We start from the raw sequence: 121,896 nt of genomic DNA on the forward strand, positions 1-121,896 counted from the left end.
GAAGGAAGGAAGGAAGGGAGGAAGGAAGGGAGAAAGAGATAAAGCAAGCAAATGAAATAAGCCCATAGTGAAATACTATATAGGTACCGTGCTTCCCCAAAAATAAGACCTGGCCGGACAATCAGCTCTAATGCGTCTTTTGGAGCAAACATTAGTATAAGACCCGGTCTTATTTTACTATAAGTAACGGTCTTATAGTAAAATAAGACCGGGTATAATGTAATATAATATAATATAATATAATATAACATAACATAACATAATATAATACAAGACCGGGTCTTATTAATGTTTGCTTCAAAAGACGCATTAGAGCTGACTGTCCGGCTAGGTCTTATTTTCGGGGAAACACGGTATAACTCATATCACATAAAACAATGTGACACAACTGAGGTCAAACCTCTCAAGCACATCAATAAATGTAAATGGGCTTAGCATACCTATAAAATATTCTCAAATTGGCTAACAAAGCAAAATGCAACACATTCAAGAGACACATCCAAATCAAAAAGATTAGGAAAGGTGGCCGGTTAGCTTAGTCGGTTGGAGCGAGGTGCTAATAACACCAAGGTTGCCGGTTCGATCCCCATATGGGCCACTGTTAGCTGTGCATAAAAAAAAACACAAAAAACAAAACAAACAAAAAAAAAACAGGAAAAGTTAAAAGTAAAATGTTGGGCATATAAGCAAAATCCTATTAGAAGACACAATAGAAGGGGAAAAGCTCATGTATCAGAGCAACAATGATACTATTATCACAGTAATAATAATTCTTCAGCAAAATCCATGTGAGAAAAACTGTAAAATATTTCTGAAAGATACAAAAATAGACTTAAACAAATAGATTTTTCATATTCTTGGCTAGGAAGAAGCAACATCAAAAAGTTGTCAATTCTCCCAATGTTCACTGTTATATTTAAAGGGTTCAAATTGAATGCCAACAGGTTTTTATTTTCCTGGAGATACAGTTGATTATAAAGCTCATTTGGAAAAACTATGAAAACTAGGAGAAATAGGAGGGGTGAGTTTGATATAAAAACATTTTTAAAACCTATAAAAATTGTTAAATGTTTTATTGGTGCAAGAATAGATGGAAAGACAAATGGAACAAATAAATAATTCAGAAATAGACCTAATCACATATGGAAATCTAGCATTTAATAATTTAATATATATAATTGAACTTTTTCATAAATACAAATTTAGTATCTCAAATAAGCTGGGAAAGGATGGATGTCTTAATAAGTGGTATTGGAGTAACTGGTGAGTTATATGGAAAAGATAAAATTGGATCCATTCCTCATTCTGTACACCAGCATAAATTCCCAATGGGTCAGAGATTTAAATGTAAGAATAATACCATTTAAGTAATAAAAGAAAACATAAATGAATTCTTCTAAACTTGGAAATAGAAAATACTTTCCTCTGACTCAAAATCCAGATCCAATATGGGGAAAGTTTGATAAATTTGACCCCAAAAAAATTAAAAATAAAGACTTCTGTATAGCAAAAACTCCATAATTAAAAATAAAAATGACAACTCGGAGAAAAACATTTGCCACTTTTTCAGGGATAACGAATTCATATTCTAAAAATAGAGAAGATATAGATCAATAAATTATAAAAAAATCAGCAAGAGGTATGAACAGACAGTTCACACAAAAAAAGTAATGTAAGGGGCTCTTAACCCATATGAAAAGAAGCTCAATCTCACTTATCATAAAAGAAATGCAAATTAAGACTGTACTTATTACTCATGCAAAGTGACAAAAACCTAAAAGTTCAACAATTTCCTCTTTTGGCAAGTTTGGAAGAAATGAGCATTCTCATACATTGCTGGTAAAAATAGAATGAACCCATGGAAAAGAAATTGGCAGTATCTTGCAAAATTCAAACTCTTTACCCTTTGAGTACTTCTAGACTCCATCCCAATGCCGAAAATAATAAAGATATATGCAAAATGCTATTTGTTGCAGCATAATTCATTACAGTAAAAGTCTGCAAACAAACAAATGAAATAGCTATCAATCAGGAACTGGCTCAGGGGGTGGCAGACTATCGCTCTCAGGCCAAATCCTTGGTCCTGTTTTTTGTACAGGCTTCAAGAGTGGTTTTACACTTATAAAGGGCAAGAAGAAAAGAAGAAGAAAGAGACGGAGAAGGAGAAGAATAAGAAGGAGGAGGAGAAGGAAGAGGAAGAGGAAGGGGTTGAGGTGCAGAGAAGGAATAAATATGTTTCTATCTTATCCTTACAGAGTTTGCTGAATACTTCATTGCATCAATCAGCATGGTACCTCCACACAATGAAATACCACACCAACAAAAAGAAGCATAAGAAATAAAAATAATAACCGCAATGGACTGAAACACAAAATGTGTTTAAATACATAAGTTGATAACGATATTAAAGAAACAAAAAAGAAAAAAAAATTGGTCACTTCTGGAGGATGTTGTGTGGATTAAATGTTTGTGTCTCCTCAAGTACTTACATGTTGAAGTCTTCACCTGTTATTGCATTTGGAGATAGAGTCTTTAGGAGGTAACTAAGGTTAAATGAGGTCATGAAGGTGAGGCCCTGATCCAACAGGATTCATGTCTTTATAAGAAGGGACACCAGAGAGCAAGCTCTTCTCTGTCTCCACACCAGGCATCAGAGAAAGGCCGTGTGAGCACACAGCCAGAAGGCACCATCTGCAACCCAAGAGGACAGTCTCACCAGAATCTGAACACTGCTGGACCTTGACCTTGTAGTTCCAGCCTCCAGAACTGTGAGAAAATAAATGTCTGTTGTTTAATAAGCCTTTTGGTTCATGGTGTTTTGTTACAGCAGTCCAAGCTGACTAATATAGATGCCAAGGAATACATTTATTTTGAAATAGGTACATAGAAGGAAAGTATCAAGCATTTAACCTGATTTTCCTGAATAATCAAATTATTTAGTATAGATAGTGTACACCAACTAATAAGTGAAGAAAGAGTGATAAAATTAAGAGTATCGCCATTTTTGCCATCCCCAATAAAATAATGTCTCTAAGCTATAATCATTAGTGGCTGCTACCATTACAAAAAGAGGGGCATCATGTACCTCCTGATAAAAAATAAACATCATCATTTATGGGATAAACTTAAAAAGAAAGTCAAGCCTTAATCTGATTACTCTTTTAAATCTGGTTACCAATTTGTAGGAAATATAGAAGATAGAAATAACGCTTTTAATGATACCACAGGAATAAAACCAGCAAAATTCAGACTGTGGGCAACTACTGAAAAAATGACAAGATTTGTCAACAAATAAATTGCAAATATAACAAGGAATAGAGAAAACCTATGGATCAAAAGAGGTGTAAAAGACCTATCAATCAGTTAAAATGCCTGGGCTTTATCTGGATCATTAAGTAAAAACTGATTCTGAAAAAGCATTTCTGAGGCAATCGAGGAAACTTTAGTGGCACTTGACAAATTAAGAAATCATTATTTTAATATGACTACGGTATAAATTGTATGTTTTTAAAATAATCCTCATTTTTGCAGATTGAAATATTGATGGCAGAAATGATGTCATGCTTAGAATTTTTTTTCCAAAACAATCTGGAAGTGGGATGGTAATGAGTCTGGGCATAGATGAAATAAAATCGCCATGAACTGATGATTGCTGAAGGTGAGTGATGGACATACAGGAGTTCCTTATACTATTCTACTTCTGTATATAATTGAAATTTTTCATATTAAAATGTGCTTACATGAAACCAGAAAAAGGGAAAGACTAGACCACCACCACCATTCACTTCAAGCCAAGAACAAAGTGTGAATTATGAATTTTCAAGTTGGTAACTACCAACGCCTTTATTAAATATTTACGACTGAGACTGAGCATTGCCATTTGGAAATCCAATTCTTCTTTGAGCTGAAGTTCTGCACCATCTACAAAGATCTCCCTTTCTAAATTTATTGTGCCTTACATTCCATAGACTTTTAGTGTAAACCACTGGCTCCCAAATTTGGTTAAGAAGCAAAATCACCTAGAGAAATTTTATTTCAAAATACAGATTTCAGAGCCCTATTTCAGTTCCACCGAACCAAAATCTATCTCTGTGGGTGGTGTCCTCCAACCTTCTATTTAACAAGTTCCCAGTCATTCCAATGAAGTTAGCTCAGACTTACTCTGATACTAGAATTTACACCTGTATTGCTCAAGCTTCTTAAATTCATGTCCCCTTTGACAAACATAAAGATCTTACATCTACCTTTAATGTTATTAATACAAAGCATTAGAATTTAAAAACTTAGGAATGAATATATGTGTTATATATATTATATTTATATGAATATATATATGAACATATATGTGTACGTATATATATATATAAACAATGCTGATGGTAACTACATGGAGCACCTCTTCTAATTGCAGAAATCTAACGTGACTTGTATTCGTCTTTTGTTATTGGTATATATTGCATATTATTACAATTTTAATACAGTTTTTCCTTTCTTAAAATGTGTATATATATTTTTTTGGCGTCCTCTGTATATGGCACTTCATCTCTCCAAGATTCTCTACCCAACCCTTAAGTTGGTCCTCAAATTATTTCTTGAATATGAATTCAAAATAGTTTAGGCAACCTTCTTCATACAAGTAGTATATCATATTTTTTTTATCAACTTCATTGCCGTTAGCTTCATAATTTGGCAGGATAATTAATTCTTTCATTCAAGAACTATTTACTGAGTGCCTGATATATGCCAGGCATTGTGCTAAGGATACAATGGTGAGCAAGACGAGGTCCCTGTCCTTGGGGAGACTTCATCCTAACACACAGAGACAGTTAATAATCACGGTAGGTCAGGTAGTGATGAATTCTATGAAACAGGGTGATGTAACTGGCCGAAGTTGGGAGTGATCTCTACTCTAGAAAGGGTATTCTAGAAAGATCTCTGTGAAGAGATAACAATGTGAGCTGAGACTGTACACAATGAGAAAGCACCACATTATGAACTGGTGGAGGGAATGTTCCAAGCAGAGGGAAGGAAAAGCAAACACAAAGGCCTAAGACAAAGCTCTATATTTAAGAACAGAGAAGACCAGGAAGACTATATCAAGATGAGGAGGGGGAAACAGCACTGGATGATCTTCTGAGACAGGAATTTACATTTGATTGCTGCTGTTGTAGGAAAATGGAAAGTAAACATCATTTTCCCTTGCCAACATCAAGAAGGTAACAAGTTTTTTAGATTTTTATTCTGCCTTAAGGGATTACTGACAATTGTCTTTCAGAAACAAAAGCAGACATTGCCAGATACCTAGAAGATACTTTCCTGCCTTGCCTTGGGCTTTTATAGTTCATGGTGAGGGTGGTCAAACCAAGAAAGTGGAAGACCGCTCGGTCCAAGGGAAATGGGGAACATCACAAATTGCAGAACTGGGGACCATGCTAGAGATCTTCAAGCACAAGTGGAGCTGAGAAAATGCAGAGCCAACTACCTTCATGGGCCAAGAAGGGCTTAGACAAGTTCATCCATGTGAAGCCCCGTAGACTGAGGTCTCTACCAGAGAGCCTTTCCCAAATGTAGAGGACTAAAATGTACAGAGAATTTTCACACCCTTGGAAGGTTTAGAGGCTGATAGAATACAACGGAAATTGAAGTCTCTCCTAGGGAAAGGGGAGAGATCAGAAAAGGCAATATAAATTGGAGAAATAAAGAAATATGGCTTTTCTTGCACTTGAGAATCATGCATAAAAATTCACAACAACCTCAGTAAGTAACAACTACAATTAAACCAAAAGAATAAAGTTACTAGCACTAAGAACTGTGCTAGGCACATTATCAGTACTAGTATATTTGTTTGATTAATTAATTGACCAGTTGAAGATTATCTGACTCCAAGAGTTTTGAACTAATTATTAGTTCATCTGGTTTACCGTGGGTCATTTAAGTGACTCACATATTTATCATATTTAGGAATCTACCGGGTACAAGACACTATAATCAATCTTAGTCAAGGACAGCAAAATAAAACAGATACTGTCCTCAGAGAGAGGAGAGAAAAACACACAAACAAGTATAAGGAAGTAAAATAAACTATAATTGGAAAGCACTTCTCTGGAAATTTGGAGGAGGGAAAGGTCACTTTTGTCTTGGGACACCAAAGAAAACTCCCTGCACAAGGGCCATGTGATAGGGAGTTTCCCAATGCCAGTGAGAACCACCCAAGTCTTATTCATACTTTGATGAGGGTGCCTAAGCAACTATCTTATGTATTTGAGTATCATTAACTGACCTAATTAATTCAAAACAACTCAGGCTTCTTCTCTCTCAGCAGCAGATTTGTGCTTGAATTACACAGATAGCTTCATCAATTCTAATCTTTATACAACCCATGTGAACCCCATTTGTTCCAAAAAGAAAGAAGTAATGAACTCCCACGGACATTGCCCTCCAATGGATAGTTATCATGACGCACAAGAAAATACAGAATCACGTCAGATTACTTTCGTATAAATATGCAACCTACATGACTGTCTGTCCCTCAACTTCTCCTTTGTCTGCAAAATACACCCCACCAATGAGAGCTGAGGACAGGATGGAGGTCTAAAGTCATTACCCTATTACACGACTCCCTGTGACAGCAGCTGATTGGGCCCACCCTGGAATAATTAGGCTTGTGTCTTGCAGCAATTGGGGCACAGTTTGAGCACCTTTGGTAACTCAAACTGAGCAGATGGACATTTGGGAGCTATGGAATGTCTTATTCTGGCATGAACATATGAGATGAGACAGCTGATTGGGAGAGAGAAAGAAATAAACAGATATGAAGAAACAACCAGAAGCACAAGTCTATGTAACCGAAGAGAGAGAGAATTACCAAGAGGTAACTGCTTTGGCTCCTGGTGATTTTTCTGATCCCTGGATCTAGTCTCTGAGATTCTTATAATAAATTCTCCTTTATTTGCTTAACCTAGTTTAAGTGCTATCTGCAATCAAAAGAGCATTGATATTCACATGGGCCTGAAGGAAAAAATTGTGTAACATAGACTGAGTATGATAGAAATCATTTTGTTCCATTTGGCAAAGCAAACAATAGCAATCCCACAGAAAGGCCACAGTTCACAGGATGTCATGTTCCAGCACGCGACAACAAGCCCTGTGTACTTTTGTCGGGGACGGTGACAGCCTGGGCTCCAGCTAGGGCTGGGAAGGCTCTGTGCCTTTCACACCCTCATGACCACAGCAATTTGACGGCAGAGGCTAATGCATCCCACAGTTGGGGTTGGGTTGCTTTTGCCTGCTTCAGCAAGGGAGACAGCCCAGCTGGCTTCTTCACTCTGGTAGGGAAAAAGTACACAGGAGGAGGCTGGTTTTCCAGGTCAAAAACAATTACTGAAAAAATTCTATCCAGGGACCACTTTCAAAAACACAATGTGTGCAGTAGGCAGGAAACAGGGAGCTGCGAGCCAAAACCTCTGCACATCAGTCTCCCTCTGAAGATAAATTTAAAAATTTTCCTCCCGTTCCTTTGCTTCCACTTCCATGACTTGGCCCTCTATCTTATCTATTTTCTGAATTTTCTTGGCTACGTATCATGGTTATTTGTCTTCTCTCTACTACCAGAAGGCACACGCTCTGTAGGCAGGATCCAGGTCCAATTCACTTCTAGACTAGCCAAAGTGTATAGCATAGTACCTCACACAGAAAACATACTCAATGATAAATGTCTAAGGACGTAGTCTCCACCACTTACTCCCTGTGTGATCCTGGAAAATTGTCTTCACCTCTCCAAACCTTATTTTCCTTACTTATAAAAGAAGGCTAATATTCCTTTGTACCCTGGAGTATGGTTAAGCAGAAATGAAGACCTATGTAAAGTGCCTTGCATGAGATAAGCACAGTAAAAAATAGTAGCTATTATTAGTGGATTTTATTATAAGCAGTAGCCTTAGCAGTGACAGAACCACACTGCACCCCCTTTTCTCCTGCGTATTCTGTTGTCGCTGTCCTTCGTGATTTCTATTTCAACCCCAGAAAGGACCCAGTAACAATGCTGCACCCACTCCACCAGCAGAGGGAGCTAGGGTAGATAGAAAGCAGCTACATACACCAGCTAACAAGTTCACGGTAAATGACTGCATTGGGCCCAGCTTGAAAATGTGCAAAAATTATACCTGCTCATGCCAAGTTCAAAACAGCTTCCAACTGCCTGATGCTACATTCATCACCATGTCCCAGAAAGATGCAGACTGAAGGTTTTCAAAAACTTCAAAAGACTCTTGCAGTAATTGCATATTCATTAGGCAAATTAGTTCTCGATTATTTTTAAAACCATAACTTGAAAAAAACAACCAACAAAGACTTCAATAGAATTATGCAGGAGTGCTGTTTGGAATATAAAAATTTAAACTACTGTTCATTCTTTCTGGAAAGCATTAAACGGTAAAACAAAACAAAACAAAAAAGGGGGGAGAAGGAAAACTAAAATTAAAAAGCCACATACAGAAAAATAATCTATCTATATGAAATTCAATCCTTTGGAAGTATGTACGTAGATTTTTTTTTACCAGTTGGGTTGGGGGGAAATGTACACAGTGTTTCTACCTCTGATAGGAAACATCAGTGGGAAAATAACCACTTCCATTATAATATTCCATTGGCTGAAGTAGGTGATTAACACAGTGTGACCCCTAAAACAGTCTCCACTGGGATCTTGTTCTTTGAGGAGTTGCAATCTGGTATAACAAACTGGGCTTCATTTCTTTAGATTCCATTATTCCCCAAATAAGCAGCTACCGCTTCACCCAGATGTGTCAACAGGGGGAAGAGTCACAAAAAGCAAAGAAAAGCCAGCAATGAAGCATCAGGTGGCTCACGGTCTCCTGACTTGACGTGCATTACAAAATGGAAAAACGTATTCTAGAACATGGGCCCAGGCAGGTCTTCGTGACAGGAGCAGAGAGGAGTGCAAACGCTAGTGTTCTCCACGTGGGAAGGGTAAGTGACGGGCTCCCCTCCTGAGGCCACATGTGTACCACAAGAAGATATCAATTAAAGAGCCAGCAGTAGCTCCTGTTACTTGCCAATGCCCACTGAGGTTGATTACTGCACCATATGCAAAGGCCTGGCTGCTTTTCACCTGGCAGAAAAATCAAGAGGCCTGTTCCAAAGCCAAGCCCATCTTCCATGATTATAAGCATAGTGCTACATTATAGGACTAGTGGAGGAGGTAGAAATTGAAAAAAATAATCCCAGAACTAAGTTTATGATAACAAACTGTAGCTAGTATTCCAAAGGAAAGAAACAGGGAGACATAGAGAAAAAGAAGGGGTATTATTTACATTGGAGGAAGGGGAACAGGCAGAGAAGACCAGTATTTCTAGGCAGGCACTGATGTCTGAAAGATTTGGATTTGAATCCAGTCCTGCCCCAAGTAAGTCATTTCCCTCTTAAGTTTCAGTTTTGTCATTTGCAAAATGGGAGTAAGCATACCTAGATAGTACTTGAAGATGTAATGATGTAATCTATTTACCTCCAGAATTTAGTGTTACGTTAGTGCAAAAGTAATTGCAGTTTAAAAGGTTAAAAATAATTGCAAAAAACGCAATTACTTTTGCACCAACCTAATATTATTAATAAGTTCTTATTCAATAAAATTGTGATTTGACATGATAGTCCAAAATTCATCACACTGGTGTATTAATTGGCTAAGGCTGTGACACAAATACCAGAGGCTTAAATAACAGAAGCTTATTTTCTCACAGTATGGAGGCTGGAAGTCCAAGATCAAAGTGTTGGCAGGGTTGGTTTCCCCTGAGGCCTCTCTCCTTGGCTTACAGGTGACAGCCTCCCCACTGTGTGCTTACGTGGTCTCTCCTCTGTGTGCACACACACCCTTGGTGTCTCCCTGTGTGTGCAAATTCCCTCTTCTTAGGACAATAGTCCAACTGAGTTAGAGCTCATCCCGGTAGCCTTGCTTCAACTTAATCACCTCTTTAAAGGTCCTGCCTCCAAACACAGTCACACTGTGAGGTAGTCAGAGTTAATGCTTCCATACATTAACTTGGAGGATACACAATTCAGCCCATAACAACCAGGATAGCAAGGATGCTGACCAATCAGGAAAGATGCTGCTTCACCACTGGCCAGTCAGAATAGGTGCTGGTTGGACAGAACCAGCAGAGTGAACTGATACAAATGGGTTATTGCTTCTGTTACGACTATTTTTATTAACTGAGTTGTATTAACACTGCCTCTACTATGCCAGGTTTTTAGGCAGTGATCCAATGTTTCTTAGAGGTGAGATTCAGGGAGGCAAAGTAGTCTTCAGCCAGTGTGAACATGTCCTGCCTGTCCCTGGAATGAGATGAACACCCAGAGCCTTTAGAAGCTACCTGTGAGAAGAGGCAGGGAGAGAACAGTGGCGAGGGGCAGAAAAAGGAGAGTGAAAGAAGACTGAGATGTGAAGACAAAGGAGACCTCCCAGGGCCTGTCTCCAGCTTCCGTTCTCACCCAGGGTGGACCAGTCAAAACTTTCACACGGTCAGGATGGACTCTCCTGGGCATACCTCCCTCACGTCATCCTGCTAAAAGAGATTCTTCTTTTTCCTTTTTACCCAGATGGTTGCTTCTGTTATTCTACTGTACTGTGTCAGATTGAGGGTTGTAGAAGGAAAAGGAAAAGGAAACAAAAAGCCTATTAAACCACATCACCTTCTACATTGTCTCTTTCTTCTGCTGCTTTTTCTTCTCCTTGGTCAGCCTTTATTCTGTGCTGGCTACGTGCAGCGTTATGTTTCTCATGTAGGCATTCATTGAATCCTCATAACCCCAATAGCCATGTTATTATTTTATAGGTGAGATTTAGTGCCTTGACGAAGGTCACACTAAAGAGTGAGTGCAGAGCTGTAACTTGAACTGAGATCTATCACAGTTGAAAGTCCCTGCTCTTAACCACTGTGACATCCCATGACTGTACACCTGGGGCACAGTAAGTGTGAAAGGATGAAGCCTGGGGTCAGGTAAAGACCAGCACCAGAATTTAGAGTACAGACTGCAGCCACGATGCTGTAAGACCATGAGGTGGGCACAGTTACCATGGGGTCTGAGGTCGATGCCAAGATTTGAGGTCATAGCATTAGGAAGAACTGAGGATGCAGGAAGGCTTCAAAATCGAAGACCAAAGTTAGGGTACAAGACAGGTATGAAGAAAATTGGACTGTTCATCTTTGATTCCTCCTTCTCCCTCACTCTATACATCCAATTAATCATGAAGTCTTACTGGTTCCACCTCCAAATAATGCATTCTTTCCCTTCTCTTCATCCTAATCATTTCTGTCCTAGTCCAGGTCCCCCATGTGGTCTCTCTGCTCCCAGTTTTGCCTCTCTAGTCGTTCTATCTTACTGCAGCCAGAGCGTTCTTTCTGAAATAAAAATCTCATCTAACACTTCTCAACTGATATGGCTTCAGTAGCTTCCCACAGCTCTCAAGATAGAGTAGGTAGCTCAAAAAAAGCTTCCAAATCTTTCTACCCTGTTTCCCCAAAAATAAGACCTAGCCGGACAATCAGCTCTAATGCATCTTTTGGAGCAAAAATTAACATAAGACCAGATCTTGTAATATAATATAATACCGGGTCTTATATTAATTTTTGTTCCAAAAGACGCATTAGAGCTGATTGTCCAGCTAGATCTTATTTTCGGGGAAACACGGTATGGTTTTACTCTTTCCAACCACATCTGTCACTTCTGCCCTGTTTTCACTTTCCTATCAGTATCTCTGATATAACACAACACGATTTCTCTAGTCTTTAGGTCTTTATGAATGTTATGCCTGCGTCTAGAGCACAGTTATGATCCAATGCCTTCAAGCCTCAGTTTGGACATCACTTCTTCTCAAAAGCCTTCTCTGAGATAGGTGAGAATTTGGAAGCTACACCCCATCACATTAAAGCTCCCCTACCACCGTTTCTTTCTACCGTCAACGTTTCTTACATATGCTTCAATATGATCTCACGTCTATTTCAGGAGTGCTGTGAACTATTGTTTACGAGTGTAGAGAGGGAAGGTCTGTGTATTAATCCAAATGGGAGAGAGGGGAGAGAGAGACAGACCAGAGAACAATGGCCTGTGATAAATATTAAGTAAATATCACTGGGGAAAGCAGGAGGCTCTTTGTATAAAGGAGGAAAGGGACTGGCTTGGGGGAAAGTAGCCCCGTTCTGCAGAGGGTCGTATCACTAGGTCACCTAGAGACGGGATCAAAAACTTCAAACTTGTCAGCACCCCTCTCCCAGACAGCCTCTGTCTCAAAATTCTGAGGAACCTCCTCTGGGTTTTTCTGAGGAAAAATCCCAAAATGCTGCTTTACTTCTCTGGTCACCCTGGTTCCTGAAATCACCCTTCTTTGAAAAATCCTGTCATTCATTTTCCACGTTAAATGAGTGGACACCATGAAGATCTATAACTCTGTAAACAAGCCAAACTCTTCCCTTCTGCCTTTGTTCTTTATCATGGGATAAAAGTGTATCATCCTGTGATTAGCCTATATAATTGCCTCACCCATACCCCACATACAGAAGATCATAAATTTCCTGAGGGTAGGGACGATGAGCGAGTCGTTCATTTGTTAAATCCACTACCTACACAGTGCCTGGTTTTAATGGTATGTTCAATAAGTAATAAGGAGTGAATGAATGTTTATGATGTAAATAAACAAACTGCCCATCCCTATCACTTCCCACCAATAAGACACAGAAATATTTCCCCTGACTACCCACCCCCACCAAGCACTGCAGAAACTAGAGCTAAATGGGCGAGGGTCTTGCCCCAGCCCCACCTGGTGACATCCTCCTAATTCCACTTTTGGAAAAGAAGAAACAGAAATGCTGTGAAAAAGTGAGAAAGCTGTGGAAAGGCAAAGTTCACTTAGGGACAGTTTGGAGGATTTTTTTTAAAAAAATAACATCTGGACAAATTTAGAAATGTATTTGAGGTCCAATGCATGAAATGAGAAGCAGAACATGGTCTCAGCACACCAATTACTTGCCCTTTTGTCTCTCCCATTTCTTTGAGAAAATTTAGTGAGCTAACTCTTAGCAGGCCAACATAATAAAGTACCCCACATTTGGGTAAATTATAGATTAGCTACAGCAATTGTTCAGCCTTTACACAGCATTCTCAAAATTTTAAAAAAGATTTTTTTTTTTTAATTTTAGTGCAGTTTGTTCAATGTCCTACAGTTTTGAAAAATTACATCATCATAGAACTCAAATGGTCTTGTGGCTTTTTGCCCTCATTTGGTCTAAATTTTTCTGTTTTTCCCAGCTGCTCTATTAAAGCAGGACAAATTGTCACCTTGAGAGAGAAAGACAAAAAAAGGATAAAATAACTACACATTTTTTACACACTGTCAGTCAGACCTGGAGATGCTAAATGACAGCCAAGAAAATTGCTAGGTTTACAGCGGAGGTGGTGGCCTCTTTGGCTATCACCATTTCGATGCTGCTGTTACTTAACCACCTAGCTGGGTTAACAGGATTGTTCTTCCTGGGGATAGAGTCACAGGGTCTTCTGACCTCCAAGTCTCCTGGTGGCTTTTAAGAGGAACGTGTATAAGACACGGGGTCAGGCTTAGCTCTGCCATTTGCTGGCGGCATGACCTTAAAAAGCACATTGTCAGAAAACAATCAGACAAAGCAGAATTGAGAAATGTTCTACAAAACAACAGGCCTAGACTCTTCAAAATATCAATATTGTGGAAGTCAAGATAAGGCCGAGGAACTACTCTAACGTAAAGATGACTAAAGAAACGTAACAACTGCATGCACTGCATGATCCTAGGAGGAAACAGAAAAAAAAAAAAACTGCTATGAAAGACAATATTAATCAGCTGACAAAACTGTCATTCTTTTGTTTACTGATGTGTTACCTTTTCAGATTTTCTCCTCCCGGTAGAAACTCCATGAAGAGGACATTTTAAAAATTTATTTGCTTATATATCACTAGAATTTAGGAGGTGTTCAATGATGTCTTCTGAAAGGATGGATAAATGAATGATGAAGTCAGCTCTGCCAATCCAATCATTTTCCAAAAACTGCCAATATTTTCCCAGCTCTGTGCTGGGAAATCAGTTACCTCATTTCTTCCTCTTCAAATCAATAACTAAAATGAAGTGGATGCTATCAGTCCTGTTTTACAGATTAATAATCTAAGAATATCACCAAGGTGTCTAACTCCATTGGGAGTTGGGGGCAAAGCCAAGATTTGAACCATGTTCTGACTCCAGTCTTTGTTCTTTCATTGCATAGTGCAGCCTCAGGAAAGCAGGCATATTTACAGTCTTCCCCTCTGATCTGATGCCTCTCATTAGCATCCGGAAATCATATGGGTACGGACTTGACAAGGCTTCATTTTCTTCTGCTGCTTATCTTTGACACGATGCCTTCAGCGGCTGTGGGTGATGGGAAGGCTTTTAACCTGGTGAATCAATAGCTGATCCTTGTCCACCTCCATCACGGGGGCGACATGTGGAGCCTCAAAGACATCTCAGGTCTTTAAGGCATCTTGTTTGTTGTCCTTGAGTCCCACTTTTGCAATTTTCACAACATTAGCTTGTCTTTTGGATGGGAGATGAAACCCTCAGTAATCATTTAGGGCATGACTTGCATCAGCAGAAATGATAGCTGGGTTTTTGTCCTTGCTCCAAAAAAGTAAAAAGCAAGCATTGAGATTTTCTAAGGAAGTTTTTGTCAAATATTTATTAAGCTACCTATGGAGTTCCAGGTACTGCTTTCAAGGAGCTTTCAGACCAGTGGGAGAAATAAACAAACAAATTAATTAATGCCATCAGAAGGTAAGTACAGGAGACCACGGGAAAGGCGGAGCAAGCAATAAAGGCTTCCCAGGGGAAATAACCTCTCTGCTGGCTCCTGAAGAATATGGGAGAGTTATCCAGATAAAAGGGTGGAAGGTATCTGTGCCCTTAGCAAAAAGAACTATACATTCAATAGTTCCTGAAGGAACTATTCAATAGGCCTGAAGGTGATAGAGCATGGCATGTGGAAGAACTTAAGGAACTGCCAGTGCCTAGAACATAAGGTCCAAGCCTGGGACAGGAAGACACACAGCTATAAATGCAGACAGGGCCCGAGGGATTAGACTTTATTCTAAAGGCAATAGGAAGCCAATATTAATTTTCCATCAGAACGATCTTCAGACTTAGTTTGAATGATGGCAAGACAATGCAGGTAGATTGGGACTGGGATTGCTTCAGTCAGGGTCTCAAAAAACACACACTGCTCCAGATATTTTAAGGAAGATAATCTCATAGAAAGAATGATTAGCCAGATGTCAGAAAACTGAAAAGACCAAAAAGAGGTACTGAGGTATCATAAATGTCTGTAGGAAGCAGCTATCACTTCAAGGACTAGAGAAGCAAAGAGATGAGGTTGGCATTACTAAAACATATAAGCTTAGCAGAGGGGCGCTGCAGAACTCCAGCCCAAATCTCGGAGAAGATGCTGCCTGGCTGGTGCTGATTCTTCAGTTTAGAGGGTCCAGCAGAACTGGGATTTAGACTTTCAAGGAGAGGCTGGCTGGTTTGGTTCCAGTTTATTTTTCTAACACTCAGAATCTGCCTCAGGGAGGGCACCATAAGGCAGGTTCTGAGAGTGTTAGATAAATAAACTGGAACCAAATGTTTCTGCTTGAAGCAAATGTCACAGGCAAGGTGAAGAAGCACAGCTGGGTTCCATAAACAGGAAAGAGCAAGACCCTTCTTCCTCCTGGAGCTTCACAGCTTCTTGGCTCCCCTCTCCCACTGGGAGAGCCCACCCGGGAGCCAGGTGGGAAACGTGGTTAGCAGAGGCTCAAGTATCACAAAGCTGAGGAAGAAAGATGGGCTTGCTGCTGAGAGACAGTAGTTTACCAACCACTCATCACAGGGCTGCAGGCTTCCTCTCTTTACACCCCTCCTTGACAGCACTGGGGGTGAGGCCAAACTGGGAAGCAACAGATTTAAGCTCCAGGGAGAGAGGAGCAAAAGGAGGCGATGAAGCACACCCTGGAAGGCTGAAATATGAAGAAGGAATCTGGCCATTGGAAGGATCATGGCAGCCCTGCTTCTGCCCAGTGCAAGGGCTTTGCTCAATCAGGGTCAGCCACACAGTGCAACAGACACTTTATATCTGGGCCCTTTGATAGCACGTGTAACCCTGTCATGCAGGGTCTCTGGTTCCCGCTCCCTTCACGACAGCGCAGGATATGGTGAGGCAAAAAAGGAACACCAATGGAGCCATAGATAGGGAAGTTATACCACTATATTCTCGCTGGCAGCTGGGTTGGAGACACAGGAAGCAGGATCCACATGATCTGCAATCCACCGTCTGCTTCTCTACCAACCAACCAAGCAACCTCTTAGCGTAGCCACGGCAGTTATATTAGTGGCTAATAGCTAACCACTTACAGTGGATGGCCATCTACTACCCAAGCCAGCATCTTTCCAACTGCTCTCTGGGACTCTGTCCCCACAAACACCCATTGCGGAGCCCCTCGGGAGACTCCATCCTTCCCAAACAATTGCTCCATGGCAAAGCTGGAATACTTTTAACTTCCATCCACTTTACTTCCAGTTTCCTTCTGGGCATCCTTCTCTTTTCTAGCCTTAGTGCTTAGGGTGAAGTTCCAATTCAGCTAACCGTAGAGCACGGGACACAGGCCTGAACCAATCAGAACACCACATGCCTTCCAGCCACCATGATTGGTTCAGTATGTTCAAGTGATCCAATCAGACCCAATGAGATGGAGAAAGAGATTCTGCTCTGCCATATGAAAATTGATCTGGAATTAAAGAGTGGGCACTGCTGTAGGTACAGAACATCCACAGGAAGAGAGCTTATTTGAATATGGGACTACGATATCAAATGCAGACCACAGAATCCAGAAATGGATCCTGGTAACATCCTTTGAGGCCTGAGCTGTAACTGAAGTCAAATGTACTGTCAGGACTTTTCAGTAAGTAAATTACCAAATTTCCTTTTTGTTTATGCAAGCCATTTGGAGTAAGGTTTTCTTTCTCTTGACACACACACACACACACACACACACACACACACACTACAAAAAGATACTGATGTACCACCACTGTCTTGCATCTGTTTCTTCACTCTTTCTCATTTGCAAAATAACCTTTGCCTGCCCTCCCTTTGGATCACAGTACCAGAAGGAAAATGCCTTCACGCAATAGAAAAAAACACTAATAAACAAAATGAAAATCATTTAACTTCACTAGTAAACAAAAAAATACAAATTGCAATGAGAATGATCTCATCTTGATTAAATTTCCCCTTTATAAAAAAACTTTAAGAATGACAATAACCAACTCTAACAAAGTTGTGAGGAAACAAGTACATGTATATAGTTCACATACCATGTAAATTAGTATAGTTATTTTGGAAATCATATTGTAATATATAATAATGGTCGAAAACTGTTTATCAACTTTGACCCCGTAATCATACTCGTAAATTTCTCTTAAGAAAATAATTGCATAGGCCGTTCTCTATCTTGCTTGACCCTCCTGGTCTAACTCTAGTTCATCAATGTTCTATTTAAAAACTACTAAAACTGTATACCATACCCTACATATAGTAGAATCTAGTGATCCTACTAATTTTCAGAACCCTGAATAACATTTTTATGTATACTAATGAAGGTTGGGTTAACTTTTTATTTTGGAGTTTATAATATTCTTGTCAAATCTCTTTTGCATGTGTAACTGGTATTTCAATCTTCATTGTGAGTACTTTGCATGTTTATAGCTCATCTCTCCAACAAGACTAGAAGTTCTCTGAAGTAAAGTACTAGCTCTCATCTTTATAATTATCCAACAACATGTCAGTCAACAAACATGTAGTACATACGTACTATGAAGTAGAAACCGCACAGTTGCTCGTGCAGGGCCATGCATGGTTAGTGATGGATAAAGAGACGATGAAGAATATTTGCACAGAAAGGAATGAGAAATAGAGCCAAGGGTAACCCCAAATAAATCAATCCTAACAGTAGAAATACAGGGCTCTTCAGAAATTATCTGAGACCCACAGGTTTTTCCCATAGCCTAACATCTCAATGCAAAATGGCCAGTGCACATTCAAATGTCTCTTTCTGGAGCCCAAGGATGACCAGACTATGGGCTGTCTCTGCAGCACCTCAGTCTCCTCAGTCCCGCAGCTCTAGGGACTGAAGTTCCTTAATTACTGCACACCGTTTCATAACTCTGTGCCCTTGAACATTTTCTTCTTTCTGTCTGGAATACCCTTCCCCACCTTAGCCACCTGATGAGTGCCTCCTTTCACACCTAACGCATGGGAACCCTCCTCTGTGCTGCTGCCTCTAAACCCCTCCTTCCCTGACCCATGCTGTTCCCCGTACTTGTCATTCATGGAAGTGTCACACGGTCTCTAATTACTTATCTATCTGGCTAATGTTTCCACAACCCCATGAACTCCTTGAGGTTCTCATTCATTTTTGCATTCCAGCATTTAGGGCAGTGCAGATACACAGTGTGCTCAGTAAATGCTTGTCAAATAGATTGATGAATACATTTTAAACTGATTGCATCTTAACATTTCTGAGAGTCCAGTCCGTGGGGCAGAAAATGTTTACATGTGTTTTTTCCCAGATAGTTCTGCAAGCTTGTATGTATACAACAACAAAACACACAGATACACACACACACACACACACACCTAGGACTCAGGTGTAACCATGCTGTGTGTTTCAGCATATTAGCAAAGGGAATGCTTGACCAGCTAGAGACCTCCCAGAATAGCACAATTCATCAATCACAAGAGTTTGGGCTGACACTTCAAGAGGTAAACATGTTTAGTGTTTTCACCCAAAGGATGACATTTTGTCTAATGATGTTAATTTTGCACCATAAACACTTTACACTACCCAAAAAAAAAAAAAATCCAAATAAATGTCTGTCAGGTCGACAATTACAAATGGCAAAGGGGAGATAGATTAATTCCTGCAACAGTGAGTTTGAATTATCCAGAAGACAAGTATTTAAAACACAATTAGACATAGATTAATTAGCCCTGTGTCTTCATAAAGCAAGCTCTTTTGTTTGGCTTGAAATATACTCCAATTTGCCTGTAGTATTAAGTATACAGATTTGGTTTACTTTACTTTCTCAGTCTTTACCTGAATTTTCATTCTGAATTTTCCATTATCTTGTATTTATAGCTCGCCCCACAGTCATAATATCTCTATTTAGAAACACATTTTTCACTTGCTGGTTACCAAATAGATTTTCAGCAAAAGCAACCATTTGATAAGAAGAGGAAATACAGGTAGACCTCACTTAAATTCATGAAGTAACTACCTAATACTCCAGATGTATAAAACCACAAAACTGTCCTTTTCAAATTTGCTCCCCATAAACTCCTTAAATTACATGCTTTGTTGAACTTTATATACCAGTTTGAAAATTTTAACCTAAGGGAGGTGTCATATAGGGGTGCAATGATTTACCTTCAAGTTGCTTTATTGTAGAATGTATTCATAATAGTAAAAGAGAGAGAGAGAGAGAGAGAGAGAGAGAGAGAGAGAGAGAGAGAAATGAAAGGAAGGGAGGGAGGGAGGGAGGGAGAGAGGGAGGGAAATATTATATGCACAAGAAAAAAACTTGGAAGAATGTACTCCAAAACATTAGCAATGATTATGTCAATAGGATTAAGGGTAATTCTTAGGTTTTGTTCCTATGCTTATTTATTTTTTACTATTCTAGAATAACAATGCAGCCTTTTTGTAATCTTCAAAGTTGATCATTTTTAACAAAATCGTCTTTTCTTATATGCTTTTCCTCTTAAAATTTCATGAGTAAAACACCATTTTAAAGAATAAGTAGAGTGTATTACAATATAGTATAATTACAGCTGGAGATTTTACTTGAAATTAAGTACAAATCCACCGCAGTTGAAGACTTTGAAGTCTATGGTATAAAGTAAGGTACTGTGTTTTGCTTTGTTTTGTTTTTCAATGTTTTATTTCCTGGGATCAACTATACCTGCATGGCATTCCTAAATGTCATTCATTGATTCACTTGACAAATATTTGAAGTGCCTACTATGTGAATCGAATTCTAGTGGGAGAAACAAACAAAAAACAAAATATGCAAGTCAATGATGTAGCATGCTAGAAAATGATAATTTGGTCTGAAAACAAAAAGGAAGCAGCATGTCAGGCATTGGGCAAAGGGCAGGGAGGAAGGACAGAGTGGGGTCTAGTTTTTAAAAAGGTATTCATACTAAGCCTCACTGAGCAGGCACTGTCTGCCAGAACTGATGAAAAGTCCTTTGATAAATACAAATATTCATTCCACTGTTGATGAATACATGGTGTGTGTCAGGTCCTGAGCCGGGCACTAAGAATGCAGTAGTATCCGAGCAGTCACGGTTCCTGCTATACTTTACAACGTATAAAATCTTGTGGTCGCAATACTATATAGCCCTTTACAGGGAAAGTTTCCTGACCCCTGCTCTTAACCATCATTTTATCGGAACAAATCTGAGGATTGGGTGTGAAATCGTCACAACTGTAGTCCACGTAGACAAGAAAAGTCTCTGGAGTGTAGTTGTGCCTGCGTAGACAGTTTAAATCTACAGTGAGTTGGGAATTACAGACTATGCCTTTAAGGTTTAATGCAGTTAATGCTTGAGAAGAATTACAAGAAGGCATTCTGTGACATTTGAAGCTGTTTCGATTTCAGCTGCCTGTTATCTGACACTTCAAAATAAAATCACTAAAAATTTGCAGCCTCCTTACTTCGAAGTTCACATATGAGATCTGTGATTCTCCAAATGCCCCTTAAATACCAAAAAAAAATAAATCCATTTTAGAGATGTGGTTTGCAACACAATGAAAAATATAAATTCAAGACTTGGGTATAATTAACTAAAAATAGCAGCCACTTGGAAAACTCCATCACATAAATCTCTGTCATAAATCTATAGTAAATTTAGATTTTGATTCCAAACCACAAAATCTCATGTATTCACTCATTCAAAAAAATTTTATTGAGGACCTACTATATGCCAGGCATTGCTACTAATTACAGAACAGTTACTTGTCTGGTGCGAGTAGCCTCGCCAGTATTACATACTCCTCACCAATGATACTGTCACTTTTAAATGAGATGAAAAAACAGGTATGTCCCTATTATCTTGGAGTGTATAATCTACTGGAGAAGAGAGAACCCAAATGAACACAATAATAAGAAAAAAATGATATCATTAGAATCGTGCACAATGTGTGAAGCATAGGATTCTAGGAAAGAGAATAACATGGCATCTCATTCCCATTGGAAGACTTGGAAAGCTTCTTGCAGGAAGTGGCATCTGAGATGGGACCCAGAGAAGGAGCAGAATGAAGCCAGGTGAACTTGGCAGGAAGAATCCCCTTGTCCCTTGCTGCAATGTTCACACACTGAAATGCTAAGGATTGGGGGAAACTGGGACCAAGACATACCATTTAACAAATGCAAGTTAGATATTAGTTAGTGCTATTACCCTTCTACACACGTGTGCGCGCACACGCATACACCATCTTACAGATGGGCCAGCTGAGGTTGGGAGAACTGCCAGTTCATCCATCTGCCCAGTAAATGGCAACTCTGGGCACGAGTCTGGCTGTCTCAGTGGCCACAGCTTTTCCTGCCCCTAATGTGCATCTCTGTCCTGTTCTTGATGCTTCTGAAACAGGGAGTCCAACTTCCCAAATCCCATTTCAGTTCATGGGACACGGGTCTACTAAGGAGAAAGTGATTTCAGAGCCATATGATTTTGCTTTAAAATTTCCAAATTCAGGGAGAAGAAATGTCAAAAACTGTCATTTAAACTAAGCTCCATCCCATACTCTCTAGCACTCCGGCCACCCTGTCACCCCATTCTCAAAAACACAACTGCATCACAGATCTCTTTTCTGGAAAGAAAACATCACCATCAGGTCTTTGGACTTTTGGAGATTCTAGAGAAAGCCCCTGGTGTTTTGTGAAATGTAATCTCCACTTCACGTGGTTTTCTGGTAGCCGTGGGGTTCCTCACTTCCTGGGGAGGCACAGGCAGCTGAGTGTAAGTTCTGCAAACTTCTGCAAGCTCCCAAGCAGAAAGCCATGTTGTTTTAGAGCAAACACAGATATAGATAGACACAGCCACACATCTGTCTCTGGTCATTTCATTCCCACTTGACAAGTGAGAAGTGACTGGAGTACAGTGATGTGACCTCCCCAAGTCTAATAACCATTTAGACGATATTTCCAAAGAGTCATTGGAACCCAGTGGTTTTCCTGATCATCCACGGGGACCCGAATTTTCCCTTTCTTCTAGACATTAATCTGTAATGATTCTAGAACCAACAGACCTGGATTCAAGTCTCAAATCCTCCACACATGGCTTGTGTGACCTTAAGAACTTAATTGACATATCTGAACCTCAGTTTACTAATACCATATTCTCAAAAAATATTTACTTTCCTATATCTCCTTTGATTGATATTCTGCTGGTTTTCACCAGCAGGACAGTACTGGTTTATGAAATATTAACTATATCTGTAGTTTTAATAAACAGCCACAGCCTCGAGCTCTCCAAGGAAACCTCCTCCGAGAGCCCCAGAATCCTTCCATAATCCAGCAACAAAAGGTTTAATAACTGGTACATCTGGGACCTACAGGACCCCCCAGCTGGTATCTTTTCTGATTGGTTGATGCCCAAGAGAGTTAAAGCATCCAAAAGTATCTGTATACTTGCTCCCCACCATAGGTTCTCCCAGGGATCCCCAAGGGCTAGGCATGTACTCCTCCAGGTGATGGGGATCTCTGGCCATCCTGACACCCATATATGGGAGCCAATCCACTGTGCTCTCATATGCCAATATTTGTTCCACCTGCCAAAGCGTGTCTTGGTCCGGCAGAAGAGGGCTGAGGGATGCCTTTGGCAGCACAGCTAACACCCATGTGAGCAAACCCTCTGTGCCCATCTGGACCACAGAGGCGATGACTGGCCAACTCAGGCCAGCATTCCCTAGAATCATCTCTGCGTGGTCACTTGTGGAAATTGCAGCCACCATGAGCCAGGCTTTGAGAGAACCAGAGAAAGATGAGGACAGCAGATGGGCAGGCCAGGAGATAAACATAGGAGGAGCCATTGCAGGTTCAGGTCAGTGACTGGAGGCTCCAACTCTACAGCTGGCACTCCCAAGAGATCAGAATACTGTTTGGAGTCCTATGTTACTATGGTTTTTCCCATTTCACAGATAAAGAAACTGAGGGATGAAGAGGCTATTTAAAATGTGAGTGACAGAGTCCAAATCTAAACCCAGGCACCTCAGTGACAGAGGGTGCGAGCTTACCCTTCACACTGCACCACTGCTCATTTGGCCTGAAATATAGACTGAATTTAATTAAAAATGACATTCCAGTAAATGATTTTCATGGCTTAGTTGATAGGGGAGAATTTGACCTATAAAAATCATAAGCAACATTATAAAATCTAGAAAAAAAAGGTTTAATGGAATTGCTTAGTTCAGCAGAAACTGAAGGAGCTCTCAGGACCATGAACGATATAAGAAAAATTCTCTACTTTTTAAGACAGCAAGTCACCTAATGACTATCAATTGAACACAGAAGTGGATAGAAGAATTGGATGTATTTCCCTGTGTCAAACCACAAGGTATCATTTAGCGCGTGACAGCCATCAAAAGAGCACACCAATGCCTACAACAAATGATCAACAAATGATCTGTCAATCATTAACATGTCAATGAATGTGTGCATTACAACTTCTACCACTTGGTAAGGAGGTTTATTAGTTTAGTTCAGACATTAAAAAGGAACACATGTTTATTTTTTTATGTAAAGCTTGATTTATACATTAAGTTATATTACTGTAATGCTTTAGCATTTTTTTAACTACCACCCCTGCATTCACTTATAAAAAGGATGTTCCCTAAGTGTGTAAGAGAGTGAGCTAGTAAATTTATAGGAATTTGAGTACGGTATTCTAGCACCACTAGTTAGCATAAAACAGCCCTGCAAACCTGGTAGTCACACAGACCACTCCTTGTCTGTGGCTTGGGGTAGAGCCATGCACAGAGAATACGAACAATCAGATAAATGTTAAGGAACTATAGTAGATGTAGTTTACTTTTTTCCTTTTAATAGGGGAAGGGGAGCTCTCAGCCTCAGCTCTCCCTTCCTGCATGTGGTCCTGGCAAAATGCCTCAGGACGTTTCTGTGGCATAAGTTAGGAAAGAGAAACAAACAAAACTGATAACCAGCTTCACATCATCAGACAACCGTAAGACTTGCAAGACAACAATCTCAACAATAAGATGTCAAAAGAGAAAGCAATTCAAGGATATTAAGGTCCCCTGTTCTTCAAAGAGCTAAGCAACCATTCCCAGAAGCAATCCCACCCCCAGCAAACATCCATTCATGTCTCATTGGCCAGAATTGAGCCACATACACCCTTCTGAACCAAGAACTCACATGGGGAAAGGAATTTTCTCCATGGTACAGATTCTTCAAAACAGTCCCTACATTCATTCCAGAGAATCCCTAACACAACTTCACCAGCCAAAACTCAGAGAAGGCACCAGTGGGCTCTAGTTCCACGTTCACCAGAAAAATTCATCATGGTAAACCATATGGAGGAAAGGGAGTCTTTTAACAGATTGATCTACAATTATTTCCTCTTCTATCAAAAGGCAGTAAATACTGTCAAATAAAGCAATCACTCATCTTTCAACCCTGACAAAAATGCACACTAGCCATGCAAACGGGAAGCTGGATCCAAATTAGGAGATAAATTTGCCATTCCTTTATTGGTCTGTGCTACCAAATAACAAGTGTTAAGCTTTTTTGAAAAAAGCCGGTCAAATTACCAAGCAAACATAATCTATTCAAAGCAGACAAGTAGTGATACTACTTGTAGCTGATGTGAATTTTTAAATGCAAATTGTTTAACACTCAGCTCACGTGGCTTAAACAATCCATTTAGAATTAGGATGGGCTTTCAAAGAATCTTGTTGATTCAGCAGCTCAAACATTGTCACCAAGGACCCCTGGTGTCTCATCTGCCCCCCATGGGGTTGGCTTCATCATCAGACTCCATACAATGGACATGCCCCACAATACGCAACAGCTCAAGCTTTACTCTTATGGAAAAATGGCTGCCTCAGGTTCAGGCCCTACGTCCTTATCCTAAATGATTGATGGAACAGAAATAGTCAGTTCCAATAGCACAGACCCAGGTCCTTGGATGTTTCATTGTCCTGAAATAAGTCATTTGACTAAATGCAAATTAATAACTGTACCCAGCGGGGAGAATATGCAGGTTGGTGTGGGCCAATAATAGCCAATTATTTGAACTGTGAGTAGGATTAGTCCTACGTCAAACCACATGGACCAGGGTATGTTCAGGGAGTAGTTACTGAGAGAAGGGAAGAAGAAAGCAATGGTATGTGAGTGACAAACAGCAAATTCCCACTGCACCTATCCTCCACACCTGAGTTTCTCTGTACATAAAGGAATGATTCCAGCAAGCCTCTAGTTTCCAGGGTTATTTCAGAGCTCCCTTTTACAAAACCACATGGTTCATTTCACTCATTCATCTTAAAAGAAAAAAATCTATAAAATAATGGCATATCTTATTTAACAAGCGCCCCAGAATCAGAGTCACAATACCTGTGGCACCCTCCTGGGTTGGCTCAATGGCAGGTTTTGTGGCTGCAACTCTCACTGATGAAACATCATGTCAAAGCAGTTTCTGGATTCGTGCTCGCTGGGCTATATCCATTGCTAATCGAGCTCGGAGATTGGTTGCCGGCATTAGACACAAAGATGTGAGACAAAAGCGGGCCAAGTAATGAGATGCCAGCCTAGATTGGCAAGTGGATCATTTTCACTCAATTTCCCTCTGTTGATGGATCAAAGTACTCTGAGCACAGCAGTCAACCAGGAGAAAATTCCAAAACCCGTGTCTGTCCATTGGCTCCCAGCTGCAGCCTGGAGACAAATTAAAGGACACAGAGGGAATTCCCAGTTTCCAAAGAGATATCAAGCAACAAGATAAAAAATGAGCAAACTGTGATCTGCAGCGCAAATAGGATGTTATTGTTGTAACATCCCAAGTCCACAGCAATCAACGAGCAACAGTCTGGTATATTCAAAACATGCCTGGGATTGGACACCACACACTTATATTTGACCAATTACTTTACTACTTGGGTAATTCACTCAATGTCTCTAAGACTCAGTTTCCTCCTCTGTAGAAATGCAGTTTGGGGCCCCACCCCCAGAATTGGGGTCCCACCCTCAGAATCTGCATTTTGACACAATTCCCAGGTGAGTCTAGTGTCCAATAAAGTCACTGTCCTAAGAAACCAGTTCTTCCAATTCAAAGGAAAGGGGGAAGGAAACACAATGTATTCCGTGTCGATGGGCCGTAAACTGCCATTTTAATGATCCTTTTTCTTTTCATCACTCAGTGACCCTGATTTCGTAAACACTATATTAATACATAGGTGAGGGACCTGAGGTTCGTGGAAGTTAAATAACTGCCCAATAAGGCACAGGGCCAGGATTTGACCCCAGTGCTCCCAACACCATTCTGTCTGCCCTTCTTACTTTCCTGTTAGGGGCTGAAGGGAGTTAGATGACCATGTAGCCAACTTGGAAGAGAGCTTAGTTAAGTTTGGGACTTGAATTTACCGATAATATTGGAAAGAGGGTAATTTCTGTTTTATAAGCCTTAAGCTTCTAATAAGCTACATTGGGGGATAATGGGTATAGAGAATCCTTAATTGTGTCCACCAGAAATGAGACATATATTTTTTCACCTCTATTAAATTAGCGGTAAATTAGGTGTAATTTCTCTATGAGGTTTATCTAAAAGGTGCTGAAATGGCAGCCTTTGGAATTGACAAGTTCCTCATCTCTAATAAAAGTGGAAACAGAAATTAGACTCAGAGAATCTACTAAGCCCACCAACAGCTAAAGAGAAATGGAAGGCTTGGAATGAACGCTGAGAAATGCTGGATCTTTTCAGCATAAAGACCAAACAATTACTCAAAACAAGTCAGGAAAAAAAAAATGGGCCTTGTAGGTTGGTTTAGATCAAGTGTTATCCCTGATTTGAATGATAAGGTATATCCAAAACTGTATGGAAGGAGAAAATGTGGCCATAGGCAAGCAGGAGACAGAGCCAAGGAGAGACAGCCTGCATGTTATGCTACTCTCACCCCACCCCACACATCCTGCCTTTCCTTTTGCCCTATTTGCTCAAGGCTGTCTGTCTTCCCTTCATGTCAAAAGGTGCCTGGCCATAGTAAACACTCAATAAATAGTTGGTAAATAGATAGATAGATAGATAGATAGATAGATAGATAGATAGATAGAATTAGGCAATAATCATTAAATGTATCAAAAATCTGAAGCGTTCTATAGAGATGTCTCCAAAGAATTCTGGGGGTCATGGGAGGTGAGGAGAACTTGCAAGTCTGTCCTCCCACCTGCTCCCACTCAACTATCACATCCTCGTTATATATGTTGGGCTTCTAAGTAAGATTTGACTTAAAGAAAGTCTCATAACTAAAAGGAGAAAATAAAATATTGAAAATCACTGGTCCAGTAGATAAAGATTAATCAAGAAAAAAATATTCTAAGTCTCCTGAGTATTAGCCTTGTGACCTTGAGCAAGTCATTGAACTTATCTGAGCCCCAGTTTCATCACTTATAAAATAAGTTATTGAAGAGAGATCCAAGATGGCGGAGTAGATAAACACTGTGTGTGGTTCCTTCAGTGAACACATTAAAATTACAACTAAATTATAGAATAACTAACCTGGAAAACCACCTGAAGTCTGGGCTGAACAGAAGTTTCAAAACTAACGATATAAAGAAGCCATGTCGAGACTGGTAGGAGGGGAGGAGATGTGAAACAGGCCAGCCTCAAACCTCCGTGCTGTGGCTGAGAATCGTCAGGGATATCTCAGCTACGAAGGTTCACCCCACAGGAGTAGGGGTCCCCAGCCCGCAGTACTGGTTCCAGGAAGAAGAGCCCCTATAACATCTGGCTATGAAAAACAGTGGGGATTCCGACCACCTGGATAGGACTAAAGGCTGAGGGAAATCCAGACATCCTCTTAAATATCCCCACACATACTCACTCTCAGGCACTCACCCTGGGCTCTGGTGGAGGGACAGTGACTCGGAAGGCATCGGAGGAATATGGGGGGGGCAGACTCAGGTGTGTAGCTGCAGGGTCAGGGCTGGAAGACAGTCGCCATTTTCCTGTGTGGGGTCCTCCTCCCAGGCAGCCAGCAGGCGGGCAGCATCTCTCCTGTGTTGAGCCCGCCTCTGAATCTGATTGGCCTAGTGCGCTCTGCTGCTCCACGCTGCTGACTCACTGAGATCCTGCTTCACCCAATTTGCTTTACTGCCAAGGCTTTATCAGCAGCTGAACCTTATGGAAGCCTGCGGGTGGCACTAGGCCTCCAAGTGCCTGGCTCGTTGTGAAGCTACCCCAGACCCGGTGCTGGTGGCTGCCATCCTCCATCCGCAGCGTGGCCTCGCCCATGTGCCTCCAACATTAGCACAGGCAGCGGACAACCTCGGATCACTGTAGCTCCTACCAGGTAATCCCTAGTCACTCACAGGCAGTGGGTGACCTGGGCCTGCACGAGAGCTCCTCTGAAGAAACCCCAGGACAAATATACTTGGAGGTTGTCTTCACACCACAGTAGAGCACTGCCCAATTAGCCACACAAGCAGCACAAAGGGCAGTCGCGAAAGCTACCAGAGCCTGCGGCGGCGAATCTCACTCAGTGGGGGAAGCCTCCCACACAGCAGCCTGTAAACTGTGAACGTGGCCAAACCCCACAGCCAATCAGCATGGGGGGCCAGTGCCATCCACTGACATGCCAAGGCTCATCTATAACAGGAGGACACACACAGGCCACACGACGGACACTCCTGCAGCACCTGGATCAGGTGACCAGAGAGACTGTGCCACTGGGCCCCACAGGGCACCTACTATGTAAGGCCACCTGGACAAGACTGGGAGACATAGCAGATCTACCTAATACCTAGAAACAAACACAGAGAGGCAGCCACAATGAAGAAACAAAGAAATGCATCCCAAATGAAAGAGCAAGAGAAAAGCCCAGAAAAAGAACTGGTGACAAGCAAACTACCAGAGAGAGTTCAAAAAAATGGTTAGAAGAATGCTCAATGACCTTAGTGAAAATTTCAACAGAGAGATAACAAGCATAAAAAAGGACATAGAAACTATAAAAAAGAACCAGTCAGAAATGAAGAATACAATAACTGAAATGAAGAATGCACTAGAAGGAATCACCGTCAGATTAGATGAAGCAGAGGATCAACTCAGTGATTTGGGAGACAAGGTAGCATAAAACACCCAATCAGAAGAGCAAAAAGAAAAAAGAATCCAAAAAAATTAGGATATTTTGAGAGATCTCTGGGAAAACATCAAGCATAACAACATTCGCATCATAGGGGTACCAGAAGGAGAAGAGATAAAGCAAGGGATTGAGAACCTATTTAAAGAAATAATGCCTATAAACTTTCCTAACCTGTCAAAAAAAAGAAAGACATACGCAGACCAAAAAAAAAAAAAAGCAGAGAACCCTATGACTTCACTGATATGTGGTATATAAACCAAAAACAACAAAAGAACAAGACAAACAAATGAGAAAGAAAAACTCATAGACACAGACAATAATTTAGTGGTTACCAGAGGGTAAGGGGGTGGAGGGTGTTGAGGGTAAGGGGGATCAAATATATGGTGATGGAAGGAGAACTGACTCTGGGTGGTGAACACACAATGGGATTTATAGATGATGTAATACAGAATTGTACACCTGAAATCTTGGTAATTTCACTAACAATTGTCACCCCAATAAATTAAAAAAACAAAAACCATCTACACACACACACACACACACACACAAAAAAAAAAAAAGACATGCAAGTCCTGGAAGTGCTGCGTCCCAAACAAGAGGAACCTAAACTGGCCCACACGAAGACACATTATAATTAAAGTGGCAAAGATTAAAGACAAAGAGAGAATCCTAAAAGCAGCAAGAGGAAGGCAACTAGTAACTTATAAGGGAGCCTCCATAAGACTGTCAGCTGACTTCTCAACAGAAACTTTCCAGGCCAGAAGAGATTGGCACAAAATATTGAACATGATAAAAAGCAAGGACCTACAACCAAGATTATTCTACTCAGCAAGGCTATCAGTTAAAATCAAAGGACAGATAAGGAGCTTCACAGACAAGAAAAAGTTAAAGGAGTTCATCACCACCAAACCAGTATTATAAGGAATGTTAACGGGACTTTTTTAAGATGGAAGAAAAAGATCAAAATTGAAACTAATAAAATGGCAATAGCTACATATCTATCAACAATTACTTTCAATGTAAATGGATTAAATGGATTAAATGCTCCACCCAAAAGACATAGGAGGGCTGAATGGATAAGAAAACAAAACCCTGACATATGATGCCTACAAGAGAACACTTCAGATTGAAAGACACACACAGATGGAAAGTAAAGGGATGGGAAAAGTTCATGAAAATGGGAACAAACAAACAAAAAAAGCTGGGGTAGCAATACTGCTACTTATACCAGACAAAATAGACTTTAAAACAAAGGCTATACCAAGAGACAAAGAAGGACCCAGTAACCCCATTTTGAGGTATTTATCCAAAGAAAACCAAAACGCTACTTCCAGGGGACGTGTGCAACCATATGTTCATTGCAGCATTGTTTACAATGGCCAAGATGTGGAGGCAGCCTGGCGTCAATGGAAGAATGGATAAAAAGGAGGTGGTACATATAAAAAATGGATTATCGCTAGGCCATGGAAGGGAATGGGGTCTCACCATCTGCGGCAGCATGGATGGACCTGGAGGGTATTGTGCTGAGTAGAGTATGTCAGACAGAGAAAAACAGATGCAATGTGATTTCACTTATATATGGAATCTAAAGAACAAAACAAACAACACCAAAAAAAGAAACCAACTCAGAGATACAGAGAACATTTTGATGGTTGCCAGATGGGAGGGGGTTGAGGGTGTGGGTGAAAAAAGGGGAAGGGATTAAGAAGTACAATTTGGTTGTTACAAAGTAGTCATGGAGGGACGTAGGGTACAGCATAAGGAATATAGTCAATAATATTATGATAGCATGGTACAGTGTCAGATGTTGCTGGACCTGTCACGGTGATCACTTAAAGTTTACAAATGTTGAACAATGATGGTGTGTACCCTTGAAACTAATATAATAGTGTATGTTAGCTATATTTTTAATAAAAATCTTTAAAACATAGTTTGTTGAGTTTGTTTAGATTATTTCTAAGGTCCTTTCCAGCTCTAAGGTAATTTTATTTCATTTTAATTACTACCCAATTTTATTTTTTTCTTTCTTCTCTGTATGTTTTCTGATTTTTGTCTAATTTCTTTATAATGAGCATGTATTTTTTTTGTAGGAAGAAAAGGTTTATGTTCAAAGACATATAAATGAAATTAAACTTTAAAAATCCCTCCCAAGTATTCCCTGCATTTGCATTGCTTTTAACAAAAGCTGGAAGAGACGTTTTCCACATTCTCGCCTGGGGAGAACAGAATTTAAAGTCGTGCTGTAGGGAGAGCTGAAGCCTTCAAAAGCAAGTAATGCTTAATCTGTTCTATTTCTGAAGCACAAAATAAAACCAAACAAAAAAGAGAACTAAGCTACAGCTTCACCAGTGCCAAGTTTCCTCATGCATAAATAGAGATCCATCCAGAAAAACAGCCTTCTCAGTCGGGTGGGACAAATCCTCGTGTGCTTTTCTGGAAAATTCCCCCAGCAAACTGGCATCAAGGACACTGTCTACAGCTGTTTCCATGTATGGCCAGAAAACTACACAAGTTTGTGAGATGCTATGATCTCTGCTGGGAGCAAGTGCCTGAGTGAGAAAGCTGCTCTAGCCTTTACATCCCATGGAGTAAAGGTGACACACAGCTCTTGAGCTGATTGCAAGACCACCCTGAGCAAAATGAGTGTAGGACAGCTCTCATTTTAGACCTCCAGTCTCCTCTTCTCTGTGTCTTTTCCTGGCCCAGGAATGTCCTCACCCCCATCCCACCCACTGTGAATCTTAGTGGTGCTCAGTTCTGCTTCCTCGTGGACCTAGGATGAGTCCTTTCTCCTCCTCCTTCCTCATTGATATCTCACTCAGGAAGGGACCCTAGCCACAGTCATTCCAAAATATAAATAATGATGTGGCTTCCTGTAATATCTCTCCTAGGTGATTATACTTGAATGGAAACTAAGGAATAATTTTCTGCTTGTGGGATTTCTGATTTTGGTGAGATTGATGGGAGCCATCAGGAAACAAGGAGAGCTTCTCAGTCCATCTGAAATCAGACATCAGAGCTGCCACACTCTGAAAGTACAAGACTGGGCCTCTTTCTTTTCTGTATCCACTCATTTCCTATAGGTGAGCCCACCCAAATCCCACAGCTTTAAATACCCCATCTATTCTGAGGATTTCTGTATCTCTCCTGGAAATCCACTCATATAATCAAGTCTCTATTTGTCATTTCTATTTGGATAGAATAAAAATCTTTAATACAATCAAAACAGAATGTTTTTATTCTTCAGAAAGTCTTCAGTCTTCTTCAGAGTACATACGAGGTCTCATAATTAAGTTCGCAAACTTGTTGCAACGATGTTGTGAACCTTTTTTGATATCAGAGGGAGTATTCATTATGAATTTGTACCAACTGGACAAAACAATTAATCAAGTTTACTATTTGGAAATGCTGAAAAGGCTGTGTGAAAGTTAGACGACCTGAACTTTTCGCCAACAATTCATGGCTCTTGCATCATGACAATGCACCAGCTCACACAGCACTGTCTGTGAGGGAGTTTTTAGCCAGTAAACCAATAACTGTATTGGAACACCCTCCTTACTCACCTGATCTGGCCCCTAATTACTTCTTTCTTTACCCAGAGATAAAGGAAATATTGAAAGGAAGACATTTTAATGACACAAAGGACATTAAGGGTACTATGACAACAGCTCTCATGGCCATTCCAGAGAAAGAGTTCCAAAATTGCTTTGAAGGGTGGACTAGGCACTGGCATCAGTGCATAGCTTCCCAAGGGGAGGACTTCAGAGGTGACCATAGTGATATTCAGCAATAAGGTATCTAGCACTTTTTCTAGGATGAATTCACGAACTTAGTTGTCTGACCTCCTAGCATGAGCACCCACCTGATTACTCAAGACAAAACTCTAGGCATTTTCTTTGGCTTAATTTCCTTTATGCTCCACAATCAATTCAATGGATGTAGGTAACTAACTTCAAAAGAATCCAAACCACCATTTTTTCTCCTTCTCCACTGCTCCTACCCTAACCTGGGCCACCATCATCTCCTGCCTAGCCCGTTGCTATACCCCCAACTGATCCCAGTCTCATTAAAATCCATTTTCCACAAACAGGCAGTTGGATACTTTTTAAAACAGATCTTATCAAGTCACTCTCCTACTGAAAAGCATCCAGAGCTTCTCATCCCACTTACAATAAAATCTAAACTCTCTGCCCTACCTTACAAAGCTCCACATGATCTGATGTCTGCCTTCTTCTCTGACCTCCCTTCACTCACCACTATCCAGCGACACACTGGCCTTTTTTTTTTTTGGACTTCACACCCACCAATCTGGTCTTGGCTTTAGCATCTTCATGTGTGCCAGTCACTCTCCTGCAATGTTCTGCCCCAGGATCTCCCCATGGATGTCTTCTTCTTGTCATTTAGGTCTCAACAGGTAAACTGTTACCTCTGCGGAGAAGTCTTTCTTGACCAGTAATCTAAAGTAGTCACCAGGTGAGATATCATCACATATTGTATTTTCATTGTCTGCATAGCACTTATCATTTGATATTTTCTTGTTTCTTTATTTTTGGTTTCAGTCTAAGACATGTGATATAATGCAAACTTCAAAAACTTCCCCATTGTTCACCATGGTTTACCATTATCTATCCAGTGCCACCTCCATTGGGTTCTCAATAAATATCTATTGAGTAGATGGATGGGTGGATGGGTGGATGGACGGATGGATGGACGGATGGATGGATGATGGGTAGATGGGTAGATGGGTCGGTGGATGGATGGATGGATGGATGGATGGATGGATGGATGGATGGATGACCAAGGATATAAACCAAAGATGTTTATGATGAAGGGAGAGGAAACCATGAGGAAGCCTTCACAGCATAATGAGAAAATCGTGGTGAGCTACTCTTGGCTCATCCCAGTCAGAGCCACATTGTTCTGGGTGGGAGCCCCAGTCTGAGGGTCTCCAGGGTCCTCTTTCTCATCTTCAAGGTCAACTCAAGATTTCCTCTTCTCTCTCTACATTTCTTTTTCATTTTATACTGATCTAACATTAAAGACATTTTGAAAATATTAAAAGGCAGCCTACAATACCATCATCACAACAAAGCAATTCTTTCCATATGTCCATATTTCCTTTGAGTTTTTATTTATAAGCAGATATAGTTTTCACAAAATTACAACCAAAGAATATATGCTAGTTTACTGGGCTGCTTTAACATTTTCTATGCTACTACAGATCTGAATATTTTTGGAATATTAATAATAGTTAGCATTTATTGAGAGTTTGCTGTTTGCCAAGCATTATTCAAAGCACTGGTGTTCTCTTGCTTTATCTGCACAATAACTTTTTAAGGTGGCTATTATTATTATTTCCGTTGTGTAGATACCCCTGCTAGACACTTGCATGTGCACACTATGTGTATCAACGATAAACTTCAGTGTAAGACTGTTGATAATATTAACTGGTTACAACTCATATATCCATCAATAATGGAATGCTTGAATAAACTGTGATGCATCTGGTCTGTCTACTGCCATTAAAAATAATTATACAGTAATATATATGTTGATATGGAAATATTAAGAGAAAAAAGAATCAGAATATGTTTATTATGATCCCATTAATAGTTATTTTAAAAGGTCATGTGCAGGTAAGTAAAAGAAAACTGTATACCGAGGGCACCAAAAAAATGTATACAAGTGGACTCTTTGGTCAACATTGCTCAAGCAGTAGTTTGCCGTAATCAGAAGCATCTGGATGCTGATGGTGACCACTTTGAGCACCTCTTATAATTACAGAAGTCAAATATGACTTGTATTCATCTTTTGTTATTGGTATCAATTTAGTATTACAATTTTAATAGTTTTCCTTTCTTAAGTAAGATGTGTATACATTTTTGGCACCCCCTATATTGTTTGATTTCATTGATATGAAACATCCAATCTACAAAAATCCACAATGACAGAAAGTATATTAGTGGTTGCCAGAAGCTGGGGAGAGGGAAAAATGGAGAATGACTACTAACAGGTATGGAGTTTCTCTTGGAGGTAATAAAAATGTTCTCAAGTAGACAGTGGTGATGGTTGCATAACTATGAATATACTAAAAACCACTGAATTGTACACCTTAAATTGGTGAATTTTATGGTATGTGAATTGTATTTCAATGAAGAATATATTTTAAAAGAAACTGAAGAAAAAAGTTGTTTAATTTATATTAATTTATATTATATTACAGTATACATTACAATATATATATTATATTTATATATAAAAAGGGGGATAAAAGGATGCCCAGAAAACTGTTAATTGTGGTAGAAGGAAATGGAGATGAACATATAAGATAAAAAGAGAGGGTTTTTTTCTGTGTAGTTCTACATCATTTGAATGATATGATTTGAGTAATTTAGAATTAGAATGCTTTAATTTACTACTTGTTTAAAATAAAAAAATATATAATAAAAATAATGACAAATTTTTAAAAATTCATATCAAATAAGCAAAATAGGGATTGATGATTGATTTTTCTTAGCTCATCATGGTATTAAGATCAACAGATTTTATACGAATGGGAGAATTTCAGGGGGATGTATCTCCTCCTTAGTTTGTTTCCTCTTCAGAGTTTAAATATTTTCTCCTCCATAGTACAAAGACTTTTTTGGATTTATAATGATTTTTAACATAACAATACTATATTATATTGTCTTTCTTTGTACCACGGATATATATATATATATATATATATATATATATATATATATATATATATATATATATATATACTGTCAGCTCCCAAATAATCATACAGTAAGGGTAAGAAGCATAATTAAAGTTCATAGAGAACAAAGAACAAATCTAACACTGCTATATTTCCTTACTTTTATTTTACCTGAGAGTGCAAAATAAAATGCTCAAAATGCAACAGTGAGAAAGTGGAGGCATTATTTATAGATTATATATGATCATAACTTAGAAAAACCAACATAATCTAGAGACAAACTATTAGAAAAAGGGAGCTTAGTAATGTTGCTGATATAGGATTGACCTACAAAAATCAACAGTATTTCTCAACATCAGCAATAACCAGTTAGGAAATATAATAAACTATAAGACAAGCAACAAAAATAGAAAATATTCAGGAATTAAGCTAAGGAATAAAACTCAATAGCTCTCTGGAAAATAATTTTTAAATCTAAAAAAAGACATCAAAGATAATCAGAATAAATGGAAATTACAATAATTTTTAAATGTAAATTTTTCCGTCACTAATCTACAATTTTCCAATTTAATTTCCACCTTTGAGAAATTCATCATATGTACTCAAAAATTTACATGAAATAATAAAGGTTGATGCACAACTAAGCCAACTTTAAAACAGAAAATTAAAAAGCTGACCATCAGATATTAAGAAACACTATAAAGCCGTAATACTAGAAAAACATATCCATAGAACAGAATAAATATCTTAGAAACACAGTCACGTGTATATAAATACTTTATACTATGTTTCCCCGAAAATAAGACCTAGCCAGACAATCAGCTCTAATGTGTCTTTTGGAGCAAAAATTAATATAAGACCCAATCGTATTTTACTATAAGACCGGGTATAATATAATATAATACCAGGTCTTATATTAATTTTTGCTCCAACAGACGCATTAGAGTTGATTGTCTGGCTAGGTCTTCTTTTTGGGGAAACAGGGTATATGACAAAGTGCAAATAAATAAGAAAAGAATTTCTTGTTTAAGAGAGGGTATTAGGAAAACTCAATTACTGTATGGAGGGACATAAAACTAAATCCCTTTATAAAACTATATAAAAAGGAGAGACTAGATAGGTTTAGATATAAAGGCAACAGAACTAGAAGATTAACTGAAGAAAGTATCTTGGACTTCATTTTTTAAATTTAATTAATTTTATTTACGCATGTGGGGTGGCGGGAGGGAAGGTAATTGATTGGGTTACACTTAAGGATTTCTGCTTCTGGGTGGACTGAAGATAATGGCACCTAAATCAGAATCACTTCACAATTGTTCCAAACAAACTATACAGATTAACCAGAAACACATATAAAACCAGAGAAAACCCATCCCTTCAGCATAAGTAGAAGATAAAGGCCCCTGGCCGCCACTGCAAGCATTTGTGGAAAGTGAGAGAAGTCCAGGAAAACTGAGACGGGTGAGAAGGGGGTTGTTGGTTTGAAACTGGCCGGGTACATTGAGGGCAAGAAGAGACGGAAGACCGGCACACATCGCTCCAGATTGGTAAGTGACAGGTTAATAAGCAAGGGAACCTATTTAAGAGGCTCGTACTGGGTGCTGCAAGTTGAGTAGATCACACCCCACACCAGAATGTTACAAGTTTCTATGGAGGCCTTAACGAGGTTCGGTCGCGTATACTGTCCAACTGGTGTCAACACGTTGCTCTCTCTCAAGCCTGCGTCCTTGAAAAGGGCTCTGGCTGTAGGCATGGCAGCGTCCACTCCCAAGTCAGCGGAGGGAGTGAGGAGCCTCCGATTGCCCGGAACCAGCTCACAAGTCAACCTGAGGTCCTCTCGAGGGTCTCCTCCAAAACAGGGCTAGTTGTCTAAGATCGAATTAAAATCACCTCCAGAAAGAGCAAGTCCATACTACGTAACAGTGACAACACTGAATAATAAGGATGACTACAGGAAAGAGATTTGAAAGCGCGCAGGACCCAAAGCGGCAGCCTCAGAAAGGCACATCTGAAGGGAAAAACTATTCGTACTTCAGTGCCTGGGGTGCTGAGGACAAAGGAGCACGGAAAAAAAAATTGGTATCCACAAGACAAAAGAAAATTTTAAAATTGGGGAATACATGGGAACTTACCCATTATGATAGATACAGATAGACAGGTAGATAGATAAGATAGATATTGATAGATAGATAGAGGAAGGATGGATGGATGGATGGAGATGATAGATGATAGATGATAGATAGATAGATAGATAGATAGATAGATAGATAGATAGATAGATAGACAGATAGATAGATAGATAGATAGATATCCATTAAAGAAACTGCACTTCACAGGCAGAAGAGGAAACTTTTGAATGAAAACCTGTACTCTTCCCACATTGCTAAGTTGACCCACAAAATGAAGACTCCAAAACAGTCTACATCTACAAAAACTTGGAAAAATAAAACTGAAACTTAAAATTGAAACATTTAAACTGGTGAAAATTATCCCACACCACCCCAAAAACAACTAAGCAAAGAAACTATAGAGCACAACACTCCAAATTAAATACAATATTTTCAAGCAAGTATAGGAATGAGATGTTCAAAATGGAACAGAAATGGACATAAAACATGAAAAAATAAAGAGTGAATTTAAAGAAATAGAAAGAAATGGAAGAAAAAAATCATTTCAGAAATGAAAAATTAAATTACAAGTTGGCCTAGGAAGATTACATCGAATGAACATTTAATAAGAAGAAATGAAGAAAAGTAGAAAAACAACTAAGAAAATAAAAATAAGATGAGACATTAAAAAGGGACAAAAAGAAAGTAGTTTAAATGGAAGAAAAGCAAAGGAGATCCAATTACATGTAATTAGACTGTCTAAATAAGAAAAAGGAAACAATGGAATAGAACTATTACTTTAAAATATTGCCCACGAATTGATTCAGGAAATCATAGAAAATCTAAATCCACATACTAAAAGTGCCCATCAGGTACCTTGGACGATTTATCCAGAATTATCAACCCACATACTGTGTTTCCCTGAAAATAAGACCTAGCCAGACAATCAGCTCTAATGTATCTTTTGGAGCAAAAATTAATATATTGTAATTTATTGTATTTTATTGTATTTTATATTATATTTTATATTATATTATTATATTATATTATTATTGTAATATATTGTAATATATTGTAATTTATTGTATTATATTGTATTTTATATTATATTTTATATTACATTATTATATTATATTATTATTATATTATATTATGCCGTTCTTATATAATAAGTAAAATTATTAGTAAAATAAGACCATGTCTTATATTAATTTTTGCTCTAAAAGACACATTAGAGCTCATTGTCTGGCTCGGTCTTATGCTCAGGGAAACATGGTATATATCCTAGCAAAACTATTAGACTTTAAAGGTAAAAAAAGCAAACAAACAACAACAACAAAAAAAACCCTCAGTTCTCCAATCTGGCAAAAAGACTAAAAATTTTAAAATAACAAGAAAATTCAGCTGTTATCAAACTTCCCAAGAGCGACATACAAATCAAGGCAAGAAGCAAGCAACATTTGCAAGAAATTTAAGGGGGGAAAATACGAACCAAGGATTTTATGTCCAGCTAAGCTGTTCTTCAATATCAAGGCTATAAATAAAAAATAACATAAAAAACAGTTTTACACATCTAAGAACTTGGGGAATACTGTATTCACGAGTCCTTGAAGAATCTGCTAAAGAATAAATGTCACCAATGAAGTTATGACTGAGGAAATTTAGTTAATTTAACATATTTAATTTTAGATATAAGACTGAAACAAAAATGGAGACAAGAGTAGAAGAATAATATAAAATGGCATATACTCTGCAAAATAAATATAATGTGAATAAAAGGTGGAAGAGAAGGGGAGGGAAAGTAGGAAGGAGAATAAATTCATTGATGTTGCATAGAAGTTTTCTTAAAATTTTTGGCCTTTGAAATCCTTTACATATAGACAATGTCATACAGAATTGTACACTGGAAATTTATGTAATTTCACTAACAATTGTCACCCCAACAAAATTTAATTAAAAAAAAAAAAGAGAAAAGAAATTCTTTACACTGGTAACATTTTTGAGAACCCCAAAACGGTTTTGTTTATTGAGTTATATGTTTCATTACTTTCCATATTACAAACAAAACCTGAGAAGTTATTTATTTACCTTTTTTAAGAATTAAAGTTTATTTAATAAACTTTATTAATTTTACTAGCAGTTGTTGGGGAGACAACTGCTAGTAAAGTTACATAGGTTTCAGGTGTACAATTCTGTATTACATCATCTATAAATCCCATTGTATGTTCACCACCCAGAATCAGTTCTTCTTCCATCACCATGTATTTGATCCCTTTACCCTCATCTCCCACCCCTCTCCCCACTTACCCTCTGGCAACCACTAAACTATTGTGTGTGTCTATGAGTTTTTGTTTCTCATTCGTTTATCTTGTTCCTTTGTTGTTTTCAATTTTATATATCACATATCAGTGAAATCATATGATTCTCTATTTTCTGTCTGACTTATTTCGCTTACCATCATAATCTCAAGATCCATCCATGTTGTTGCAAATGGCTTACTTAAAAATAACAATAAATCTATTACATGGTAACAAGAAAATTGTTTTATAAAAAATTGACATTTTTCCCCAAAAACATAATAAAAAGAGTATAACAAACACATCATTTTACATTTTTGCAAATCCCTTTAAGGCCTTGCTTAATAGAAAACAGCTGGATTTTCATAGGTTCTTCACACATCTCATTAGCCATCACAACAATAACACCATCATATATCATGTAGCCTCTGGAAAACTTTCATGTATTCATGAGAAAATAAGAGTGGAAAAGTGAAATAATGTTGTAGTTTTACTATGAAAATAGTTTTGACCTCACACACCCCCTGAAAATGTTTCAGGGGCCTCCAGTGGACATTATTTTGAGAACATCTGTTGCACAGATAAAAGAAAGGAGTCAAGGATACATTAGAAACTGACAAACCACATAAAAAAGTTTAACTAAGAAAACAGTGGAACTTTTCCGCCTGCTCCCCCTCCCCTCAAGCACCGCTCTAGCTGCCTCGCGCTCGCTCCGGGCTCCTGCTAGACCAGCACTGCCATCATCTTCTGCCAGCCACCATCATGATCATCTAACCAGAACTCATCAGCCATAATGAGATGTTCTCCAACATCTATAAGATCCTGGAGATCACGGATGGGCTGTGCCTGGGGCTAGAGGGGAGGACAGTCAGTGGGACAGAGGGTAACATTGGTGACTCACTCATTGGTGGAAATGCCTCCGCTGAAGGCCCTGATGGCGAAGGTACCAAAAGATTGGTAGTCATTGGTGTTGATATTGTCATGAACCATCATTTGCAGGATACAAGAAGTACATCAAGGATTGCATGAGATCAATCAAAGGGAAACTTGAAGAACAGAGACCAGGAAGAGTAAAACCTTTTATGACAGGGGCTGCAGAACAAATCAAGCATATTCTTGCTGACTTCAAAAACTACCAGTTCTTTTTTGGTGAAAACATGAATCCAGATGGCATGGTTGCTCTGCTGGACTACCGTGAGGATGGTATGACTCTATATATGATTTTATTTAAGGATGGTTTAGAAATGGAAAAATGTTAACACAGTTGGCCATTGGGATCCATCACCATCGTTATCATCATCATTGGCTGCTGCTTTTCATCCACACACCAGGACTAGGACAGATGAGACTGATGTCACCTTGAGCTGTTTGTTTATCTTGACCTTGATTTATTTGGAGCAGAGGCAGTGTTTTTAGGAAAAACATGTCATGTAGGTTGTCCAAAAGTAAAATGCATTTAAATTAAAAAGAAAAAAAACAGTGGACAGGGGCATTTTAAAAGGTAAGCACCAAGGTTATCACTAAATACATAATCCTGATACCAAAGAAATTTTTTAAATTAAAGAGCAAAACAAACACATCATGTACAGAAACATAGAAAATATAGTAAACTCATATATCATGTTTTCCCGAAAATAAGACCTAGCCGGACAATCAGCTCAAATGCGTCTTTTAGAGCAAAATTTAATACAAGACCTGGTCTTATTTTACTATGAGACCCGATCTTATATAAGACCGGGTCTCATATTAATTTTTGCTCCAAAAGACGCATTAGAGCTGATTGTCTGGCTAGGTATTATTTTCAGGGAAACAGGGTAGTAATTATAATTGAAACAAAATGACAGGGTAGAGACCAAACATAAAATGCATACTAATAAATGTGTATTGGCTTAATTTATCTTTTAAAAGAAAAAATATTTCCAAGTCAACTCACAAAGAAGTATCAAATCTATGGTGTATACCAGAATCACACCTGAAAGGAAGTGATTCAGAAGGCTAAACGTAAAGGGATGGATACAGACATAACAGGCAAATGAAATCGGGGGGGGGGGGGAGAGAAGGGTAAAGGGGATCAAATTTATGGTGATGGAAGGAGAACTGATCCTGGGTGGTGAACATACAATGCACTGTATAGATGATGTATTGTATAAATGTACACTTGAACTCTATATAATTTCACTAACCAATGTCACCCCAATAAATTTAATAAAAATTTATAATAATAATAATAATAATGATAATCTATACCCTACAAACAAAACACCCAGCCTGGAAGGTTTCATAAGGAAATTTTACCAAAATGTAAATAACTGGATAGTTTCAATATTATAAAAATTGTTCAAAAGCATAGAAAATGAAGAAAAACTTTGAAAATCATTTTACGAAGCAAATATAATAATAATACCAAAATACGATATAATCCAAAATTTTGAAAATATAATTTATGGATATTAGTTCAAAAATTTTTAATGTAATGTTTATCAGCAATTTATCACCACACTGTGAAAATAATACACAATAACCAAGCAGGATTTCTTCTAGGAATGCAAGGTATACTTATTAGCATAAGATACCATAAATCTAAGGAGAGAAATCATATTATTATCTTCGTAAATGCTATAAACCTTCTTTTCAACACCCATTCCACACACACACACACACACACACATGATTCTGAAGCCACGATCTTACTTGGTGTAAAAATGCTCGAGATATGTGCAAGATGGACCCAGTGATCCCTATTTCCATGTAATCAGTGCTTTGTATAGACCCTTCCCACACTGAATAGTGCTGATCTATGTACCCAGTTCCACAAATTATGGAAATGATGTTGTGTGACATCCAAGGCTAAGTTATAAAAAAATAACTATAGTTCGCACCATGGATCATTTGTCCAGTGCAAGCCAGCTGCCATGTTTTAGGACACTCAAACAGCCCTATGGAGAGGATTGCGTGGTGAGAAACTGGTCTCCTGCTAGCACCAACTTGCCAGCCATGTGAGTGAGTCATCTCAGAAGCACCAATTAATCCTCAGATAGCTGCGGCCCCAGGCACCATCCTGACTATGACTTCATGAGAGACCCCCAAGCCAGAATCACCCAGCTAGGACACTCCTGAATTCATGAACTATAGAAAATGTCTGAGAAAACAAATGCTTATTGTTTTAAGCAACTAAGTTTAGAGATAATTTGTTACGCAGCTATAGCTAACTAGTACAATCAGTATGAGAAAAGAAACACAGTACGGAAAGACACAAAATCAAATTTGAACAAATGGAGAGATAGCCATTGTTCTTAGACACTGATTTGTAAACTTAAGGCAATACTAATAAGCTATTTTTATTAAACTAGATAAGTTGCAACAAAAGTTGATGTGGAAAAATAAACATGCATGAATAGCTAGGAAAAAGACTGAAAAAAGCAAAGCTGCTAGGAAAAGGGGCTTGTCAAATATTAAAATATTCTACAAAGCATCCCATAATTAGAACCATGTAGTACTGGCACATGAATAAGGCAGACAGATTGGTGCCACAGAAAAGAAAAGAATGTCCAGATGGAGACCCAATACATAGGGACAGTTACTACATGATAAAGGTGGCTTTCCAACTCCTGGGCAAACATGAACTTTTTTAAAAAATGATATTGAGATAATGGGATAGTCTTTAGGGAAAAGATATAATAAATGCATTCCTCTTACCACATGGCTAAATAAACTCCAAATGGATCCATATATAGCAAAGCAAAAAATAAATAAATAAAACCATACAAGCACTAGAAAACATTATTGAATTCGCTATATAACCTGGATATAAGAAAAGTTTCTAAGATTTAAACACCAGTTGAAAAAATTTTAAGATAAATTTGACTATAAAAAATTATAAATTTAGAAAACAAATTATAAATTTTATTCACGGAAAAAAATGCCACAAGCAAAGTAAAATGACAAACTGGAAAAAATAAATTTGCAGAATGTATCACAGACAAAAAGGTATTATCCTTAATATACTTAAAACTCTTACAGTAAAGGGGGGGAATTGACCAAAACCTCAACAGAACAATAAGTTAAAGGGACAAGCAAACAATTCATTAAAAAGATATAATAGTCCTTAGTCATATGAAACTATTTCAATTTTACTCAGAATAAGAGAAAAGCAAATAAAATTACAGTGAGAAACCATTTTTCTTCTATCAGGTTGGCAAAGAATTAAAACGGTTGGCCAAGTCTGCTGGCAAGGCTGTGAGGCACTCTCGCTCATGGCTGGAGGGAATGCAGACGATATAACCCTGCTGCTGGGGAATTGGGCAATCTCTAACAAAGTTACACATGCATTTTCTTTTAATTTAGCAATCCCCATTCTAGGAATTTACCCTGAAGATACACCTCTACCAATAAGAAATACATTGGCATTGGATTATCCATTACAACATTATTTGTAAAAAGTGAAGTTTTGTAAAAATGTGAAGTTTGGGAAATAACCTAAATGTCTATACATAGGAGACTGCTAAATTACGATACATGCACACAATGGAGTGATTTGTAACAAAGAAAAGAGATCTCTATGAGCTAATAGGGAGTTCAGCATATATCGATAAGTGACAAGTACAAAGTACAGATATATTTATATTTCCACAGTCACAACATGTCTATGTAATAGTAGTTAATGACAAAGGAGGAAATAGTCATTGGTAGACTCATCTTAAGTGACCAAAGTTAACAGAACGGGTATAAATTGATATATGCCTCCTGACATGACGCCCTGAGAACACAATATCACCTTTGTAGCATTTCTGCAAAAAATTCATAATCATGAAAAAACATCACACTAACACAAACTGGGAACAGTCTATTAAATAAAATGTTAAGGGCATAAAAAAAAAGAATCCTAAGGGAGAGAAAGAAAAAAAGGAAATAAAAGAGATTGGACAGGTAGAATCCTGGACTGGAGGAAAAAACTAACTATAAAACTCAATATAGAGAGAATTGGCAAAATTCACACTTGGATAGTGGATTTCATAGTATTACATCAATGTTAAATTGCCTGATTTCGTGCTTGTATCCCAGTTATAGTTTGTTCCTGTTCTTAAGAAACACACACTAAGATAACGAGGAGTAAAGACATAAATTCTTACTAGGAGTAAAGAACAGGTCTGCAACCTATTTGCAAATGGTTCTTTACACACACACACACACACACACACACACATAAATACATATATGTATATGTATGTATATATATGCATATATGGAACAAAATGTTAAGATAATGAGTCTGATTAAATAACATATTGGAATTCTTACATATACATTTACAACTTTTCTGCAAGTTTGAAGTTCAAAATAAACAGTTTTTTTAATGTACATTTCTGTTTGACAAGTGCCAACATGAACAAAGGTCACTAGTGGTTGAAAGCACAGGAGAAATTATTTGAAATGTCTAAAACTCACAAGGCCTTACCGAATGTAAAAGCAATTTCTGCAAAGCAACAAGAAAAAACAGCAATCCCAATAGGAAAAAAAAAAGGACAAAGTCTATGAACAGACAATTTACAGAGGAGGAAATCCAAAAAGCTATTAAACATATTTTAAAATGCTCAGAAACATTGGTAGTTTAAGAAATGCCAATTTAAAAAATGAGTTACCACTTAACCTTATTAACTCACAAACATTAGAGTTCTAAATAATTCTAAGGGTTATAGAAATGGAAATGTAGGAACTCTTAGGCATTACTAACAGATATATATATATATATATATATATATATATATATATATATATATTTAATTTGATTAAGTATAAGAGTATTATGCAAATGGAGAGAGAGAGAGAGAGAGAGAACTATAAACCAGTATAGCCATTCTGCATAATACTCTTATACTTAATCAAATTAAATATATTATTACACTGTTGGAGGAAAACTTCACTGGACACTTGTTAAAAATGTTAAAGAAGACTAGAAACCATTGCAATAGGGGAGAAAGGTTGAACTTAACTCTGCTGAAACAAAAGGCAGAAGAATTTTTAAATGCTGGGTGAGCTAATGGAAAAGTACTGGAGGACAATGGAGGGAGGCTGGTTCATGTAATTAGGCGTGTTTGCTAATTGTCACTTTTAGAAGTTAGGCTCCCACAGAGACTCAGAGACAGGGGTGCTATCTCCTTCCACCACTACATTTCAAAGAGACGATGATTTCCAGATCCTTGAGAAAGATTCCTGGGTTGCAGGAAATTTACAATACAATTGAAAGTTTTCTAAAGTAAATTCTCTAAAAAGAAAAGGGAGGTCAGAGCCTACAATCAGGAAAAACTTGTCTAAAGTTTAATCAAACTGAGAAGAATGTTAAGGTAGCCTTTATGGATACCTACCAGTAAGTAGCTCCACTCCTGAAGATGAATGCATAAATAGATGATTGATAGACAGATAGATAGATAGATAGATAGATAGATAGATAGATAGATAGATAGATAGATAGACAGACAGATAGAAGATATAGATTCATAGATAAATAGATACACAGATAGATACATACATTGATAGATGGGGGAAGCAGATATGCACAAGTCTGAGAACAGTATTTAAAGCACAGAGACTCACTAGCTGAATAATCTTATGCATGGCATTGAACCATTCTTAGCCTCAGTCTTTATCAGAAAATGTGGCTATAATAGGCAGGTCATTTCTCTTTTCCTTGCCTCGATTTGTTCCTTCCACCCCTCACTCCTACTGAAATTGCGCTGTGAGATGCCAGATTTAGCAAAGAGAAGGGTCTGTCTGTCTCCATTCCATATAATCTAAACACCTGAACCTCCTATAAAAAAAGGCAAAAGCCATAATAAGGGTCTACCTTTCCCCATCTCAGGGAGACCAGAATGGAGAACTCAACTCCCCCAGTTTCAGGAGGGAACCAGAATCCTGAGGAGAAGCAAGAAGAGGATCAAAGAAAGCAGAAGCCTCTGAATGACCTCCTAAAGTAGACTGAAAGGTGTCTCAATATGGAAAGAAAAACGCCTGTTGTATTTCCTCATTGTGTATTTTCACCTTGTGTATTTTCACAATTGTGTATTTTCACCTTGTGTATTTTCTTACCTGCAGGCCTGTCTGGACATTCCATCCTCACCCATTCGTTACAACAATCACTATCATTAAATGCAGCTGTAAATCAACGGGTTTTCAAATTACAAAGCATTCTATATTGCTTATATATATTATATACGTGTGAGTGATTATAATTATGACCTCAAGGATTATAGTGTGTGTGTCAGTGTGGAATTCCCCCAGAGGGCAATAGGGTAGGGGCATATATGCAGTCTTCTAACTTGCTGGATCTAGAACCATTACAGTTTTCATGGCCTGAGACTTTTCTCCCATCTGCTCTATCAGGGACTCTCTAACCCCATTTTGAGGAATGAGTCATTTCACACAGTACAAAGGCATGCCAGTTAGAGAAAATGTTTCCAACTAGAACAATCTGTAGAGTTAGAGCTGGAAAGAGTTCTTACAGATCACTTAGGGAAGTGTCGACAGAACTTTCTGAGATGATGGATATGTTCTCTATCTGGCTATGCTATACATTATCAGCCAATCACTACGTGTGGCTGTTGAGGACTTGAAAGGTGGCTAGCGTGGCTGAGACACTTAATTTTCAATTTTATAGAATCTTAGCTTGAAGTTGAATTTAAAAAGTCTCATGAGGCTAATGACTACTGTATTGGACAGTGCAGATTACGGAAAAGCTTCCTGACCTGGGACCCACAGATGTTCTAGTCTCCAAGAATAGCCTTTAGAAGATGCATAAATTCACTTAAAATTACATATGAAATATTGACTCTGCAAAATAATACTGTTTTTTCTTCTAAGAACACATAGCTCTCCAAGAATAAGTATTAAATAAACTAGGGTGGGTATCTAATTAAATAAATTAGTACAGGGTGTACAGGGGTGAGAATGAAAATGGGAATGAGAGAGGAAGGTGAAAATAAAATTTTAAAAAATAAAATAAAAATAAGAGGATGGCTCTGCAGACTGAAGATGAGAATGGTCCAAGAACTGAAGAGTATAAAACTCTTTGTACCCAAGGTACAAAAAAGAAAGAAAAAATTGTTTGTATAGGTATTTTTCAAGGTCAGACTTAGCTTTCATCAAATTCTCAAAGAGGTCCAAGACTCCCACCAGAATGTCAAGAATCTCTGGGCTCGGGGAGAATAAACTCAGGACAGAAGGGATGATAATGAGATGTGAGTTGGTTAAATAATATAATAGACAACCTTTTATCTGACACAATTGAGATTGGCAGTTAGCTAGTTAACCAAGAAAGTGAGAAATTTTACCTTAAAGTGGGAAAACATAAAAACATAGTACTCAAGACACTTAAAATATTTTATTTCGATTTTTATATAAAAATGCATGTATTTGCCTTTGCCCATCTTCTGGGGTGGAGTCAAGGACGTTTCTTTGTGAACAAGTCCATTAACTAGACTTCTGAATTGTATTTCTCCCATAAATCAAAACCATAATGCATTTTCTGATTTCCAGGGAGCTTCTCTAAATGGAGCAAGAACATAAACACTTCTGAAGCAATCTGGGTGCAGAATCCTTGACTTTCACAATTTCCCCCAAATTTTATAGTTGTCTCACCCACATCCAATTCAAAAGCAATATGTTTTCAATTTAACTTAATGAGTCTTTCCAAAGAAACTAGGTTTCAAAAAAACTCCCCTCTTTCTCTTCTCTCAAATGTCAACAGTTGTAGAAGGCAGTTAATGGTTCCCCGAAAGATGTCCATGCTCTAATCCTTGGAACCTGAGTATGTTCCTTTACATGGCAAAAGAGACTTTGCAGATGTGATTAAATTAAGGATCTTGAGATGGGGAGATTATGCTGGATTATCCCATGGATCCAATCTAATCAAAGAGGTGGAGAGTCAAAGAGGAGATTGAAAATACTATGCTGGTGACTCTGAAAATGGAGAAAGTAGCCAGCCACAAGTCTAGAAATGCAGGTGGCTTCTAACGCTGGAAAAGGCAAGGGAACAGATTCCCCCTTAAGAGCCTTGGGAAAAAGATGCAGCCCTACCAGCACCTTGATTTGAGTCCAGTGAAACCTATTTCAGACTGACCTCCAGTACGATAATAAATGTGTATATGTTTTAAGCCACTTGGTCTGTGGTTATTTGCTAAATCAGCAATAAGAAACTAATACACCAGGATATGTAATAGTTAACTAAATGAAATCATTATAAATGCAATGAGCATAAACCGATTTGGGAATAAATGCAAGTAACCTTTGCAAAAGATGTTAATTCAACTTTTGAGGCCAGAAACCTACAAGAGAATGAGTGAGGTATACTAGCAGTGGTTATTCAGGCTGCTGTTTTATGGGAAAATGGAGAGCACTCACTAATCCAGCAAACCAATCTCTTAATCCAGAAAGAGCATCTATTTTAGTGGCTCACTTTTTTTGAATGGTCACTGTATTCCAGGCACTGTGCTCATCACTTTACAACAATTCTGTAAATAGACACTATTTTCAATTATATTTCACCAATGAGGAAATGTAACTTCAAAGAAAGTTAACTTGTCTCAGACCACAGGCGAGTCAAGGGCGGACTTACTAGCCAACACTTGGTCTGTAATCCATCTGATTTGAAAGCCTAGGCTGTTAAGGTCCCTTCCAACCCTGTTTCTGTATTTCCCAGATGCTAAGCCAAACACCTCATTTTACAGAGGAAAAAAACTACCATTAGTCTAACCAATTCTAGCTCTATCACCATAGTAGTCAAGATCACAGCAAACACACACACATACATACACACACACACACACACACACACACACACACACACACACACAAACAGGGTAATTTGAAAGAAACTGAATAAAGGACTTTTCGCAAGATGTGTTTTTACATACACTAAGAACCAAACACATCAAGTGAGTCAAAATGGTATTTACTCCACTTCAGAGAAAGAGGTTGTAAAAGTAAGATTGAATGACAACATGACATGGTGTACATAATAGTTTGTGATCAGTAACTATAAACCAAGGGATATCTAGATGTATGTAGCATTACGCAGCATTACTATAAACATTCATTTGAGGTTTGATAAATGTGTGGCCACACAAAGATTCCAGTTCAGCCATTTACTAGCCGTGGGCTCTTAGACAAGTCACTTATCCACTGTGAGCCTTTGATTCCTTATCTGATGGTATCCTTATCTACCATCTTCCCAGGGTTGTTTCAGGAATCAAATGAGATAATAGATATGGAAGTGCTTAGTAAATAAACTAAAACATCCTCTATAGATAGGAGAGATTACAAATATCTGTCACATAAGTGGATGATAAGCATGACCCACCACGTCCTAAGACAAAAACACTCTTATCAGGCCTCTTTCTGGAGTCAGTAAAATTTTAGCTCATCAGAAAAATGCTGGCTTTTGTTTAAAACTTTGCTGATGGTATAGGCTTGTCACCTGGGACCTCTCATCATTGTCTCTGACATCTGGGAAATGCAAATCCGGTATCATTTTCAAATATAACAAGATGACAAATTAAAGTCCAGGCAGGTTCCTTTGTAATTACAACCTAACACTGCAACTGGTTCTTGTTAAAATGGTTTCATGAAATCAGCTGTTCAATTCCCTCTCGCAATGTACAGTATTTAACCGTTGCTATCCAGTGAGGTCACACATTCATTACAAAAATAAGATGCCAAAATTCACAAGCACTTCAGTCTCTATTTTTAAAAAAATGCTTATACCGGTACTTCAAAATATGAACAGTAGAGTGATGAGTGGGCTACCCAGACCTTTTCGTTGAGAAAAATGTCTTTGTCTGAATGTATCAACTGGGGAGGCAGAATAGATGCCACGTGAATTGTGAAAAGGACTGTCTTAATTTGATGTCTCTCATACTCCTGAACAAAATATTTGAACAGCCATACAACTATTGAAGAAATTACATTTGTAATTAAAAATCTCCCCCAAATAATAGTCCAGACCTAAATGGTTTCACTGGAAAATTCTACCAAACGTTTAAAGAATACCAATTCAACATAATCTCTTCCAGAGATTGCTGAGTGTTTACTGTGTGCCAGGCACTCACTGTTCCAGCTTTTTTTTTTTTTTAACGTGTCTTGAACTCTCATCTTTTCAACAATCCTGTAAAACAGACCCTCCTATTATTCCCTCCCACAGGAAGAAAATGAAGCCCAAAGAGCTTATGTATACAGCTAGGGCACAGCATAGCCAGACTTCCAGTTTCGGCTTCTTGGCTATATCGGAATTAAATCAAACCCTCAGATTTTTTTTTATATTTTAATCTTAATCTAATGCCAAATGTATTGTCAAATCTCGCGTTAGTGAAGGGAGATTCAGATCTGACTGGGAAACACTATTTCAACAAAGAAGTTGGGGTACTGCCGTAGCTGACGTTCTTAATAGAAATGTGTGTTTTGTAAATAAAAATAAAGGTTATTCCGGCTGGCAACTGCCATACAATTTCCATCTAGATGACAGTTCAACTATATCGGAGGGAATAAATCAGAAAAGAGGTCTGTTGTTGGAAAGATAAGAGCTTCACTATAGCAGAACCAACAGCACCACTATCATTACAAGAATCAAGAAGCAAAATACTGCTTCATTAATGTTTTCCTTGTTTGTTATTTGACCCCACCAAGACTTATTATACCCCTTCCCATTGATTTCAACAAACACACTGGATTAAACACTGTAGAGAAACCCACAGTATATAAGTATATCTGAATTGCCTCCATTTTGGGAAAAACAGTGTGTTATAAACATTATATTGACAGAAAATTCTTCCGATTAGTGTTTTCTCTGACCAAAAGCAAAAACATGACTGCACTCCCTCAAAAAATTACAGGGAAAAATAATTTAAAATTTAATATTCAGTAAATGCTCTTTATACTTATATACTTCCTTCTCAATGGCTAAGAGCTCTACGTTAATTTAGCCCTCAAAATAAACTGTGATGCCCCTGACAGCAAAGTTTGCCCTAGTTTACTGGGTATTTACCCCGTTTTGCATTACAAGATATTCACAGGCAAAGGCCATGCTGCCAGGATGTAAAGGCTGACTATGAGGGACATGGGAATTCTGGGAGTTCCAGGGATCAGAGGTGGCCTCCATCCAGACTTCTCCAACTCTTCCAGAGAGAGACCTGACTCCCACCAGCAGAACAGGGCTGTGTGGCACTGGGGGATGTCCTAATTCCAAATGCTTGTATCAGGCTGAAGCATATGTAATTGCCATCTTCCGATAGTCCCATTATATTCCACCTAATAGAACACCTGCCCTGTACAATGCAGCATTCTACGCAGTGCCCCAAGCAAATTTTTTTTTTAATTACGAGTCTATTCCAATTATACATTCTACAAAGTGATATGTTGGTTTTGATATAAAAAGTGTTTTTTCCACAAATCTTTGAGAGAAATGAATGCTCTCAAAGGAGCATTCCGCCCTTCTATCTTGTGGCTTCCCACATCCCTCACAGAGATGACCATCTATTCTCAAGGTACAAATACCCTGTTTTGAGAATTGTCCCCACTCCCACCAGAAAGAGGTTTCAGAGGCAGATGGTGGGGGTGGGGGAACAGTAGAAGGGGGGAAGGGCACAAATGCCTGGCTACTGCTTTGCTCTTCCCCAATTCTTCTCTGCAAATTCCTTGCCTTTTTTTAATAAGGCCCCAAAACATTATTAGCATTTATTTTTTTCTAAGAAGAAATGGTTCTCACAGCACTTGACAGAACAATTAACACCTAGGGAAAGAAGTTATAATGCTAGCTTCTGAATTCACACATACAAAAAGACTCTTTTCCATACTGGCATAGTTCCAACTGCAATCTGATGCATAGTTTAATTCAATTTAAAAGTGTAATTGAAAAGGGGAGCCACCCTAGTGCCTCAAATGTGACTGACTCCAAGTTTTCCAAGGGCTTTAGAGCCAATCACCAAGATACAGGCAGAAAAGTTGCACAGAACTTGTTTCAGCTCTAATCTATGGATATGTTCAGAGGGCAAAAGAGAGAAAAAAAAGGAAGACATGAACTGAGGTACTCTGAATTTCCATGCCATATCCTCCAATTGTCTGAAATGTCATTTCAGACAGAAAAAGTTTCTTCGTTGTCAGCCTTATCTAATCAGTGACAGGTAGGACCTTGGTAAGTTTTTTTCTCTTTCTTTCTCCCCTTCCTTACCCCATATCTTGTTTCCATTTACAATAACCATACGCTGTGGTAATTCATTCATTAAATTATTTCTGGCTGCTTTTTGTTATGTCTCCTGTCCTGAAGACCACGGGAATTTTTTTTTCCTTTTTTGTCCTTTGGACTGATTGACAAGAATGACTTGGGTTTTGTTGAAACGAAGGACTACATCCTTAAACACACACAAATAACAGAGGAGCTTCAATCCAGAACACAATTTCACATCAACCTCTCAAGAAATTGTCAATGCGGTAATTTCAAAATTTGAACAACGGATGGACTTTTGAATTTAGAGAGATTCCGAAACCCAAAGTGGGGGGAAAAAAAAACACACACAACTAACTGAAGAGTGAGCATTTTCTCATTTGTCATGAGATGTCAAAGTTCATCGTGGCACTGACACAAAGAAGCAACGATTTCCTCAGCCGCCTGACAGATGGCAGGCACAAAATGGCTCTGACCCTCTCCGACAATGCTGGAGAATAGCTCCACGGAGTTCAATTTAACAGGACGGTGGCTGCTATTTTCTCTCGGCCAACTCCTGCACAGCATGCCTATCCAGAGCTACAGCTTAAGGTCCAGAAACAGTTACCCAGGTTGACCCTTGGAGATGAGCAAGGGTCTCAAGTTACTATGGGACTGTTTTACCGCATGGAACTCTGTCCCAAAAAACACAACTCTAACGTCTGATCATAAAGCAGGTTGCCTGCACAAGGTGGAGAATTTCTAGCATCTCTTTTCTACTATTAGCATTTAAGAGACACGGAGCACTTTTTTCTTAGAGAGTGAATGATATTTTTCTGAAGGGCTGGAGGCAAAACATTAGAAAGGAGCCATCTCCTATTGCAAACTCCCTCCTCTAATAGCTTCTAAGGGTTACCGCTTACATGAGAACAGACATTACTTCTGAAGTTGATCAGAATCACTGCTCACAGCTTCAAGATGACCTGGGGAGCTTTACGCAATCCTAATTCCAGGGCTGCAACCAAGAATCTCAAGGTGGAACCCAGGCATTAGTATTTTTTTAAAGCTTCCCCTGGTATCCCCAGGAGTTTCCGATTGGCAAAGTATGCAAGAAATAGTGCATTTTACATTTCAAATTCTGCATTTTAAATATCTATAAATTGTTTCTGTAAGTTAACTTAATTTCAGAGTCCCTACCGCACTGGGTTTGTCATTCTTAGAACTCTAACTCTCTACCTGCCTTGATCTTTCCAAGGCTTGTGTTAAGGGTTCTGGGGTTTGCAAGGTTAACCCACATTAGTTAGCACGCCCCACACAGACATCAGGGAAACAGGTGCTCATACTGCAAGCCCTGAGTTCAGGGATGTCCTAAGACCAGGTTGTAACAGTCAGAACAGTCTGAAAGTAAAAGATGTTTATGCCTGAATACCGTGTACCCTGCAATCGCTGTGCACTGTGGAGCTGCTACATGACTCAAAAGAGGTGGTCTCATGCAAGCCAGCTCCATGCTTCTATATGTAAGGATGGGCCTAGAGAGAACCAGCTCTTCTCCAGGTATCATGAGCCCCAGAGAACCAGGTATGACATGCCCCTCACTAATTCAGACATTATCATCCCCAACTGTGCCATCTGCTGGTGAGGCTTTTGGGGCCACCAAGTTACACATTTTGGTGATGATCTCTCCACTGTGCGTCCTGTGCTGATTTTTTCTGCATCCATTAAATAAGTAATCATTGTTTGATTTATCCAATGGGTAACTATGTCTGGTCTTACTGCCAATTGGTGCCCATTCCTGCCATCTGTCAGTATAATTATGGTGCAAGCCTTCTGGAAACCCACTGGATCAAGTCAAAAAAAGACAAATGCTGCCTTTCTCTTGCACACAGTACGTGCTCAGTGCTAGTTAAACTAAGGATTCTACCCCTAATGGCACCCAGGCTCTAATAAAAGAAAGGCAATAGGGTTTGGACAAGGCATTTTGATAACAGGGCACAGAAACCCAAATACATTCAAGTAAAAAAAAGGGACAAATGAGAGGATAAAGACAAATGCATGGAAACAAAGTACAGAATGCACAAGGTATAATAATAAATAAATAAAATACAGTGAATGTTTAAATTAAAAATAAATTTATTACAGTAAAAGACACATTGCTATTAATCCCCCTCAAAATACTCCCCCACGCTTCAAATATTCTTTCTTATCCCGTCGTTCTTGCCACTTTCTGAAGCAGTTCTGGAAGTCCTCTTTCGTGAGTGTCTTTAGTTGCGCTGCCATAGCTACTTTGGTGTCCTGAACCATTTTGACTTTGGGGAAGATCCAGACGTCGCACGGGGCCAGATCCAGTGAATAAGGTGGATGAGGACACACTATAATGTTTTTATTTGACAGAAATTGCCAAATCAGAAGCAATGTGTGACATGGAGCATTGCCATGATAGAGGATGATTTATGACCCACTTTAAAACATACCTTCTCTCAATCATAGCTCACACCCGACTGATTGCACCGAACAAGTTGAAACTTGTCACACACTGTTACTAAGGTTTGATGCGCGGCTTCCTGTATTGAAGATCCCTGCCTTTCCGTTGGATGGCACTCGGCAGCAGCATTCACTGCGTTTTTCTGTCACACCTCGTAAGTTTCACATTACAGAACTACACATATAAAAACACTAACATGAATGGGGGAGACAATGGCCTAAAAATCAAGAGAAACCACTTGTAGCCACATGTCCCTTACCTTGAGGTCACGGATCTGACAACTGCAGTTGAGGATCAGGAAGGAAGTTAGAAAAGGGTAGTGGAACCACTAAAATAATGTTACGAAGTCAATGTGGCAACATTCATTCATTTAACTGCTGGAAAGGCCCCTCAAAGCCTCACTCGAATCCTGTTTACTATTCCTTGACATAAGTATACAATTACATGATTTCCCGGCTCCATCCAGCAAATGAGAGGGAAGTTCCTAGAGTATTGGCAGAGAGAAACAACAGATAACTGTGAGGGGAAAGGAAAACTATAAAGACCACTGCAAATGGCCCCTCCAAGAACAGAGCCTTTGGGTGTCATTCAGTATAGGGGCTTTAATAAATCTAAACAGGACCTGAAAGAATTCAAAACATAAATAATAACGCTGAAAAGACTTCATTATCTTCAGCAGATTCTGGTTTACAAGGGCAGGAAAGTATACAGTAAATTTAAAAGGCGCTCCATATAAATGATTGAAATAAAGCAAAAAAGGTGTGCAACTGGAAGGAATAGCCTTGAGGTTGTCCACACCATTCATGTACCCCATAATGTCTCAGAAATGAGATATTACTACAAGCAGACTACTGATAAAATGCACAAAGCAATTTATATAAAAAACACAGCACCTTTTTGTTTTAATCCACATATGACTGAAACCATAAAAGCCCCTTCCTGGCAAAAGCACCTCAATTGTGCAGGGATAGCTTAAGTCAGCTTCTCTCTGCGTAAGAACTTTATATTGTGTTCTGAGTGATTAACTGTATTGCACAGCAGGCCCAGCTGACTGCAAAACCTTCATAAATGACAGAGGCTAAAAAGGCCAAAAACAGCTCCGCTTAATCAGTGTTTCTCAGAATATGTGTCTGAAACAGCACAACTGAATTTCCTGGTAAACTTATTTCAAAATGCAGATGGCCAGGTGCCGACTGAAAGGTCATGAAGCAGAATCCCTAGGGGAGGTCCTGGAAACCTCTCCTTTAGCACATTATCACACCTCCCCCAGGATTTCTGGTCCCAGTGGAAGGCTAGGACTCACTGTAGTGAATCATCACCTTGAAAGATGGGCTCAGAAACCCAGTCAGGAGGAGGCTGACCAGGTCTGTGAATCAACCCTGGCCCAGCCTTGTTCCTAATCTGCCCAATAAGGCTGTACTCCTGGTTCTGACATTTCTTACACTGGACTACACATAAAAAATAAAATTTAAATGTGGGCTTCTAAATGTTTCATCACGGGGAAAGGATTCTGACACATAATAAAAGTGAACTCTAACAAGCCCTAATTAATTTTTAAAAGAGCAGAAGATTTTTCAGCCGTAGATAAGAAGCCGGAAGCAACGGATGCCTGCAGGAGAAAGAGGGAGGGAAAGTGTCTGATGCAAGTCCCGAGGATTATGTGGAAATGGGAGGAAAATACATTCAAAAGCAGTATTGGAGGAGAAGCAGAATGCAGCTTACATCCGGTGTATGAAAATGCAATGTATTAAATATTAGTGAGGAGGCGACTCAGGCTGGTCCTTAATACTCCTGAGGCAGACGCTGGAAACAACTGGCAAACATGTTTTGTTTGGCCAGCACAATGTTTTAAGCAATTTTGAACTTATTGCCGACATGCAAAAACTGGGAGATTTCTTTTTAAATTCTCTGTTTTCCTGAAAAATTGGACATTGGAAGAACTAGAAGAAAAACCAGCCACATGGCAACACTGCGCTGGATCCGGGCAGCAGCTGTCCACCTTTTGCCAGGCACACGCACTCCCAGGATGTCCCCAGTGGTCACCAGCCTGCTGCTGGGGGTCAGATCACCTGCCACACCCCCACAGGCATTGGCATCAGCCACCCCAGCTTCAAGGAACTGAGGCAAAAATCCAGCCTCTCCATGCTTCACTATTCCTCTTTCTCACAAAAACTCACTACCACGATCCTTTCCTACCTCAGAAGTGTTAAGAAAGAAATCAGATAATGTCTTCAAATCACTTAGAATTCATGGTAGTGTTGTCATCTTTAACTGCCCATGAGAATCACATAGGCACCTTTAAAAATACTGATGCCTGGGTTCCCCCCTGAGATTCTGATTTATTGGTCTGAGGTGTAACCTGGGCCTCCGGATTGCACAAAGCTCCGATGTGGACCTCAGCCAGGACTGAGAATTCTCCTGCCGTCAGCAGAGGCAAGGTGTTGACTATGAAGAATTAAGTTTATTCCAATGTCAACCTCCGAATACAAATTCCTTGCCTGTCACCCCCGTGATAAATCACATCGTCTCTTATTTTGGGAAGTGGGCTATTATTCCAAAATCCTACAAAATGCCATTTATAAACTGGAAAAGGAGGCCAAAGTGTGTTCTGGTTTCTACCATTATTTTTTCCCTTCAACACAACTGAAGAATGAAACACTAAGGAAATAAGGAAAAATTATCCCAAGACACAAAACTCAGGCAATGCAAGTGCTCAAATACACTAAGAAGAGGCTCACCATAGCAGACTTGTATTTAAAAAACAAAATACAATTGCTTTGAAATTCATCAGTACACTAAGTGGAAAGTCTTTCAAATATTTAAAAAAAAAAAAAGAAGAAGAAGAAGAAGGAGGAGGAGGAGGAGGAGGAGGAGGAGGAGGAGGAGGAGGAGGAGGAGGAGAAGGAGAAGGAGAAGGAGAAGGAGAAGGAGAAGGAGAAGGAGAAGGAGAAGGAGAAGGAGAAGGAGAAGAAGAAGAAGAAGAAATATCCCCAAGACTTTCCAGCAATGGCCCAATTTTTATCTTAAGATGAATTCCAAATTACTGCCTCTCTTCAAGCTTTCTGTTAGGTAACGCGCATTTATATTTTGGCTTCCGATCATGGAAAATGTAAACTACTGCCATCTAATTTTCAAACAGTAATACCACCTTATATTACATTTGAAAAGCACATTTTCAAAATGGTTTCACATGATAATAATGGCTCCTATTTACTGGACTTGTACTAGGCACCAGGAATGCTAGGAAAGATATGTATATATATTCCAAAATCGGTCCAACAACTGCACACAGTTAATTCTACCACCCCATTTTACAAATTTTAAAAAATGAGTTTCAGAAAGATGTAAAATTATGTACTAGTGTGCTAGTGGGTGGCAACGCTTAGATTCAATCCCAAGTCTGTTTGATTCTCAAACCTGGGCTTTTCACACTAAACTACCTTGTTTTAATCATCACAACCCACAGGTAGAAAAATCTGTACCCGATTATCCTCATTTGCCCAGTGAAAAACAGAGAGGTTAGGATCTGCTGTGCATGTCAGAACAACTCAGCAGGAGCCAAGAATATAACGCGCCTTCCCACTCTCCATCCCATATTTTCTCATAGGTCAAACCACAGTCCACGTATTACATTATAAACGTTATACTGATGGCAGTTATGTAGTACTTATGGGTGGAAAGCAAGTGTCCCTGATTTCTGAAAAGCTTAAAAATTATTAGAAATGTGGCTTAGCTTCAACTCAGGTCTGGAACTTTCCTGTCCGTTCCAGGCTACCTGCGAATCAGGTGTCGGGTTCCACCCCTTTCTTTGTCCCAGAATCCTCTCAGGAATCCTCCAGGCAATGATGCAGATAACATAGAGGCAGGAGCACCACTCTCCAGGCCTGTCCTCGGCTGTCTGACACCAGACAACCAGCAGAATGTCCTGAAGACAGGCGACATCGCCTGCTCTCGGTTTCCCCTTTATGTGAAAAATTGTCGCGACTGTGTCATAAGAAAATCCAGCTAGAAAGTCTCAGCTCCATGAGTGCCGCTATTTGAGGCTGGCTCCCAGGGGAGTGTATCATTCCATGTCCTGGCGGGAGGGTCTCCTCTTCTTTAAGCTGCCGACATTGCAGCTTTAAATCTGTGTTTCGAAAACAGTGTCTTTGATGTGTTGTGTCCGAGAAGCGACTCTCGAGCGAAAGTAGACACAACCCAGCTCCCCTGCAAGAGAAAGCAGACAGGCTTTATCACCTCATAAACATGTCTCATCAATCAATACTCATTTGTCGTCTTTGCTGCAACAACTCTTAAGGGCCACTTGAGTTCTATGGCTATGGATAATTCTTGAAGAAACAGCATCTCTGAGTCCTAACGATCTTTGAACAAAGCAAGCACCTCATTTTATTAAGTCCAGCTACCTAAAGGAGCTGGTTCAAAGGGGAGTTAAGACAGAGCTGAAACTGAGGTCTTCATCATTTCGATGTGAAAGACTTCTGCTCTGTTTTCCAACCTCACCAAGCACTGTCTCCCAGCTGCCAGCAGCAAGAACAAATACATGTGAGAGCTATTTGTCCTACTCAAAAATGATAGAAAATCTAACCCATGGACATGTCAGCAGCAGCCCCACAAGCATATTGGTTAGTGAGATTTATGCACCTCCGATTTGGCTCACGACAAAATCACCTTCTAAGCTTTCTGTCAAATGCCCACTTGGACATACAGGCCAGACAGAGGGTTCTGGGGCATATCTTTAGGGCTAGGTACCATACACAATGTGGTCACAGTCTGTGGGGGTTCAAATTATGCAAATTTGAAATGGGCCATGATACAGGAATATTAAATAACGTCTCTTACATGCATTTGGGCAAACCCCACAGAATGTCATTGTTGTTGTTGTTTTTTAAAGTAAGAATTGCAGAAGTCCAAAGCTGGCAAATTGAGTACATTGTTGCCAGCATCTACACCATGGCCACAACCCAGTGATAATTGTATCTGCTACACAAAATGTTTACATTTCCACTCTATTATGCATGTGCACTGGAACTTTATGAGCAATTTGAGTGATCATTGCTGCCGGTATTTTATCTTCATTGTTGTGATCATTTCAACACTTCTGTATGCCTTAAACTAACATCATATTAGAGCTAATGCAGAGAAAATAAACCGTCACACTATTAATGCTGGAATAGAGAGGTACGATGCGATCAAATGCTAGATAAAAAAGGCAAAACCACCACCACAAGGCGCCCTGATGTTAATTTAGAAGGGGGCTCGCTCTAACCCAGGACAGAAAACTTTTTCTTAAAGGATCGGATAGTAAATATCTTAGGCTTTGTAGTCTGTAAGATGTCCATCACCACTATTCACTCTGCTGTTGTAACTAGAACACAGCCCGGAGCATAGCTGCCTTCCAATAAAAGTTTATTTACAAAAGCAGACAGCCGGCTGGATTTGGCCTGCAGGCGATAGTTGGCCATCCTTGCCCTATAGCTACAGAGGTAATTCCCCCACCCCTTTCTTTTAATATAGCATGTTACACCTCATAAAAAGAGCAGTTCTCCCACTTAAAACGATTCTCCTATTTTTCACAGAGCTAATTTTGAGAAAATAAAAAGTTCCATTAAAAAGGGGTACACTGCAAGCTTGCAAAAACTTTGTAAAAACAGGCAAGAAAATGGGATAAACATGAGAAGCAAAAGCCTCAAAATGTTCTGTATCATGTTTTTGGCGATACTTACAAAGCTGTACATATCCGTCAAAACTCACCAAACTGTGTGCTTAAAACTAATCAATTTAATTACACAGATAATACTTCAATGAAGCTGATTTTGAAAACAGCGTAAAGCTTCAGCAATAACCTCTAATTTGTAGTAATTGTAGAGATATGTGGTCAGAGTACATACCCCTTACTTTACATTTGTTCCTCTGAGAAAACTGCTCATACACTATGAGTTTGAATGTAAATCCTTCAGGAACTCGGCTGCATTAAATGCAACTGTCCTGCACTGAATTCCTGGTAGTATCCAGACCTCAACCACTTCACTTAAGAGAGGAGAATAAGTTGGGTTTTAGAAACAGCACAAAGCCCCGAGTTCATGGCTTAGCTCTCAAAGCAAACAGAACAAGAACATGGGTAATTGAAGACAACGGGCAATATTTGTTTAATTTCCTCACTTTCATGAGCAACACTTAAATCAAAAACACAACTTGCTGATTTAAAACACAAGTCGATGTGAGTCTCATCTCCTTTTCTTTTTTCAAATTATCTTTTTTCAGTTAGTTGACATTCAATATTATTGTAAAGTGTACAGCATAGGGGTTAGATATTTATATAATGTATGCAGTGATCCCTCCGATTAGTCTAGTACCCACCTGGCACTAGACATAGTTGTTGCAACATTATTGACCATATTCTCTGTGCTGTACTTTACACATCCGGGACTACGCTGTAACTACCAATGTGTACTTCTCAATCCCTCAGTTTTTTTCTTTTCAGTTGTCTTTGCTCCAGTGTGGAGCCTGTCAACATTCAAGCAGCAACAACAAAAGGCAAGCAAAAAGAGGCTGGGATGCTAAAATCAGGAGAAAGCCACACAAAATCATTCCTCTGATTAATCTAAAGTCAACAGAATACACGACAACAATGTCAAATCCCAGGTAATAGCTTTCTCAGTGCCCTTACATTTAACCTGTCTCCACTCAGAGATGAGAACTCATTCAAAGCAATGGTTCTCAAAGTGCAGTGCCTGAACCAGCCGCAGCACCACCTGGGAAACTATTCGAAACACGAATTCTCAGGTTCCACCTGGACCTACTGAATCAGAAACTCTGGGGGTGGGGACCCACCACTCTATGTTTTAGAAATCCTCCAGATGATTCTGATGCGCACTAACGCTTCAAAATCACTAGTTTAAAGTTTAAAAACCAATATATACTTTCCCCATGTAAGCGGTGTCCCCTCGTTTTCTTTTTTTTAAAAGAATTTGTGACCATATTTCATCAGCCACCCTTGTTTATTTTTATTTTTTTTAACTTATTTATTTAAGTGTGTTTTTCCAGGACCCATCAGCTCTAAGTCACATAGTTGTTTCAATCTAGTTGTGGAGGGTGCAGCTCACAGTGGCCCATGCGGGGATCAAACCGGCAACCTTGTTGTTAAGAGCACTGCGCTCTAACCAACTGAGCTAACCGGCCGCCCCCTCCCCTTGTTTTCCTGTTAAATGCAGAGCTGACTTTAGATCCCACTCTTCAGGGTAAGAACGGACTCTGTGCCCAAGTACACAAACATTGGAGATGCCTAGCGAGCTTCAAAAAAATGCCAGCCTGAAAAGACAGGGAGATCTGGCCAAGTTCCTCTGTGTAACTTTTCAAAGTACAGAGTAGATTATAGGAACACACAATATTTAGATTCCATTCCAACATTTTCGAGCGCCTGCCATGCACAGTGGCTGCGCTAAATGAAATTATCTTGTTTCCCCTTTGCAGTAATAAATAAATCTATTATTACGTGTAAAGTACACAGAGGCTTAACATTAATTAGAATGGAGTCCAACCCGCAAACAAGCAGAAACACTTTAAAATTCTCAAATTCTCATTCAGAGGCATGACCAGCATGCTTTGAATATTGAGGTATTTGCATATAAATGTTCCTTTGGCTTCTTCTTGGGTTAATTGTTCTCCTAGTTTAATGTATATCACAATTTAGAGTACCAGGTTGCTTATACAAAACCCTGTGTACTATAGTTTTAAGCCAATAAGAGGAAATGTGAGGTCATTCTGAATTACCCAAAACAGTGTTTGCTCTACTTAAAGGTCTTACCTACTCTCAGATGTTAACAATCTAAGTCGAATAAATTTTACAAGATGTAAATCCACTGTACTCATTTATTTTAGGCTTTGATTCTCTATCGTAAATAACTTTGTTCTTGTACACTATCCATTATAAAGACCATTCTTGATGTAGACAACAAAAACTTAAAGAAAAAAACTTTATGTAATTCTGAAATCCCCTGCTGTTAACCGCACATCATGTTCCCTAAACTACAAGTGGCATGTGCTCCTGCACAATTGCTCTTTCTTCCATCCTGGGCCCATGGCAGACATTGCTAATCAATGACGGCACTCTTACCCAGAGCCTGAGACTTATTTTAAGGCCTCAGAATCCTTCTCAACAGCATTTCAGGCAGCCATTCTTAATCAATGGGACTATATATGACTGATAAAATACATTTCTTTCACTGGCCAATCAACATGCCCCATTCTGGTTTTCCTCCCTGTTCCAAATATAGCTTTAAACCCCTCCTTTCATTGTTCACAGAACAATAAAATTAAGCTCCAGTGATTCCCGAGCTGCAAGCTCCACAAATCTATGCCACCTTGAGAGTTGCAATCATGTTGGATTGTGCTGAGCAGTTTAAACCATTTGAATGCAGTTGTAACCCAGCACGTAGTACGAAACTGCTCTGGAAAAAAAAAAAATCAAAGAACCAAGTAAATAAAGCTACAGAACAGATAAGGAAACACCTGTGAGACAGTCCCCTGTGCACATAACTGGAAAATGCGTAGCATGAAAGCCTAGGGAGGCAGATGTATAATACCAAGCTGATAAGCATAAAAACACGGCCTGAGTAAATAATTCTGATTTGGCTTTTGGTACTCACTGATGCTACTTTATTCAGCCGAGGGGGCACCACACTGTTCCTTTAGCAGCATCTCCATTATTCTAATTCCCTATCGAGAGAAGAAAGAAAAATCAAAATGCCGTATTTCATGGACAAGTACCTTTACATTTATCACAACCCTTCCCCTTCAAGGAATTTAAGTCATGGCCATATATTCATTTCAGAAAAGCAGGCTCATAGTCACACCTTACATTTTTATAATAGTCTACACATCGATTTCACATACATTATCTCCACGTGTGCTCAGAACTACTCAGGGAAATAGGCAGAGTTTAGGGTCTTCATTTTAAACAAAAGGAAACAGCCCAAGAGAATTTGAGTAACTTCTTGAAAGTGGCCCAGCTACTAAGTGGCATTGCCAGAGCTGGAATAATAATGGCCATAGTTAATATTTATTGAACACTTACAGATGTGCTCCATTCACTGCTAAGGTTTGATGTGCCTTATCCTGGGTAGTGGGTGCTGGGTGCACTGTCTCAGGCACTCCTTCCAGCCATCTGTCAGCACTGTGGGCTGCTGATGGCACACAGCCACCCTCAGCCAAAGGCTATGTCCCCTCTCCACGTGTAGTCCACATCCAATGACTGGTGGATACGGAGGTCTTAAAGGCCTGGCCCCCTTCCCTCAATTCGAGGTGACTCTGAGAGGCATCCCATCTCCAGCTCCCCATGGGATCAGCGGAGACCTTCGTCACAGCTATGTCACAGTTCAATGTCACCTGCTGCCTAATCTTGCTTTCCTCACTCCCTCACAAGGGGTGTTCCTGAGTGTCCTCTCCAGTCACCCTCTGCTCACAAATCTCCATCTGAGTGTGTCCCCACAGCCAACTTGACCCCTTGTTTAATACACACAAAACCCAGATCACGTACTATTCTTACCCCCATCTTACTGATGAGGAAACAGAAACTCAAAAAGTTTTCAGTAATTTGCCTGAAGTTGTACAGCTATTAAGTAATGAGTCCAGGGAAAGAACAGAGGCATGCTATTCTGGTTTCTGGGACCACCCCCTTAACCGTCTTGCAATGCTCTCTCCACTAGTGTACATTTCAAGCTGTCTACCCACCTACCTTGGCCAGTCAAATCTTACCCTGGAGCAAAAAGGAAAGGAAATATTCCCTCTTTCCTCCTTCAAGGGCAAGTTCTGAAGACCAGAGGACAAACCTTAAGATGGAAAGACAGGGTTATGATGTATAATAATTATGCAGTAGGGTCTTAAGGAAGTCAAAGCTGGATCCGAGGGCCTGGGACACATGGTTCCAAAGTTCTCAGGGACTGGAGAGTAGGTTAGAGAGACCACGTGTCCATGCCCCCGGATTCAGCTTTGGCTTCCTTAAGACCCTAGTTCGTAATTATAATAATTAAAATGCGGGTTCCCACGTCCCTCACAGGAAGACTTTGATTTAACGGGACTCAAGTAATAAGCATCCAGATGATTCTCAGGATCAGGTGGGGCTGGGAAACACTGAGTCAGCCCCTAAGAGAAAGGAAGGGACTTCCTACTTGGGGTTTGGTCTGAGCCATGAGAGGGGGACACATCTCTAGAGGAGACAATAAACTGTATTTAGTACCAAAGTACACTGAACAAAATGTAACATTTCCTTGAGGTTTCAGAAGGTCCTTCAGATTCAGGCTGGCCATCACCACAAATGCTGCCACTGTCTTGGAAAGAAGAAGTGTTAATTAAAGGATCTTGACAGAAGGCCGAGAAGCATGGAGTGTTGGGTAAACCCAAGCAGCAAACTGTAGGACCAGGCACGCTGTCAGAATCAGGAGACCTGGGTTCTGATCACAGCTCTGCCAGTTATTCTCCTGGGTACTTCAGGCTAGTCACTTTCACCAAGAAGTAACTTAGACCTGAGAGCTCATGGGATTACAAGGCTGACTGGATGGTGCTTTCCACAACCAGCCACACACCAGAATTACTAAGAACCCACAAAAGCAAATACAGATTCCCAAGCCTTATCCAGACCGATTCAATCAGAATTTCCAGTGCTAGGGCCTGGAATCTATAGATTTATAATAATAATTTATGCAGTTCTGAAGCACAACTAGTTCATTTGTAAATGAACCAGAATTTGTACATGGCAGCGTGACACCACTTCCAAGATCCCTTCCAATTCTGCCAGTCTGGGAATTGATGAAATAGCTCTCCTTAATCGTGTCTAAAGATACGGTATGTACTGCAATCTTGTACTCTTAGAGCTACTCTCCTTTTAAAGAATTGGGGGTGAGGGGAAGAGGAGGAGGGGGCGAAACTACCAGTGGAATGAAATTTAACCTAAGACCAGAACTGTGCCAATTTCTGCTCTCATTCGTTCATCAACAGATCCAGCTAACAAATATTTATTATGTACCTACTATGTGCACTGGAGATTAAACGGTGAACAAACAAGACAAAGTCCCTGCTCTCATCGATCTTATAGTCTAGTGGATTTCCTTCCCCAGTTTCATTTTTGTTGTTGTTTCTACAAACCCCTGGACAATAATTAAATGTCCTCCTCCTACTTTCAGGAAGATGAAAAACTGCCATGTTAATTCTGTTTCAAGCTTCTGTCCGCAGAGTGGGCACATAAATCTAGATGGCATGTCTTTAAAACCAGAAAAGCACACTCCTTCCTTAGGAAGTATCTAAGTAAGCACTGGTGAACTCTTCCCATCTGTCTGAATTAGGAACCCACTACTTACGGAGCGGAACACTAATTGACATAAGTGAAGACTTTGAGGTTTGCCTTGGGAATTGAAAGACGTTATTTATTGAATCAATTATGTTCACAATGTGACAGTTGATTTTTCTTTCACTTTTTTCCACTCTCTCATACCACTTTAAGTCTTTTTAAGCAGAATAGTTAGAGATAGAAGGCGGAGAATGGGGGCAGAGAGAGACCTATAAAGTGAATTTAAAAAACTAACAGGGAGGCCAAACCATTATTTAGTACCTCTGTTTGGTAAAGAAGGACACAATCAAAGCCCAATCAATACAGTCCTTTCAAATAAAGTTCCAACGCTTGAAACTCAACCCCCAGGAGACTGGGCTTAAAGGGGCTAAATTTACACCACTTATAACACAATGATGCCTGAAATGCAGAACAAACATTATGTGGATCCACCTTTATAGATATGGCTTAAAAGCTTTTTGGACTGACAAACCATAAACCAGCTTGATTTTATTATTTCTTTCCCCTCTGAGAATTTACAAGGCTATCTTTCTCTACTTACCAACAGACAGGTAAGTGAGCTCTTTCAGTCTCATTTCCCTTCATACTCGAGCTGTGCTGGCCAAATGTATGCCCACAAAGGAGCCCCAGCGTCTTCCAGACTCAAAGCACTTCACAAATTCCCCCACTCTAAGAGTCTCTGATAGCTGATTAGTATGGAAAATGAAAAGCTTTTCTGAAGAGGAGGCGGAGTAAGTTAGAACTGAAGGTAGCTAAATCCAGACAGTATATTTACTTTGCTATCAAACTGATGCTTCTTTAAGAAGCTCTGTTTTACCTAGGAGGCCCCAAAGAGAGTAATATTAGACCTTATAAAAATTACAAAGTTCTAAAGCAGTTCCCAAAAGACACATCGATGGGGTACTCGTCACAAAAGAGAACGGCTCAATTATCACAATGGTATAAGATCGGTGAAAACAATGCCCACTGGAAACAATGCTTTCTTGTGGGTCACGGCTTTGGAGGAAGTACCCTCAATAGTATCGAGGTCCTTGTGTGTAAGAGACTGCAGCACTGATACAGTGAGCAATAAGCATGCATATAAGTAAGGCATGAAGCCTCTACTCGAGCGGTCACTGGTCTCTTGGGAGGAAACAGCAGAATGCAAAATAACTCAAAGGCAAGACAGCCTCTGAGCAGGGCTACCATGTTTAAAAGAAAACAGTGCAATGAAAGAAGAGAAGTCGAGACTAATCTCATGGGAAGAGAGGACTTGCAGAAGCCACTGGATGAGGAGGGATTTGAGTCAGATCCAACGTCTGGTTCATGAGTGTGACAAGATGAAGGGAAAGACCAAGCAAGCACAGGGAGGTGTAAGAAAAGACACGTGGGTGGGACAAAGTGTTCCTGTAGTTAGGCAGGTGCCTTCCTGAAGGGTGACAAAGTGGACTGGAAAGAGATGAGACTATTACATTTCCCATCTTTCCACCCGCCCCATTCTCCACCCTCCATGTACATACACCTTTCCTCCCACCTTAGGTCTGCTCTTTCCTGGAAGAGACAACAGCACCGAAAACATCCCTGCATTGCCACAGATGGCACAGTAATTATGCAATAACACTTTGAGAGAGACATAGGGTCAGGTCCAAGCTAGTTGTGAAACCTTCGGCATTTGGCTTATTTTCTAATCTTCAACCACGTCTTCTTCGAATAGAAACAATAATATGGGCTTCTCCTAGGAATTAGTCAAAATAATGCCTAATCTGGTTATCAAAGTACCTAGCTTCTAGTAAACACTCAGTAAGTAAGTACTTGTTCATCTAAATCTCTTTAGTGGTCATCTAATCCCACTAAAATGTAAGCCCCATAAGGCTGGGGGCCTTGTCAGTCTTATTCAAGATATATCCTCTAGAACAGGGGTGTCCAAACTTTTTTCAACGTTTTTCACCAAGGGCCATATGTGGTAAAATACACAAACAGCCGGGCCACTCTCTCAAGGTGAAGTACGTATTGCCTCACCTGGTTTATTTATGTAAACTAAATATATTTTTGGAATTTGCTGCGGGCCCATTAACAATGATCATGGGCCACAGTTTGGACACTCCTGCTCTAGAAGAACAATGCCTGGTACATAGAAAGCAACAGTAAATGAATGAATGAATGAATCTATCATCAGCTTACAAATCTACCACATTAGATGATACAGTGCTCAGAGGCAGGGAACAGAAGTTACTTACTTTTGAATCCTAATTGTCTAGTGCAGAATTTGGCACACAGTAGGTGCTCAAAGTTGATGTATTATAAGACAAAGTTGATGTATCAACTGACTGCGTCTGAATGCCAGGCTTATGATAAATTTGAATTTGGGAATTACAGTGCAATCCGCCCAATAGTTGGCGTTCTTGAAAGTAGGGTTGAAAAGGTGAGGATAACAAGAGCTGCCACAGGGAATGAAAGAACAAAAGAAGGAAAGAATAAAGAATGAAAGTATAAAAGATAAAAGGGAGGGTATGATGTGGAAAGAACTGACAGCAGTGGTGGGAACTTAAAACAGGCCCTGAAGAATCTGGGTTAGCCAAGGGTTTAGAAAGTAGGATGAGTTTGGATGCTACTGTTTGCATTATAAAACCACTCGCTTTTTGATAAAAAGTTGTGCATCAAGTTTACTTTTAAACATTCACCACCTTTTTGATTCCAATTTTTAAGGTTGACAGATCTTTTCATTTCCTTTATGAAGAATCATAAGGTATGAATAAAAGATAGAATAAGGATATATTACTCCCTTGCTTCAACCCTCCAGTAGTGCCCCATTGCTCTTATAATACAATCCACATCCTGTCATGGCTATTAGGCTCTGTTTCATCTGCTTCCAGTCCACTTCAACAGCAGTTCCCTCCATTTTTCCCCTCGGCACTCTACAGATACACAGGCCTGCTTTCTCTTCGTAGGACATGTTCAGTTCCTTGCTTTTCCACTCTCTGTTCCCTCTGGCAGGAACATACCCAGATCTTTCAGTGGCTGGCTAGCTTGTGGCAGTATTCAGCTCTCAATTCGCCTCCGCAGAGACTCCCCTAAAACCGAAGCGAGGCCACAGTCTGGATCACATGGCCAGGTCTTACTGTCTTTGTAGCATTCATCACTATAAATAACCATCCTGCTTTTTAAAATATTTTGTACTGTCTGTCACTGCTCCCCCAATAGAATGTAAGCTCCATGAGATAGAGAAAAACCTGGCCAGTGGGTGTTCTCTGTGGAAGGAGGGAGGGAGGGAGGGAGGGAGGGAGTTTTTACATCAAAAGGAAAAGAAGGACTACTAAAAACTTCTCCAGGAAATCTTTGGCCATAATAAAGCACCTACTAATCTGATGTTGTCGAACTCTTTTATATTTAGGACTTCCTCATCTATGAAACTGTGATAACAGCGAACAATATTAATAGTTAAAATTCATTGGCTAGTACTGTGTGCCAAGCACTGTGCTCAATACTTTACCTGTGTTGGCTCATTTCACCCTCCTATCTGCCTTAGAGGATTGTTATGTTTTTTTGGATAAGAACCGAGGCTCAGAGAAATTCAGCATCCAGACCAAAATCACACAATCACTAAGAAGCAGGGCTTTGAAGCAATCAGGAGTGCGACTCCAGGATCCAGGATATTACAACACTGGGGGGTGAGAGTTTTAAATGAGATGGCGGATGTGAAAATACCTATTATAATGTAGAATACATAGCAAGAACTTTTCTGCCCTTCCCTATCGATTATGTTCAAAAAGCCCGGTAAATTAAATTTTAGTCCTGTTCCCAAAGTAAATGGCATGAGTCTTAATATGTGAATCAGTATATCCTGATAGAATGTATGACTTCAATATAATTTTCCCACAGTGGCTAATAAACTCAAGTAAGATTCATTTTTATTTTGATAAGTAACCCAAAATCCTAAGGTGTAACTGCAGAACATTAAACTGATACAATAATTCAGATGTCATTGCTTCACATTGTAAAGCGTCCTCTCCTTACGAATGTTTAATTTCAATTTGTAGTGGAAAAGAATATATTCCAAAATAATAAAACCTAAAAATTGGAAAGGACATTATATTACTTAGTCCAGATCGGAAACTGTCAGCAAAGGATTGAAAGGGGCCCATCTGATTTAGAGAAGTGTCCTAGGATCAAATATCAGAATGAATGATCACAGAGCCATTTCCATATTGCCAACCTTCAAATCAACCCTGACCGGATGTGAACATTTTAGCGGCTATAAGGCATTTAGTCATTGGTGTTTTTGGTTTCACAAGGTTAATTCCCCCACTTCCAATATGAGTCAATTAGTCTACTTTCATTTTTAGTTTTTTAAAGTGTAACCTGTATATATAATTTAATTTTTCCTGAATTAGACTTCATGCAAAATACGGCTTGTTCACCAATCAAGGCCCGCCTCCCACCCGGTGCAACATCCCATCCGTGACATTTCACTGATTATCTCCTACCTGCTTAGAAACCCCCTCTGATGGGAGGCTTTCTACTCTTTATTCCATCGGTCTCAGTCCTAATTACAAGAGAATCTTCTTACACTGACACAGGGCTGTCTCTGTGCCTGGCCCCAAAAGGGCGCAATACCAACTCTTGCCCTCTTGACTAACAAAACTAAAAAACAACAATGTTCATATCGATGCCCTTTATCAGCCTTTGTTTTACTATTTATCAAATTTATGCTTAGCCATAATTTCCCCTTGTTTCTTCCCTATTCTGAGATAAAATGATCAGCAGTTTGCTTATATATTTCGTCGCTAAATTGCCACTAACAGAATAAGGAAGTCCAACTAGTATCCAGATAATAAATCCAATAGATGCCCAGATAAGTCTCCTTTTGTCTTTTATCTCTACCCTTCACCGTCCCCCAGATTCATTAATTTCTATAATTCAACGATCCTCTTTATATGTAGGGTTGGTCTACTCTGTCTTCATACAGGTGTTTCCTTTGAATAACATATAATTTTCCAAAGCCCTATTCAGTCAAAAACCCATCCCACCAAATCTCAACAACATTGAGGTTAATGATCATTTATTAAGGGCTTACTACATGCCAGTTTACCTACATCATCTCATTTAATCCTCTCAACAGTTCTAAGCTAAGATACTTTTACTCTCATCACTTCTGAGCAAGGAAACTGGGCCTCAGCGAGGTGAATAACTTGCTCAAAGTCACATGGCTAGTAAGTGGCCAAAATGCAATTTAAACGCGGATTTCTCCAACTCTTTCCACAATGAGTATGTACCTCACTGACTGTTTCTGTGCCTGTGCAATGGGTATAGGAAAAGAACAAGCACACGTCCTTGAAGGATGGCTCTGAGGACTCAGTGAGGCAACATGGAAAGCTAGTGACACACGGCAGACTTGGGTTAACTCTTACTTCCTATTCTCCCTGTGGCCTGAAAAGTGGCTACTGATTTCCTGATGGACCCAGACCTGGTGAGTGACCTCTCACAATGGGACTCCCGCAACAAGGCCTCCTCCATTCAGTTGGCGATCGGTAACCTAGAGAAAATGTCCGCTGGGGCTCACCTTGCGCTCATTCATAGTTCACAAAGCATACTTTACTTGTTCTTCACATCACCTCGAAGGGTCACTAATACTTCTGTTTAACAACATAGAGCCCAGCAGGCTAAACTAGCTTCCTCTAAGTTGCAGGGGTCCATCAGCAACAGAGACAGAATGAGAATCCGGGCCTGGGGAAGAACTCATTATTAAGAGGCTGCGGCCCCTACCAAGCTGTGCTGAGCACTTCACATGCTTTGTCTTCTTTAATCCTCACACCCAGCCTATGAGTCAGTGGTGTGAGGAGAAGAAGGCTCAGATAGGGTAAGAAACTTGGTCCAAGGCACCCAGCTAGTAAGTGCAAAATCCAGATTCAGACCCAGGTTTTTGTGACTCTGAGCCCTCAGTATACCACCTCCTTTTAAAAAAAGGTATATGTAGAGGGTTCTCATCTCAAATTATCACAGAATGACGTCACCTGAAGCATAGTCCTTCCTGCCATCCCAAAGTTATTTCCATCTACATCGGTGTGGTTTTAAGGTTATAAATTTAGGGGAGGAAGGGTGAGACTGAATCACTAGTGGCTCTTGAAATTGCCTTAAGAATACAAGCACCTCTCCACATCTCCAAATGCATTTCATTTTCTGTTGATACCAAGTGAAGTCAACAGCCCACCTCCTTGTGTCCAATTAATTTGCTAGAGCAGCTCACAGAACTCAGAGAAACACTGACCTGTGTTTACCAGTTTATTCAAGAATATAATAATGGATACAGATGAGCAGCCAGATAGAGAGACACACAGGACGAGGTCTGGGAGGTACAATGCATAGGAGCTTCTGTCCCGGGGGAGTTGGGGTGTGTCACCATCCCAATGTGGATGCCTTCACCCACCGGGAAGCTCTCCAAACCCCATACTAATGGGACTTCCATGGAGGCTTCATTACACAGGCATGATGAACTATGAACTCCATTTCCAGCCCTTCTCCCCTCTGTGGAGGATGAGGGTTGGGGCTGCAAATTCCAAGCTTCTAATCAGGGCTTGGTCTTGGCCCCCATCCAGAGCCCACCCAGAGTCACCTCATCACAACAAAAGATGCCCCTAGAGCTCTTATCACTCAGGAAATGACAAGGGCTTTAGGAGCTCTGTGTCAGAAATCGGGGCAGAAACCATCAGACATATTTTCTATTATCTCACAGAGAGATGGAAGAAACAGACCTCATAACGTAACTGATACTTTTTTAAAAGTTGCTTTACCATTCCAGTTGCTAACTAAATGGGGAGCATCACTGGTTAATGCCTGAAATCACAGCCTTTGTATTGTTTGGTCCCAGATACTCTTCCGTGGATTACTGACGCTCACATACAATATTCTAAATCTACCAGCTGTCTTGAAGGTTAAACAATCTAATGAAATTCTTCCATTCAATAACAAAATCCAAGGCTTATAAAAAATACTGGGTGTGCCAAAAAAATGTATACAAGTGGACACTTTGGTCAGCACTGCTCAAGCAGTAGTTCGCCATCATCAGAAGTGTCTGGACGGTGATGGTAGCCACTCTGAGCACCTCTTGTCATTGCAGAAGTCAACCGTGACTTGTATGTATCTTTCGTTATTGGTATATATTGAGTATTGCCATTTTAATACAGTTTTCCTTTCTTAAAATGTGCACACTTTTTTTTTGGCACCCTGTGTACATTCACATATCTTTCACTTGGAGAACTGCAAAGGTGTAATTCCTTTTAAATAACAAGCAATTCTGACTGTTGTTCTGAGATTGCTGCACAATCCTCCAGGCTGTGGCTGAGGGACAACCCAGATTCATAACTTGTTTGGAATTTGACCAACAAATTCAGGACCCCTGGGAAATAATTTGTGAGCATGCCTGAAGTATAAAGGGCTGAGCTGCTGGAAAAGTAAAACTGGGGTGGGTTGGGGTGGGGTGGGGTGATATGCAGCCTTAGTCATCGAGTCCTCAGACTATGCGTTTGAATTGGGGTTCTACCACTCCCCTCCTGTGTGATCTCAGGCAAGGCAACTCATCTCTCTGTGGCTCCTCAGCTATAAAACGGTGATAACAGTACCTACCCAGACAATTGCTGAGCAAATTGGAGGAGGTAAAGCATGTGATATACTGAGGATGTTGCCTAGGGCATAGAAAGTGTCCAATAAATATTACCTCTTATTGTTACCGTTCCTATTACCCCAATGGATAAAATGTTTCTCCACTTTTAAGACTATTTTTAAGATAATAAAATGAAAACATAAAGAAGTCTCACCACTTTTGGAAAATAATACAATAATATGTACATTTGTTCACTAATTCAATAAGTATGTATTGAGCACTCTGTACTAGGTACTGAGGAGAAACAGAAGCCTGTGGTTCAGTGAGGGAGACAAAGAATACATTCAAAGCATCATGAAAACAGTCACGTACTGAGAAGAGCACTTCAGGGAACCTTTTCTAAAGTAATAATACAAAATATGAAAGACTTTATGCATAAAAATGCTTCAGATGGTCTCAATTATAATGGGAAAACTTGGCAATAACTTCAACATGCAATACTAAAGAAACGGTCAAATCAGTTATTATATAACTACTTAATGAAATATTATGCAGTCATTAAAATGACAGCTTTGAAGTTTATGTAATTATTGTGAAAGTCATTTGTAATAAAATGTTACTTCAAAAAAAAGCAAGACATGAAATTGTACTTATACTGTAGTTATGGCTGTTTAAAATCTGCATATGAAAGACCAGAAGTAAACATGCCAATTTGAGTTACAATGGAGAGATAATTATCATTTATGTATTTATAGTGTGCAAGGTATTTTAAGCACTTTACAGTATTTCTGTTAATTCTCACACTCATAAGGTAGGTACTATTACTCACATTTCACCCAGACAGAGATAAAATTTGTACAGACCCTATGAGGGAGGGCACCGAGATTTAAACTAAGATTGGCTTGACCCCAAAGGCAGGCTCATTATAACCATATTTGTCTATAATGTCACAGCAGGAAAAATAAGTTTGGGCTTATAACTTCCTTGCATTTTTCTTTTTAAGTAACAACTGATCACTGACTGTGTGCCAAGTCCTAACCAAAGCATTTTATACATGTAACTCCGTTACTCTTCACACGTACTCTATGAAGTAGCTTCCAGTATTGCCCTCATTTTACAGATGAGGAAAGTGAGACTCAGAAAATCAGATGGCTTGCCCGAGGTCACACAGCTGATCAGCACAGGGTATTCTGCTGGTTTCAAAGAGAAAGAGGGCAAAAGAATATAACTGGCTTTCCTGGAAATATAAATATAAGTAAGTAGCACTTACTCAAAAACATTTTAAATACATTTTTTAAAATTTTGTTTAAAGACTGAGTCTTTTGGGAGGAGTGCAGCAGGATTTTGGGCTTTTTTTAATTATGAAATATTTCAAACATATCAAGAAGGACAGAGAATAGAAAAGCTAGTAGGTTTTAACAAGTGTTAATGTCTTTTAAAGTAACAAGACCTACATCTCTACCAAAGGCCACTGAGGAAGAAAAATTTTAATTATAGCCTTTAAATTCTTAAACTAGATGTCAATATGAAAGGAGTTAATTCAAAAAGCCACCATTTACCTTTACTAAGGAAATTCAGAGGAAAATAGAAAACAGCTTAGCTAGAATCTAAGGAAGAATGCTGGACAAGAAATAAAGGGTCAAATCCCAGGCAGTAAAAGGAATTAGAAAAAAAATGGAAAGTGACAAAGAAAGAGCGCTCCAGCAAACCTGGGTCCGTGAGACATCAAGCTTCTTTCTCCTTAACGGGAAGACATCCCATCATCCCCATCACCTTCCTGGGACTCAGCCTGGTGCCTCAAGTCCCACAAAAAGTGGGCATAACAACCAAAGAGGTCCATCAGCAAGAGATGATATTCTACAGTACAACAGGGAGATAGAATAAGAAGTCACCAGGCAAAGCGGGGAAAGACGATTACAGGAACAGCTCCAAGAGCATTTAATTAGCATGCTGCAGGACTTAGGCTCAAAACTGAAGTTTAACTATCAGATGTACCTTTTAAGAAATGAAATTACCTTTGCAATTCAAGTTGCTTTACCCAGAATTCTGTATTAACCCGATCTGAGATGCCTGAATGACATTTCCCCGGCTTTGCTGGTCAAATTAAGAGCCTCAATTCAGCACAAAAAGCCTAGCTGTATCCAAGCTCCATCCTACAACAGACTTGATCCACAAAAGATTTGTGCCTCAAATGTACAATCTGCAGATGCAGCCCCTATTTGTCTGGTATTTCAATGCAGCCTGTGCAGAGCTGCTTCAGTTTTCAATTCTGTGCCTTCCTTAGGTTTATATGAGGGACATGTAGACATATGGTGCACTATTTTCTCATTGTCTTTGTCTTTGAATTTAGCACAACAGAGAGCAAGAACAGGCTCAGAAAGTAACAGGTTGGTTGGAAATTCTACCCAGGACAGTGGGGAGAACATGGCTCCCAAATCTGTAAGGATATCACTGAGTATGAGGGTAGAAGAGCAATAGGAAAGCAAGTATCACAGTTAAGTGTTATGGAGACAAAGGCACTTTCAAGTGTCAACTTCAGAGCATATGTATACCCAGTACTGACAGAGACAAGTTATGCATTTGTTTTGTCTCCTCACCCAATTTTTTTTGGGGAAAGGGTCCTGTCCTGCATGTCAAGGGGTCAAAGATAACGACAGATTAGAGGGTCATCTCTGAAGTCAGAATACCTGAAATTCCAGCTCTGCCACTTACTGGCTGATGACCCTGTGCCAGTAATTTAATCTCTCTGTGCCTGCATTTCCTCATCTGTAAAAAGGTGAAGTGGGAATAACAACAGTCTCCCTTTAAGAGGGTTGTTGGGAGGACTGCATATTCATAAAACAGTGCAGTGCTTGACTCATGGTAAACACTCAATAAATTGTATTAGCTACTATTATTATTATATCTGGCTTTCTTCAGAGTTTCCAGAACAGTCTGTGTTTACAGACAGCATGGATTAAAAATGAGCCAACGTATCTATTATTAGGCACTAATATTCTGAAGGCACTTACGATACCTATAAATCTTTGTAGTATACCATTTAGTTAGCTCACATGAATAGGATTTTAAATGAAATTGTAACAACCTTACCACATGCTTACCATCCCCTCTGCCTAACAAGTATTTTGTAAAAGTATACTTCTTATTTTTAAATATTTTATTGCCACCCTAACACTTGACCATCTCCCTGTTACATGAATTATCTCTGACACTCTTGGATCTGTACTTAGTTTAAACTCCTGAATTTTTGTGCAGGCTTAACGACTACTTGTCAGATAATTTTTTAAAATCTTGGTATTTACACCTTGGAGGAAAGAAGGGGAGAGCTGAAAAAAAAAAAAAAAAAACCATACAATGTCAGAATTGAAAATGACCTCCTAGTCCAATCCCTGATTTTACACAAAGTGACAGTGGCATTCAGAGCAACTAGTCCAAGCAGTGTGGCCACCGGAATGTGGCCAAGGCAGGCCCAGAGCCTAGATTTCCTGATCCCTGGCTCGTTCGCTCCTCACTGCACTGTGCTGAGATACGACAACTGATTACTACTCAAATAATGACACCAAACACATCGAGGGCTCAGGAACCCATTTTCTGTCATTTCAAGTAAGAGCTTCACTTTCCAGGTTATGTCTCGTTTAACATAGAAGGCAAAGTCCCAGCATTTCAGCTGGCTGACTTAAGGGATTCCTGAAAGCTTCACCACTGAGCAGTCTATTACAACCCCAATGAATTCAAATGAGCCACTAAGGGATTTTGGATTCCTAAGTCTCACAGTCAAGATAAAGGCACTGATTTAAACTCAGGTGAAGGAACAAAAACCATGTCACTCACAGAATACTCATTTTCACTAAAATGTTTTCACTGCAAAGGCTACATTTCTCAGGACTAAAACTCTAATAATAACAGCAGAATGAGCTGAGCTGCTGGGGAGGGAATATGTAAGAGGAGGACAGCTCCAATTACTTAACTGATTTAGAAATAAATTGTTAAAAATCAGAATTCTTGGTAATATTCTCGCAGTATCTAATGAATAAATATCAAGGAAAGCAATCTATTTGAGTACTCAAGAGTGGAATTAAAAAGTAGTATCAACAGATACTGGAGGGACAGAATGTATTTCATCCATTCTTTCAAGTGGTTCAAGTAATGGAAAGAATCTTGCAAGAATTCATATAACCAAGCCAGAAATACAAGTCTCCAAAATACAGTCAGTAGAATATTCCACTGGTGTTCTTATGTCGTATTTGTGACTTTTATTTATTGTTACGAATGAGTTTTATTTGCTCTTTGCCTCTACCTTGGAATCACTGGGTCTTGAAATGCCCATTCCTTTTCAGGGTTTTGACTACCATGCACATGTGTACACTCTTTAATTTACTGCTAAGGGACTGAGCAGCTCAGGGCAACTAGTGCAGGGGAACACAATTCAAAAGCTGGGAGGAGGACTGAGGTCAAATAACTAGCTAATGACTGAAGCATTAATTTTCAATGTCTTTGGACAGGACTCAGAAGACTGGAGCTAACAATGTCATTTCTTCTTCACAACAATCCTATGAGGGTAGAATAATTAGCCCAGCTTTCCTAATGACAAATGAAAGTTCTAAGATGTTAAGTCATTCATTCAAGTCATACAGCAAGAAAACTGGTAACACCCAGAGCCAGCGTGTAGTGGAAGCTATAAATTGGCAGAATTCTTTTAGAAGGAAATTTGGCAATATGCATTAAAGGTCTTAAAAATGGGCTTTGACCTAGGAAGATACCAGAAACATACACAAGTATTTATATTCATAGATTTACCACAATATTATTTATAATAGCAAAAAAATAGCAACCAACAATAAGAGCTATTATGCCAATGGAATATTATGAAGGCATCAAAAATGATGTTTTCCAGGAACATGTAATAACCCAGAAAAATTTCACAATATGTCCACAAATGACAACATTGGGCTAAATGAACAGAATGATCCCACTTTTGTGTGTGTGTTTTTTTTTTTAAAAAGCTATACATACACATATATATACAAATATACACAAAGACACACGGAAGGGTCAATCCTAAAATGTTATAAGTGAACATACTGAATATTAAAATTATGGAATTAAAAACTGGTAAAAAATGTTTTTTTAAAGAAACAACATAAATTTGACCTATACTGCTCCTATAGCTAAAATTTCTGTTTAGATCAGTATTTAAAAGGCAACTTATTTATAAAAAATACATACTTCTTATCAGAGAACTTCTCTATTTAAAATTTTATTTTTCAGTTACAGTTGACATTCAATATTACATTAGTTTCAGGTGTACAACATAGTGATTAAACATTTATATAACTTATGAAGTGATCACCCTGATAATTCTAATATCCACCTGGCACCATACATAGTTTTTACAAAATTATTAACTATATTCCTTATGCTGTACTTTACATCCTCGTGACTATTTTGTGACTGCCAATTTGTACTTCTTAATCCCTTCATCTTTTCACCCAGCCCCTCAAACCCCTTCCACCTGGCAACCATCAGTTTGAGAGAACTTGTCTTAATGCTAATAATTACTGGAGTTTTTCTATGTGCCAGGCATGTTTCATGTATGTGCCCTCATTTCATCCTTAAAGTAACCCTGTGAAGTAGGATGATTATCACTTCATTTCAGAGATGAGACAATTGAGGGTCTAAGATGTGAAGCTTGACACCTGCAATGTGAGAAAACCAGATCACGGACCAAGAGGGATTTCTCTATTCAATCCCTAGGTTAAACACATAATCAAAACCTTGTTTCACATGACATCATCTTTCTAAAGGCAGAACATAGTATAGTAGGCTTTTAGCATATGATGTTTGGTATATGATTATTAGGATGTCTATAATTTGCTTCAAAATATTTCCGCACATGCAGTATAATATTATGGCGCATGTTATTATAGTTCAAGTTACGCACCAAGTACAGTCAGTTCCCCTAAAGCACTCCTCACACTTCAGGGGTTGGCAATGAACGTTCTAATCAGCAGCCTCACTCTCCAGAAACTTCAGTTACCTTTATCCATGACAACACCAGAGGCTTTTATAATTAGCCTAAGGAATGTGAAAACTGTGAATTTTCACTAGTGACATCAGTGGTTTGCTGAGCAGCACAATGGATGTTAGAAATGGACTGTCAGAAAAAGTAGAGAACCATATGATTTCACTGATATGTGGTACTGTCGTGCAGGGCGTCATGCGGGGTCTCAGCTCCCGCTCCCCACTTAAGAACGCAGGACATGGTGAGGCCAAAAAGGAACACCCACGGAGCCACGGATAGGAGAGTCATACCACTGTAGTCTCGCTGGAGGCTGGGTTGGAGACACAGGAAGCAGGAGCCGCACTATCCGCAACCCGCTGTCCACTTCTCTGCCAACCAACCCCACTTGCTAACTGCAGTCCACGCTCTGCAGTCCCAATCCTCACTCTGCCCCTTGCTAGCTTAGCCACGGCAGTTATATCAGATGGCCAACTAGTCACAGCTGATGACCATCTACTACCCAAGCCAGCACCTTTCCATGTGAGGCCGAGAGCTTGGAAACTGCTCTCTGGGACTCTGACCCCACAGGTATATAAACCAAAAACAACAAAAGAACAAGACAAACAACTGAAAGAACAAAAACTCATAGACATAGACAATAGTTTAGGGGTTATCAGAGGATAAGGAGAGAGGCAGGAGGGGGGCTCTAGAAGAGGGTAAATGGGGTCTAATACATGGTGATGGAAAGAGAACTGACTCTGGGGGGTGAACACACAATGTGAGATATAGATAATGTAGTACAGAATTGTACACCTAAAATCTATGTGACTTTACTAACAATTGTCGCCCCAATAAACTTTAAAGAAAAAAAGAAAGGATTAGCTCAAAATTCTAGAGATACTCCCATCCCTGCACAATCAAGGTGTAACACTATCTAGCAAGCCCTTCACCTGCCAACTTTAGGGGTGACAGCCTTAGTTTATGTCTACAGGATCCCATGGTCAGCCACTGGAGCAGAAGATTCTGGCTGCCTGACGCTGTCTGTAAAATAGCTGCATCTTGCCTTTGGAATATCGTCCGCTCTGCCTTCAGTGAACAGTTCACGCAATTCGTGGTCAGAGTAACAAAAGGACAGAGACTTCATGGAATTTACATAACAGGTAAACTATTTGGTGCCTACTTGTACATAAAGGACTAATAAAATATCTGTTATGTGTTGCAGATCTTTTTTTATAAGCTGGTAGGGAGGCTGTGAGGGTGTAGCTGACCCTCACCAACTACTATCCTGTTCTCGATATGAACCAAAAAGAAGTTAACAGTTGTACATCAACTCAGCATACAAATCGGCCTGGTCAGGATGACAGGCAGTTCTGACGTGGCTCCCAGGGATCCCTGCCTCCTAGCATTTATGCCGTTGTGTATATATAAATACACACACACACACACACACACACACAAACATGTATAGTATCTTATGTCCCAGGCAATTACCTTCCACTATTAAAATGAATCTTTGTAAGGCTCAAATAAGAACATGCCACGTTCAGATCTCTTTAGCTGTGGCATGTCTAGGCCAGACTTTCTCAAAACGATGTTCAAATTATTTGACCTGCTCACATTGTTTCAGTGACAAATATTTCACATGCTGTTGCGTTCGATCTTTCTCTGCGCCAGCTCCCGATCGACACAATAAGAATAATGATGGAACTAATAATGGGGCCTTGCCGGGAAATAACAAATTATTTTATCATACATTGAAAATGTATTTCACAAACTTAAAAACTAGAAAATCCCTCAATGCGAGTGCATAATGAGCGCTCTGCATGTTCGCAGCATTCGTAGTTATCTCTAAGGACGCAGGCAACTGGGCGAAAAGAGGACACTTGCATCGCAAAACTGCTAGCACCCCTGTTATCCTCTGAGCCTCTCCCAGAAAAGCAAACTGTGGGATTTACAAGAACCACATGGGAGTTCACCAGAAACTGCTTTTGATTTGGGTTCGGAATTTTGTTGGGAGCGGGGGCGGCAAGGGGGGAAAAGAAGAACTGGAGTGTTTTGTTTTGATTTGGAAAGATGCAGGCAAAAATTCCAAAAGATAGTTATACCCAATGCAGTATAAAGCATGCTTTCTCAATGGGGGCATTATCAAAACAAGGTGACAGTTTCTTCATGGGAGTGAAAAATATCTTACACTTTTTGTGTATAAAGCAAAGACATAATACAATATATAAAAAGGCAATCAGTATATGGTATTATAAGTTCATGGTGGGAGGGTAAGTTAGGGGGAAAAAATGTCTAAAAAGGCTCCGTGGGGGCTGGTGATAATGGAAAAAAGGTTGAGCAACACTGGCCTAAGAAATGCCTACCCCAAACTGGGAGCTGGTGCAAAGCCACACCTGCCACAGGGACTATCCTGATCTCTGTTACCTTCCCTGAGGATCCCTGAGGTCATCAGACTTGCCTCTGGCCTGGGTTCCTCCCAGCTCTGCTTCACAGTTGGCCATTCCCCAGCTGCAGAAATGTGTACGAGGCCTTTCATGTATCCCAGGCTGCCACCAATCCCTATTTTCCTTCAGCTCTTTCTCTCTGTTTCCTTGATCTGTTTTTGAATGTGCTTGCCTACCTCGAGGCATGTTAAAATCCGCATTTGGCATCTAGTGTGCTACTTGTCTGTGGTGGCACCTTTTCAACACTTCCAACCTATCTTCCGTTGGCCATCTTGGGTCAAAACTGTCCACCAGGAAAATAAAAATAAATAAAATTTAAAAAAAAACAACTGTCCACCAGGACATGAAATCAGGACAAAGAGTCAGACTATGGAAGAGTCAAAAGACAGGTGGGTGCCTCTCAGACTGAGGAAAGCGCTGCATGGCACGCCCAATAGTGTCACCGGCCGAGGATGTGGTGTATACAACACTCACTCTTCTGTACAGACATGAGAAAAAGACACAGGAATGGTACGTGCCATTGCTGTCTTGGACAAAAATAGATACCTACCTCAAAAGCAAACTTTGAAGCAGTTCCTCAAAAATTAAACATAGAATTACCATGTCATCCAGCAAAAGAACTGAAACAGAGACTTGAATATTACCATATTCATATTACCATGTTCATAGCAGCATTATTCACAACAGCCAAAAGGTGGAAGCAACCCAAGTGTCCATCGATGGATGAAAGGATAAATAAAATGTGGCACACAATAGAATATTATTCAGACTTAAAAAGAAAGGAAATTATGATACATGCTACAACGTGGGTAAACCTTGAAAACATGATGCTAAGTGAAATAAGCCAGTCAGAAGCACAAATATTGCATGATTCCTCTTATGTGAAGTACCCGGAGTAGTCAAATTCATAGAGACAAAAAAACACAACGGCGGTTGCCAGGAGTTGGGAGGAGAGAGGAAGAGGGAGTTAGTATTCAATGGCTACCGAGTCTCTATTCAGGAAGATGAAAGAGTTCTGGAGATGACGGTGGTGATGGCTGCGCAACACTGAATGTACTTCATGACAGAATTGTACACTTAGAAATGGTTAAAATGATAAATTTCATGTAATGTATATTTTACCACGATAAAAAATTTTAATATACTTTTTAATATTCTCTTTTAATATAAAGACAGCTTCAAAATACTAAATAGCAAAACAACAAATCCATAGCCCACGAGAAAGCAGAAACAAGCATATGTCATTACAGTAAAAATGGCAGAAACGCCAGCTAAACACGCCCTCCACCTGTGTGGCCTTATGGCATTGAGGCCAGCTGGAGTCTGGGTAAGAACAGAGGCTGGCCCTGTGACCCAAAAGGAGGATGCTCTGTAACCACTCAGAGGTCCTTTCAAGCGAGTGTCATGGCCCCTCCCTCCTCTGGCCCATCCCAAGTTCTTTCCTTGTAACTGAGTTCCCGGATTCTGCATCCCCCATCCTTACTGTACACACCACACCTTCGCTCCGGCTCTATTAATCAGCACACTCATCTTGCCCCATACCAGTGGTTTGGGTGCAGAGCCCACAATGTGACCGTGTGGTGTAGTCATCAAAAGCACACTCTGGACGGTCCGACACCTTGGGTTCAAATCCCAGGTTCATTACTCACTCATTCTGGGACCTTGAGAAAAATGTTTGCCACTTGCGATCTCACGTTCCCTGTTTGGAAAATGGGAACAACAGCTACTAGATCTCAAAGAGTTGTTTGGATAAGTAAATAAGGTAATGAAATGCATCCCAATCACAGTGCGTGGTATCTAGGAACCTCTCATGAGCACCAGCTGTTTTTTAATACCCTTTTTAGCACCGATCATAGGACTGAACACTAAACACCAAGTGGGCAGTAAACAGCAATAAAGTTTCAGCATCAGCATATGTTTGTTTATTCATTACCCGACATGCTCTCCACCCTGAGCTAGATGTCTGGGGGGTTGAGCTGTATAAGGCACAGTCTCTACTCTTGTGAATTCTATCTTATTCCTACTTGTGTCTCCGGCCTCCCACGCAATGCCTGGGGCTCAGAGTTGGCGCCCAAAGTGGAACTGAACTTCTGAGATTAAAATCTAGTAGTGTGTTCACACGAATTTGAGGGGGTAAAAACAAAACAAAACAAAACACATATAACTTTCAAAAAAAAAGTATGAAAAAGAAGCATGTGAGTAGGATTTTTTTCATTCTTAAAAACAAAGAGAATATCTTATGTATAGTTGACTTGTGTTCTTCAATATACTGAAAGTTTTCATACACAGCTTTCTCAAAAACAAACCCTGGGAATGCATTAAGATTCCCATTTTGTGGATGAATAAACTTAGGATCAGAGGGGTGAAATGACTTGTGTCAGATCACAAAGACAATGAATGGGCTTTCGTGGGCTGTAAATTCAGAAATGCTTCTATTTCAAGGGCCTATCTGTAGACTTGAGTATGAAGGGGAAATCCCCATTCTCCTGCCCACAAGCTTGCATTCCAAGAGGAACCTGGGGTCCAAGTGAAGTATGAAAGTCAGCATTTGTGTCACAAAGGCCCCTGAATTGCAAGTCTCTTCTGAGTGGCTAAAAGGAGAAAAGCAATTGGACAAACCCCCAGAGACACAGAAATACAAGTGACCTTAGCTTGAGGGTCCAAACCTAAGGCCAGCTTTGAACTTACAAACAGAAATATAAACTTTGAAAGCATCTAGTTTTGCTGTTTCTGGGGGGGCAAAAAAATAGGTATCAGACCCCATCATTAAACACCCTCAGAGATAAAGTCCTAAAGTGAAAATAAGTCACCTAAAACACTCTCATGGTGACTTCCACAGAAGTCATCTACACAGGCTCAGCTGTGAAGGTTTTATCAGGAAATCAGCCTGATACCGGAAAATATCCCCACTTGGATAAAAGGTAAATGACACTGAAGCACGAGTGGCTCCTAAAATTGAAAAGCTAACTAATTAAACTAAGGCTCTTTTTAAAATAGTAGTTGGAAAAAGCAAAAGCTAGCAGAAAAAAAATATATATTCTTACTTCTGAGCATCATAAGTGAGAACACAGAGATTCCCCACTTTAAAAATTTAAAGTCACCGGATGATTTCCAATAGTATTCATTGGAAACCAACTGTGGGCCTCACTGCATTCTAACTCCTTTCTACTCATTTCCACATCAATGTTCAGAGCACTGTCCAAGGTACTCTGGGGTGGAGGAAATTGGGATTAGGATTAACAAAAGCCCCCCCCCTTTTTTTTTTTATCAAGAGCATAGAAGCTACTGTGAGGACATGCCAGAAATCCTTGGGAATACAGATATTCCCACTCTTCAAAAGTTCACAGTATGCTACTTCTGGTAAAGTGGCATGCAGTAAGACTCACTGGCCAAAGATGGGGATTTCAGTCCAGACTCTACCCTTTGCTAGACCTGTGATCTTGAGGAGATTCATTGAGCCCACACTTAACACAGTGTCTAGAACAAAGCAGGTGCTCAGTACATATTTGTAAAAGGAAGAAAGGCAGGCAAGCAGCCATCAACGCATTGGGTGCATTTATCTCTTCAAGACCTTTCTCATCAATAAAATGGTACTAATAATGTCTACACATCTGACAGGATCTTAAACACTATCTGGTGAAAAGTCATTAATAGGTTCAGATTGATGGACCGGTCAAATACAGACCCATTTAGATTCATCAAACACTATCTATTTATCTAAAGCAAGAGTTGGCAAACTATAGCCCACAGGCTAAATCCAGACCACCACCTGTGTTTGCAAGGTCTATGAGAAAAGAATGGTTTTTACAAATAAACATTTACAACCAATTTGATGGTAGGTAAAACTAGCTTTTTACCCCAATTTGGCTAAATGTTAATCTCCCCCCCAAAAAAAGAATTCCACTCTTCTAAGTATTAGATCCTCAGTAGATCTGTGTTAAAAAACAAACAAACAAACAAACACTGTACTTTATTACATTTTTAATTTTGTCAAAAAAACTAGCAAATTTGTTTCTTTTGTTATAAAGTAGCTACGTAACATTTCAATTTTGCTTCTTGGCCCACACAGTCTGACATATTAACATATTAACTGGCTCTTTACAGAAAGAGTTTGCCACTCCTGATGCAAACAATATACAAGAAGTCAATTCAGTCAGGGACATGACAAGAAAATTATTTTTCTCATCAGCACCATTATATTTAGAGTGCAATTTTGCAGAACACGGGGGTTTTTACAAATGCGTATTTTGCAATATAATAGAAAAACCTGCAATAATGTACAAGTGAGTGATAGTCAGATCTTCCAGAGGCTCAACTACCCGCTTTTAGCCCAGGTTTAAACAGGCGGGGCCAGTCTGGATATGTGCTCATCTGGGCCAGGAACACATCGTTAATCTTGACACTATGGAGTACAGTACAATACCAAACACTCATTCTCACCCTCAGCCTTCCAGACTAATGCATCATGGTCCAGGTTCATTCTTGAACCTAGATCTGCAACATGAGAACAAAGGTCCATTACCCAGAAAATCTCTGGGGTCATAACAATAGTTCCTTAGACCAGACATTAACCTATCCCACAGAACAAAACTAGGTAACATATACATAAGTCCTGAGTAAATCCCGGGAATAAGTGATTCTGCTCATAATAGCAATAACAACATGATAAAATAAAACATTATAAATAAAATAGTAATTTAAAAACCACTTCAGAACACCTGCAGATAAAGAAGCATAAGGAATAGACTTTGCTCTAGGCAAGAAATTAGGACACATCAATCCCATGTGTAAAATCATAACAGACAGAATACACAGAATTGCTCTACTTAAAAGAGGGTAGATGGGACCTTAGAACTCCAAAGTGGCTTCTGAATCACTTTCCTGGAAGCCTAACCTCTCACAAGTACAGAGTTTGGAAACCACAATAGGCAATCAGGAGTTCTGGATTTCTGTGTCTTCCTCATCCATAATATCAGGACAGTAACAGCTATTTCAAAAGTTTGGGAGCATTAAATGAGATAATAAACAAAAATTCTTTTTACAATGAGTAGCACATAGTAAGCACTCAATAAATATTACCTATTACATTTTTTATTAAATAGTTGCCATATTATGTATACTGTAAATATAATTATTCATTCTGATTATTTCTCTTAATTAGAGTATAAGTATTCTCCATATTATCACATACTCTTTATTGTTATATTTTTAATTTAACAGGTCATAAATGGCACTTTAGTTTTGCTTTGATTTGGATTTATATAATAATTAGTGAGGGTAATCACTGTTGCATATATTTGTTTCTTAATTGTACTTTTTTCTTAAGTCTGTTCATGAGCCTTATTCAAGAACTCAGTGGGAATATCAATGGTTTCTTAAAATTACTGTTGGTTCCAAGTGGGAACAAGCTTACCTTCTGGGCTCCCTGTCTTAAGAATGCGCTGGCAAAAGTTTCCAAAATACAGTTGAGAAAGCCAGCCCCTGTGATTGAAATCCTGCCTCTTTGAATAAACTCCGTCCTGCAAAAAACAAAAACATACATCTTTAATGTAATTCTACATTTGGATATTTAAACCACAGGGATTTCCAACAGCATAATTACCACGTACAATTAACACAAAATAATACTCACAATAATTCAATAATTGCCTGTTATAATAAAAGACTTTGTCAAAAAGAGACTTATAGCTTATATTAGCTGTACACAATATTATATGTCAATTATATCTCAATAAACCTGGGAAGAAGAGAAAACATATCAGTGCATTACTCTAGTAACTGCAGAACACAGGATTTCTAGTCATACCTAGTAAATAATTCCATGATAGGAAAGTCAAAGACCTTTAAAGATTGCTCTATTTGACCCACAATGAGCAAATTTAACTAATTCTAAATAACTTTGTGTGTGTGTGTGTGTGTGTGTGTGTGTGTATCCAGTGTGTGTATGCATATATGAGCACTTTCACTGACACTAAGTAAAATAGTTTGAGAAAATTATGGATCCAAAAAGCTATGATTTTGGTAAGTATAGTTATCATAACCTCTTCATTAGACTTTCTCTCTAATCCTCTATAATCAGTAGCATGATTTAGATCATGCACACAGAAAAACAAAGACTTCAGAACACTTCTCTGTTTCCCCACCCCCCTACACACACACACACACACGAGTTATCCCAGCCTATCTGACATAAATAGCCTAAGCGAATAGTCTAAGTAATGCAGCTTCCATGTCTTTGATTTAAGCCTATTTAAAACAATTTGCTCGTGTAAAACATATCCTAGTGACACTAATCTTTCCTGTCTTTATTCCAGAGTAGAGTAGAATTTAACAGTGGTTTTAACATTTAGAAACGAATAGTTAGGCAGTCTTACATCCTTGGGAGAGGTGAACTCTTCAGTCCTCAAGGCAACTGTAGGTGAGTGATAAATGTCTCTCTAACATAATATTCTAAACAATATTTATTTTTCCAACTTTAGGGCAAAGTAAGTGCTCACCAAAGCACTCTCAGGGTTTGCCCACTTATCAGAGAATAACAGGACAATAAAGTGGGGTCATGGCCTTGCCACCAACAAGATGAGAGTTCATCCTATTATATTTTAAGACTGCCAGAGAAGAGAGAGCAGTAAAAGAGATCCGAGATGGCGGAGTAGATAAACACTGTGCCTGCATCCTTCCCTGAGCACAGTAAAATTACAGCTAAATTATAAAACAATCAACCTAGAGAACCATGTGAAGTCTAGCTGGACAGAAGCCCTACAGCTAAAAATATAAAGAAGCCATGATGAGACTGGCAGGAGGGGCGGAGATACGGAATGGGTTCCAAACCTCCGAGTGGCAGTTGAGAATCAGGAGGGATACCTCAGCAGTGGAGGTTCCCCCCAGACGAATGAGGGACCCCAGACCCCCACACCAAGTTCCCCAGCCCAGAGTACTGGCGCCAGAAAGAGAAGCCCCTACAACATCTGGCTGTGAAAAACAGTGGTGGGGATTCCAACTGTTCAGGTTGGAAGGCTGTGGGAAACTCAAATGTCCTTTTATAAGGCCAGTGCACAGACTGACTTGCACAGACTCAGGCACTCACCTTGGGCTTCAGAGGAGGGACAGTGACTCGGGGGGCCTCAGAGACATATGGGGACAGACGGAAGTGTGTGGCATCAAGGGAAGGACTGGAGGACAGTCGGCATTTTCCCAAACAGGGGTCTGCCTCTTATGCAACCAGCAGGCAGACACCATCTTTTCTACACTGAGCCCTCCCCCATGGGCCAAATCTGAATCTGATTGGCCTGGTGAGTCCGCTGCTCTGCCCTGCCCACTCAGCTGGAACCCCATCCCACCCAGCTTGCCAGAGGCACTTTCTCTAGGAGCAGCCAGCCCCTCCCGCATTGCACTCTTCCTTGGAAAACAAAGTCCACAGACCCCAGCAGGCAGCAACTAACCTCAGTGTGCTAAGACTATTGCTGAGTCACTCCAGGCTCAGCACTGGCACCAAACCAGCGTCTATATTAACCTGGTGACCACAACTCTTCCCACTCCAGTGACTCCCTGAGACCCTGTCTCACCCAACTCGTGTACCACATGAGGCTTTACCAGTGGTTGGACCTTAAGGGAGTCAGCAGGTGGCAACAGTCCTCCAGGTATCCTGGCTTTTTGAGGAATTCCCCCAGGCATGGTATTGGTGGCAGCCGTCCTCGGTCCGCAGGGTGGCCTCTCCCATGCGCCTCCAGATTCAGCACAGATCGCAAACAACTGTGGTTCGCTCTGTAGCTCCTACCAGGTAGCCCCCCAGCCAGTCACAGGCAGCGGCTGACCTTGGCCTACACCAGAGCCCTTCCCAAGAGGCCCCAGAACCGACATACTTGGCGGTGGACTTCAGGCCACAGAGCGCACCACCCAATTAACCCCATAAGCAGCACACACAAAGGGCAGTCTCAACAGGCACCAGAGCCACTGGGGTGAATCCCACTCAGTGTGGTAAGCCTCCTGCACAGCCGCCCATCAGCTGTGGACATGGCAAAACCCCACAGCCAGTCAGCTGAGGGTCAATCCCAGAAACTGATGAGCCGACAGCAATCAAGGCTCAACTACAACAGGAAAGCACACACAACCCACACAATGGACACTCCTGGAGAACCCAGCTCAGGTGATCAGGGAGACTGCACCACTGGGCCCCACAGAGCACTACATATGGCCACCCAGCCAAGATTGGGAGACTTAGCAGATCTGCCTAATACATAGGAACACACAGTTAGGCAGCCAAAATGAGGACACAAAGAAATATGTCCCAGGTGAAAGAAAAGGAGAAAAATCCAGAAAAAAAAAAAATAAACGAAAAGGAAGGCAAGCAACCAACCAGAGATTTTAAAACAATAGTTATAAGGATGCTCAAGACTCAGTGAGAACCTCAACAAAGAGATAACATGCATAAAAAAGGACATAGAAACCATTAAAAAGAACCAGTCGTAAGTGAAGAATACAGTAACTAAATAAAGAATGCACTAGAAGGAATCACCAGCAGACTAGACGATGAATATATTTAGAGGCTGGTCTAAGCCCTCATCTAAGGTTATTTGCTTAGGACACATGGTTAGAGGTCGATGTTACGGGTCCAAGGCCTGGCTTGGGTTTGAGGCTTTTATTAGGTGTATACCCCTAAAACTAATGTAATGTTGTATATTAGCTATATTTTAAATAAAAATCGTTTTTTAAAAAGGGCAAAGGACCTCAACAGACACTTTTCCCAAGACATACAGATGGCCAAGAGATGTACGAAAAGATGCTCAATTTTACTAGCTATTAGGCAAATGCAAATCAAACCCACAATGAGATACCACCTCACACCTGTTATAATGTTTATTATCAACAAGAAAAGTAATAACAATTGTTAGAGAGGCTATGGAGAAAATGGAACCCTTATAAACTGCTGGTGGGAATGTAAATTTGTACAGCCACTATGAAAACCAGTTTGGAGGTTCTTCAAAAAATGAAGAATAAAGCTACCATACGACCCAGCAATCCCTCTTCTGGTTATCTACCCCAAAAATCTGAGAACATTTATCTGTAAAGATATATGTACCTCGATGTTCATTGCAGCATTATCCACAATAGCCAAGACATGGAAACAACCTAAGTGTCCTTCAGTGGATGATTAGATAAGGAAGATGTGTGTGTGTGTGTGTGTGTGTGTGTGTGTGCGCGCGCGTGCGCGCTCGCACACGCACTCAGCCTTAAGAAAGGATAAGATACAGCCATTTGCAAAACATGGATGGATCTTGAGATTATCGCGCCAAGCAAAATAAATCATATGAAAAAGGACAAGAACCATGTGATTTTACTCATATGTGGAATACAAAACGAAAAGCAACAAATGAACACACCAAACAAACTCATAGACATGGACAACACTACAGTGATTACCAGAGGTAAAGGGAGGTGGGGAAGAGGATGGAGACAGTAAAGGAGGTCAAATATATGGTGACGGAAAGGGACTAGACTTGGGCTTTTGAGCACACAACATACTGCTTATGTGTTATAGAATTGTACACTTGAAACTGATATAATGTTATTAACTGTCACCCCAATAAATTAAAACATGGAGTAAAAAAAAAAAAAAGACTGCCAGAGAAAAACATGTTGCATTTTCCCTAAATAACTCATTTCCCCATTGACAAAGATATTTTCTTCATACTACACATAGCTACCTAAATTCCTCATGCTAGATAAACTCCCATGTAAGAGCCTGTGCACAACACAGCAGGTTACACATCAACGTACAGTTTAACTTCAGCTCTTTAAAAAAAAAAAAAGACAGAAAATATGGATGGATGGATGGATGGATGGATGGATGGATGGATGGATGGATGGGTGGGTGGAGCTGAAATATTAACAACAGGATCTCTGGGGTATTAGAATTATAGTTGTTATTTATTTACTTAGTTCTTCTTTTTACTAATTTTCTATAATAAATATGTATTACTTAGCAATCACCAAAAATATTAATAAGTCCCTGAGGATTATTGTTATGTAAATAAAGTTATTCTTTATAAAAGGTTCTGCACTACCAAGGACCATTTTCAGCAAAGGTACATGCTAACTTCTGATTTCCCCTTTACTTCAAGTCTCATTAAACACCTCTTGACTTTCCTTTTCCCACACCATGTACCCTCAGTTCTTTGTGCCTTTTGTCCTAAGACTTTTTCCCACGCCCAAGTTTGAAGTATTCCATGTTTCACTGAAGAGACATAAAGATGATCCAAGTATTCCTACACCTGTCCTTTATTTCTGTTAAGCCTAAAGGAAGGACTGCATCACATTTATGATGTTATATTCTCTGGGTCACACCTACTCTTCAAAAAACTGCAGGAACAGTGTATCTTATGTATCAGAGAGTGTATTATCTTCTAAGGTTGTTACTCAATTTTTTTTCTCTCTTATACTGAGAAAACCGGGGTAAAGAGAAGTTAAATAACTTGCCCAAGGTCACATAACTTGTCACGCAGATTCATTATCTACCATCTCAAACTCTAGTCCTGCTCCTACCTCAGTTAATGACACAGCCATCCTCCTAGGCTGTGAGATTAGAAATCTCAAGAACATATTACTTGGTTCCCTTTCCAATCAATCCAAATGTGGAATCAATTACCAGATTGTGTATATTTTATTTCTAACATCCCTTCAACAGTCAGTGTCATTCTCTCCCTTATTATTGCTACTGCCTGGGTTTAGCACAGCATTCTCTCTCTCTCCAGGACCACAACTGCCTCCTAATGGGGTCCTTGTCTCCAGTGTGGAATCCCTATAATCCACTCTGCCCAAAGTCAGCTTTCGCAGCATACACAGGTCTCATCAATGGCTGTTTACTAAGACACAGGGAATAAAGCCCACGTGGTCAGTCGAGATTCATCCATATTGTTGCATGTAGCTATTGTTTGTTCATTTTCGTTGCTGCATAGTGTTCTACTGTGTGAAAATAGTCCAATTTATCCACTCTACTGAAGATAGACATTTAGAACAGATCCAGTTTGGGGCTATTATCAACACTGCTGTAATAAAACTATTTATAATGCATACAGGTACATGAGTGCACCAGTATCTCTAGAGTATCCAGCAATCAAATATCTGGGCCATAGGATAGGCACAATTTGAACAGATAATGCCAAATGTTTTTCTGAATGGTCGTACCTGTATTTTTTTTCTTCATTGCATCAATTCCAGTTGCAATGACTAGCACATGGTAGGAAATCAATAATGCATTAGGAATGAAAGGATGGAGAGGAAGACAGAGGGTAGGGAAGAGGAAGGGAAGAAGCAAAAGAAGGGGAGAAAATTAGAGTACATCTCAATGCTTTTGCCAGGGAACCAAATGTCTCAGGAGTTTCACCTACTGCAGCCTGTAGGGGGCAGCCTTCACCTGGCTGAGTGAGAAACCACAACAGTTATCAGGAAAATTATGTAAAAAGAGGAGGCTCATTCACACACGAAGAGCCTGTATCTGAGTCACATCTATCACTTTGGCTACAGAGCTTACATAATTCAACACAGAAAACAATGGAATCACCACTGTGGAACACAGAATCACAATGAAACACAGAGAATGCACAACACAGATTTCAGAACACCTTTGTGAAAGAGAATGGCAGCTGATACCATCAGTCTTCTAGTGGGTCATTTAAATTTTTGGTTCCTTCTGGATTTGGGAAAATTTTAAAGTTCAGAGGAAATCAGGAACTACTCCCCAGAGCACATGGCCACCAGCTCTGAATCCTCAAAACAGCGGTTTCCAGGACAGCAAAAGCTCTTAATGAGATCCTATCCTCGCATTATTGACTGGTTAGGTAGGGCAAATCTTGCCTAATTGTTTCCATGAAGGGAATTTAATCAAAGTGTCTTTGAGGAAAAAGTCTCCACAAATATTCTTGTGATGACATCTTAATTCTCATCATGATGTTTCCGACATTTCTCCTATAACCACATAGAGGGGTGCCCCAAAGGCAAGGCAGGGTTTGCAGGTGAGGGGGTCAGCTCACTCTTTGCCAACTCCCTGGGTCTAACACCACTGCAGAGACTGCCCAGCTGGGATGTACACACCACACCAGAGTACAGAGTCTTGCCCACCCCGTCTTCCCAAACCCATCTATCCATCTATGGAACTGTGCTCCCTCAGAGAACCAAGTCAATGTAGAGTTCTCAACAAGTGCTGCAGTTTTCAGCCTTCACACGTACACACACACACACACACACATACACACACACACACACACACTATATATATATGTATATATATATATATACACACACATATATAATGTATACATTATATAGCATATATATGCATATATATACATATGCATATACATATACATACACACATATAACATTCCTGGAGTCAGATTACTTGGATCTCCTAACACAGAATGAAGACCTACCCAGGTACGCAAGTTCACGAAGCTCTGTGAAGCTCAGTGTCCTGTGTAAAATGGGGTTAATACCTATTTCATAGGTTGTTCCAAGGGTGAATAAGGTAATACGTGTAAAGTACTGAAGGTAATGTGGGTAAGAACTCAATAAATGTTAGTCAACAATATGAACACCAGTCAGCATGAAATGGGACTGGGAATGGAGGAGAAGGCAGAGGGTCAAGTCTCCAGTGAATGAAGAAAGTGACCATATGATCTGTAAGTGACAGCTATGAGGAGGAGGAGGTGGGACAGCCTCATGAGGTGTTGAAAGAACGTGGGTGTGGCCATGAGGAGCTGCTCTCAAAAGGGTGATGTTTCAGTTCCCTCTGTAAAATGAGTCTTTTGAGAGTTCCTATTTGCAAGGTTTAAATTAGATATAAAGGGAATCAGGAAAATCATTTTTTATCATTAAAAGCAGTTTAACGTCTATTGAGGTCCCTATTCTTTCTGAATGTCACTAGATTAAATCTTATGACTTAATTTCAGGATTCTTGGAAGGGATTTTATGCCTTGTTTGCATTGCCTTACCATTCCATGAGTGCCCAAGGGTTGTACAGAATTACATATCATTTTGTGGGGAAATAACCTGTACCATAGATCCAGAATTCTCTTCATCAAGGAATCTCAAGTCCAATGAAATAATAGCAGAAAGCAGATCATTATGAGTATACACACTTGCATTTGTTATTGCTTGTATCGATTATGTTGATTATAAATAAAATATGCAAACATCCTCAAAAATAGTAACGGTACTAATATCAGTAATAATAATAGTAGTAATAATAATGTTATCTCCTACCACCACCATTCTTTTTCCCATTTACAGAAAGAGAAGCACAGTGTCTGAAACTTTGGCCACGGTACAAATACAGCTCCAGGCAACTCTAAAACCTTTGTACCTCATTAACTTCTAGGTAGCACTCGATCACCAAAAACCACTTAGCAATGAGCCGCTCCCTTCTCCTCTGGCATTCAAAGCCCGTGGAGCTCCAGAAGGCTCCCACGTCTCCAGCTTTGTCTCCAGCTTTGTCTCCCATGCTGCTATCACGTCACACACACACTATTCATCTGCAGAGTTGCTGTGTGAGACCAAACACCCTGCCAGGCTCTCTAACCTCCACTCCTAGGCCTCTCTCCCTCTGAGTTGCTCTGTTTTAACCCATCCCAGGTTACTGCCTAAATTATTAACAATGAGCAGCAGCAGGAAATGCTGTAACACTGAGGAATAATCAAATCTCAGGAGCGCAGCAGCCTAGTGTGGGTACTTATCACAGGGCAGGGTGGCTCAGTCTCTTAAAACATAGAATTTAAGAATTGATCATCAATAGCCTACTGTGGTAAAGCATTGTATTAAGTCCTTTATAAATATGCGTTAGTTAAACTCTCACAGCAATTTTATGAGGTTAAAAGTAAAAGCTCACAGATGAAACAACTGAGGTTCAAAGAGGTGAATTTGCTCAGGTCTCCCAAAAAGGAGTGGTAGGGACCCTATCTGAATCCACAGTTAACCTCAGATCCCTGTCCCTTCCCGTAGTCCTACTACCTAAAGAAGGGCCCGTTCAATGCCAGCTGGCTGGCATGAAGGTTCAAAATATACAACAGCTTGTGAACTGGTCCAATAGGTTTGCCTTGGGATATCGGGCCCACCGATGCAAGCATCTCACTCTGGGCTGGCTTCGAGCATGTGTGATCTACGTGATCGCACAGGACTCAGCTATCAGAAGGGCTACACACTGAGTTGAATGCTCTGCTGTCACTGTTTTGAAATTCTTAACCATTTTTGAACAAGGGACTCTGCATTTTCATTTTGCACTGGGCCCTACACATTACGTATGTAGCTGTTCCTGATCTATACAATACTACCCACTGCCATGCCCCGGAGGGTTCTGAGACGCTTCGGAATGCATGTGTCAGTTTAGCAACACCTAATAAATGCCTCAAACACAAGCAAGGCCTTGGACCCATCACATCGACCTCTAACAATGTGTCCTAAGCAAACAATCTTAGATGAGGGCTTAGACCAGCCTCTAAATATATTCATCGTATCATTATTTATAAGAGCAAATAATGGGAAATCATGCAAATGCTCCCACATTAGGGCATTAATAAAACACACTGGAATGAGTTTATCCAATGAATCCATCTGATCAGCCATAAAAACCACTTTAAAAAATGACACATTTAATAAGGAAAGACAGTCCCAAATGTAATGATAAATGAGTGTAAAAATCAGAATACCATGCACAGCATGATTCCATGTTTGTAAAAATGATTTTCCTGCCGAATGAGTAAACACACTGCAGCAACTGCAGTGTGCTCCGGCAGTGGAACGCTACATAGCAATGGGAAAAGAGCAGACTCCTGATAGGCACACGAAGATGCTCACAGACAGAACGGTGAGCAGAAGAAAACGGAAAGAGCAGAGCACGTCCTGCAGGACTCCATTCCGTGTGAAGACGAACCACAGGCGGGACTAATCTCTAAGGACGAAGGTCACAGTACTGGTTTCCTTTGGAGCCACCGATTAGAAAGCGCAGACACCTGCAGAGGGTATCCGACCATATTCTGGTTCCCTTCTAGGTGCTCTGTAACTGTTCTACCATGAACATGGAATACCTACTTGTGAGAGGGGAAAAAAGAGGAAATATTATTTTTAAATATGATAATAAAGAATACTCGGAGCAAGATGTGTCCAAACTCGACCACTGTGAGGATCGGAAGGTGTTCCTATCTTAAGATAAGAGGCTGTTGAGTCATCCCAGGGCAAAGGAGAGAAGCAAACAACGAGCTAGGAAAGATCACATAAATTCCTCTGAACGCTACCACCCTCTTGAGGTCACATGCATGTTCCACGGAGCTGCCTCCACCTCCAGCACAGAAAACGTCTCAAAATGTAGCTGTAAACGCAAACCAGAAAACCGAACTCAGCGTGTCAATTTTATTTTTTCATTAGCTACCAATATTAATCTTGATTAGAAAGATGGCAATCAAGCTCCGAGGTGTCGAGTCTCAAGCTGAGGGAGGAGGCAGATCCTTAGACCCAGGAGACCATCATCAGCATCCTGTCTATTGTCTCAAGGCCTTTCGGTTGTTCTTCATGATACCCAGGCCTGGTTGATAAAATATTTTAATTTTTATTACCCAAACTTTTTATTCTACAGATGAAAGAAACTAAAAGAAAACAAAGAAAATTAAACCAGCATCTCCTCAAGAGCGCAGAATGCCACCCAATGTTGACACTAATCCCATTCAAGCCTCCTTTCTTCATTCCTTCCTTCCACTGATAATTTCTCTCTTGCATAAATTCAAGAGGGCCCTCATCTATATTTACGGTTTGCTGGAGAGCCAGATTATCAACTGGTCACAGGAACTTGGCACAAAACAGAGTTCCAAAAGGGATGCCTGCTATATGTTTGCTTGCCATTGGGACCATAGGATACTAATTGGTTATCAGGGCCTTTCAAATCTAGCTGCTCAACTAAAAAGGCAAGTGCTAACTAAACACATGGAAGTCACCAAAATGTCAAATTTGCTCCTGGAAGAAAAAAAAAAGACTTCGGAGCAAGGAAAAATGGATACAAGAAGAAAAAATGCCCAACAATTAGCCCTTTGAAATGCAAATTATACTATTTGTGATTCACTAAATGAATACTCAGGACTTGGGATATTTTAATCCAGGAACTGGAAAATAAAAAATTCAAAATATTACATAGCTTATTTGTTAGAATGAACAGTGTTCATATAAGTAACTTCAACAATAAGGAAAATTTATTGAACTAGGAACAGCTGTTCATCCCATTAATTTAATCTGTGTGTAAAGTTTGACTTTGGCTTTCTTTTATTATATCCCAGAGGGAATTTCTTTGATATTTTATAAATGTTGAACCAAAATATCCAATGTTATTAACACACACTTCACTAGGCTGAGCATTTTTAAATCTCAGAAATCAGGTTTGTAAGCACCAGTGGATACGCTGAAACTCTTAGACAAGGGGGGTGACAACATGGGCGATTAGGATGCTCACTGATGAATATGGGAGAATGGTCTCAGTACTCAAAAGCAAAAAGACCCAGCTCTGCAACATCATGAACAGAGGTAGTCTCCACTGATCGTGATAACTTGCTTCAAGATAACAGAAACATTTTTACTTATCCAAAACACACACAGCTATGGTGAAAACGCAAAGCCCAAGAAAATACCTTTCCAAGATGATTATCTTTTAGCATTCCATCACTCAGATGAGGTAAATGTCCATTACTGAAGACAAATCAAATACATATCAATTATTTTCCCACATAATACAATAAAAATAAAAAAAAGAACCAAAAACTAACAAATATACTTTAAAGAATAGAAGCAAACACAAAATAGTAAGAAATTAATAAGCTTATCTTGGAATGCAAGGTATCAGAGGGCAGAAACCATGACTTTTCCATCTGAGAACTCTAAAACAATATACTCCATCCTCCACTTCCAACGAAATGCCTGTGCTCTGCTCTACACAGTAAATAAAGCACATTCCCACGAGGGCTGACTTTTAATTTTTGTTTCTGATTAAGACTCACTTTTCTATGTTCTGATTTGGCCCAAGTATCCGAAGGCACAGCCATGCATTAGCCCGGCATCTCTGATTGGGGAAACTGAGGCAGTTCCTCAGAGCACCGTGCAGGACACCCCTGGGTCCACAACAGCCACACTCACAGCACGAACCAAGAAAAGCACATAAAACACAGGGGAATTCAGTCCAAGCCAACGGCTTGTACTGACCCCTGGATGCTATTCTCTGCAGTGCTTAAATCTCACTGTGGATCTAAAAATAGAAGGGTTCCTCCTCCCATGAGTCTGACGGAGGAGCGCTTCTCCCCAGAGACGGTGTGCTGACGGAACTCAAAATCACAACAGGCAACGTCTTCCTGCAGTGTAATGGTAAATAATTACAAACACTGTTTTGCAGATTAAAATAAAACATGCTAAAGATCAGCATCATGTGAATTGTTAAGATTTTGATAACCACAATCAAGGTAATGATACAAAACGTTAACATTTATTGACCACTAAGAGCAGGCACTGTTCTAAGCTCTCTGCATGTACTATCTCATTTAATGGTCCCAACAACCCTCTGAGGTAGGGATGTTATCCCCATCAAACTGAGAAGGAAACTGAGGCTTAGAGAAGTGAGGTAAATCGTGCAAGGGCATATAATTATAGTGCAGAGGTGGGATTCTAACTCAAGAGTCTGGTTAGTGAGGCGTCGGACATGAGAGAAATCGGCAGGTGCCAGGTCAGCTATGTGGACAAAGCAAATCTGTAGACTGTTGGATAAATGAGCCAGGTATACAGAGACAAGAGACTATGAGGCTGCCCTAGTTCCCGCTGGCTTTCCAGATCCTGGTTCCTGGCTCTTGGGAGGCTCACCCTGTATTCATAGCCAGTCGTAAATTCCTATTACTTCCAAAGCATAAGAAAGACAATGAGTACCATTGTGAAGAGGTAATGCGAAGAAGAAAAACAGTGTGCAGCATTCCTCCTTACTGGTATTCTCCAATTATTTTTGTCCAGGTGCCCAGATTTTTTATTTTTAGTTATTTGGGTTTGAGGGCCTTACTATTTCCACTAAAATGATACATGCATCAAAAAATTCAAACTATATAAACAATATCAAAAACCACAGTAAATTATCCTCTGAAATCATAGTTCACAGCAATAACCACTATTAACATTTGGTGCTTGTTACATTTTGCTTTTGTTTTAAACTTATCTCAAATGACTTAAACATTTCTCACCCACTATACTGGCAAAAATTTTTTAAAGTTTGTTAGTATTAAATGCTGGAAATATTATAGGGAAATGAACTTTCATGTTGATCAGAATGAAAATTAATGTATTAACACATTGAAAGACAATTTGACAGAATTTGTATAAACTATAAATATGCATGTCCTGAGAAGCAGCCATATATCTTTCTTTCATTGAGATATAATTCACATACCATAAAATTCACCCTTTTAAGTACACAATTCAGTGGTTTTAGTATAGTCACAGAACTGTGTGTGACCATCAAAATTAGTTCCAAAACATTTCCAACACCCCAAAAAGAAAACTCCACACCCATTAGCAGTCACCCCCTTCTTTTCCTCCATGCCCACAGTAGCAACCTACTTTCTGTACCTATGGATTTGCCTATTCTGGACGTTTCAAATAAACTGACTCATACAATAATATGAGTACAATATGAATATGAATAATATGAACAATATGAACAAAACTGATTCGTACAGTAATATGAACACAAAAGAAGCCTTTTGTAACTGGCTTCTTTCAGTTGTCATGTTCTCAAGTTTCAGTCATGTTTTAATATGAACCATTACTCCATTTCTTTTTATGGCTGAGTAATATTCCATTGTATAAATATAATACACTTGTTTATATATTCATCAGTTGATGGGCATCTGTTTGTACATTGTGCCTAGTAATGAAGGGTGCTATAAACATTCCTGTACAAGTTTTTATGTGGACATATTTCAATACAATGTAGAATTGCTGGGACAAGTGGTAACTCTATGTTCGACTCTTTGAGTTACGGACAAACTGTTTTCCAAAGCAGCTGTACCATTTACACTGCCAGCAGTGTGTGAGGGTTCCGATTTCTCCACATCCTCTCCAACACTTGTTATTGTGTCTTTTTTATTATAGCCATCCTTGCAGGTTTGAAGTGGTACCTCACTGTGGTTTTGATATGTATTTTCCTAACGACAAATTATGTTGGGCATTTTTTCATGTGCTTATTGGCCACCTGTATATCTTTTGGGAGAAATATCTCAAATCCTTTGCCAATTTTTTTATTGGGTTGTCTTTTTATCACTGAGTTGTAACAGTCCTTTATATATTCTAAGGAACTAAATATTCTAAAAGGACTAGATACTAAACCCTTATCTGATATATGGTTTGCAAATATTTTCTCCCATTCTCTTTTCATCTTCTTGACAGCATCGTTTGAATCACAAAAGTTTTTAATTTTGATGAAGTCAATTTTACCTATTTTTACTTTTGCTGCTTGGGCTTTTGGTGTCCTTTCTAAGAAACCACTGCCTAATCCAAGATCACTTACGTTTTCTCCTCAGAGTTTATAGTCTTAACTCTTTCATTTAGGTCTTTGATCCATTATGAGTTAATTTTGTATTTGGTGTGAGGTAGGGGTCCAACTTCTTTCTTTTGGAGGTGAATATCCAGTTGTGCCAGCACCATTTGTTGAAAAGAATATTCTTTCCTCCATTGAACTGTCTTAGTATATAACTTTTAAAAATACACCTTAAATGTTCTCTAGCTTGACTGTGGCAGTGATTACGCAACTGTATATGTGTCTGTCAAAACTCAGAACTGTACACTAAAAAGAATAAACTTTATTATATGTAAATAATATCCTTGATAAAACTGAGAATTAAAACTTCTTTAGAGAAATAATCACACAGAACATTTACAAGGATCATATGCCTTACAAATATTGCAGTACTGTTTGTAATAAAAGAAATTGGAAACCACCTGAATGTCTGTCATAAAGGAAAAACCTAAATAGTATAATCATAGGTATATGGTAACATATGATAACACAGTATAATAATATAATATAGTACAATCATAGGGTTGAAGCCAATGCAACAGTTCAAAGGAATAAGTTATATTATATATATGTATATACAATACATTCAGTTTAGAAACATTCTATTAAGCGAAAAGGATAAATGCACAATGACTCACACAGAATGAAAGCATAGATATAAAAAAGATATACAAAACTATACTACACAGGCTCTTTGAGTACACATGTAAGTACCTAAAGGTATGTCTTAAAGGTCTGGAAAAATACTCAGCACACTGATAGCACACATTGCCTCTGGAGAGGGCAAAGAGGCACCAGGATTGGATAGGGTGGTCAGAAACGAGATGAGTGCTGTCCCTTTTCTCCCAAAGGGAAATGTATTCATTAATTACTTACGTGACTTAAAATCAATAATGTGTGATTTATGTGAGTTGCACACACGGGTTATAAGTATGTGCTCTTTAAGGTACGTGCTCATTGTGCACCCACCCTGTTCATACACACACATACACGCACACACACACACACACACACACACACACACACACACGGAGAGGTGATCTCACCAGTTTGGATTTTCCATACTTTCACGGAAGACAGACTCTTCCTTCATGGACGCATACTGTGTCCACGTAAGGCAGTGACTCCGTATAGCCATGTTTCTTTCTTGGGGATTGAGCCATGATTCCTCTTCTAACTGGATACTGGGTACCTTTAAAATGCTCACCTGTCCAACAGAGGGAAAATGGCTTTCTCAATTGAGGAAGAACAGACTACATAAGGATTGTGTTTAGAACTGTTTTCAGTCTTGGAGAACAAAGAGGACAAGTGATCCTAATATACGGATGATAGCTCACCAATGGCCATGACTGCTTGATAATCAAACATACTCTGACCTTACCAAATGCTGGTGAGGGCATGCAAAGATTTATGGAGGCTATAGAGTTCCTGGCCTGATTTCCCTAACTGCTAAACACTAAGCAAATTATCAGTCTCCTCAGTGTCTCCTCTAGGGCTGGTTATGGCCTTCTTAAATTGATAGATTCTAATTGGGTCCACTTATAGGCTCACGTGCAGGACGATATCAAGTAAAATATTTTCTTCATTTTAAACTTTGCTCAATACCTAGAAATGTATGCTTTCCTAGGTGGAAGAGACATGGAAAACTACAAAGGCAGAATTGTACAAGTCAGAAGTGTCCTTAAATTATTTAAGAATTGAGATACAACACAAAGTTGAATGCCTCTTTAAATAATAGATTCAAAGCGTGTATGTAGGGCAAAGGCAGAGTACACACTTTGTGGGAAAAACCCATAATAATTCGCTGCACACACTGCAACACATTTTACCATCTGGAAAATAGAAGAAAATTCATTTTCGTTGTCCTATCAGCTTTCTTTCCAATAAAGAATGTGACAGAGTTTTAATCCACGATAAGGAAATAATAGAAGCCATCAGTTTTTTCGATATACCGTACGGCAGTGGAATTTGCGAGCTAGTCAGCAGTCCAGCTGCGTTCCACATCATACACAGAATCACTTCCGGGTTGAAACCACCACCTGAGACACTTCACAAAGTAAGCATCAAGATGCTCTCTTCTTATTTCCTAACGATTTTACAAAAGGGTTCTTGGCACTAATTTCTCTACGGTTCAAGCAGTGTGATTAAAAATGTCCACTTACCTTTTCCCCAACAATCACTGGTGTGCTTAAGGATTTCAAAGAGAGAAAACAATTTGCTATCATGAAGATTTCGTCAAGGCTATTACTTTACAGAAACAGACACAACAAGACTAACAGAGAGCACTGAGAACATTACACTCGCTGAAATAACTGTTCTCTCTGACAGTGAAATAGAAACGGAAGCTTTTATATTCCTGACTAAAGACCTGACAAAACATTTACCATTGGCCTGCCTCTGATCAGTGTTATCTAAGGGTCATATCTAACCACGGACTCATTAGAAAAGGTGGTCACTTCAGGTAAAATGTCCAAGGTTTCTTTAAAATAATTGTAGACCATCTCTATGTCCACTAAGAAACCTCCACACGAGAGAGAGAGACAGAAACAGACAGGAAAAAACTATCTCTGGTGGCATCTGCCAAAACTGAGGTTGGGTAGGACAGACCTTTCTTCCTCTGAAGGACAATGAGGTAGAGAACTGGGAAAGTTCTAACACTCCTTTACACTGGAATATGTCCTTTTCATGGCCATTTGGAAATTACCCAATGTTACACCAAAGCTTAATTTTGAAATAAATTTACCTTCCTTAAAATTTCCGGAACCACATTCTGACAGATCGCAATCCTCTTTCTATAGATGATCCCTGTTGACACATCTAGAAACAGAAAATTTTTAAACTCAAGAACGAATTTAAGAAAATGTACTCATGTCTTAAAAGTCAATAACACTGTTAATGGCAATCTCAATTTTCTATATGTAGATTTCCTAGAGAAGATGTTTAACTCAAAACTTCGTGTCTCTGACCACTTTTCTGGGGGCGAATCACTCCAAATGTACTTATCTGTGATCAAGGAATAAGGGTAAAAAAAACTACTCACACTTCACATTGTAAAGTCAAGGATAAAAGAATCACAAATTGTTCACTGCTATGGACTATCAATGTCAACACTGCAATGACAAGGGCCACCAGCCTCCTATTCAACCCCAACACAGAGAATGTTTTAACAACAACAAAAAATGGAGAATCTGATTCTGCCACCTTCTGCCACCAAACATGTTTTCAAGCACAGATTCCTGGCTACAGAATTTAAACCTATAATTAATTATATTAGGCACATTCTTCTTTCATAGGGGGGCAGACTCCCTGTGGACTCAGCCATGCTCTTGCTGCAAGGTTTCTCAGAGCTCTGGCGACAGGAGCCCTGAACCTTGGTGCAAACACCCTAAATGTTCAGAAGCTGTTGACAGGGAGAGAAACTGGTTTGTCTCCTTTGTCCACTGGCATTCCTTCGGGTATTTCCTCCAGTGTTTACAGCACACATACTTAAAATGGATTAGCCCCTGCTGAGGGCAAAGATGCCCTGTCAATGGCAGAAAGCATAATTAATGTTCCTATACCACTTGGGAATGCTCACATTGTTCTCCCTTTTCATCCTCGCAACAACCTAAAAGCACGATTATTATTTTCCCATTTAACAGATGAAAAAAACGGAGCCTCCAATAAGTTAGGTCATACAGATAGCAACAAAATAAAGACTCGAAATCAGATTTCTCTGCTGACCAATGACAAGTTTCTCCCACACCAAGGGCAGGTATATGAGAAAATGTGTTCTTAAATATTTTTATAGAGTTATGGCAATGCAAAAAAAAGTATCCTCACAAGCAAGACAGTTTCGTGCTCACCAAGCACAGAGAAGGCCTCAGAGTCACGTAAACAGTCGCACCACATACGCTTACTCAGAAGGCTCACGAACATGTTAGACCTGGGCCTGGGTGTCTCTGAATGCTCATACATTGATTATGTGCATCATTACAGCTTCCCGCATTGCCCAGTTCTCAAGTTCAAATGCGGACAGTGAAAATGCTTCCCCAGGAGATGTGAATAACAGAGAACAGTGAGGACTCCTATGTTCTACTCCAGGGGTCAGTAAACATTTTCTGTAAAGAGCCAGATGGCAAATATTTTAGGTTTTGTGAGCCATACAGTCTCTGCTGCAACAACTCAACTCTGCAGTTGTCACAAGGAGGCCGCCATAGATAATATATACACAAATGGGCATTGCTGTGTGTCAATAAAACTTTATTTACAACAAGAGGCAACACAAGCATAATTTGCCAACCTCTTCTCTAGTCAACACTGAACCATATTAAGTATAGTTATGACTCCATAATCTAATCACTTTGAGGTCACATCTCACAGACATGCTATTAATCACATCTTTTTTGCCATCTATAAAATTATATACAAATATATTATAGGGAGATAGCCATGTAACCTTGGGTAAGTTATTTAACCTCTCTGTGCCTTCGTTTCTTCATTCATTAAATAGGCATAATAATACCTACCCCATACATTGCTCTGAAGATTAAACTAATTAATAAAAGAAAAAGTTCCTAGTACATATTAAGTGCTCCAAAATGTTAGCTGTTACAATTGTCATCAATTATTAACTGAGAAAGTAAAAAGAGCATATTAGGCAAGGCTTCAATTCTGTTTAAAACATACTAGGCCACACACACACAACCACACATCATCTTTACAAAAATTAGTATCACTTGATGACCATCACTGAAGTAAGGTATATTCAGAGAACTTACCTCTTTTTTCCTCCACAGTTTTTACACAGATGACATTTTTATCCATGGGGTTGGGATACTAAAAGAAAACACATAAAGAATAATTACCATCCATCTTTTACCAAAGTGATGTATTTCATGGTTACCACAGTTATTTGCAGGAGCAGTAAATATCTCCCAAGCAACACCTAAGGCCAGTTTTCCATCAAGGGTCTTAATTTTATGCATCAGCCTAGATAAGTGAGATGCTACCATCAGTCAGACCTGATTGAAATCTAGGGGGAAAGGTCTTTAGACCCAACCTAACACTCGGTGCAGAGGGGGAGGTTAGGTTACACGAATTAATATATAATACTATTAATATTGAACCAGCCTTATTAAAATCAACAGTGTTTTTTGTGGTAAAACGCTTTATTTGCACAATCTTGTTTAAATCTCCTACCAGCCTCTCTGTTGTGACCGGGTTATGTGATATTATCCCATCTTTCAGAAATGAAACTGAAGAAAGGTCAGAGAGCTTAGTTTCCCAGCTAGTTAGTGGTAGAGCCAGGAAATCAAACCAGCCTAATACAGAGTGAATGCCTTCACTATTATCCCACACCATTGCCTGCTGGCTCAGTTAGCATCACAGGAGTATAATCACAGAAGCAGTCTATGCCAGGTACTCGAGAAATACTTTATTGATTAAATTCCCCTGAAAGACAATTTGGATGAAACAAGGCTGATAATAGCTACCGTTTTTTGTCCTAGGCAATTTACATACTTTATTTCAGTTTAATTCTAAGAACGATTCCATGAGCTACATACTGGGTGTTTTTTTTTTCCATTTCACCTGTGAGAAATAAGGCTCAGATGAAGTGAGTCATTTGCTCAAAATCACCCAGCTAAGGAGCGCCGAGAGGATGATTTACCCACAGATACTCTGTTGCTTTCAAAGCCTGTACACCTAACCTATGCTCAAATCACCTCCGAGTTACGCAAATTCAACCCTTTCCGTTGCTCAGATGCAAAAAGAGAGACTAAGCGAGCAGAAGTGACCTCCTCAAAGCCACAGGACAGGGTGGCTGCTGACCCAGGCCCGCGGAGCGCTCCCTGGGCGCTTTCTCAGAGGTTCACTGCTTCGTCATGAGATCAAATCTGAAAAAATTACAGGCAGTCTTATCCAAAACATCATACGGTGCTAAGGGAGAGGTGAGAGCAGTGAAGAGGCTGAGGGGGAAAAGAGGGGCCCCTATTTGGCAAACTTGAGCTCTAAGTCTTCTGAACCCCAGGAAACGGTATATAAAAGTCATCGAGTGTGGACCTGCCGACCCCACACAGTTGTGTGCATGTGTGTGCACGTGTGTGTGTGTAAGAGGTTGGCTGACTGACCAACTGACTGAATTTCAGGGAAATGGGTCCTTCACTTTCACACATTCTTATAGATATCTGTGGCCCCAAAAGACAATGGATTAGAACACAGGCTCTATGAGAGAAAGAACATTGTCTATTTCAGTCACTCCTGTATCTCTACCCCCTAGCACAGTGTCTGACACACAGTGGCCACTCAACACGTACCCGTTGAATGAATGAAGGATTTGGAAGATAAACCTCGTTGACCTCAGCGATCAATTTGGAGAATAAACCTTATTTCGTTAGGGGACCACTCTGTAAAGACCAAGCTTAGTCCTCAGCAGCTCAACACCTCATCACGCCCCCATAAACTGTCATTCACACGGCCACCCTGGCAACTGCAATCTTGCTAACTAATCAAAAACATGGCTTTCTAAGTAGGCATTCATTCATTCCTTTTTGCTCCAGAAAGAAATGTTCAACATAACGACTGCTTTCTTGCAGTTTAGCCTTCAGTATTTCATGAAGATGATGTCCATGACAGATGTTCAGGTTGAGCTATTCTGTTCCTCAGCAAGGGGCATCACTTACACAGCACCCTTGAAGCAAAGGAAATACTCAAGACTCACACAGATGCCCTGAACTGTGTGTGTGTGTGTGTGTGTGTGTGTGTGTGTGTGTGTGTACTAGAACTTTTACACTAAGGTAAAATGAAAGCATTTCCTTCACTACAGCCCTAGTTTGCTTATTTTATATTCATCAATACATCCTGACGGAGTATTGTAAATACAGTGTAAGTTGTAAGATTACTGAACTGAATTATGAAAGAACTTGGATATGTAATGACCAGAGACAGACAGTGATCCAAGTTTCCCAGTTCTGATTACTTCACTATCAGTGAAATTCCTAAAGAGTATATATAAGCTCAGAAACTTCGCACTTTCACATAACTATATTTGTTTATTAAATCAAAGGGTTTATTAAATCAGTTTAAATAATAGTGAAAAACTCTATTCTTCATTCAAAATTTTTTTGAGTACCTACAATTATCAGGCACCGTTCCAGGCACTGAGACACAGTCATGAAACAAACAAAATTGTAGCCTCTTAGTTCACCTGTTAGTTGAGGAAACTTTCTATATATATCTACATACATACATACATACATACACACACACAGACTAAAGAATAACAGGGGGATGAGAAGTTGTGGAGAAGAGCCATTGTAAAATACTTCGGGATCACCCACCAGACAATGCTTGTAAATACCAAAAGTAAAATGGAAGTTCTATTAGCCAAACACAAGACAATCCTGAACTATTCACTCTAGTAAAATCATCTGCAAGATTCAAGTCATTTTCCTATGCAACTACTTATGGAGATGGATAGACATGAGCCTCGCTTCCATGAGAATGGGAAAATTACAGGTTTATTTATGATAGCTAAATACCATGACATAAAAGGCAAATGTTTGAACTTTTTTAAATTAAGGATTTATTGTGTTGAGGCTCCCCCTACCTGGCATTACTTGAAATGATCTGACACCATCTTGTAACAAATATTTACGATTTAATTCGCAAAACTTCATCTGAAGTCAGATAATAAGGGGTGGAGGGAGGGAAGACTGCTCAGAGAGGGTCACCACCAGTAATGCCAATTTGAGAAGACAGAAAGCAGGTGACCAGACTTTTCTGGACATCTTTTCAAACAGTCTGACAGTGGAACTGATGAAGCTAGGTCAGGATCAAGCCCATGAAAGACTCAGTGAGCACCTACTGTGCCCATGAAGGTTGCTGCGTGACAGGTAGCAGTAAACCTAGTAATGATTAAGATAAGGAATCTTTTTGTGTTTAAAATACGATGGCATAAAGCCTGCACACAAGCAGGGTCACACTGGGATTTTCCAGCCCCCACGCCACACTAGAGACTCTCCTGGAAGCAAAGTGCTCTGATGACCCAGATACCTACCTTCCAAAACCCTTTGCCGTCCTTGGGCTTGACTCACTGGGTCACAACGACAGTGGCAGAAGAATTACTTCACAGGCTGGGTACATGTTCCTCACCCTTGCCATCTTTTCTGGGTGACTTATGGATTTTTCTTAAGGTTTATTTGACTTAATTTAGAACTTATGATTTTTACTTTCATCACAGAATGTATAAACTAACTCCTTTCCCTTTCCCCAAGATACAGAACTACTGCAAATGATCACTGTATATATTATATGTATGAAACAGTCTAACAAGAATAGACTGTAGTAGACTCTCCTACATTCTCATATATCTTGCTTTCATTTATTTTTTATATATTAAAAGGTAAGAGGCCAAAAACTACAAAAAAAAAAAAAGTGGGTAAAAAACAAAATATACATGAAAACAAAGACATGGTTATAGAAAATGAGAGGCCAAGAAACTGAGCCCATCTAATTATCAGGGTAACATTCAACACATTGTGGGAGGAGCTTCATGAAGATATGGTTTTCACCTTTCGTATATACAGGAGAAAAATATATATAAGCTTTCATAAAGCCTACTCTTGAGAGAGTTAGGAGTTATTAAAATATCAACTTTCCAAAAAGCTCAAAAGTCAATGTCTGTCTTTTATAACATACTCCCCAACCGCACTCCACCCCCACCCCAGAGAAAGACTCAATGACCTTCATAGGAGTCATTGTTTACCAACTTCCAAATAGCACAATCCAAGAGAGTACAAGGAAGTGGCTGTATGATTAGTCCAGCAAAGAGGAACTAAAATAAGTCTGGTATAGTAACCTATCTGCTTTATAAGCATTAAGGGAATCCTTACAAGTCTGGCTTCTTCCAAACATGTACATGTAAGTTACCAATGTTATTTAAATAACACTTGTAAAATAAGTCATAATTCAAATATGCACCTTTATTCACACTCACTTCCCCCTTTATTACTCCAGGTTAGTAAAGATTTCTGCAGACTACTTCTCTTGGCTTTTGATTTTCAGGTGCATGGAATAAATGTAATAAACCATTATTATATTACTATTATGATTTTTAACAAGTCCTTGTAAAGCACCTACTATATGCCAACACTAAGACATGGATATTATATGCAACTATGTGTGTCACTCAATTTATTTCCCCCAACAACTCTAGAGGATAGTTATTATTATTTTGTAAATAGAGGCATAAAAAAATGAACTGACTTGCCTAAACTCACATACTGTGTTTCACCGAAAATAAGACCTAGCCGGACAATTAGCTCTAATGTGTCTTTTGGAGCAAAAATTAAGATAAGACCCAGTCTTATTTTACTATACTATACGGTTGTGTATAATATAATATAAGACCGGATCTTATATTAATTTTTGCTCCAAAAGACGCATTAGAACTGATTGTCCAACTAGGTCTTATTTTCGGGTAAACAAGGTAGCTAGAAGCACTCTGTCCGCCTCCCCCCCATCTGATGTCAGAGCCCATTTCTTCACGTCTGTACCATCCTCCTTCAGTCCGTGCCTAATCTTCTAGTGAAATTGAGGACAGGAAGATAAAAGTGAAGAAACATTATTACAGTATGAGCCAAAAGAAAAATAGCCCTTGTCATATGTCAAATCATTTATTTTGGAACTGTGGGTTCACCCCAAATATTTCAGGATCTCTGCAGGGACATATGTTCCAGACATGTAAACGTCAGATTTGTAAAGGGGAAGAAATAATAGGATCAGAAAGGGAAATGTTATTAATTACCCAATCAACTTTCTACTCTAAATGGAAATAGTCATTCATAAATCTCGTTTATGAGTTTAAGGGTAAACACTCAAATCATTTTGTTCATCACACCAGGCTCCTGGCTAGAATAAATAATACCCGAGGCCACTGGGTTGAAGCAAAACAATTATTTTACTCTGTCCATTTTATGACAATACCCAAAGTAAAGACATGTTACTGAACCCCACACTGTTTCAGTCTGAAATTACAGAAGAGTGTATTTCATTCATTCATTCAACAGTGATCTGTTGAGTATCTACTATGTTCCAATATCTCTTTGGGTACTTGGGCTACATCAGGAACAAATGACAAAATCTCTGTCTATGAAGCTTACGCTCTATTCACAATGACTCTTTTGCCTATAGCATAAAAAGAAAAACCAACCTGAACAACTCTATGGAAAGAAAAACTATAAATCCTCTGGCCTCATTTGAGAATAAACAAGAAAACCCAATCAACACAACGGCTCTCTGGGTCCTTTTTAATGACTTTAAGTTTCAGGTAGGCGAAATTTAAGAAATCTTTGAAGACTTCTTAAGAAAGACAAGCCCATTACACCAACTCATGTTTGCTTCCAGAGAGGAGTGAGCTTCTAAACTGCTCCACTCATCTACGCAACTTTGTGTTCTCTTTGTCAGACAAATAAAGAAAACAAAATCCACTGTCAAGTGCACTGACACTGTAATTCATGGAAAGTACGATTTAGCATCCGATGAATAAACCATTTTGGATTTCACAGTATTCCCCCAGGAAGAGTTCATTGAGAAACACTGTACATATTCCATGAACAAAGAGTGTTGTAGTGTTTGTTTTCAAACTGCCACTTAGCTTTGAAAGCATGTAGCTAATATTCTGCCTGTGGTATCCAACAGGCAGGTGTAAGAAGAGCAACATTTCTCAGGTTTTAAAAATAGTAGATTATTATAACTTGGAAGGCAAGTCCTAACATACCGAAAGCCATAGATCAGTAGACTCTATTTAAAATAGAACTCCCTCAGTGCTGGAGAGGCTTCAAACATACCATTGTGCAAAATCACATTAAATACTTCCCAGAGATCCTCATATGATCGTCCCTTCTGCCAAGTGCTTTCCTTTCAAAAACCTACATAAAGACTAGAAGAAACATAAAAGTGTATCTTGCCAAAAAGATCATTCTTACTAGTTCAGGCTTATAAAAAGCTTATACTTGTCGAATTGTTACACATTTGATCTTCACAACAATCCTGGGAGATAGGTGGGGTACATGGCATTCACAGATGAGAAATTAAGACAGTCGGGTTGTCTTATACAGTTGTGCAGGTTGCTCACTGCACAAGAGCTTCCAATCAAGAGAAGCCAGTGGGCACAGAGCTACAGGCAGCTAGAGGAAAGAGCAACTTTTTCTAATTTGCATAAACAGCCCCATTTACTTTCCACTAGCCCCATTTACTGTGAGCTTATGGACTAGAATTCCAAGATGATGCCTCTTTCTAATTCACACAAGTTCTAACAAGCATAGGCTGGTTAAAATGGTTCCCCAAAACCACCCGTAAGTTTTAGGTTTCATAGTATTAATGGAAAGAGCACAATGACTGGAATCCAGGTCTACTGACTTCCAGCTCATGGCTTTAAATAAAGTAAGACAAAAATTCTCACAGCACATGGATTTGTTGATATCTTAGAAATAGTCACATAGCCCCTCCCAGGGATCTGTGGAGGCTGGTTTTGAAAAGGAAACATGGAAGTGTAGTGTCATCCATAGTGTTAGCACTGTCCCATCACTACGCCTTTTCTATAAATGTTCTCATCCCCTTTCCCTATCCCTAGCTTCCAAAATGTCCTCCTCAGTCTTTTTTTTACTATGTGCCAGGCACTTTACTAAGTATCTTTAAGAATTCTTCCAGATCCTACCTAAATGCAGGTATATAGGTGACCTCAGTTTATAACACACGGCACATAAAAAGTCAACCACAGAATTGTGAGCATTAAAATTTTGTCATTGGTATAAGCCACTAAATCCCCGGGGTGATTTGTTACACAGCAATAGATAGCTGAAACACTGTATTTTCTCTCCCTGTCACACAGCAAAGCTATGCCCTTATGCCAGGCACAATAAGTCTAGCCAAATGAATAACCCTGAGAGAAGACTGGACAAAAGGGAAATTGAGATTGGATGAAGAGCACAGCAAAGTTGATTGTGAAACATTTTATTCCCTCAATACAATCAGTCCTCTGGATCCAACCAACCATGGATTGAAAATATTAGGAAAAAAATGAAATCCCCAGAAAGTTCCAATAAGCACCACTCGAATTTGCCACACACGATGCTGAATCCATGTGAATGAAATGACTTGTAGGCATCTGCTGCTGTGGCTTATATGCAAATATAGGTTGTATGCAAATACCACGGCATTTTATATAAGGAACTTGAGCAACCCAGGATTTTCACATCCAAGGTGAGGGGTCCTGAAACCAATCCCCCTCCAGAGGGATGACTGTAATCATCTGAGTTCCTATTCTGTGAAGGACAGCACAGCCTGGTGAATAGGTGTGGGCTCCGGATTCAGATGTGTTGAAATCCTGACTCTCCCACCTGCTAGCTGTGGGAATTTGGAACAACAGTTGCTTCACCTTCTCTGAACCTCAGTTTCTCCAGACGATGAAGTGGAAGTCAGTCTTTACTTCCTAAAGCTGCCGGGAGAAGTAAACATGATAATGTATGAAAGCACTTCCTTCTCCCTTCTTGCCTAGGAAACTCCTATTCATGCTTCAGCCATCATTTCACAAACACCACTATTTCGAGGAAACCTTTCCAAATGGCCACCCTCCCGGACGTTAGCCGGCCTCCCTGCTATATTCAGTCACAGCACCATGAACTTTCCCTGTGTAAATACACATCATCAATTGAAATTATGTGCTCATTTGTTGATCATTTATTAATGTCACTGTCATTCACAGAGACCATCAGCTCCATGAGAAGAGGGTCTGTCTGTGGTGCCCTAGCACCTAGCACAGAGCCTGGGACACAAAAGAAAAGCATCTCTAAATACCTGTTGAATGAAAGAAAAGTGTTTAGCTCAGATGCTTGGCACGTGCCAAGAACTCTCTAAACAAGAAATTGGCATTGTGCTATGTGCTTTTGTTTCTGCAGGATGAGTCCTGCCCTGAAGAAGCTTACAGTCTAATGAGGGTAAAAGACAACTGCAAACGGAACTATCCAACACTGTAGAAGATAGCTAGACAAAGTGCCCCTCTAGGTCTGACAAGGAAGAGATCGCCTCCCGGGGGGAACAACGCAGAAAGGCTTTCCAAAGAGCAGTGGAAAATCCAACTTTCCACTTCCTCTTTTTTTAAACAGCTGTGGGAATTTGGGCAGATTGCTAACCTTCTCTGGGCCTTAGTTTTGTGATCTGTGAAATGGGGAAAACAATAGTATCAGCCCAAAGGGTTGTGAGGAATCAAGTGAGATAATTCATGTAAAGTGCTTATCGCAGTGGCATTAGAAAATCCACCCTTCGAAGTGCCAGTCCTAACAAAAAAATGGGGTGTTTGCTGTTTCTCTTTTGGGCCCAGAAGACTGGCCTAAAGCAAAGTCTACACCAGATCTGTAATTCATGTTTCATTCCTTTATTCATTCATCAGATTTTTACTGAGCATCTTGTAGCTGCGAGGCACTGTGCTAAATACTGGAGATGAGTGAACAATAAAAGGCCTCCATGGCAACACCCATCTTCACCAGCCAACTATTCCCTCCTCTGGGACCCAGGCCCCCAACTGTGTCACCTCCTCTAAGGGAAGTCAGGTCTTATCACTTAAAAATCTCTAACAAGAAAAAGTCACCTCCCTTAGTTTGGCTTCCAAGGGGCATGTGGAGTACACAGCCTGGTGGCTGTTAATGCGAATTCTTGCAGATCCCGCTTAAGAACGTGAAAGCTGAAGAGGAACCTAAAAGAGCCAGTGCAACCCTCATCTCACATGCAGATAATTGAGGCCTGTAGAGAAAATGACCTTTGACCAAGGTCATCGCGTGAACTCACTAAAAGCAGAGGCAGACCAAGGGTCCCACTTCCCAGGCCTGGGTGCTTTTGAAATTTCCCTGTCTCCTATTACCAGAAGGCAGAGCCCTCGGGAGAAAGGGCCACTGAGCACTGAGGCGAGGGTGCTCGGTTATAGTAGTACAAACAACAACAGTAACATTTTAGAGGACTAACTAAGCATCAGTCCTTGTGATAAGCACTTTACAGGAATTCTCTCACTGGATCCCTCACAACAAACCCTTTGAGCCGATACGATTGTTTTCCCCATTTCACAGATCACAAAACCAAGGCCCAGAGAGGGTAAGCAATCTGCCCAAATTCCCACAGCTGTTTAAAAAAAGAGAAAAGGGGGAAGGCGGTAGAAAAATAATACTGAATAAAGTAGGATGATGGCTTCCATGCCTCCCACCAACTTTTAAGAAAGATCGACAAGCCGTGTACAACCTCAACAGGGCTCCAGAACTTGGGTTCCCTGTGCCTCTCCCCGCAAGCCTCGCCCTTGAGCCGGCACAGAGATGGACGTGATGCTCCACACGGAGCCTCTCCCTCCCGCCACAGGGGGAGCCTTCGAGGAAATCCACCTCCACCCTCGTCCAGCACACGCCGGAGGCGAACCCGGCAGCTGGCGGGGGAAATGGTGGGGGCGGACTTAAGCGGGGGGAGGGGGGGAGAGGCGGGGGGGGGGGGGAGAGGCGGGGGGCGGAGAGGCGGGGGGGGGAGAGGCGGGGGGGAGAGGCGGGGGGGAGAGGCGGGGGGGGCAGGGGGAGGGGGGAGGTAAGAAGGGGGAGAGGCGGAGAGGGGAGAAGGGAGGAGAGGGGAGAGGTGCAGGCAGCAAGCGACCGGAGCGCAGACGGCTGGCCCAGCGGAGACGGCGCGGGACACCCCACGCCGGGGCCTGGCCAGGGCGGGGCCGGTACCTTTCGGAGGAAGCTGGCGACCACCTGCTCGAAGGGGTACTTGTACACCTGGTGCACGTCGACCGTGACCCCCATCCCCGCGCGCCCGCCACGCCCTCTCCCAGCGCGGATCCACCGGAGTGCTGCCCCCGACGCCGACGTCCACACCCATGCGGCCAAAGGGGCGTGGGGGGTTGTCTTTCTCCTTTTTCAAACTTTCGAAACTTTATTGTCCACTCACAGAAACAGACAGGCGGTCGCGCTCCCGCCCACTTCCGCCAACGTCCTGTGTGGGCGGCGGGGCGCGGGAGGTGCCCCCGGAGCTCGCTGGGCCCGCCCGCTGCCGCCGGCGCCACCAGCGCCACCAGCGCCACCAGCGCCACTACGCCTGCAGACCGCAGTCTGTCTGCCCCGGAGGCTCCATGCCATACCCCAGAGCTGTAGACTTTGGGACTTTGGCTTGTGTGTCATCACTTGGCCTGGAGCCACAGAGTAAGTTTTAAGCCACTGTTGGCAACACTGAAAAAGTAATAAATATGTTACTACCCACCCTCCAAGCTGAGAAGTTGTAATACAACCCTCCTCGGTGTTGCTGCATCTGCTGTGACAAAGGCCAACAACTCACACGACCCGGCAGCTGCCTCTCAAGACTTGAGGTTGGGTCTCAAGTACAGTAAAAATTGCCCCTGTCACCTAGGAGTGTCCAGGAAATAAAGAACTGTAGCTTAGCATATATATCTGGCTCCAAAAATTCCTATGGTCCTTAAAGGTTAAACACCTTGGAGCAAGGAACAAAGGGGTTCAAAAAGAATTTCGAGTACTCTTCACTGCAGATTTTACAAGGAGCAAGTGAATCCATTCATTCAAATAAGTTAATCAACATTGTTTACTGAGCACCTACTATGTACCAAGCACTGTGGTAGGCATTGGATTCAATGGTATATAAACTACAGTTCCTGCTGTCAGGTAGAATGAGTAAGCCAGGTGATTTAACATCCAATAAAGAAAATACGAAAATAAACGCGATAATGGATTAAGTTACAGGGGGTAGGACATGATTTTAGCTAGGATGTATAAGGAAGGTCTGGGTGGTGGTGACTTTTACATTTATAATTTTATAATCGCACTTGCCCCTGACACACAATCATACTGGTGTAGCAAAAGTGAAGCCTTGGATAAATCTAGCTGTGCACTCACGGTGTCACCCAAGCTGCTGAAAGAGACGGAGTGTGTGTGTGGGGGGGTGAGGGGTGGTGGTGGTGGTGGTAATGTACACCCACCCATTGAATCAGACCTCTTTATAATTCATGACCACTAATCTCAAGGGGCCTGTTCATGGTGCCAGAAAAAACACTACATTTCTCTAATCCATTTACTGTCCCACACTCCTCTCACCTCAAACCTCCAATACCTCCCTTCCTAGCCTATTCTCGGGTGATTGCCTTGCTTCCTTTTTCATTTAGGAAACTAGGTGGGTTCTGTCTACCACACCTACCCACCCACCTGTCCACATGCCCTGCCTTCTCTCTTCACCTGGTGGATGAACTGTCAGCACTTCATTTAGGGCCAGTCTCTCCACTTGTGCACTGAATCCAGCAGTGGGCTGGCCAGTGGTTAACAAACAGCTCTCCTTTAAAAACTCAAACCAAAACAAGGCCCTAATCTCTCATGCTTGCGATTACTGTGCTATAAATATTCCCACTACAGCCAATTTCAAACTACCAATGTGATGTCCCTGGAGGAGCTGGGAAGAGAAGCACAGGAGCGCTCCATGGTGTGGCATTTCCATTATCCACATACAGGAGACAGAACCACAAGAACATAAACTGTGGCAAATGTAACAACATAGTTAGGACGGGATGAGTTCTGAATACCCATGACCCTCTTTAATATAGTTTATTTCACTGTAAATTTATAAAATGTAACAATAGCTGTACTTAACAACCAGCTGACAATGTTCAGAACATAGCACTGCAAAATATGGCACATTGGCAGACTGAATATTTTACGCTGAAGGGGTTTGAGAAAAATGGCAAAACCTGGTTCTCTCTGACCCTCCCCTCCCATCTCTCCTGAAGCTGGTCATAGGACACTGGTGTAGGAGGTGCCCTCTATTCCAGGAGGAAAGGAACATCCTTATCTCCAAGATGGAGGCTTCACCAGGAGGAATCTGAACAAAAAGGTCTTACCAAGTCTCCCCCAGTTTCCTACACTTACCTCATCGTCGTTGTTCTGTCCTATTTCTACACGACTGTCCACGCTTCATCAAACCCAGCATAAAAACACTCAGGTTTAACCATTTCTTCAGATCTTCATTTCTTTATGAAGGTTCCCTGTCACACAAAACTTACAGTAAATAAATGTGTATGCTTTTCTCCTGTTAATATCTTTGTCGGTTTAACTTCAGACCCCGCCAGGGACCCTAAGAGCGTCCAGGGAAACTTTTTTCTCTCTTACACAGCTCTACCGCATCACTGAAAGTTCCTTGTCTCCTTTCGTGTTCAAGGATATGTCTCTAGCAATATCACCACCTCCCCCACACACACACTTTCTTGCATCATCAGTTTTGCCTCTACGGAATTATTCCAAACAGCACCCCAGGTCACTATTTCTTCCATCTTAAAAAAAAAAGTCCACTCTTAACCCCTTATCTTCCTCCAGCTCTGTTCCAATTCTCTGCTCCGTTTTTTGCTCCTCAGAAGAGTTGCCTAGAATCTCTTGAACCTTGAAGTTTGGGCACCTGCCACTCCACTAAAACTGCTATTGTCAAGGTCACTAATGACCATACTGCTAAATCCAGTACGGTCACGTGCCACTTAACAATAGGGATACGTTCTGAGATCTGTGCCGTTGGGCGATCTCGTCATTGTGCGAACATCCTAGAGGGCACTTACACAAACCTAGATGCTACAGCCTACCACACACCTGGCTGTATGTTGTAGCCTATTGATTCTAAGCTACAAACCTGTACAACATGGTAATGTACAAAACGACACGACATTACGTCGAGCACGAGAGAAAATGATACAACCAAGAAACGCAATAAACACGAGATGTATAAGACATATTGCTGCAGATGGAACATGGCGTATTGTTTTACAGCAAACTTCTTTTTTATAAGTAGAAGGCACACACTGTAAAATAATGATGAAAAGTATAGTGTAGTATAGTCAATACATAAACCGGGAACATAGCCATTTATCATCATTATCAAGTCTGAGGTACTGTGCATAATTGTATGTGCTGTACTTTTATATGACAGAGTCCAGCAGGTTTGTTTACACCAGCAGCACCACAAACATGTGAGTAATGTGTTGTGCTAAGACCTTATGATGGGTAAGATGGCACTACTTGATAGGAATTTTTCAGCTCCATTATAATCCCATGGGATCACTGTCATAGAAGGAGTGGTCCATCACTGACCAACACATGTTAATGAGTACATGACTAATTAATTCTCAGTTCTTCAGTCCCCACCTTACTAATCTTATGAGCAACATTTCCTCAAAATACTGAATGAGGAGTGGGGGTGGAGGGTTAGGTGCCAAAGCCATTACAGATTGAATATACGTATAAAGCAACTCTACCTATGGGAAAAAAATAAAAATATATAAAAATAAAAGAACCAGTCTCCCTGGGCAACTACACAGGCTCGCAAAGGAGAGATAACTTAACGTGCAGGAATTTAAGGTGACCTGTACCTGACTCTGCTACCTTAGAGAAGCTGAAGACAAGGTGTGAAACACAAGCCCCTGCCAGGCTGGGCCCTGTGCCCCCACTCCGCTGACCACTGATTTCTTCCAGAATGTATCCCTGGGCAGCTGCTCGGCACCTCCTGATGAACTGGCCACAGACGGCCAAGCTTGTGTCCTCCAAGATTAAGGGCCCCAAGCATCTGTTGGCTGTACTTGGGCTGGTGTGACTTGTTGGGCTTGTGACTTGGGCTGAGTGACTTGTTTAAGAACAAATGACTCCTACCCTTTC

At 40.0% G+C, this 121,896-nt stretch overlaps 1 protein-coding gene and 1 pseudogene across 3 annotated transcripts; one reads left to right on the plus strand and one right to left on the minus strand.

Moving 5' to 3' along the window:
- Window positions 1-41,381: 41,381 nt before the first annotated feature.
- LOC308491664 (translationally-controlled tumor protein-like) lies at window positions 41,382-41,845 on the plus strand (annotated as a pseudogene). Its single transcript has one exon. The product of its transcript is annotated as a translationally-controlled tumor protein-like (transcript).
- Window positions 41,846-55,883: 14,038 nt separating this feature from the next.
- PRELID2 (PRELI domain containing 2) lies at window positions 55,884-118,199 on the minus strand. 2 transcript variants are annotated; one of them, XM_081035485.1, is made up of 7 exons: window positions 117,934-118,199; window positions 107,953-108,010; window positions 105,936-106,009; window positions 104,239-104,399; window positions 89,030-89,135; window positions 64,897-64,966; window positions 55,884-60,457 (listed from the first exon to the last, which is right to left on the minus strand). In XM_081035485.1, the coding sequence occupies exons 1-6, from the start codon at window positions 118,006-118,008 to the stop codon at window positions 64,907-64,909; spliced, it is 534 nt and encodes a 177-aa protein (XP_080891611.1). In that variant the 5' UTR covers window positions 118,009-118,199; the 3' UTR covers window positions 55,884-60,457; window positions 64,897-64,906. The 2 variants fall into 2 exon arrangements, with proteins under 2 accessions (XP_080891611.1, XP_080891612.1); XM_081035486.1 differs by lacking the exons at window positions 55,884-60,457; window positions 64,897-64,966 and adding an exon at window positions 87,582-88,110 and having other exon boundaries at window positions 117,934-118,129.
- Window positions 118,200-121,896: the final 3,697 nt, after the last annotated feature.

This window comes from Rhinolophus hipposideros (assembly GCF_964194185.1).
Source record: "Rhinolophus hipposideros genome assembly, chromosome: 23".
Lineage (NCBI taxonomy): Eukaryota > Metazoa > Chordata > Mammalia > Chiroptera > Rhinolophidae > Rhinolophus > Rhinolophus hipposideros.

What these genes read in the sequence shown, in the direction of transcription:
- PRELID2 (XM_081035485.1), bottom strand. Translation starts at nt 118,008, where the DNA reads ATGGGGGTCACGGTCGACGTGCACCAGGTGTACAAGTACCCCTTCGAG. An exon ending in AACTGTGGAGGAAAAAAGAG is followed by an intron (nt 106,010 to 107,952) that starts GTAAGTTCTCTG and finishes TTCTGTTTCTAG; the next exon opens with ATGTGTCAACAGGGATCATC. An exon ending in AGTATGGAAAATCCAAACTG is followed by an intron (nt 89,136 to 104,238) that starts GTGAGATCACCT and finishes TGTTTTTTGCAG; the next exon opens with GACGGAGTTTATTCAAAGAG.